The sequence below is a fragment of the Oryza sativa genome, chromosome 8, assembly GCF_034140825.1.
Source record: "Oryza sativa Japonica Group chromosome 8, ASM3414082v1".
In the NCBI taxonomy this organism is placed as follows: Eukaryota; Viridiplantae; Streptophyta; class Magnoliopsida; order Poales; family Poaceae; genus Oryza; species Oryza sativa.
In genome coordinates this window covers 10,170,813-10,313,949 of record NC_089042.1, presented here as the reverse complement: position 1 = coordinate 10,313,949, position 143,137 = coordinate 10,170,813, and the positions used below count along the sequence as shown (strand labels likewise).

The 143,137-nt window shown below is 43.2% G+C and overlaps 10 protein-coding genes, 1 non-coding gene and 1 pseudogene across 14 annotated transcripts; 6 read left to right on the top strand and 6 right to left on the bottom strand.

Moving 5' to 3' along the window:
• The first annotated feature begins 1,045 nt into the window (after positions 1-1,045).
• On the top strand, positions 1,046-4,096 carry LOC107281918 (uncharacterized; annotated as a pseudogene).
• A 17,719-nt stretch (positions 4,097-21,815) lies between these two features.
• Positions 21,816-24,655, bottom strand: LOC107282018 (uncharacterized). The gene is made up of 4 exons (XR_010734357.1): positions 23,738-24,655; position 23,062; positions 22,580-22,729; positions 21,816-22,485 (listed from the first exon to the last, which is right to left on the bottom strand). It is a non-coding gene; the product is annotated as an uncharacterized protein (transcript).
• An 11,619-nt stretch (positions 24,656-36,274) lies between these two features.
• Positions 36,275-39,104, top strand: LOC4345126 (F-box/LRR-repeat protein At1g06630). Of its 2 annotated transcripts, XM_015793944.3 has the most exons (3): positions 36,275-37,183; positions 38,092-38,241; positions 38,336-39,104. In XM_015793944.3, exons 1-3 carry the CDS (start codon positions 36,326-36,328, stop codon positions 38,717-38,719), a joined length of 1,392 nt encoding a protein of 463 aa, XP_015649430.1. In that variant the 5' UTR covers positions 36,275-36,325; the 3' UTR covers positions 38,720-39,104. The 2 variants fall into 2 exon arrangements, with proteins under 2 accessions (XP_015649430.1, XP_066159419.1); XM_066303322.1 differs by lacking the exon at positions 38,092-38,241.
• Positions 39,105-42,443: 3,339 nt separating this feature from the next.
• On the top strand, positions 42,444-48,425 carry LOC107277750 (F-box/FBD/LRR-repeat protein At1g13570). The gene is given in 4 exon segments (XM_015794166.3): positions 42,444-42,892; positions 42,895-43,400; positions 47,680-47,829; positions 47,922-48,425. Coding segments are annotated over 4 exon segments (1,314 nt in total). The 5' UTR covers positions 42,444-42,543; the 3' UTR covers positions 48,231-48,425.
• A 6,591-nt stretch (positions 48,426-55,016) lies between these two features.
• LOC9270716 (F-box/FBD/LRR-repeat protein At1g13570) lies at positions 55,017-58,251 on the top strand. The gene is made up of 3 exons (XM_015793240.3): positions 55,017-55,848; positions 57,431-57,580; positions 57,661-58,251. Exons 1-3 carry the CDS (start codon positions 55,036-55,038, stop codon positions 58,015-58,017), a joined length of 1,320 nt encoding a protein of 439 aa, XP_015648726.1. The 5' UTR covers positions 55,017-55,035; the 3' UTR covers positions 58,018-58,251.
• Positions 58,252-63,180: 4,929 nt separating this feature from the next.
• Positions 63,181-66,867, top strand: LOC4345125 (aspartyl protease family protein At5g10770). 2 transcript variants are annotated; one of them, XM_015793239.3, is made up of 3 exons: positions 63,181-63,343; positions 63,537-63,733; positions 65,223-66,867. In XM_015793239.3, exons 2-3 carry the CDS (start codon positions 63,547-63,549, stop codon positions 66,608-66,610), a joined length of 1,575 nt encoding a protein of 524 aa, XP_015648725.1. In that variant the 5' UTR covers positions 63,181-63,343; positions 63,537-63,546; the 3' UTR covers positions 66,611-66,867. The 2 variants fall into 2 exon arrangements, with proteins under 2 accessions (XP_015648725.1, XP_015648724.1); XM_015793238.3 differs by having other exon boundaries at positions 63,198-63,343; positions 63,488-63,733.
• Positions 66,868-67,102: 235 nt separating this feature from the next.
• Positions 67,103-78,482, bottom strand: LOC112936181 (F-box/FBD/LRR-repeat protein At1g13570). Its single transcript, XM_026019962.2, has 3 exons — positions 77,547-78,482; positions 67,785-67,934; positions 67,103-67,647 (listed from the first exon to the last, which is right to left on the bottom strand). The coding sequence occupies exons 1-3, from the start codon at positions 78,462-78,464 to the stop codon at positions 67,330-67,332; spliced, it is 1,386 nt and encodes a 461-aa protein (XP_025875747.2). The 5' UTR covers positions 78,465-78,482; the 3' UTR covers positions 67,103-67,329.
• Positions 78,483-91,057: 12,575 nt separating this feature from the next.
• LOC4345123 (sister chromatid cohesion 1 protein 3) lies at positions 91,058-96,552 on the bottom strand. Its single transcript, XM_015793617.3, has 11 exons — positions 96,259-96,552; positions 94,645-94,906; positions 94,521-94,567; positions 94,408-94,439; positions 94,260-94,327; positions 93,801-94,192; positions 93,397-93,595; positions 92,770-92,912; positions 91,997-92,684; positions 91,781-91,913; positions 91,058-91,681 (listed from the first exon to the last, which is right to left on the bottom strand). Exons 1-11 carry the CDS (start codon positions 96,380-96,382, stop codon positions 91,583-91,585), a joined length of 2,187 nt encoding a protein of 728 aa, XP_015649103.1. The 5' UTR covers positions 96,383-96,552; the 3' UTR covers positions 91,058-91,582.
• Positions 96,553-100,087: 3,535 nt separating this feature from the next.
• Positions 100,088-104,704, bottom strand: LOC4345122 (nuclear pore complex protein NUP43). The gene is made up of 5 exons (XM_015793117.3): positions 104,014-104,704; positions 102,672-102,741; positions 100,763-100,997; positions 100,607-100,680; positions 100,088-100,525 (listed from the first exon to the last, which is right to left on the bottom strand). The coding sequence occupies exons 1-5, from the start codon at positions 104,622-104,624 to the stop codon at positions 100,451-100,453; spliced, it is 1,065 nt and encodes a 354-aa protein (XP_015648603.1). The 5' UTR covers positions 104,625-104,704; the 3' UTR covers positions 100,088-100,450.
• A 7,225-nt stretch (positions 104,705-111,929) lies between these two features.
• Positions 111,930-114,772, top strand: LOC4345121 (receptor-like protein 46). Its single transcript, XM_015795530.3, has one exon. The coding sequence runs from the start codon at positions 112,050-112,052 to the stop codon at positions 114,354-114,356; it is 2,307 nt and encodes a 768-aa protein (XP_015651016.1). The 5' UTR covers positions 111,930-112,049; the 3' UTR covers positions 114,357-114,772.
• Positions 114,773-115,024: 252 nt separating this feature from the next.
• On the bottom strand, positions 115,025-118,198 carry LOC4345120 (uncharacterized). Its single transcript, XM_015795531.3, has 5 exons — positions 117,850-118,198; positions 116,899-117,116; positions 116,379-116,507; positions 115,498-115,629; positions 115,025-115,403 (listed from the first exon to the last, which is right to left on the bottom strand). Exons 1-5 carry the CDS (start codon positions 118,172-118,174, stop codon positions 115,290-115,292), a joined length of 918 nt encoding a protein of 305 aa, XP_015651017.1. The 5' UTR covers positions 118,175-118,198; the 3' UTR covers positions 115,025-115,289.
• A 3,472-nt stretch (positions 118,199-121,670) lies between these two features.
• On the bottom strand, positions 121,671-124,950 carry LOC4345119 (uncharacterized). Of its 2 annotated transcripts, none has more exons than XM_015792917.3 (2): positions 124,826-124,950; positions 121,671-122,372 (listed from the first exon to the last, which is right to left on the bottom strand). In XM_015792917.3, exon 2 carries the CDS (start codon positions 122,342-122,344, stop codon positions 122,051-122,053), a length of 294 nt encoding a protein of 97 aa, XP_015648403.1. In that variant the 5' UTR covers positions 122,345-122,372; positions 124,826-124,950; the 3' UTR covers positions 121,671-122,050. The 2 variants fall into 2 exon arrangements, with proteins under 2 accessions (XP_015648403.1, XP_015648404.1); XM_015792918.3 differs by lacking the exon at positions 124,826-124,950 and adding an exon at positions 124,279-124,416.
• Between the last annotated feature and the right edge of the window lie 18,187 nt (positions 124,951-143,137).

Below are 143,137 nucleotides of genomic sequence, written 5' to 3'. Positions count from 1 at the left end.
TAGCATTGAATGTTTTTTTGATACTATGTTTATTTGTGTTAAAAAAGTACTATAATGTTTTTATAGGCTTGATCAAATTTAAAGAAGTTTGACTAGAAAAAAATCAAAATAACTTATAATATGAAACAGATAGAGCACTTTAGACTAGAGGTGGCCTGATTTTTCCACTTTAACCAGATGATTTTACAAAAGTTTCAAGTCTTTCTCTCCATCTCTCCTCTCCCATTTATTTTCTTTTTCGATGAGAAGCTAGCATGGATCCAAGCAAGCTGGGGATTCCTTCTCTCGGCTCCATTCTGTTAACACCAAAATTGGTAAGATTTTTTAGTGGATTCGGTGAAGGAAAGAGCACAATTAGTTGGCGGAAACTTATCCATAAGATACCGAGTTCAAGAAGAAATCGTGAAGACTATGACATGACGGCTTAATTCTATCTATTAATTAGGTAGAATCAATTAGTTTCCTTTAAGAGTAAATATCACAAAACCCCAAGTTTTGGGGGCATACCTATCACAAAACCTGGTTAACTAATTTTTATCACAAAACCCCACCCTTTGAGGCATATTGTTTCATTGCACCCATATTCCGTTCACCTCCTTCTGTGCGTCGTTTTCTGCTCCGGTTCGCCGTTTCCGTGATTTTGTTTCCTGTTTTTGCGATGACGATAAAGTGGGAATTACCCTCTCCACATCGTCATTAGGCGCGAAGTATTGGTGCTAACCTGGGCCATCTCCCGCCACTTCTCTGCCCTGGCCAACAACATACTACGTGATTTGATCTATACCCAACGAAGGATCAAGGAGACCTGTGGAGAGAGCAAATTAGCCTCGTTCTGAACTTTGCAGCAGGTAAGAATGCCTTTTCCTCACTTATTTACTGCAAATTTGGATTTCTAAATGAATCCTAATTGTGATGATGGGTTTGAAATTTCCCCTCTAGTTGTTGAACCTATGATAATCTTTGTTGGATATGATAGTGTTGCAGCAGATTTTTTTTGTCACTAAATTGCAGCTTTAGTCATAGGTGATTTTCTTGATCTGATAGGATGGAGGATGATATTTGGACCTTGAATTTATTCCGTGATGGTGTTGTTAATGGCCTGATGCATGTGCAAAAAAAGATGGACATAGATATCATTTGCTACTTCAATTTGGTTGGACTGATTGTGGACATTGGCTACTCAGAATGTGATTTTATCTACTACAGCAAAAAAGATGGGAGGGGTGTAGCTAGCATGGTTGCTATAGAAAGTGATTGGCAAGTGGATGAAATGTGTAAGCAATTTGAGAGTGAAAAAGTTGCAAACTTGTACATCATCCAGAGACAAGGTGTATCTCAGTCAAGCAATCTGCATGGCCCAAATACTGAATTGGTTACAAACTTGGGTGATGCAATTGCCGAGGTGGATGACTTGTGTGTTTTGGAAAATGATGCCATGTCAGATAGCTCAAATCCATCATCGGTTGATGAAGATTTTCTATAACTGTAAAATAATGATTTAGAGGAGAAGTTAAAGGAGATTAAGAGGCAAAAAGAAGATCCAGATGAGCGTCGCGAGGGAGATACTGATGTGGAGGACATATTTCCATTGGCTATTAATCTACTAGACACAGGATCTGCACCAATAGCTAGAAGGAATGGCAATGAAGTTGCAGTTCAACATGAGAGTCAACCAAGCCCTCTAGTTGTTAATTCCCCTCTAGTTGTTGTCAATTCATCCAGAGCAAAATGTAGCCAGCATATAGCACCATCTACAAGGAAGGGCAAGGAAGACAATGAGGGTGATATTGTGGACTTATGTTCCAGTGATGATGATGGGCATGAAGCAACACCTTGTCGAGCACCGAATAAAAGAAAAAGCTTTCAGTACAAAGAATTTGGTATGATGAGAGCATGTTTCTTTCTTCTGATGCATTGTGTGAGAAAATGTGTTTTCGAGATGTTCATCAATTTAGATGGGCACTTAAGAGCTACCACATTGTCAATTGTAGAGACCACATGTATCTTTGAAATGATAGTGATAGAGTAAAAGTATGCTGTGTGAATGATTCTTGCCCATTTTACATGTTGGCCTCACAAATTGCCAATGAGAAAACTATTGCCATCAGGAATATGGTTGGTCCTTACACATGTGGTACAACTATGGATAGTAGTAGGGTGAGTAGTGAATGGTTAAGTAAAGTGTATGAAGAGGACATTAGAAGTGACCCAAAATTGGAAAATCACTTCTATGATGGATGCTGTTATGAGGAAATATGGAGTTGACATATCAAAGATTATGGCTTATAGGGCAAGGAGCAAGGCGGATGAGGTGGTGTTAGGGAACCACAAGAAACAATACCTAAGGATCAGGGATTACTTGCAGACTGTACTAGATAAGAACCCAGGTAGTCGATGCATTGTGTCTACCTATAATCCGTACCCACTTGGTAACAATCCTAGATTCAAGGGCCTCTTCATATGTCTCAATGCACAAATAGAAGGCTTCAAGTATGGTTGCAGGCCCTTCATAGACTATACTATTTTGGGTGTTATTATACGACTTGCATCCTTTTTTTTTTGTTATTGAACAGTCCATGTGTAATTATGTAGGAGTAGACGGATGTTTTGTCAAGCTTACTAATGGGGCTCAAGTACTTGCCGCATCTAGAAGGGATGGCAATGATAATCTTTTCCCCTTAGCATTTGGGGTGGTAGGAAAAGAAGATTACGAAGGTTGGTGTTGGTTCCTGCAACAACTGAAATATGCTCTTGGTGGAGAGGTTGGCCCATACGGAAAATGGACAATAATGTCAGATAGGTAAAAGGTAATGTTCATTTCTATTATCTACATGGCCTTTTAAGTTTTCCTCTATTTATTTAATTAATGTATCACTTCAATGCAGGGTCTTCTTGGTGGGATTAAAGATGTATTTCCTGCATGTGAACAGAGGTTTTGCAAGCGCCATATACACCAAAACTTTTGCACCGCTAGTTTTAGGGGTGGAGATCTCAAGGCATACATGGACTCTGCTGTATATGCATATACTAAACATAATTTTGAGATTGCGATAGAAGAACTGAAGAAGGAGAGGGAAGGTGCATGGGAGTGGCTTACCAAAATACCTACTAAGCATTGGGCTAGGCATGCATTTGACACAACATGCAAGACAGATTTAGTGGTCAATAACATAAGCGAAGTATTCAATAACTACATCATTGATTACAGGGATAAGCCCATTGTTACAATGTTGGATCTTATTAGAACCAAGTTGATGGGGCGGTTTAACTCGAATAGAGAAGGTATTGCTTCAGCACAATGGGAAATTACTCCTCATTATGTAGAAAAGATAGAGGTGGAGAAGAGAGATGCTAGGTATTGTAGGGTTGTTTGTGCAGGGAGGGGGATATGGCAAGTAACTTGTGGTGAAATGACATATGCAGTAAATATCCATGATAGGACTTGTGGTTGTTTCAAATGGGATGTCACTGGTGTTCCTTGCAAACATGTAGTGTCAACCATTTACAAGTCAAAGCAGCACCCTGAAGATTTTGTTCATGATTTCTTTAAGAAGCTAGCATACCAAAGAGCATATCAACATAGCATATATCATGTCCCTAGCTCTGATGACTGGACCAAAACGGATACACCAGATATAGACCCTCCTAAATTTTCAAAACATCCTGGCATGCCAAAAAATAACAGAAGAAAGAGGGGAGATGAGCCATCACAACCTAGTGGTAGAGCAAGAATGACTACTATTACTTGTTCTAATTGCCACAAACAAGGCCACAAGTGCACCAGTTGCTCACGTAAGCTTAGACTAGATCTCCAAATTAGGAAAAGCAAGCATAAGGTAAAACTAAACTTTAGTGCTACAAATAAGAATACATATATCAATTACATGTTTTTTTTTCTTTTCTTTAGGCCAACAGATCCATACCTGCTGAGTCAAGCCATGTGCAAGAGCCAAGATTTGTTGCTAATTTCCAAGAAGGTTTTGGTGTTAGAGTTCCTAATAGCCCAATAGTTGACAGAGGAAGAGGTAGATTAAGCAAGATGCCATCTAGGAGAGACAGGGGGAGAGGCAGGTCAACAAGTGGAGTTATGAACTAGCTGGATGGAGGTGCTTGCAGCGGCACAGTTGGACAGGAGTAACTCTTAGGAGAAATGTGCATTTTCTTTGGTTTTTGGTTCATAGGAAATTAGTAATGGCATGGCATCAAACTTAACCATTAATCAGGTTTTTGCATATTGTTGCACCTGAAATGTAACATAATCTATTTATGGATGCTAGTATTATATGGTGAATGGGCATGGTCTATAATGATTACATGGTGAAGAGACCCCTATCATATGGTAAACACAAGGATGCAAGTACTATGCCATATAAGTACTTATTTATATCATGTAGCATTCACTAAGCTATATTAGATAACCATTTTCTAATTTACATCCGGTTTCATCATGGTGTGGTTCCAGCGGTGAAGGGTTTGCTGTGGAAATGAAATGGCGATGGGGGTGGAAACAGGGAAGGACATGGCGATAGGAGCGGAAAACGGTGGAGGAAACAACGCACAGAAGGAGAGGAACGGAATATGGGTGCGATGAAACAATATTCCTCAAAGGGTGGGGTTTAGTGTCAATCTTCTTCCCTTCCTTCTTGAGTTTCTTCATGAGCTTGTAGCCTCCACTCTTCTTCTTGGATGACTTGTCTCCATCATCATCCTTGGAAGGGCACTTGGAAGCAAAGTGTCCCTTCTCACCACACTCAAAGCACCTCAAGTTGGAGATAGTCTTGTTGGGTCTTTTATTTCTTCTCTTATTGGAGTTGGAGCCCCTTCCTCTCTCCTTTCTTCTTCCCAAGAGATCATTGAACCTTCTAGCAAGAAGGGCAATCTCTTCCTCCAAGATCATCAAAATAGTCCTCGATATTGGTATTTTTAAACTCGGAATCATTGTCACTTCTAATTTTTACAAGAGTGCAACTAAATTCATTTTGGGCCCTTTTTGTAAACTTTTTGAAAAGCTCGGCAACAATAGACTTATCATGCAAAAAGAACACCCAAGTATAGCGAGAATAATCATCAACAATCACAAGACAATGACTATTACCACCAATGTTCTTATAGGTTGTTGGGCCAAACAAATCCATATGCAAGAGCTCCAATGGTCTAGATGTGGACATGATATACTTAGTAGGATGAGAGCATGCAACTTGCTTGACGGCTTGACGAGCACTACAAAGTTTATCCTTCTCAAACTCCACATCTTTCAAGCCCACAACTAGATCACGTTTTGAATGTTTGCTCAATTGATTCATGCCAACATGGGCTAGCCTCCTATGCCAAAACCAACCCAATGAAGTTTTTGTAACTAAACAAGTTTTCAAATTTGCTTTACTAGAACTGAAATCAACCAAATAAAGATTTCCATATCTAAAACCTTTGAACACACAAGACTTGTCATGGAGACTAGAAAGAATAACCTCTTGCGGAAAGAAAGCACATGACAAGGCAATATCACAAATTTGAGCAACCAAAAGCGAATTGAAATTTAGAGATTCAACAAGAGAGACATTTTCAATTGACAAATCATTGGAGATAGCAATTTAACCTAACCCAATCACCTTTCCTTTACTATTGTCTCTAAATGTCACTTTCTCTTGTTCTTTTCCTCCTACTTCAAATATGGTGAACATAGCCCTATCACCGGTCATGTGTTGAATGCATCCACTATTAAGCACCCAATGGCTCCCACCGATGCGGTAGTTCACCTACAAGAGAAAATCAAGCTCTTTTAGGTACCCAAACTTGTTTGGGTCCTTGGAGGTTAGAGACCAAAGCTTTGGGCACCCAAATGGCATTCTTTTTACCACCAAGTATAGGGGAACCCACATATCTAGCAACAATACTACCATCATGAGCCTTCTTAAGCATATAATGAGAATCAAACATGCATGTCTTGGAAGGCTTACTACCGGGGCAATCATTCACCAAATGCCCAACCTCATGACACTTGGAGCAATACTTACCGTTGCTCTTGACAAAACGAGTGACACGGTGAGAAGGTTTCTTACCCTTCTTTGGAATGTATCCAAGTCCCTTATTGTTAAGGATGCACCGTTGCTCACTGAAAATCTTGTCAAGAGTGTTCTTACCCTTGAAGCACCTCTCCAAACTCTTGTTGAGCTTGGCCACTTGCTCCTTAAGCTCATTGTTCTCAACAACAAGTGAGGCATCACAAATAGAAACACAAGAGCTATAGCTAGAGCTAGGCATATCCATAAGATCATCACAAGAGGTAGAAATGCTAGATGATGCAACATGAGGAATATGACTAGAAGCACTATCATCAAGCAAGTCACAAGATATGCCAACATCAATGTGAGCTCCATGTTGAGTAGTGGAAAGGAGGTTATCATGAGCTTCCTTAATCTTCTCATAAGAAATGGTGAGTCTCTCATGAGAAGTCTTTAGCTCCTCATACAAGACCTCCAAAGAAGCATGATCCTTCTCTAGGGCCTTAAACTTGACAATCTCCTTTTCACTATACGCATGGAGCTTCTCAAACATACTCACAAGCTCATCATAGGAAACATCATCACAATCATCGTCACTCTCACTATCACTAAGAGATGCTACCTTAGAAGAGCCCTTAGCCATGAGACAAAGTGGAGCGAAGAGTGATGGAGCCTCCTTGATGGCTACAACGGCCATCTTCTTCTTCTTGGAGCTTGCATCATCACCACCTTCTTCTTCGGACCCGGATGAGGCGGAGCTCTCCTCATTTGAGTTCCATTCCCCGATGAAGGCCTCAATCTTCTTCCCTTCCTTCTTGAGCTTCTTCATGAGCTTGTAACCTCCACTCTTCTTTTTGGATGACTTGTCTCCATCATTATCCTTGGAAGGGCACTTGGAAGCAAAGTATCCCTTCTCACCACACTCAAAGCACCTCAAGTTAGAGAGAGTCTTGTTGGGTCTTTTATTTCTTCTCTTATTGGAGTTGGAGCCCCTTCCTCTCTCCTTTCTTCTTCCTAAGAGATTATTGAACCTTCTAGCAAGAAGGGCAATCTCTTCCTCCAAGTCATCATTGACTTCATTCACCTTGCTCTTGCCCTTGTCTTCAACTTCGGCTTGGAGAGCAATGCACTTCTTGGATGGTGAGGCTTCCTCCATCTCCTTCTTGGATGGTGAGGCTTCCTCCATCTCCATCGGTGTAGGTTGCCCCAAGCCCCTTGAGATCATCCACGATGACATTGAGCCTCCCATACATGTCATTCACACTCTCATAAGGCAACATGGAGAATGTCTCATATTGGATCTTGAGGAAATGAAGCTTGGCATCCTTGTACTCACTTGTGCCCTCATGGATCTCCGCCAACTTGTTCCAAATCTCATATGCGGTCTCAAGGTTGCTCACTCTATCGAACTCCTCTTGGCTCAAAGAGTTGAACAAAGCATTCATGGCTTGAGCATTGAGTTGGAGATTGCGGTGATCAATCTCTGTCAAGGGCGTGCCAGTGATAGCAAAGCCTACATCCACAAAACTCCAAATATGGAAGCTCATAGCTTTGAGGTGAGTAGACATTTTAATTTTCCAAGTAGAGTAGTTAGTGCTATGGAGCATGGGTGTCTTCCCTACATGTTTCACCTCGTTCGACATCTTCTCTCTAGGCGGTGAAGCCCAAACAAGAGAGACCAAGCTCTGATATCACTTGTAGGATCGAGATGTCGACTAGACGGGGGGTGAATAGGCGATTTAAAAACTAATTGACACCTAATCAAAACTAACCTAAGTTGCTAGGCTCGGTGAGGGTCAAGTCTAACTAAGCAACTAAGTTATGTTTTGCAAACCTAGGGTGATAGAGGCTCAATTATATCTCTAGGAAAGTAAATCACACTCCTATGTCATTGTTTAGCAAACCTAGGGTGACATGATCTCAAGTATGTCTCTAGGAATGTAAATTGCACAAATGTAAATGCGACAATCAAATGAGACAAGGAGACAAGAGATTTTTCACCGAGGTTTGGAAACTCGCCGGTTTCCTACTCCCCGTTGAGGCGAGCCCAACTCCACCGCTCAACCACAAAGCCACCGCACGCCCCCTTCGTCAAGGGGTGGGCAAGACGGGAGCCGGCCCACGAAGAGGACTACCCAAGCCTCGATCACTCAGGGTAGTTCTTCCTTCACTTCGAAGGTGGTGAACTCCAAACCACTCACAACTGGCGCCGGGCCTCCTCCACAATCTTCTCGGAGAGGTCACCGGGCAACTCCTTCACAAACCGTCTAGGAGGAGGCAATCTCCAAGAGTAACAAGCGATGACCTGGCTCGGAGATGATCAAGTGCCACACTAGCTCTACAATGGAAGCAATGCACTTGACTCTTGGCTAGAACAATCTCAACCACTACAACGGATGAACACTAAGCTCAAATGTGTGTGAGAGAGGTGCAAGGGGTGTATGCAATTGAATTGGGTGCCAAGAGAGCCCCCTTGCTGCTAGTGGGGGAGTATTTATACTCCCACCAACCAAAACTAGCCGTTGGGGGGGTGAAATCCCCCAATTTTGTGTACTCCTCTGGTCAGACCATGCGACTCTGCAACGGCTAGAAAACTAGTCGTTGTAGCCCTGTCAGAGGGCCCCATCGGCCTGGCCGGTCAGACCGACATTGAGTGTCCGGTCAGACCGGCCTTGGCTCGGTTAGACCGCCCTTAGCTCGGTTTGACCGAATACGGCTCCGTCGGCTCTATATCGGCCAACCCCGAGGACACCATCCCGGCCTCCAGGGGGCCGGTCAGACCACCCAAGTGCCGCCGGTCAGACCGGCCTTGTGCACCGGTCAGACCACTCGCTTGGGGCCAGTCAGACCGGCCAGGGCACGCCGGTCAGACCACCACTATGTGGCCGGTCTGACCGCCCCTAGTCAGGCCGAACACAGTGAATGCAAGTGTGTGTTGAAAAGTGAGCACAAGTCTAAATGCAATGACCTAATGTGGCAATTAAAATCATTTCTTTGCTAGGTCATTACCCCTCTTAATAGTACGACGAAGCTAAGAATAAACTAGCAAATTTGATCGCCCTACACCTCGATCAATTTAAAACTAAAGCACTAGTTTTACCATCTTCTTTTCTTCGCTTCACGCCATCAATTTTAATCCATCAATAATCATCCATGCGCACTCATGATGTGAACCTAACTCAATATAAATATCTCAAAGACAACGGTTAGTCCACAATTAGTGTTTGTCATTAATTACCAAAATTAACAACGGGGGCCTAGATGCTTCAGTCTCCCTCCACCTCCACGAATTAGCACTTAATCCTATATATATATTCCTCTATAAATTTCTATGTACACCCTCTAGAACAATTGGGTTTTGTTTAGTTGAATTTTGCCAAGTGCTATTCACCTTGTCTCTAGTCCTCGCTCAATTAGTCATGATCGACTATAGATTCAGAGCCCCCAATAGTTGGTGTGTTGATTTGCCGGGTCGATTAGATCTACCACTTCAATCGCAACTATTCCTTGTGCTTATTCACCTATTCGCAATATTTAGATTGCATCTTATATTGTTCTTGCAGTGTTCTCTTGTCTGCATTGCAGGGGTCATCAACCGCACGTCACGGTTGGTACGACATCGTTTGTGGTGTAGCGATTGCACGGCGTCCTGGACTTGTTCTGGTTGGTAGCCACGCCGCAAATGTCGCACTCGATCAAAGCGAGAGTTATCCCCTTACCAGAAGATCGGGCCATGAGAGAGAGCGTCATCAGGGTAAGTCCTACGTTCCCTCGGCCCTGGCAATCTTATCGGCTACATTGGTGTTGTTCAAGGCTGCATCGCTTCGACCTCTTGAATCACTCTGGTTCAGTTGATATTTTTGCCTACCTATTTATCATATATCTTAGTTAATCTAAGTAGATTTTTCAATTTACTTGTATCGGTCAGATCTTTTTCTAGGGTTTTGCCGATATCAGTGTTGGCGGCTGTTAAATGTCGATTCTATACCACCAACATCTGCATAAAGTTCAATAATAAAACATCCAACATAGTGATACGTGCTTAATCTCACATATTCCACAAGTGTTGGTGTATATTTGTATGTAGATGATAAATCCTGAAGTTGGGAGGAAAATCAGACTAAAGTGAGGAGAAACGTGTATCCATACAAGGATGGGTGGTGAACTTCATAGAAATACCAGAGAATCAGCCCAAAACACCAAAGAATGGATATAGGAGGACCAGGAGAGGAGCCAGGCCAAAGGCCAGGCCAGGCCAGGGGGGCCTAGCCCAAGTTCGGCCGAACCCCCTGGTTCGGCCGAACCCTGGTGAGCACCGTTGGATCCAAGTTTTGGCATGGACGCTCCAGATCACTCCCTGATGGCGGTTGCGGGGCAGTTCGGATATTTCCCCTTCGCCAACCGTCATACCTACCTCTATATAAAGACTTCACTTCACTCACTTCAACACACACTTTCAAGCTTGAGCTGAATTATAAGAGGCTCAATTGTACTATATTGTATACTATAATAGGAAGAGAGTAGAGTAGAAGAAGTCGAAAGAATTCTGGAGTTGTCGGTAATCTTCTCTTATTTCTTTTATTCTGTTTATTACTCTGAAATATTCTTCCTGAAAATCAGTCAAAGGCTTGATGCTTAGTGCTGCATCAATTGGGATTGACCGGGGAAAAAACGTGGAAACCTCTTGAGAGCTCTCGCGACCTCCTGGGCGAAAAAAGTCTTCCTCTTTCCTTCCCTCTCAGATCCCTCTCCCTCCTCGTCTCCAGTGGTTTGCCGCCAGTGACAAGGGGGAGGGGGTCGAAGGCCCTCTATTCTTTGTAGATCCACAGTTAGGTTCATCCTATAGATTGAGTTCTCTCGTAGTAGTATTTCTTTTGGTTGTCGAGGAGGTTGCCGGCACCAACCATCGTCGTCCTAGCGTTATGGTGGTCGTTGCCGGTGGTTTCATCGGTTCTCGACTAGCATGCTGCTGGGTTTCTCATTATCGTCGCCAACTGGGTTGCAGCCAGACCCAGTCAAGACCTGGTATCGCCGGTCACCTTGGCTATCTCCGGCGTGCAAGCAAAGAAGCGGGCGGCCTCCTGCTTCTTCTCCAGCGATGTAAATTTGTCAAGCAACTGTGTTCGACAAGACAAACCGATGAAGCTTCAACCTCCCCTCATTGGAGGCCCCATCTTTGTCCCAATTTTTGGGCTAGTCTGGGTATGCTTCTTGGTTTCCTTTTGTAGATGTTTGTGTTTTATCCTCCATCGCTGGCAAGATTGAGAAGACTTAATTCCAGTCGGTGTTGTTATGAGGTGAAGCTGTGTTTCTCTTTGAGGCCCCATTTGGGATTGTGCAGAGGCTCCATCAGTTGCAACTCGCTGTGGTCATGCTTGTCACCGTCGACATCAACTCCTACAGGGCAGCTATGAAGGTCTATGGAAGAAGAAGGACTTGATTGCTTTTCTTATCCTAGCTTTTGTCCTTCTTTGCAAAAACATGACTTTTATGTAAATTATATTTTCCCAAGGGGACATCCTGTAAATCTGGCATTGTATCCAGCCTTTTAAAGTAATATATCGGAGGCTTTAGCCTCTTTGTCTCAAAAAAAAATTGGGTTTGATCTACTAAGTCATGCTTAGAACCATGATCTCTAGTCTGCTTTTTGATTGCCAATAAAGGTTTCATCGGGGTTTTAGCCGATGAGTTATCTAGACGTTGCATCGGCTTATAAGGATTACATACAAGTTAGATTTAGCCGATCGCAACAAATGTTTTACTGTTTATCTAATCGTTTGGATTTAACAACATTGGATCTCTAGCCGATGTATGCTTCAACCTTCAGATTAATGTTTTTTCCTTTATATCATTATTAGTCGATTGATTTCTATTGGATTATATTATTGTTTTATTACATTATCATTAGCCAATTGTCTTTATATTGTTATTTACATCAAGTATCATTATATGCATTGGACATATAGCCGATTGCTCAAAACCCTATCGACATCGGCTAGTACCAGCATCGGTTGAAATTACTCCATCGGATTGTCAGCCGATCGGCTCTTTGGTGTTCAACATATTTATCCATCTTGTTAGGTGCAAGATCAAACTGACTAGCACGCTCGCATCTCATCAATATTTTGAACCTGTACTGGCGCTAAGCGGATCTCCTAAGCTGTTGTGTTCATCCACTTAGTTCGCACCAAGCATCATCGGCCGAGAGCGGATTTTTCGTCAACACGTTCCTGAGCTCGGCCGGGGGCACCTTACAGGTGGCAGTTGGTTGGTAGGGGTGGCACACACCCGGGCATAGCACAGGCGTGCCAAGGCGTGGGTGCGCGAGAGTAGCGGCACGCCAATTTCGGACGTGCCAACACTGTTGTAGGCTGCGACATCCAGGCAAAGCGGCGAGCGAGGAAGAAGGGAAGGAAAGGCGACCGGATTCTCACCGAGCAGTAGCCGAGGAGTGGCACACCGGGCAGCGACGGAGGGAAAATGATGGCTGAAGAAGTTTCGGTTGGGGACTACTGAGCTCGCGAATCGTCCACACTCCCGCGGCAAAACAACGATGAGGTTTGATTGGCCGCAGTTCGTCCGTTGTCCCATGCGGCTACGGAATCATCGTAATCGTCGTGCGTGAGCGATTCATCCACGTGATGCTATTTCTTGCTTGCTCCGACTTTAGTGTTGCCATGGAGAGGCAACCCGAAGTGGCAATTAAGGATGGCTAGGCAAAACGGAGTGGTACGCGGGTTTGGGTGGCACGGCTCCAAGCATGTGCGAAGTGTTCGATCGGGTGCCATGAGTAGCTGGGTAGACTGGCATGATGGTGAAGGTGATCGATGCAAAAGGAGGACAAAAAAGAGCTTGCGGTGGCTTTTATAGCCCTAGCGCAGGGGGGGAGTGGTGATGGCTTCTAGTTCTAGGCGAAGGGAAGAGGTGGGGTGGTACAACTGTACAAGGGAGTGAGGATGGTGGGTGGTGCGACGTGGATGAGCCCCGCTCTCATGCGAACGCACAATGTCGCACTGCACCAGGCATGGCCAAGGCTACAAGGTGGTGTGCGGGCATGTGGCAGCGGTAGGGCCACGATGCTATGCGAAACTGTGGTTGACGCGCGTGGGCGTAGTGGAAAAAACTGGACCGGACCGGCGATTCAACTGGAACCAGAGTTTGGCACGGTTCGGTCGAATAGAAAGACCGGACATGCAATTGAACCGCTTCAGACAATCAGACCGCTTGAACCGGCCAGTTTTGTTATGAACCGGACAATAAACCGCCTTCGGTCGGACTGGGTCAGTGAATGAATGGGCCGCACGACGGCCCATTTATTTGGGCCATACTTGTCTGCTGTTGGCGATTGTTAAATGCCAATTCTATACCACCAACATCCGCATAAAGTTCGGATAATAAAACATCCAACATAATTATAGGTGCTTAATCTCACATATTCCACAAGTGTTGGTATATATTTGTATGCAGATGATAAACCCTAAGTTGAGAGGAAAATCAGACTAAAGTGAGGAGAAATGTGTATCCCTACAAGGATGTGTTGTGAACTTCATCAAAATACCAGTGAATCAGCCCAAAACTCCGAGAAATGAACATAGGAGGGTCCAGGGAGTCCACCGACCGAAGGCCAGGCCAGGAGGGCCCAACCCAGGTTCGGCCAAACCCCCCTAATCACCGTTGATCCTGGGGTTTGGCATGGACGCTCCAGATGCTCTCCTAATGACGGTTGCATGGCAGTTCGGACTTTTCTCCTTCTCACAACCGTCATAACTGCCCTATAAATAGACCTCACTTCACTCAATTCAACACACACTTCCAAGCTTGAGCTGAATTATAAGAGGCTCTATGTCACAGCTTGATTTTTTTCATTTTAGGATTTATAAATTATTTAATAAATTATTAATAGAATTTATATTAAATGTTCATTAATTTACAAGTGAAGTTAAATGTGGGAAATAAAATTTCCTAAATTTAAAGCATGAATGGATTTAAATTTTAATAAATTCTCCATGATTAATTATACTCTCTGAAATTTTCTCGGATTTTTCAGAGCTCAATTCCTAAATGATACAAAGAACAGTTCAGTAATTAGTTAATCAATTAATGAGCTAATTATAATTATGTTAAGTGCTTTTCTTGTTTAAAAATCCTTAAATTATAAATTGTTGTTTAAAAGGAATTATTAGAAATGATCTTAAAAGCCTAAAAGAGAAGATCTAATTTTAATTTGTTAAATCTCAATATAAAAGTGGGCTAGATAAAATTTTGTTAAATACTTCTCTTGTTTCTATAGTTCCTAGATATTTCTGGGATTTATTTGAGCCAAGGAAGTATTTTTAATCAATGGAATATCATTTCATGAATAATTTAAATAGAAAAAGGTTTTAAAATCTCCCTTTTGGCTTTGGGCCGAAAGTCGGCCCAAGTCTCTCTCTCTCCCTCTCCTCGGCCTGCTTGCGTCCGGCCCAGCCGGCCCAGTCCGCCGTCCCTCCCTCCTCTCTCTCTCGGTGCCGACCTGTCAGTCGTCTTCAACCTCCGGCCGCTCCTAGCCGCGCCACAAGCCGCCGATCTCCTTCCAAATCCGGCCGCCTCCTTCCTTCTGCGGCCAAATCAATTGAGGGGAAATAATCTCCTTGATCTCCCATTCCTTTTCTCTTTAGGAAACCCGAGCTAATTCGTTTGGAAATCGTCGGATTCAATGCCGATTTGGTTAGTTTCTCTTTCGAAACCCTAAAACCTTCCGTCTCGCCGCCGGTCGCCGTGGGCCTCCGTCGCCGCCTCCTAGCCCCTATAAAAGGATCCCCGGGACCTCCTCTATCCGCTGCCACCTTCGCCCTAGCTTGCCGCCTTCTCTAGCGCCGCCTCCGCGTGGTTCTTTGCGTCGTCGCCGCCGGCGGGTGTCCAGTCGGGCGCCGCCGTCGCTTCGGTCGTCGCCGTCGATCGCCGTCTCCTTCTTCAGCATCGTGAGGAGGAGCAGCACCTCGTCCACCCCTCCGTTGCCGCCGTTTCCCGCTAGAGCACCGCCGTCACCGCCGCCCCGAAGACCGCCGCCGCTTCAACCTCACCGCCGTCGTCATCCGTCGTCGTTTGCCGTCGTCCAAGCCGCTGGTAAGTTCGCCGAGCCGAGCTCTACGCGTTGGTGCCCTCCGTTTGCGCCGCCTCGCCGCCGTTCGCTGTCGAGCATGGGGTGCCGAAGCCGCCGCCGGTGATGACGTCATCGTCGACGTCAGCGCTTCGTCAGCCGTAGACCCGTGGTGGACCGGATCGATCTCGGCTGTCCGTTTGGCTTAGATTAGATCTCGGCCGTTGGTTTCGTAGACCGTCTCTGTGAACCCGGTTTACCGTGGATCGTCTTTGATGACGCAATAAATCTCTTTTCCTTTTCAAAAATAATTCCTTATTGCGTCATAATTCAATTAAAATCCATATAAATGCTTTAATCCGGTTTAATCTTTAAAAATTCATAATTAATTCATATGAAGTCAGAATGAGGCCGTTCAAGTCTCATAATTCATCTAAAATTATGATCTGCATGTTTGTTTACTTTATATGTATTGTTTATCTGGTTTATTTTAGTCTTTTTCCTCATTTTGCGTGTTAGCTTGTCGTTTCCGTCGTTTCGAAGGTTCGCGAGTGCGCCGGAAGTGTTCAAGAAGATTAATTGAAGACCGAATATTGCAAGGCAAGTCACACAGATCCCAAACACAATTCCTTTGAGCATGTTGATCCTATATTTAAATTCTCTATTTATTTCAACTGTGCATTTATTTTCGAATGTCACCGGGTGGTGTGAATTATTCCTTAGTATGGCCAATTTGCATTGATTACTCTATTCCTTGATACCTTGGGTTATTATAATTTGACTAGTTGGATTTATATATTGGTTCAACTAGATATATTAGATATAATTGCTTAGCCATGCTTAGAAACATTAGCACACAATTAGGATAACTAATGTTTTACTATTACTTAATGATGGATATTTAATGATAGCTCACGATGGCTAATCGTGATTGGTTAATTAATTAATTTGCCAACTAAAACTTGATAAAGGTGGGTTGTGAGCACATGGTTTTGATGGTCGTGCTCATGACAATTAAGGACCGGTTCACGAGTTTCGGTTGTGAAACATTAACCATGCCAACCACAAGCCAGAATGGACAACGGCTGGACACTTTGTATAACAAGGCTCATTGCGGAGCACCAGACTGAGAAGTGGCGGAAATAAGCCCACGGTGATCGCTGGGGAATCCATGCCTTGTTTTATAAGGGGGTGATTATGATCCAGGAACGGTGCACTGCTTTGAGTTGAGTTATGCGAGGGGTCTTGTCACAATCACTCGCCATGGTGACGTGTCTGCACGGACATGGTGACATGACGGTGGGTTGTGTCTTGTGGGTACAGTGGTACACCTCTGGCCAGAGTAAAACTATTCGAATAGCCGTGCCCGCGGTTATGGGCGGGTCGAACAATGTCTTTCGTGATTAGTCCCACACTACTCATTAATAATAATGTGGTAATTGATGGTAATTAATTTAGCTCCTGGTTTGGAATGGTACATTCCTGGTTTGGAGATAGATCTGTGCAGCCGGGTACGGTTGTTCAGGATGGTTGGGCCTGTGCAGCATGAGTGTGCTTTTAAATGATTGATTAATATTGATGATTAATTACTCTATCGTTTTAGAATTCTCAAATTGTTTGCTAAATGCTGCTTTTGCAAATGAGCCCTATATTATGCCATCCTTTGGTATTCTTGTGCACTTGCATATTTGCTGTATGGCTTGCTGAGTATGTCATATGCTCACCTTGCAATAATCAATCAAATCTCAGTTGAAGACAAGTTGCGAAGGAGAAGGCGTTTGGCTTATAGCCCAGTTGAGCTGCCTGTGAGAGTGGAGCCGGAGCTTCGCTAGACCGTAATTCCGTTGCAGTTTTCTTTTCTTTTGTAAGTATGTAACGTATTATATTGATGAATCTGTATATTAAATTGTCAGTTTGTGTACCTCGGCTGATTCCTGGACGAGGATTTAATGCACAAATAAGTTCGGAAATTACTAGTGAATTTCTGGGCGTGACACTCTATTGTACTATATTGTTTACTAGAATAGGAAGAGAGTAGAGTAGAAGAAGTCGGAAGAATTCCGGAGTTGTTGGTAATCTTCTTCTGTTTCTTTTATTCTGTTTATTACTCTGAATTCAATATAACATTCTACCTGAGTAATTTAGATTTATCTTGTGAGAATTATCTCTTGGTTAGTTCCTAAGTAGCATATGGGATTATTGTTCACTATAATTAACTAAAATATAGTGATTGCTTTGGTGAGTTATAAACACTAAAGTAGATATTAATTGCTTAGACGTGGTGTTTAGGTAATTGTTATCCAGTAATTGTTGCGTATCCCACAGTACGTTTGAGGTAGGTGTAGAGGTGGTGACAGCCCTCAAGATCACTTAAGTCCTTCCTGTCCGGTACGTAGTAGAGCGACATCTGGGAACAGGGGGTTGCTAGTGCCTAAAGTATTGCATTAGGATTACAGTTAAGATTTCCCTAGACACTGTTTCTCACTAGAAAATTATCTCTATCCTGGCCTATCATTTGCTTGGTGTCCTTAGATGAACCGGAGGAAGATCTGACCACACACGTTCCCTTGGATTCGATACCCTTGGAAGTGCTACATCGGTATATCCGTGCGCTTGCGGATTTTATCTGTGATCGTAATAAATGCCAACATCTGCAAGCTTAGGCTTGATTTTACCCCTGGTCGATTGGTTGGAAGGCAACTCCCATAGCCATTCTATCAGCCGAATGTATGAGTCAATATGGAAATACTTATGTTACATGTACTTAATGAACCGCGGTTCAACTGGCCGGTTCACATTCGGACCGTCAGATCGGTGAACCAGGAGGGGTGACCGGGTCATCTACCGGTCCGGGTTTTTCCACTATGAGCGTGGGTACGGGAGGTTGGGACAGGCGACGTGATGGTCGGTGTCCACTGGTCGCACGAATCCCGTGCGAGAACGACTCGGAGATGAGGGCGGGTGCGGTGTGTTGAACGAGATTGACCACTGCGTCGGCTCTTTGTCGTCTAGCGCGCAACACATGGGAGGCGGTGCGTGATGCGTTGGCAACCGAGCCTCGTACGTCCATCGCGTCACGGCACTGTTGTGCGCAGGCCTATGTCATATGGCACGACATGCGGGGAGAACAAGGGAGGGGCACGGCGCGCGGAGCTAGGGGTAGTGACGGCTCGGCGATACGGCTACGTTTAGGGCGCGGCTCGGCATTTTCTGACGGTGTCGAGGTGCAGTGGATGGGGCGGACTCTAGCGGCGAGCTCGCTGGCGATATGATGGCAATGGGCTCCATCTGGTACGGCGACAGTAGCGAGCGATAGCGTCAGGGCTTCGGAGGGAGAGAGGAATGAGCCGCGGTGTCGGCTCGGCTTGGTCGCTAGCTAGGTAAGAGGGGCAGTGCTGGTAGGCTGCGCCGGCCTGGGCTGGGCAAGGTAGGGAAGAAATAAAGAGACGAGGAAAAGGAAGTGTTAAGGGACCAAACTTTTAAGAAAAGGCACATTTTGCTATAGGACATTGCAACTTCGTGGTTTTAGCTGTAGAACACCGTGTGAAGTGACTTTTGGGGAAGACACTCTCAAATGTTGGATATTTGCTGGTGGACACCGCGCTCATTAAAAATAATAATTTCTGGTTGAATAGGAGAGAGAAATCGCGTGAAATGTGAAAAATATCCTTGGGCCCAATGTCAGCTCTCCTATCTCTCTTCTTTTCTCTCTATATTCCTCCTTCCAGCGTCGCGCACGCCTCCACGACTCGCACGCCTCCACGACATCCACCGCTTCTCCCTCGCGGGCTTCCACAGGCTTTGCGTCGCCCGCGCCGGAGGTGCGACGAGAGTCGTAGCCGAACACACTCCGCACAGCGTCGCCGCGAGCCATCGTGCCCCGCCTCGCCTCGCAGTGCGACACTGGACGGAGGAAGATAGAGAGAGAAAAGAAGAGAGATATGAGAGTAGGCCCATGGGTATTTTTGATATTTCACGCGATTTCTCTCTCCTTTTCAACCAAAAATTATAATTTTAATGAGTGCGGTGTCCACCAGCAAATATCAAACATTTGAGAGTGTCTTCCCCCAAAAGTCACCTCACGTGGTATGCTACAGCTAAAACCACGAAGTCGTGATGTCCTGTAACTAAATTTGCCTTAAGAAAACTGCTAGGCTAGGCCCACTAGGGAGCAAAGTTAGACTTTAGCTTTAAAAACGTGAAATTGATTTTCTCAAATAATTTTAGTTTACAAAGGTTTAAATTAATATGTTCATTTATTTGTAAAATAATTCCTTAAATGATATTAATTCATAGAAATGGCTCTTAGTAAAGTAATTAATATTTGCTTTTATTTGCAAAATACTTTCTTAAATGGTATTAATTTATAATCTGGCTCTTTAAAAAAATATTATTTGAATTCCATAAATAGATTTAGAATTTGAAATTTAATTTCTTATTTGATTCAATTTGGCATTGGCATAACATGAAAAAAAAATCCAAAGAATACCAGCACTATGGACTTTCAAATTTTTTTATTATTCCAAATTTTTGTTTCCATATTTTAAATCAAAAATGTTCAAGGTGTTAGAGATATTCATCTTGTATTCACAATATATTTAGATTGCATCTTCTACTCGTTTGCTTGTGTACTTAATTTGTTTGCAACAGATAGCTTTATTGGGGAGGTCAATCGCGTTTTGGCTTGGTTGATAACGGATAAGTGGTGTAGTGATTGGGAGAGGTTTGATCAATCTGGTTGGAGCCTTTGGATTATCAACATCAGTCTCCAAAATCGACCAATCCAATACCTATTGTAAGATTAGGACCTAATTCCTCGTCATAAAGTATACTTGCGTCGTTACGCATGTTAGCCGCGGCCTGTGGTGCGGCGCACCAACGCAATAATGCAAAAATAGCTCAAGAGTCTGCTCTCTCTTTACAAAATGCGTACACAGTCAGTCCTATTAACATACACCCTACATCAATAAGCAAATATTCAACTTTCAACGAGACATATTTTTTTTTAATATTTGATATGTTGATTTTTTTCAGGTGTTTGACCATTCACCTTATTTAAAAATTACACAATTACCTTTTATTTTATAGTGACTTGTTTAATCATTAAATATATTATGAGCATGACTTATATTTTTGCTTTAAATTTTGAATAAGAAAAATCAATGGCGTCAAACGTTAGAATCAGGAGGGAGCATATTTTATTGTGGCTTTTGATATCTACATAGAAGTATGAACCTTGAGCATATATATATCTCAACCCATAGACGTTTCCTGTTGCCACACGATCTCAAAAAAGCTCACCATATTTGTAAACTACGGACGGTGACAACATGAAAAATGCTCCTGTTAGTATATACTACTAGAAAAAGTATTTTTCCCGGCGTAGGGGTCTTTTTTCGCAGGTGGACATGACCCTTAGAACCAAATAACCATCTACAAAAATATAAATCAGGGTGAAGTTCGCTCTCCGCCTGCGAGACGAATCTTATGTGGTCAGCCTACAAAAATCGTACCTAGCAAAAAAAAAAAATCTTTACTCCTTATCTCCTCCTCCCACCCTCTCCCCATCACTCATTTCTCTATCTCCCTCAACACTTCTCCTCCCGGCCTCCCCTCCACACCTCTCCTCTCACCGGCCTCTCCCCTCCCCTCACCTCTCCTGCTCTCCCCGGCCGCCGGCCGGAGGCGGCGGCGGCTACCGGCGGTGGCGGCGTGTGCTCCCAGTGGCAGCGGCTGCGGGCGGTGGCGGTGGAGGGCGGCAGCGGCAAGGAGGGTTGAGGCGGCGCGGCTCCCGGCCCCTCCCTCCCAGATCTGGCCGGAGGAGGGCGGGGGGAGAGCAGTGGCCGGCGGGCCGGCCCCTCCCTCCCAAATCTGGCCGGAGGGGGGCGGGAGAGGGCGGTAGCCGGCGGAGCTCCCCTCCCTCTATCGTCAGACATGGCGGCGGCGGCGGCGAGGAGGGTTGAGGTGCGGCGGCGGCAGCGGCGGATGACGGCAGGGCGCGGCAGCGGGCGAAGGCCCCAGCCCCTCTCTCCCTCCTGGCGGCGATGGGGCGGACGACGGCGGGGCGCGGCCGTGAGGCGACGGTGGCGGACGATGGCTCCCGGCCCCTCCCTCCCTCCCGTTGATGTGAGAGTTTTTGCTGATGAAGATGGATGAGCTATATGTATAAAGTGATTTTAGGAATGATTTTACATGTGATTTTGTTTTCTTTCTTTGCTTGAATTGATTCTTGTGAAACTGAAATATGGCTGGTGCATGTGAAACTGAATTTTGGATGAACTGGTGACTTCTCTGTTGCTTCTCTGTTGGATTTGGATTCACTGGATTAGATGGGGAATGGGTAGGAACTGTATTAGGAACGGATAGGGAATGGGTGGGAACTGTATTAGGAACGGGAAGCTACCACCAGAAACGGCAATAGCTGCCCATATTTTTTTAGCGTTGGAAGCTATTTTTGCAGGCGGATCAGTTACACGTCTGCGAAAATCAAATATTTTTACAGTCGTTAAGTTGCAGGCCGCTTGCCCGCCTGCGAAATGGTGATTGGCCCGCCTGGAAAAACACTTTTTCCAGTAGTGCTCCTGTTAGCATCTAGCATCGCAGCATCTTTTATACTCTAGAACATTGACAACAGATATATCCATTAATAAGACTCTATAGCTAGGTTAACATGACAAGGTAAAAAGAGAGAAATTTGTAGCCTGCATATCCACAACTCCCTTGATCGAGTATCGTACCAAATCAGCCTGCCATTCAAAAATACCACCACATGCTATATCAGTGTAAACATCTAGAAAATCGTAGTGTCCCACAAACAAAGTCTGATACTCCATCGACTAGCTTCTTTATGTACAACTCTCTGCCTTCTCGAGAAGGAAAACAAGCAGCTGGTTGCACAAGAACAGCCTCATCTAGAATCTAGACAGTATAGCAAGTTCCGAAGTATTTCTTCCATAATACGAAGGCAGCATCAACAGCAGGATGTGTCTGACTTATCAGTAGTCTATTATCAGTTTTGATGTCAACACAACTTGGGAGTGAAGCCTTTTGGCACTCCATTAATTCTCCCCATGCATTTCCATACCATTCGTTGCTTTCATCGTCACAGACGAAAGTGACATCAAATGTTTGAAGAGATCTTGCTTTGGATAGTAAATGCTTCATAAAGCACATTTGATTTGAGTTGTCCTTCACCTTGACTTCAGTCAGGGAAACATATTTGAGGCTTGCAAACAAGTAGCTGCTTATCTCAGAATTCAGGAAGTATTCATAAATCTCATCTTCAGAACTCAGGGAGTCTTCATCAATCTCATCTTCTGAATTCAGGGGGTCTTCGTCAATCTCATCTTCGGAATTCAGAGGGTCTTCATCAATCTCATCTTCATCCCATTCTGAATAAGCAATCTACAAAACAAGGGTAAAATTTTAATTAACTCACTTGACCAAGAGATGTCTTTAAATTGTAACATATCAGTTGAAGGTGTGAATCTAATATTACCGAAATGCAAAGGTGTTCAATGTGCGGAGCAAACTTCAGTAAAGAAGCTAACGATAGAACATTTGAGCGTTGGCCAAAATCTATGGTCAGGCGGGCTTCCCTTATGTTCTCAAACTTGCAAGTAATTCCCTCCAGCATATTAATGTTGAACTGAAAATCATAAGAACATAGTTAGGCCTGACATATGTCCATGGTGCAAGTTTGCATCGACCTACTAATCTAAGCAAACATTCAAATATTACACCATGATCCTGTAGTTAGAAAGGTTCTTGAAGCTTCATTTTCAGAACCTAAGAGCCATATTGTCAGCAATGTTGGGATTTGTATAGGAGTACATGTCTTCAATTCACATTTGCCAAAACACGACATACCATCTCTACAATCTCCGAGTTTCACATTGACCAATTCAGTCAAACTGTAATTAAGTTGTCAAAATACTACTTTCTATCCAAAAACAAGTTAGATCATCCCAACAGCCTTACTCTGAGCAATCAAGGTGAACTAGAAGCAGTAAAAGAATTGTCCTCCGACAACTATCACAACCAAAATTTAGGAGAGAGATCAGTCCTTCTCAGAAAATGATGATGAATACACCTTTTGTTCTGAGAAGGAGTATTCATCATCATCAAGGCCATGACGCAAGGTACTTCACGCCAGTCTGAAAATAGTCAGTTCAGGGAAATGACTCGTGAGCTACTATAGCAGTCAGGTGCGGATCCAAGAACAAAAAATTAGGGGGGCTCAATTACACAATTTCTTCAACCTACAGCAATCTAGAGATCTTTAGTTTATCATTCATGGTGAAAAAATTGAAGGGGTGCTCCAGGGGGTATTCATGAGTCTTGTGGGTGTAGGGGGCACACGAGTCCCCCCTGCACCCACGTTGGATCCGCCCCTGATAGCAGTTGCAGTGTTACTGTGTTAGTGAGTGAAACTCAGTGGAAATGCAGAACATACTACATATATACAAGACATAAATGAGATCAGCAGTGCCCCCAATCAAGTCTGCAAATTACCTGTGTAAATGAGGTAACTAAAATTCATAAATGTGGATGAACATGTACATGGGATTCACAAGCAGACAATGAGGCAAGCAAAGATAGGCGTGTAATGAAAATTGGGATCCAACGAGGTATTCAAATGGTTTGACGTCGTAACTTATCACTGATGAAACAGAGCTTATTGACAGTAGAAATATTCTGGAAAGCATCGAGGAAGTCTTGGGTTCCGAAGAGGCGATCGAATGAGATGGTCGCCTCCTCCAGCATGGGGAGCGGCATTGGTATTCGGCAGCCGTTGTCGTCACCCATCGCCATGGTGATGAAGAGTTCCCGGAGTTTGGGCGCTCTGATGGCCCACGTGTCCACGCCGCCGCCGGTGGTGGTGATCACGAGTGACAACTTGAGCACGGCGAGTTTCTCCGCCGCGACGATGAGGTGTTCGAGCTGCGTGCCGGCACCGGCGAACGGGAGGGTGACATACACGAGGTCGAGGCGCTCGAGGTTGGGGAAGCCCGGAAAGCCCGGCGGCGCCGCCGGCATGTCGCATTGCTCGAGGTCGAGGCGGACGAGTGCGGCGCAGGAGAAGAGGGCGGGTCCGGGAAGGCGGCACGGCTTACGGCCTAACGAGAACTCCAGGCTGAGATCCTGGACGCCCTTCCGCGCCATGGCGCGGAGCCAGCGGGCGGCTCGGAAGACGTCGCGGCGGGCGACGCGGGCGCGGAAGCCGCGGACGGGCCGCGCGCACCGCCACAGGGCGCGGCCGCCGCCGGAGTAGGCACGGGGCAGCTCGATCTCGAGGTTCTTGATCGACTCCCAGCGGCGGCGCTACGCGCGGGAGAGGCAGGAGGTGCGGACCAGCTTGTGGAAGGGGAGCAGCACGAGGATGCGGTCGTCGAGGATGTCCGACGGGAGCGCCATCAGCATGTCCGTCCTGGGCGGCGGCGGCGGCGGTGGCGCCTGGGCCGGCAGTCGCTGGCGCTTGGGGGAGGACGGGGAGGAGGAGGAGCCCGAGGTCGCCATTGTTTTGGAGGTGGAGGTGGAGGTGGAGGTGGCTTGCTGACGACGCTATGATCCAACGGCCTTCTTCTTGAACCTTCCCCAAGATATTTTATAGGGTCAGCCAACGAGTTGGAGGATAAAATCGAGCTAGCCATGTTTAGTTACCAAAAACTTTTCACAAAAATATCACATCGAATCTTTAAACACATATATAAAGTATTAAATATAGATAAAACGAGAAACTAATTGCACAGTCTACAAATCTTTTGAGTCTAATTAGTCCATAATTAGCTATAAGTGCTACAGTAACCTACATGTGCTAATGACAGCTTAATTAGGCTTAAAAGATTCGTCTCGCAGTTTCCAAGCGAGTTATGAAATTAGTTTTTTTCATTCGTGTTCGAAAACCCCTTCCGACATCTGGTCAAACGTCCGATGTGACACAAGAAATTTTCATTTCACCAACTAAATAGGCCCTATGTTGTGTTTTACTATTGCGTTTTACTTCCCACGAAAGGAAGCTACGAAATGTGAATGTACCCCGCTGAAATGGTTCTCTTCTTTTCCTTTGATTATGTAAGTGTAGCTATTTGCGATGTGAGTGTAGCTCAACTGATTAGAATACTTGTGGTGGAATCAACCCACCCAAGTTCAAGTCCTATACTTTACACGGGTGCTCACATTATGGCTAATATTCTTTTGGTGGTAGACGATATGACACGGGTGCTAGCTCACATTTATGGCTAATATTCTTTATGAGGTGTCTGTGATGATTACGGGCAGATCGAGCGCACGGCGTGGTGCTTGCTTGCCGACGTCGACGCTGTGGCGGCGGAGCGAGACGGTGATGTGGGCGCTGTCGTAGAGCACAAAGAGACCGCGCACGGCTGCACACAAATCACCATTTCGGACTTGCCTCCCTACTGCCTCGGGAGGTCTTGGTATCCTGAATCTTGAAAAGTTCGCAAGGGCTATTTGATTGCGATGGCTCTTGCACGAATAGAAGTCGCCGGAAAAGGCTTTGGTGGGGTCAGAAACACCTTGTAATGAAACTGACAAGCTACTGTTTGCAGTGGCAACAACAATACAAATTGGAGATGGAGCGAAAGTGAAGTTCTAGGAGTTGGCTTGGCTTCAAGGGAGAAGATTGAAGGATGTCGCACCACTAGTCCACGCGACCTCTAGGAAAAAGAGCAGGACCCTCAAACATGCCGCTTTAGCAGATCAATGGCTGCACGACCTTGCTCTACCAACAAACGAAGGATGGACAATGGATCTGATTGACCAGCTCATCACCGTTTGGAGTGCCGTTCGGAATGTACACTTCATGGAACATGAAGACCAGATCACCTGGAAGCTCAACAACCATGGCGAATACACGGCCACCTCAGCCTATAAGGCGCAGCTCCTAGGTACAACAACATCGTCGAATTTTGACACATTGATATGGAGGCCTTGGGCACCGCGCAAGTGCAAGACCTTTGCCTGGCTGAAACTCCAAAACATAGTGTGGACATTAGACAGACTAGCAACCAGAGGCTGGCCCAACGGATCCACATGCCTTTTATGTCGCCAGACTCAAGAGACAGCTCTCCACCTGCTAGCGGAATGTAGATACACAAGAAGAATCCAGAATGAAATCGTGCAATGGACAGGCAATGACCATCTAAGACCTTCTAGCTGGCAAATATCTTTGACGGTACATGAGTGGTGGGAGGCCACCGTAAGCATACGGGAAACACCTAAGAAGGCACTACGCACGTTAACCTTGCTTGTTAATTGGGAGATATGGAACGAAAGGAACTGGAGGACTTTCCAGCATAAAGAGTTGCCGGCGCCAACTCTGCTAGCCAAGATAAAGGAGGAAGCAAAAACATGGGGTTGGTGGGCACAGAAAATCTCACCACTTAGTTGACAACGTAACTACCTATAATTGGTTTTTGTTTTTTTTTCGTACATTATCCTTTCTTACAGTTTTCGTCTCCTCTATCCAATGAAATTGGGGGCCTCATTGATTCGTTAAAAAAATGGAGGACTTGATTAGTTGGTTAGGATTAAGTACATCACGGGAAGGATCGAGAATAAAGGAGGCGATCGATGGACTGATCTGGAGACGACGGTGAGGGGCGAAGAAGCGGAGGTAGACGAGGTAGGCGACGATGATATCGAGGGGAAGGCCGACGACGAAGCCGAGGAGGTTTCACGCCCAGAAATTCCCGAATAGAATTCCAAGCAGAATGTGCATTAAAACCCCCGTCCAGGACCGGCCAGGGTACACAAACGACAAAGTTGACATACAGATCCACGTCTTACAAACATCATAAAAGTCTTACATAAATGCAGCGGAAAATTAAAAGATAACTGGAGCTAAGCCTTGACTTGGACTGCAGTGGGAACACCACTCCACAGGAATCCTCGATGGCACGGACGAAGCCTACTCCTCGGAGAACCCACCATCTGACACGTACTCAAACTCTGGGGGTTTTGGGGAAAATAGAGTAAGACTGAGTACAACTACCGTACTCAGCAAGTCATACCGGAATAGAGGGTATGATGTAGGGTATAATCAAAGAATAGCTAGAGCGGTTCATTTGCATAAAGCGAGCATTTAAAGACGGTAGTTGAAAGCAGTAAAACAGTTGTAATAATTACTCAATATTAACCATCCACTGTCCAGCGCTACACCACGTTGTAACAGGCCCAACCATCCACCTGAACTAATCAATTCCATTAGACTAGACTAGGGTGAGACTAATCACAGTGAATCTGGTTGACCGCCCATAACCGCGGGTACGGCTATTCGAATAGTTTTACTCTGATCAGAGGTGTACAACTGTACCCACAAGACACAGCCCCACGACACGTTTCCGTGCGCCGACATGCCACCACGACATACCGGAAAGAGGCCGTGACAGGACCCTTCGCATAACCACCTCTAGCCAAGCACACCACACCTCAGGTTTCACCCCCGTCCCCAGCGGGCAACGGGCAGTCCCCTCTCGTGCCTAGGTGAATCCGGAAGCGACAGAGGCCGTCAAAGGGCCCGCCCCACTTCATCACGCCCACCCTTGCCTGGATGCGTCAACTAGAGGAAAACTACACTACAAGCCCAGCCGTTGCCCACGCTGGCTTGTGGTAAGTACGAGGAATTCTTCCAGGGTTTCCCGCGAACCGGTCCTTAAGTGCCATGGGCGCGACCATCACAACCATGCACCCATATCCCACCATATGGTATATTTTAATTGACTAACACCAGAACGGTGGCTTTAATCCAACACCAACACTAGAACCTGAAGTCTATGCATTAATGTGATTTCCCCCATGGTGCGCTAGTTGAACTAAGCATGGCCAAGCAATCCCTAGTCCAATCTCTAGTCATGTTATATCCTAGGCTAACAAAGGAGCATGGTACAAAAGTAGCATGGCTGTAACAGTAGGTAAACATCCCATAGTATCATTATAAAGCAATGCAGTATTTAAGGGAAAACGGTAGAGCATTTGTAATATAGGATCAACATGTTCAAGTGACAAGCATGACTTGCCTTGCTCTGCTGCTGGAGGAACCTCGGCGACTATTTCAAAGTACACCAGAGCGTTGGGAGAGCCGGAATCTAAGTGACATATAAAGAAAACAATACAAACAGGCTATAAGACTACTGAAACAGATAACAAAACCATTTTTAATGGATTCTATGCATTTTTCTTGATTTACTGAGACTTGAATGGGCTCAAACGGAGCTCGGATGAATTAGATATGAATTTTAGAAGATTCATTGTGTTTTTACTATAAACAGAAAAATCCTTAATTGATTTATTGCGCAATAATTAAAATCCCGGGGAGAGATAGGGCGGCGCCGACATGCGGGCCCCACATGGCAGTGACTCGGGGGGGGGGGGGTCTGCGGTGGAACGGGTCCACGGACTGGGGAAGGAGCGGCGCACCACGTGGTGCATACGTGGCGGCCACGTGGCAGCCACGCGGGCGGCGGGGTTGGACGGCCTCGATCTACCCTCGGGTAGATCAGGCGGGTAGATCGGACGGCGGCAGGAGCGCGTGGCCGGCGCGCACGGGCGGCTCAAGCCGGCCCGGCAGCCATGGCGCACGGCGGCGCGGCTCAACGCAGCGGCGGCGCAAGGCAGCGACCGGCGGCGACCGGCCGGCGGCGGAGGGCAGCGGTGGCGCGGACGGCGACAGTGGCTGCTAAGCGGCGCGGGAGAGAGGGAGGAAGGGGAGGAGGTGGCTCACCGACGGCGATTGACGACGGCGAGCGACGGAGCGCGACGACGGTAGCGGGACGAGCTCCGGAATCACCTAGCGAACACGAAGAAAGGGGTTAGAGAGAGAGGAAGATGGAAGAGGGCGAGGACGCCGGCCAAAGGTGGTGGCCAGGGCGGAGCTCACCGGCGCGCGGTGTGAACGGGGTTCCCGCGGCTGAAAGCGGCGGCGGAAAGGCGGACGGCGTGGCCCTCGGGCTTGCGAACCCGATGGCGGTGTCGGCGCGGCTCGGCGCGGTGGCTAGCGGCTACCGGAGCGGCGGCGGTGGCAGCGGCGGAGAGGAGGGCGAAGGCGCTAGGGCGATAGAAGGCACGAGAGAGCTCGGCGAAATGGAGAAAAAGAGAGAGGGGAGAGCGGGGATGCTTAAATAGGGGAGAGGGGGCTCGGACGTGGCCGGGAGCGGCCCGATTTCGTCGGAGTAGTGGGGAGGGGGTGAGAGGGCATGGCCGGCGGGATTCAAAATTGAATCCCGGCCGTTTCGGCGCGGGCGCGGGCGGGGGAGAGAGGGAGTGGGCGCAGGGAAGGCGGGCGCAGGTGGCGACGTGGGCGACGACGTGGGCAACGTGGCCCGGGAGGCACGGGAGCGAGGGGGCGGCGGCGGTTGCGGGACGCGCGGCGACGGCTGGAGGTTGGGGGAGGACCCGACAGGTGGGCCCCACCTGTCGGCGACCTCGGGAGAGAGGAGGGGGGGCTCGGGCGGCCGGCTGGGCCGTTGTCCCGCCCAGAAATTCTCGAACCAGAATTTCTAAGCTGAATGTGCATTAAATCCCTGTCCAGGACCAGCCAGGGTACACAAACGACAATTGTTGACATACCGACCCACGTCTTACAAAAAAAAATAAAAGATTACAAATGCAGCGGGAAAGATTAAAGCGAGCTAAACCGGGAAGCTTGACTTCAGCAGCGGGCGACTACACTCCACAGGCAAACCTTGACGGCAGCAACGACACCAACCTCTCTGAGACGGCTCCAACTGAGAAGAACTTCAACTCTGGGGTGGGGGAAAAGAGAGCAAGACTGAGTACTACCCACTGTACTTAGCAAGTCATATCGGAAGAGGAGATATGATGCAGGATATAACCAAAGGAAGCTAGGGGTTCTTTTGCATAAAGCAGGCATTTCAAAGCAGTAGTTGAAAGCAGTAAAACAGCTGTAGTAATTAATCAATATTAACCAATCACTGTCCAACGCTACACCACGTTGCAACAGGCCCAACCAACCACCTGAACTACACTAGTTCATTAAGCTAAACTAGGGATGAGACTAATCACGGTGAATCTGGTTGATCGCCCATAACCGCGGGCACGGCTATTCGAATAGTTTTACTCTGGCCAGAGGTGTACAACTGTACCCACAAGACATGATTCCACACATGTCGCCATGCCCCGAAGTATCACCATGATACTGCAAAGGGGGAAATCGTGACAAGACCCTCCACATAACCCTCCCCTAACCATCCACACCACGCTAAGGTTTCACCCCCACCCCTCAAAAGGCAGTGGGCGGTCCCCTCTTGCGCCGCGGTGAATCCGGCAGCTGGACAACCGAACACCTCGGCCGACCCAACTCCATCACGCCCACCCTCGCCACCGGTGCCTAGGAAAGGGTCGAGCTATACTTCAGATCAAGCAGTTACCCACTCCCGCTTGTGGTGAGCACGGTAAGTCTCCCAGGGTTTCCCGTGAACCGGTCCTTAACTGCCATGGGTGCGACCAGCAAAACCATGCACTCACAGCCCGCCATTCAGAATATTTTAATTAACTGACACCCTTGCGGTGGCACCAATCTTAAGCTATGCCAATAGTCAGAGTCTACGTAATAATGTGATCCCCATTTGTGTACTAGTTGAACTAAGCATGGCTAAGCATTTCCTAAGCCAACATCTAGTCATTTTGATACCCAAGTTATCAATGGCATAAGGTAACCAATATGTGGCTGAGGAATAGGACCCATCCCACATTACATTGTAAAAGAATGCAACATTTAATAGAAATGCGGGATATTTGTAAATTGGGTACAATATGATCAAACGTATTGCATGACTTGCCTTCCTCTCGAACTGATGAGACCTCAGCAACGTCTTCGAGAAACCGCGGATCGACGAAACGGCCGAAACCTACGCGACAAACAAAGCACACAAGCAAAACATGCTATAAGACTACTGAAACAGGAAACAAAACCATTTTTAATGGATTCTTTGCATTTTTCTTGATTTACTGAGACTTGGATGGACTTAAACGGAGCTCGGATGAATTACTTATGAATTTTAGAAGATAAACTGTGTTTTTACTAATAAAGAAAAAGTCCTTAATTAATTATTGCGCAATAATACCCAGGACTGACGTCAGCGAAGGGGGGGGGGCGGCGCCGACAGGCGGGGCCCACGGGTCAGCGGCTCAAAGGGGAGAGGAAGGGGGTGCCGGCAAGCGGGGCCCGCATGTCAGCGGCTCAAGGCGGCCGGTCCACGGGACCAAGGGTCTGGATCGGCCCAAGCCGATCGGACGGTGCAGGGAGCAGCCACCGGGCTCGGCCTCGGCTTCAAGCCGGCCGGCAAGCATGGCGAACGGCGGCGGCATGCGGTCGCCGGCGACGGCAACCGGCGGCGTGGGAGGCGGCGGCGGGCGGCGCGAAAAGCGGCGGCAGCGGCCGAAGGCGACGGCGCACGCGCGAAGGACGGCGGCGCACACGGGAGAGAGGGAAAAAGGGGAGCAGAGGGGAGCCTCACCGGCGAGCACGGCGACCAGAGCGGAGGATGAAAGGCGGCGGTGACCCGGCGACGAGGAGGGGCGGACGGGCGGAGGCGACACCTATAGGAAAGGAGGAGAGGGATTAGGGGTGGAGAGGACGACCGCAACGACCAAAGTGGCCGGCCGGAGATGGATGAAAAAGGAGAGCTCACCGGCGAGCGAGGGAAATGGGGCTTCGGGGGTGATTGGCGGCAACCAAGCGGCGGCCGAGGAGCGGACGGCACCCGCGAGCGCGACGACGGCGGCTTCACGGCGCGGCAGCGGCTCTAGCGGCGGTGGCGCGCGGCCGAAGACGGCGGTAGGCGGCGGCGCAAGGGGCGAGCGGCGCGGCGACGATAGGAAGCACGGGAGGGCGCGGCGAGTGCGAACAACGAGAGAGGGGGACGTGGGGAGTGATTTATAGGTGCGGGAGGGGGCGGACATGGCCGGGGTGGTGGCCGATTTGGCCGGCGACGTGGGGGTGGAGAGAGAGAGAGAATGGGGGGGATTCAAATTCGAATCCCGCCCCTTGCGAGCGCGCGCGAGGGCCGGGAGATGCGGGGGAGAGGACGGCGACGTGGGGAGGACGCGGGAGCGGCGCGGCGTGGGCGCGGGAGGAGCGAAGAAGGCGGCGGCGCGGACGGTTTCGGCGGCGGTTGCCGTCGTGGGGCGGGCGGCTGGAGGAAGGGGAAGACCTGACAGGTGGGCCCCACCTGTCAGCGTCCCGGAGAGAGGGGAGGGAGGGAGGACTTCGGGGAGGGGAAAGGGGAACGGGCCGGCCCAGAGGAAGGAGGCCGAGCGCGGGAAGAGAGATGGGCCGACGGCCCATCTAGAGAAAAAGGAAGGAAAAGAAAAAGAAAAAGAAGAAAGGATTTTTCCTGGGATTTAAAATTGCACTTTGGTGATTTTTAATTGGTTAAAATTATTTCCAAGGCTCTGATAATTCCACTAAAAATCTTGTTAATGCATTAGAGCATGGGGAACTCAAGAAAAATTCCACCACGCTATTTCCGATTATTAATTGCATTTATTAACTAGGGATTTAGCTCTAGGTTAATTAAGATAATTTCTTCGGGCAATTTATTTATCCAATTTTTAAAGCAAGAAAAAGGGGAAACTTCTGGGCGTGACAGCCGTGGCCTTCGGCTGGCCCAGTGGGGAGGGGAGGAAAATGGGCTGGCGGCCAATTAGGAAAAAGGAGGGAAAAAGGAAAAAGAAAAGGGAAATGAATTTTCAGGGATTAAATATTGCTTGTGCTCAATTTTAATTGGTTAAAATTATTTCTAGAGCTCTGAAAATTCCACTAAAAATCTTGTTAGCATATTTCGACATGTAGAACTCACGAAAAATTCCATATGCCAATTCCGATTATTATTTGTATTAATTTATTAGGATTTCTCTCATGCTTTTACACCGATATTTTTTTAGTTGATTTATAAATCTAATTTAGGCTTGGGAAAAGAACTTTCAGGGTGTGACAGGAGGCCACCGACGAGCCCCATCCCGCCCACTCGCACGAATGCAGAAGCGTCCGCGGATAAAGAAATGGCCGGCCAGCGAGCTCGAGCTCCTCTTCCTCAGAGACATCGCGCGAGGCGGGAGCTAGCAATGCGCCAAAGCTTAGTTTATTGGGAGGTAGCGGAGAACCAGACACGGCAGAGACAACGGCATGGGCGGCTTAGCTTATATGGGTCGTGGTTGCGGCCGCGCACCGCCGTGGCAAAAATCCGCGGAAATATTTGCGTTTCCAGCCTCGCCACGGCGTTGCCCATCTTTGGCCGCCGCGGGGCTGCCGCCGTGCTTCCCCGCTACAGCCGCTGCTGCCTGCTTTCGCGGCGCCACCCTCCTCCTCTCCCGCCTCGCCCCGTTGATCGGCCTACGGCAGAGAAGACTGAAAGAGAGAGGAAGGAAGAGAGATGACGTGGCATCCTGATATGTTGGGTCTACGTGGATCCTATGCTAACTCAGCCGCCACGTCGGACAAAACCCATGTCAAAACCACCAAAAAACCTATTATGATCGGTTTTGATTAGTTAAGAGATGCCCAGATACGATTTTGATAAATTGAGGGATGTTTGGTGTACTTTTTCCTCCTACTAATGTCCCAAATCTTCGCGTTGTCCCCACTCCCCACGCGAGAACTTCCCGGCGCGCCAAGTTACCGTCATTGCACTCCGACTCCCGATTTTTGGTTTCGATCTGGTCGCATCGCACCGCCTCGCCCTACATAAAAGGCCGCGCCCCTCTCGATCCCCTCTCCCATTTCCCACCCCGCCGCGCCTCGCTCGATCTACCGCCTCCGATCCGCTTCTTCTTCTTCTTCTCCCCCGCGATCTCGTGCTCTGATGGCGATGGCGATGGCGGCGTCCTCCTGCGCGTCCTGCTCCGCCGCCGCGGATTCTTTCTCCTCATCGGCGTCCTCCTGCTGCTGCTGCGGCTCCTCGCGGATTCAGGTACGTGGTGATGCCCCTTTCTTGTTCTTCTTGCAGGAGCTAGGTGTCGGTAGCGGCGGCGAGGGGTGCTTCTGCTGTGCTTCGTCTCCGGGGTACACGCCGTCGAGCCCGATGGTGATGGGGAGTCCGCGGCGCGCCGCCTCGCCGGACTACACGCCATCGACGCCTCCGCGGCGCGCCGCGTCTCCGGACTACACGCCCTCGACTCCGACTACTCCACGCCGCGCCGCGTCACCGGACTACACGCCCTCGACCCCGACTCCTCCGCGCCGCGCCGCGTCACCGGACTACACGCCCTCGACGCCTCCGCCCCGAGCTGCGTCACCGGACTACACGCCATCGACTCCGACGCCTCCACGCCGCGCCGCGTCACCGAACTACACGCCATCGACTCCTCAGCGCCACGCCGCGTCGCCAGACTACACGCCCTCGACTCCGACTCCTCCGCGCCGCGCGGCGTCGCTGGACTACACGCCCTCGACGCCTCCGCCCCGGGCCGCGTCGCCGGACTACACGCCGTTGTCCCCACCGCCACGGGCCGCGTCGCCGGAGTACAGCCCCAGCACGCCGCCTCCGTCCCCCGTGCCGTCCGACGCAGAGTCTGGCACGTCTCCGCTGTGGCGCCGCCGCCGCCGCCACCATCCCTACCAGAGGCGCGGCTCCAGCATCGCCTGCTCGCCGCGCGCGGTCCAGGTCGCCGGCGGCCACCATCACCACCCTCGCTGCGCCATCCTGCACGGATACTAGGCTCTTTTAGTTGTAGGCACCACCTTGTAACAGGACAACTCCGATTCTTGATGTAACTAATGTCTGGCACAACTAATCATGTGCCTCTATCTACTATATTTACATCATCTTGTATTATCATGGCTGTAACTATATGTCTATATCAAATGCAATAGAAATCTGAGAACGTTGTGAATCTTGGTATGAACTTTGCTCTGTTCTTTGTTCGATATTGCTCTGATATGAACAGGAGTAACAGAGTTTCTGTTGGTCTTGGATGTAAATTGCATCAGACATAGTGGATTTACCTTGTATCATGATGTTAATCACAGCAGCAGGATTTCACATTGCATAAAATTTATCAACCTTTCTGCCTTAGTTCAATTGATACAACCTTGATTCCTGGAAGACTGGAAGCTTTGTTGTATCTTCAGTCTGTCAGTGCCAAGCAGGCTCTTCAAATTTTGCATCAGCAGACCAACATAAGCATCCATATTGTTCAGTCTTTGATTCTGAACCATCGACCTCCAAAACGCCTGCATATTTGTCATTCCCCGGTTTTCAGAGAAGCCCAAACCTCTGCACGAACCCTGTAAAATCATTTGCATCAGCAGTCAAGCCTCGATAATTTATACTTGATGTGGCTTGATTCTGAAACAGTATAATCCAAAATGGCAAAACTCCTGCATACTATCCCATTTCTTAGTTTCCAGATGAGCTAGAAACCGGCAGCAGGAGTAATGTTAAACATTTGCATTAGCAGTCAACTCAGAATACTGATACTGAAACCAACAGTTAAACACAGCTAGCTGCAAGCTGCAGAGCTTTTTTTCGTGGCTTCTGCTGACAAGCACACGGCCAACACTTAGGCCCTGTTTAGTTCCCAACACAAAAATTTTCACGTTATCATATCAAATGTTTGGATATATGTATAGAGTATTAAATATAGGAAAAAAAAATTACATAGATTGCGTGTAAATTGCGAGACGAATATTTTAAGCCTAATTGTGCCATGATTTAACAATGTGGTGCTACAGTAAACATTTGCTAATGACGGATTAATTAAACTTAATAAATTCGTCTCACAGTTTCCCAGCGAATTCTGTAATTTATTTTGTTATTTATGTGTGTCCGTATATCCGATGTGATAATAAATTTGTAAGATTTCATCCCAAATTTCTGTCGAATGCCATATCGCAATTTCGATTAAAAAAACCATATAAAATTTGGGTGTTGAAAAACAGCTGAAATAAAAAATAAAAGTGTCTTTCCCTTCCAAAGTCGCTATGTCTATCCATCCTCAGAAATTAGGAACCAAGAAACATAACAAAACACAGCACAGGCACAGCTTTCACCCCCCAACTCGTTAGCTGACGCCGGTCGCGGTGGAGAAATACTGACGGCGTCGCAGCCGCCGCTCACCCGCACCCCACGAGGCCGAGGCGGCGTGGTATGGCTCCTTCGCTTTCCAAACAACCCTATAAATATCTTGCAGAAGGTTCCAGAAGAAGGCCGTTGGATCATAGCGTCGTCAGCAAGCCACCTCCACCTCCACCTCCAAAACAATGGCGACCTCGGGTTCCTCCTCCTCCCCCTCCTCCCCGTCCTCCCCCAAGCGCCAGCGAGTGGCGCCGCCGCCGCCGCGGCGCACGGACATGCTGATGGCGCTCCCGCCGGACATCCTCGACGACCGCATCCTCGCGCTGCTCCCCTTCGACAAGCTGGTCCGCACCTCCTGTCTCTCCCGCGCGTGGCGCCGCCGCTGGGAGTCGGTCAGAAACCTCGAGATCGAGCTGCCCCGTGCCTACTCCGGCGGCGGCCGCGCCCTGTGGCGGTGCGCGCGGCCCGTCCGCTTCTTCAGCGCCCGCGTCGCCCGCCGCGACGTCTTCCGCGCCGCCCGCTGGCTCCGCGCCTTGGCGCGGAAGGGCGTCCAGGATCTAAGTCTGGAGTTCTCGTTAGCCGGTAAGCAGCGCCCCCTTCCCGGACCCGCCCTCTTCTCCTGCGCCGCACTCGTCCAACTCGACCTCGAGCAATGCGACATGCCGGCGGCGCCGCCGGGCTTTCTGGGCTTCCCCAACCTTGAGCGCCTCGACCTCGTGTATGTCACCCTCCCGTTCGCCGGTGCCGGCACGCAGCTCGAACACCTCATCGTCGCGGCGGAGAAACTCGCCGTGCTAAATTTGTCACCCGTGATCACCATCAACGGCGGCGGCGTGGACACGTGGGCCATCAGAGCGCCCAAACTCCGGAAGCTCTACATCACCATGGAGATGGGTGACGACAACGGCTGCCGAATACCAATGCCGCTCCCCATGCTGGAGGAGGTGACCATCTCATTCGATCGCCTCTTCGGAACCCAAGACTTCCTCGATGCTTTCCAGAATATTTCTACTGTCAATAAGCTCTTTTTCAAGAGTGATAAGGTACGACGTCAAACCATTTGAATACCTCGTTGGATCCCAATTTTCATTACATGCCTATCTTGCTTGCCTCATTGTCTGCTTGTGAATCCCATGTAGCATGTTCATCCACATTTATGAATTTTAGTTAGCTCATTTGGACAAATAATTTGCAGATTTGATTGGGAGTACTGCTGATCCATTTATGTCTGCTATATATGTGTCATCTTCTGCATTTTTGCTGAGTTTCAATCACTAAGACTGCAACTGCTATTGTAACTCAAGAGTCATTAACCTGAACTGATTATTTCCAGAACTTGTTAAGAGAGATATTCATCATGATCTGACTCAGGGTGATCTCTCTCCTAAAATTTGGTTGTGATAGTTGTTGGAGGATAATTCTTTTACTGCTTCTAGTTTCCCTTGATTCCTCAGATTAAAGCTGTTGGAATGATCAAACTTGTGTTTCGATCGATAGTAGTTTTTTTTTACTGAATTGGTCCTTGTGAGAAACTTAATTACAATTTGACTGAATTGTTCAATGTGAGACTAGGAGCTTGTACCGATGGTATGTCATGTTTAGTCAATTAAATAGCTATATAGTAGTTTACTCACGGAATGGGCCTAAACCATGTAATGGTTGATCGAAGGATGAAGGGTGTGGATTAAAGCAATGGCAAACTCTGCCTTTGGCCTCAAAGGCAGATGATGCGAACCTGTCATGTTTCGGCCTCAAAGAGATGTACTCTGATACAAACGCTAACTTTCCTAACAATATGGCTCTTATCTTTTCTCAAAAGGAAGCTTCAAGAACCTTTCTAACTACAAGATCATGGTGTCCTAATATTTGAATATTTGCTTAGGTTAGTAGGTCTATGTAAACTTGAATCATGGACATATGTCAGGCCTAACTATGTTCTTATGATTTTCAGTTCAACATTAATATGCTGGAGGGAATTACATGCAAGTTTGAGAATCTGAGGGAGGGCGGCCTGATCATAGATTTTGGCCAGCGCTCAAGTGTTCTATCGTTAGTTTCTTTACTGAAGTTTGCCCCGCACATTGAACACCTTTATATTAGGGTAATATTAGATTCACACCTTCAAGTGATATGTTACAGTTTAAAGGCATCTCTTGGTCAATTGTATTAATTGAAATTTCGGCCTTGTTTTGTAGACTGATCATTCCATATTGGACCCCGTGAGTTCTGAAGATGAGATGGATGAAGACTCCCTGAATTCTGAAGATGAGTTTGATGAAGACTCCCTGAATTCTCAAGATGAGATTGATGAAGACTCCCTGAATTCTGAGATAAGCAGCGACTTGCTTGCAAGCCTCAAATATGTGACCCTGATTAATATGAAGTACAACTCAAATCAAATGTGCTTTATGAAGCTTTTACTGTCCAAAGCGAGATCTCTTCAAACATTTGACGTCACTTTCGTCTACAGTTATGAAAGCAATGGACGCTATGGAAATGCATGCAGAGAATTAACGGAGTGCCAAAAGGCTTCACCCCAAGTTGTGTTGACAGCAAAAGTGACAACACACGGCATGTAAGACAGACATCCTGTCCTTGTTGATGTTGCCTTCGTATTATGGGAGAAATACTTCGGAACTTGCTACTGTTCAGATTCTAGATGAGGCTGTTCTTGGGCAACCAGCTGCTTGTTTTCCTTCTTGAGAAGGCAGAGAGTTGTACATAGAGAAGCTAGTCGATGGAGTATCAGGCTTGTTTGTGAAACACTACGATTACTCGAGATGTATACACTGATATAGCATGTGGCGGTATTATTGAATGACAGACTGATTTAGTATGATACTCAATCAAGGGAGCTGTGGATATGCAGGCTAGAAATTTCTCCCCTTTTACCTTATCACATGTTAACCTAGCTCTTAGAGTCTTATCAATGGATATATCTGTTGTCAATGTATTCTGATGCTAGATGCTAACAGGAGCACTTTTCATGTCGCTAACCGGAGTTTACAAATATGGTGAGCTTTTTTGAAATCGTGTGGCAACCGGCAACAGAGGACGTCTATGGGTTGATATATAGAAATCAAAAGGCTCAATAAAATTGAGCTCCCTCCTGTTTCTAATGTTAGGCCGTTGATTTTTCAACATATCATTTGTCTTATTTAAAATTTAGTGCAAAAATGTAAGACATGCTTAACACGTATTTAATGATTAAACAAATCACTATAAAATAAATGATATTTATGTAATTTTAAAAATAAGGTGAATGGTCGAACATCTAAAAAAGGTCAACATATCAAATATTAGAAAGCAAAGAGAGTAAGATTTAAGCATGTTTGGCACTGTTGTGTGCACTATTGGACTTTGAATTGGAGATTGTAGCATCACTGGACTCAGTTATGTGCTAGAATAAGAGTTACTGGAATTGAATTTTAAAATATTAGATTTTCGGATTATTTTTGAAAAATAGAAAAACCCTTTTGCAAAATTTGGTTTGCCGTTAGGATTTTTTTTATCTTTCAATGAATGATAAATATTTGAAAATAATTTTATTGGATTATTTGGGTCACTTGACTCCCTATATCATTTAACTTTGCTTGGCTAGAAAACCAACTATTCCTTCCGTCTTAAAATATAAACATTTTTAGCTATGAATATAGACAAAAGTTTATATGTTTTGGTACGGAGGTAGTATAATATAAATAAAACTTTTGTCCAGTTTATGTAAATCAAATGTCCTTGGGAAACATTCTTCTCCCAAGCAAAAGTGTAATTTTGAGAAAATATCTCGCTGAAAATTGAATGTTTGCTTAGGAGTGGGTATGTATGTGTTTTATACCGTGTTTCTAAGAAAAGGAAAGTGGAATCTTGAGCAACTTTTATATTGTTGTGTTGGTGCACCAGACCACAAGTCACGGCTAACACGTGCAACGACGCGGGTATACTTGAGTACTTTACTATATTATTATAAGTATGTATGTAGTTTTATTTGTTCAGTTAATTTAATTAGAATTAAAGGTGGTGGTTAATTCATTACTCCGTCTGTTTCAGGTTAGAAGACGTTTTGACTTTGGTCAAAGTCAAACTGTTTTAAGTTTTACTAAGTTTATATACAAATATAGTAATATTTATAATACTAAATTAGTTTCATCAAATCAATAATTGAATATATTTTCATAATAAAATTGTCTTGGGTTGAAAATGTTACTACTTTTTCCTATAAACTTGGTCAAACTTAAAGTAGTTTGATTTTGACCAAAGTCAAAACATCTTATAGCCTGAAAAGAGGAGTAGTAATCTTTTTCAATAAAATTCCAAAATTATTTGAAGGTGTTCCCATTTATAGCCGATTTATCAATAATATAAATAACTAGCTAAGGCCTTTAGCTGCTTGGGCTTTCAATAACTAAGATAAGCTATAGCAGGCTATAGCTGCAGCTAAGCCATTTAGCTGTTTTGCGAAAATTTGACATGAGTCACGACTTCACAGGATAAATAGGTCATCATAGCAAATAGTTCATCACATGATAATTGTACTGAATTTTATTGACATCACATTTCATCACAGGGGACATTATAAATACATATACTTCATAGTTCATAGATGAACATGAGTGCATGACACATGAGTTTTTGACATAAAAAGTTCATCAATCATCAGTTCATCATAGGAAGTTCTTGACAAGTCCACATAAACACTTAATAGTTCATCGATCATCAGTTCATCATAGGAACATGACTAACAGTCCATTACTTAACAAAACTACAAAACATCAAGTTCAGTAGACTTATCAGAAATTCAGAATAGTGCATTCTATTGATCAGTTAGAGGCAGTATGAGACAGAATCGGAGGATCGCATTGTAGCATCATCATCGCCATCTTCTGTATCTGATGATGAAGGTCCAGGCTGTGCTGAAATATCACGCATGAAAGACTGCATGCTCCTGATTTTCTTCTTCCTAGGGCGCATACGCCTCTTTCTTTTTCCTTAAGATTGTGCTTGTGGTATTGATTCTACTGTCGCAGCCTCCGGGCGCAACCGTCGCCTTTGGTCGCAGCCGCTGCCTCCGGGCGAGGCCGTAGCCGCAGCCGCCACCGCCGGGCGAAGCTGTAGCCGCCGCCTCCGTCTCTGAGCGCAGCCGCAACCATCTCCGTCGACGCTACAGGTCGCAGCAGCCGCCGTCACCTGTAGAGGAGAAGGAGAGGGAGTGAGGGACTGAGATCGAGGAAGAGAGACGATGTAGGGTTAGGGTTACAGCTTAACATGAGAAGTAGATGGGCCTTGGCCCGTAGCTAATTTCAGCCCAAAACCAAGGCTTAGCTGCAGCTAACTGAAGGCTAAATTACTGGCTATCTCCCGCTAAGTCCGGTTATTAGCGTCATATATTATGTAGCGGCAAAAGTGGCATTTGTTAGCTGCTGCCTTTTCTAGCATCTATCTCCAGCTATAGAGGCAGCTATAGCCGGAGATTTAAATCCTTACAATCTATAGTTTTCAGTTCGATACTTCATTTGCTCCAAAAGTATAAATACGCTTGCCAGATCTTGTGGCATCCTCGAGCTCGAGCTTAGTATCCGTTTGCTTGTCCTAAACACCCTAGAGGAAAGAGGCATTGATGGTGGCGCCGAGTTCATGCCTCGATTCTTGTGGCCGCGGGAGGGGAGAAGGAGAGGTGAGAGGATGTCGTCACCGTCGCCACTCTGCGTTGCCCCGTCCGGCCATTGCTCTACTCCGAGACAAGCTCGATGACACCGCGTCGGGGCTGCTCCGCCCAACACCGAGCTCGGCTTTCTCTGCCTTGCGGCTCTCAGCCAACGGCGGTGGTGGCACTCGTCGCCTCGCCGTAGCGAGGAAGTTGTGAGAAGCTAGTGGTGGCGGTGCTTGCCACTTAGGCGGGGAAGAGGGGAGAGGCCAGGCACTTGCGGTAGTGCTCGATACAGCCATGATGGGGATTCAGTGTATTTTCTAAGGTTGCTGGATACATAATTTTCTACCAAAGCATAAATAGAACTAATTGAATGACTAAAACACAAACAAGCAGAGGCTGAAATAAAATAGAAACTACAAATCCACGCCCGATCTCCTCCAAAATAATTGGGTGGTTAAATGTTTCAGTTGTCCACCGGTGAAATATTACGCTATATATAGTAAAGAAAAGACAGGTAAACACAGTAAAGACACACGTTAAAACATCACGTTAAAACATGTAACTATCGAACATGAAACATTGACGGATTATAAATGCGAACCCAATTGTTCAGGATTCAAAAATAAACTTTCTCCTGTGCTCAACAACCAAATAAATATCTTGGAATAGGTTCTAGAAGAAGGCCGTTGGGTCATATCGTCGTCAGCAAGCCACCGCCCGCACCGCCACCTCCACCTCCACCTCCACGCCAAAACAATGGCGACCTCGGGCTTCGCCTACTCGTCGCCCCCCAAGCGCCAGCGAGTAGCGGCCGAGGCGCCGCCTCCGCCGCCGCCGCCGGCGACGACGGGGACGCGCACGGACATGCTGATGGCGCTCCCGTCGGACATCCTCAACGACCGCATCCTCGTGCTGCTCCCCTTCGACAAGCTGGTCCGCACCTCCTGCCTCTCCCGCGCGTGGCGCCGCCGGTGGGAGTCCGTCGCCAACCTCCGCATCGAGTTCCCCGCCTCGGTCTCCTCCTCCCGCGCCCTGTGGCGGTGCGCGGCGCCCATCCGCGGCTTCCGCGCCCGCGTCGCCACGCGCAACGTCTACCGCGCCGCCCGCCCGCCATGGCGCGGAAGGGCGTCCAGGATCTCAGCCTGAAGTTCTCGTTTGACGATCTGCCGCACCTTCCCGGACCCGCCCTCTTCTCCTGCGCCGAACTCGTCAGCCTCCGCCTCGAGAAATGCGACATGCCGCCGGGCTTTCCGGGCTTCCCCAACCTCGAGCGCCTCTACCTCGTGGGTGTCACCCTCCCGTACGCCCGTGCCGGCACGCAGCTCGAACACCTCATCCTCGCGTCAGAGAACCTCGCCGTGCTCGAGTTGTCAAACCTGGGTACCATGGATGGCGCGGTCGTGGTGGACCCGTGGGCCATCAGAGCGCCCAACCTCCGGGAGCTCAGTGTCACCATGCCGATGGGTGTCGACTTCGGCTGCCGAATCACAGAGGCGCTCCCCAAGCTCGAGGATGCGTACATCTCATTCGATTGCGTCTTCGGAACCCAAGAATTCCTTGACGCTTTCCAAAATATTTCTACTGTCAATAAGCTCTGTTTCATGGTCGCTGAGGTACGTCAGAATAAGATCATTTGAATACCTCGTTGAATTCCAATCACCATTACATTGTCTTGAATCACATGTACATGCTCATCCACAGTTATGAATTTTTTTAGTTACATTATTTACTGCTGATCAATTTATGTCTTATTTTCTGCATTTCCTCTGAGTTTCAATCACTAACACTGCAACTGCTATACTAAGTTCATGAGTCATTTCCCTGAACTGATTATTTTCAGAACTTGTATAAAGATACATACGTCATCATGTTCTGAGGAGTGATCGATCTCTCTCCTAAAATTTGGTTGTGATAGTTGTCAGAGGACTATTCTTTTACTGCTAAGTTCCCTTAATTGGAAGAACAACTGGTATTTCTATGCTCAGATTAAGGCTGTTGGAATGACCTAACTTGTGTTTCGATTCGAAGTAATTTTTACTGCCCTTGCAAGCTTCACACTATTTAACTAAACTAGGAAGGTAGCCCGCGCATACGCGCGGGCATGCACCGTACGTAGGATAAATTTGAGAAACTTATAAAGGCGGTATACCAGCGAATTAATATCTGCAATGTTTTAAAATTATGTTTTTTCCCATGAATTTTCTTCGTTAGAATTGCATGACGAATTTAATTGTTATTTATAAAATTATCTATTGGAGATTAGGATTGGTATCTTACGGTATAAAAAATGGTACCTAAGACATATGACTCTTGAGGTTCCACAGGGAAAGAGAGAAAACTTAAGTTATAAAAGACATTACATATACAACCATATATAATTAATGGCTCTACCCATTTTTTAGAAAAAAAATGATAATTAATTTATTATTTGACGGCAAACATTGATTGGTCATAGCTATGGATAATTCCTCATAGGAAATTGTGATTCCATAGTGAAAGAGAAAAAACTTAAGTTATAAAAGACATTACATACACAAACCATATATAATTAATGGCTCTACTGATTTATATAGAAAAATTGGTAATTAATTTATTAAACATAATATATGACCCTCGAGTTTAGACCATTATTTGTAACCATTGGATATGTAGAAGATCTAACATATTGTGTAGAGTCCAACTAAGCAAATTATTCGTCTTCCCTCACCATGGATGGTAGACATGTTAATTCGTGTCTCCGGCAGCATGCTCACATCATCATACTTAGAAGAAAAAAAAGTGCCCTTCATGTATATACATGTAACTACCTCATGCCCCTCTTTTCATTAAAGAAAAAAAGTTCTATACCCATGCACGCACACCGGGATGCACCGGTTAGCCCTCCAATTTGTTCACTCCATGGACGGTATGTTCCTTTGTTCTAGTGATTAGATAATTTAATAAGTACAAATAAGTATTTGAAATCAATTTTTATTAGTAAAATATCCATAAGGACTGATCTGTAGACACCCTCTGTTCTTCTTCTTTTCTTGGTGTATTAGTTGGATTTAAGCAACGTGATATAGGTATTTTGGGATATAAGTTAATGTCCAACTTCCAAAGGATTAAGGTTTCCCAACCCTCAGCACCGAACACAGCATAAGATCGTACATTTATCCTTAAAAGAAGATCATATATTTTATCAGGGCATTGGAATTAAGTAAATAGCATCCACATATATGTCGAGAGATATAATTAAGTTGGTTGTGAGTCAATAGGTCCATTGATGCTATAATTAAGGTTAAGGTTAGCGGTTTATAAGTTATTTTGATTTTATTAAAAAACTAAGTTGGATATTTTGATTTGTAATGAGAACTTTTAGGATTTTTTGCGTATGGATGTGGGTCCAAAATATAATAATTTTATTAGCAATTAAATATGGTTGGTATAGATATTAAACTATTGATTTAATTAAAAAAACACAATGGAATTAAATATGGTTGGTATAGATATTAAACTATTGATTTAATTAAAAAAACACAATGGTTCAAACAGATCATAAATTGAATATATAATTTAAGATTTACAGCTATTGAAGATTCTTTATTTATTTATAAAACATACCAAGATCAATATGTATGAGATATATTATCTATACCTATATTTGCAAGTGTATGCAATCTTTGAAAGTATGATAAAATTAACTTACTAATATAGAAGATATTATATACCCTTAAGCCTTAACTTAATTACCATCGAAAAAAGGGAGGCGAGCAAGGAAAAAATCACACAGACTCTTATCATGCGTATGGATGGAAGCATGTATATGTGTTGGGCGGACTCGTACCGCCAGATTGATCTTAAGTTTTTTACTAAAGATAAATCTAATGGTATCTGATGGTAAAAAAAATATTAGGTCCATCAGATTAAATAAAACCAATGGTTAGATGTTCTCCTTTTTCCATAGATTTTCTAGGAATTAATTAGAGCGTTAGGTGTCATCTTTGCACTGTTTCTTGGAATCTCACGTGGCAGTTTAGGAGCTTTTTAGGATGTTTAATGGACTTTTATATAATAGATAGATATATCTACGTGGGTTTGTGAAATTTACTCCATAATATATATTTCCATTTTTAATATTTTGTTTTTATTTGGTTGCATTGCAAAGAAAAATAGTATATATTCAAAGTTAGGAAAGCGTTTTTCTTATATATAGATTTGATAGGTTCACCGGTTTAAACCATCTATATACCTAAATCTAATGGTTTTAATGTTTGTTTATATTTGGTTTTCATGCAAAGCACAATGTTCTATGGTAAAATTTAGGGAAGTGTTTCTTTTATATATAGATTAATGGGTTCACCGGTTTAAATAATCGTTAAAATATTTTTTTAGGGACAATGGTTAAAATAGTTGGTTCACTGATCGATTTAAGTGAAAAGCAAAGGTTAGATGTTTTATTATAATATTTTTTCATGTTAAAATTTTCATCTAGAAATAGGAAGAGAAGGATTGGAAGAGGGGAGAAAGCATGGCATTGTATTATGTACATACATACGTACTGAGGAGAGAAGGGGTGGGTTGTGGGATATTTTTTTTATAAAGATAAATATAATAGTTGAAAATAGTGAGTCTAGCAATTTATTAAACAAATAGCGGATCCACCGATTTATTAGAACGCCACGTAGCGGTTTAGAAACGTTTTGTAGGATGCCACATGGTAATTTAGGAGCGTTCGTAGGAAGTTTAATGAACTTTTAGTATATAATAGAAGATTTTTCTTTCTAACTAATAAAGCGTAAAAAATATGAGAAGGAAGAGTTAATCTAGGAAGAGGGTGGTGTAATAATAATAATAATACATGAGGTATATTATTATTATTTTCATATATAGTAGGTAGTTGTATATGAGATATAAGTACGTACGCTGGGTGGGGTTAGGTTTGGGTGGTTAACTTTTTCTATAAGATAAATTTAATGGTTGTAAATAATGGGTCCATCAAATATAATGAAATCAACGGTTATATATTGGAGTGGCATGTGGCGGCTTAAGAGCGTTTCTAGGATGCCACGTGGCGACTTAGGAGTGTTCATAGAAAGTTTTATGGACTTTTAGTTAATATACAGATCTAATAACGACGTAAAATAATGTGTCCATCGATTCTAGTGAAAACCAATGGTTGGACGTTTCTCTAATTTAAGAGTGGCACACAACGGTTAGAAACATTTATATGATATTTAATGGATTTTAACGCATTTGATGTCTATTTGTGGGGGTATTCTTTTCTATAAAGATAGGTTCAATTTTAATTAGGATTGGAAAAAGAAAAGAAAGGAACAAACGAAAAAAAAAGTACTAAACAGATGGAGCAGTACGTGCGTACTGCACAGAGGTGGTGGGGCCGGTGGGAGGTTTTTGGTTTTTAAAATAGATCTAACGATGTAAAATAATGGGTCCACCGATTTAAATGAAAATCGATGGTCAGATTTCTCTATTATATTAGAGTGCCACGTGGCAATATGAGAGCGTTTTGAGGGAGCCACGTGGCAGCTTGAGAGCGTTTATAGGGAGTTTAATGGACTTTTAGTATATAATAGATAGATAGATAATAGATTGGTCATTGCGAGCAACTTAATTACAATTTGACTGAATTGATGAATGTGAAACTAGTTAGCTTGTAGAGATGGTATGTCGTGTTTTGGCAGATGTGATTTAAACACATGTACTCTGATGCAAATGCCAACATTTATGACAATATGGCTTCTTAGGTTCTGAAAATGAAGGTCCAAGAAGAACCTTCGTAACTACAAGATCATGGTGTCCTAATATTTGCATATTTCTTTGGTTAGTGGCTCAATGTAAACTTGCGTCATGGACATATGTCAGGCCTAACAATGTTCTTATGACTTTCAGTTCAGCATTAATATGCTGGAGGGAATTACATGCAAGTTTGAGAATCTGAGGGAAGCCAGCCTGAACATAGATTTTGGCCAACTCTCAAGTGTTCTATCAATAGATTCTTTACTGAAGTTTGCTCCGCATATTGAGCACCTTGAAATTCAGGTAATGTTAGATTCACACCTTCAACTGCTATGTTCAATTTAAAGACATCTCTTGGTCAATTGAGTTAATTGAAACTTGGCCTTGTTTTGTAGACTCTTGATACAGAATTGGATAAAGAAAAGATTGATGAAGACTCCCTAAATTCAGAGATAAGCAGTGACTTGTTTGCAAGCCTCAAACATGTGTCCCTGACTGGTGCCAAGCACCGCGAAAATCAAATGTGCTTTATGAAGTTTTTACTGTCCAAAGCAGGCTCTCTTCAAACATTTGCTGTCACTTTTATGTTTGATGATGATGGAAAGAGCGAATGGTTTGAAAATAAATGCAAAGAGTTAATCGAGTGCCAAAAGGCTTCACCCCAACTTTTGTTGACAGCAAAAGTGACACAAGACGGATCGTAAGTTAGACATCCTGTCCTTTTTGATGCTGCCTTCGCATTATGGAAGAAATACTTCGGAACTTGCTACTGTTTAGATTCTAGATGAGGCTGTTCTTGTGCAACCAGCTGCTTGTTTTCCTTCTTGAGGAATTACAGAGTGTTGTACCTCTTGTCCTTGCCATGTCCACCTTTCTGTTATGGAAGCATAGCTTTTGAACTTTGATCTGTTACATTCTAGATGTGGCTGTTGTACATACAGCTGCTACTTTTCCTTCTGTTGGCAGAATGCATAGAATTTCACTGTATCAGTGGACGGTTTTTTGAGTTGAACACTATAATTTGGTGACAGGCTGACACTGATTTAGCATTTTGGTATTTTTGAATGACAGGCTGATTTAGCATGATGAAAGAGAGCTGTGAATATGCCTTGCTAGAAATGTTTGCGTCTCTTTTTTTCCTTGATCTTCAAATGCTGTCAATGTATCCTAGAGTTTTGAAGGATGTTGCAATTAATACTGGGTACTAGCAGGAGCACTTTTCACGTTTGACGATTTGGTTCAAAATATATACTCGCTCCGTTTCTAAATATTTGACACCGTTGACTTTTTAGCACGTTTGATATTTTCATCTTATTCAAAAACTTTTGTAAAATATGTAAAACTATATGTATACATATAAGTATATTTAACAATGAATCAAATGATAGGAAAAAAAATTAATAATTACTTAAATTTTTTTTGCATAAGACGAACGGTCAAACATATTTAAAAAAATCAACGGCATCAAATATTTAGAAACGGAACGAGTATAAAACAGCATTTGAAGTGACATAACTGAATGTTGTCGACAATCAGGGTTCAAAATTTTCTGAGGTTTTTCTGAAAATCGTGTTGCAACAGATGCCAGGGTGCTATTTTAGATCAGCTTACGGGGCACCTCAAGGTTCAGATTCTTATGTATGAATCAAAAGGCTTCGTTCAAATGATTTGTGCACGGTTGGCACCAATGTATATTTGATCGGAGACTGTATTAGCATTTGAAGTGGTAAGGGGTGTGTTATTTTAAGCCCGAGGTCCCGTCTTCAATCCCCAACGCGATATCATTTTTTTTAAAATATATTGTCTCTCTCTCCAAATCTTCTTTTTTTTAAGCTCAAGCTGAATCATGTTTTTTTTGGGTGGTTGGGCAGCGTGGCCTAAACTAATCATGTGCGGGGTATAAACTGATTTAGTAATTTAGTGTTATAAGTGTCGTTATATGTTTATGTAAACTTGATCAAATTTTCAACAATTTTGACTTAAGAAAAGACAAAATGACTTGTAATATTAAGGGAAGGGAGTAAATTGGCATTTCGTCACCCATGAAGGGATCTTTTGGAATATAGAGATTCTACGTGATTCTCACGAATTTGACTTTCAAACCCACGCAAAAAATTAGTTATACACCTAGACACCTCGTAGTATATATGCTATGGGAATTCTGTCCTGATTTCCAATCGATAATGGACCTGTTCGGCTGGCTGGTACAGCCACTGTATGCAGCCGTTGCTGCTGCAACTGTAGACTCAACTTACTGTTTGTGTTGGCTGCACAATACAAAAAATGAATGGGTCAGATGTTGAATCTACCGGTGACGTAGCAGCCCACATAGTGAAATTCAGCCCATTTATCCCGCGGTCCAAAGCTTCCAGAAGAAGGTGGCCACTGTCGCGTAGCGTCCTCACTCCTCAGGAAGCCATCGCCACCACGCGAGGTGTTAAATATGTGATCCGAATTTTGGGCCCACAATATATTCGGATTAGTTTCCTAGTAAGACTTCATGTATATCCTATTAGGTGTCTTTCTATTATCCTCTATATATACTCTTGTAAGCCGTACGGGAAGGGGTGACGTTCCCATTGTTATTTCCCTATGTTTGTAATCATTTACTCTACAGTGATCATTGCCGGTCAGCGCCCGTGGTTTTTTTCCGCAAGGGTTTTCCACGTAAAATTCGTGTCTCCGTTATACATCTATTTTCATAACAAGTGGTATCAGAGCATTGGAGATCAATCTACACCACACCGCCGCCGCCGCCTGTTTCGCTTTCGTCGTCGCCGAATCAATCTGTTCGGTGCAGTACCCCGTCGAGTCCGAGTCGCGCCGTCCTCACACACCCGCGCGAGAAAAGCAGAAGCTGCAGCAACCGCACAGCCGTGAGGAGGAAAAAGGGCCGGCCTACTGCAACTGTAGGGCACGCGACCCGAGGAAGTCAGGGACTACATCGTTCCTGTTGAGAAGGAATTTCTTGGCGATTTTTTTTTGCTAAGCGCACCAAAGCTTGTGTACCAGGAAATCTACATACTTCGCTTTGTGCACACAGGAAGTGCACACAGGAAGTGCACCCAGGTTTCGCGTTTTTGCTAGGTTTACCCTAATTTCTTTCTAGCAAATTTCAGGATTAATTCCCATGGCGAGTTTGAAGTATGATCTACCGCTCCTGGATCGAGACACAAGATTCTCACTTTGGCAAGTGAAGATGCGAGCCGTTCTTGCACAACAAGACCTCGATGATGCGCTTTCTGGATTTGACAAGAGGACACAGGATTGGTCCAACGATGAGAAGAAAAGGGATCGTAAGGCTATGTCATATATTCATCTTCATCTATCTAACAATATTTTGCAGGAGGTGCTTAAGGAGGAGACAGCCGCTGGGCTGTGGTTGAAGCTGGAACAGATATGCATGACTAAGGATCTGACCAGTAAGATGCACCTGAAGCAAAAATTATTTTTGCACAAGTTACAAGATGATGGGTCTATGATGGACTATCTCTCCGCTTTCAAAGAAATTGTTGTTGACCTTGAGTCTATGAGGTAAAGTATGATGAAGAGGATTTAGGCCTTATTCTATTGTGTTCATTGCCTAGCTCATATGCAAACTTCAGGGATACTATTCTTTATAGCCGTGATACTCTAACTTTGAAAGAAGTTTATGATGCTCTGCATGCCAAAGAAAAGATGAAGAAGATGGTACCCTCTGAAGGTTCAAATTCACAAGCAGAAGGCTTGGTTGTTCGGGGCATGCAACAGGAGAAGAACACAAAGAACCAATCAAGAGATAAAAGCTCAAGTAGCTACCGTGGGAGATCAAAATCCAGAGACAGGTATAAGTCATGCAAATACTGCAAGAGAGATGGACATGATATCTCTGAGTGTTGGAAGCTGCAGGACAAAGACAAGAGAACCGGAAAATATGTACCAAAAGGTAAGAAAGAAGAGGAAGGTAAAGCCGCAGTTGTTACTGATGAGAAGTCTGATGTAGAATTACTTGTTGCTTATGCTGGTTGTGCACAAACTAGTGACCAGTGGATTCTTGATACTGCATGCACCTATCACATGTGCCCGAATAGGGATTGGTTTGCCACTTATGAAGTTGTTCAAGGTGGTACTGTTTTGATGGGTGATGATACACCATGTGAGGTTGCAGGTATTGGAACAGTTCAGATCAAGATGTTTGATGGCTGTATCAGAACATTGTCAGATGTGCGACATATTCCAAATTTGAAGAGAAGTCTCATCTCTTTATGTACTCTTGATTGCAAAGGGTACAAATATTCCGGTGGAGACGGAATTTTGAAGGTAATTAAAGGCTCTCTTGTTGTGATGAAAGCTGATATTAAATCTGCCAACCTGTACCATCTGCGAGGTACAACTATATTAGGTAATGTTGCTACAGTTTCTGATTCATTATCTAATTCCGATGCTACTAATCTTTGGCATATGCGTCTTGGGCATATGAGTGAAATTGGTTTGGCAAAATTGAGCAAGCGAGGATTGCTAGATGGACAAAGCATCAGGAAGCTCAAATTTTGTGAGCATTGCATCTTTGGCAAGCATAAGAGGGTGAAGTTCAATACATCTACACATACTACTGAAGGTATTCTTGATTATGTGCATTCTGATTTATGGGGGCCTGCTCGTAAGACATCTTTTAGAGGTGCTCGTTACATGATGACTATCGTTGATGATTATTCGTGAAAAGTTTGGCCTTATTTCTTGAAGCACAAATATCAAGCTTTTAATGTGTTTAAAGAGTGGAAAACTATGGTTGAAAGACAAACTGAAAGGAAGGTGAAAATCCTCCGTACTGACAATGGGATGGAGTTCTGTTCTAAGATATTTAAATCATATTGCAAGTCTGAAGGCATTGTGCGTCACTACACCGTTCCTCACACACCTCAACAAAAACGGCGTAGCTGAGCGTATGAACAGGACAATTATATCAAAGGCCCGTTGTATGTTGTCTAATGCAGGTTTGCCTAAATAGTTTTGGGCGGAAGCCGTTTCCACTGCTTGTTATCAATCGATCACCCAGTTATGCCATTGATAAGAAGACTCCAATTGAGGTATGGTCTGGTTCCCCAGCAAATTATTCAGACTTAAAAGTATTTGGTTGTACTGCTTATGCTCATGTTGATAATGGTAAATTGGAGCCTAGAGCTATTAAGTGCATTTTTCTTGGTTATCCGTCTGGTGTGAAAGGCTATCAGTTATGGTGTCCTGAAACCAAAAAGGTTGTGATTAGTAGAAATGTTGTCTTCCATGAATCAGTTATGTTACATGACAAACCTTCTACTAATGTTCCTGTTGAGAATCATGAGAAAGCAAGTGTGCAGGTGGAGCACTTGATCAGTTCAGGGCATGCACCAGAAAAAGAAGATGTTGCTATTAACCAAGATGCACCTGTTATTGAAGATTCAGATTCTTCTATTGTTCAGCAGTCTCCAAAACATTCTATTGCAAAAGATAAGCCCAAAAGAAATATTAAACCTCCTCGAAGATATATTGAAGAAGCGAACATAGTTGCTTATGCTTTGAGTGTGACAGAAGAAATTGAAGGTAATGCCGAACCTTCTACATATTCTGAGGCTATTGTTTCTGATGATTGCAATACATGGATAACTGCTATGCATGATGAAATGGAATCACTTGAAAAGAATTATACTTGGGAATTGGTGAAGTTGCCAAAGGAGAAGAAACCTATCCGTTGCAAGTGGATCTTCAAAAGAAAGGAAGGTATGTCTCCAAGTGATGAGGCAAGATACAAAGCAAGGCTAGTTGCTAAAGGTTATAGCCAGATTCCAGGTATTGATTTCAATGATGTCTTTTCCCCTGTTGTGAAGCATAGTTCAATTCGCACTTTACTTAGTATTGTTGCAATGCATGATTATGAACTAGAGCAAATAGATGTTAAGACTGCATTTTTACATGGGGAGTTAGAAGAGGACATTTGTATGGAGCAACCTGAAGGTTTTGTTGTTCCTGGAAAAGAGAACCTAGTCTGTAGGTTGAAGAAATCTCTTTATGGGTTGAAGCAGTCACCTAGACAGTGGTATAAGAGATTTGACTCTTTCATGCTTTCTCAGAAGTTTAGAAGATCCAATTATGATGGCTGTGTTTATCTCAAAGTTGTTGATGGTCCAACTATATATTTGCTTCTTTATGTCGATGATATGTTGATTGCTGTAAAAGATAAATCAGAGATAGCAAAGTTGAAGGCACAATTGAGTAGTGAATTTGAGATGAAGGATTTGGGTGCAGCGAAGAAAATTCTCGTTATGGAAATTACTAGAGAAAGACATTCTGGCAAGTTATATCTTAGTCAGAAAGGTTATATTGAAAAAGTTCTTCATCGTTTCAATATGCATGATGCAAAACCAGTGAGTATTCCTTTAGCTGCACATTTCAGATTATCTTCAGATTTATGTCCACAGTCAGATTATGATATTGAGTACATGTCTAGAGTTCCTTATTCAAGTGCAGTTGGTTCACTTATGTATGCCATGGTATGTTCTCGTCCTGACTTATCACATGCATTAAGTGATGTCAGTAGATACATGGCTAATCCTGGCAAAGAGCATTGTAAAGCTGTTCAATAGATTTTCAGATACCTACGTGGTACATCTAGTGCTTGTTTGCAGTTTGGGAGATCTAAAGATGGACTTGTTGGTTATGTGGATTCAGATTTTGCTGGAGATTTGGATAGGAGAAGATCGCTCACAGGTTATGTTTTCACTATTGGAGGATGTGCTGTTAGTTGGAAGGCAAGTTTGCAAGCAACTGTTGCCTTGTCTACTACTGAAGCAGAGTATATGGCTATTTCTGAAGCTTGTAAAGAAGCTATTTGGCTTAGAGGTTTGTACACTGAGCTTTGTGGAGTTACGTCTTGCATTAATATATTTTGTGATAGTCAAGGTGCAATATGCCTTACAAAGGATCAAATGTTCCATGAGAGAACAAAGCACATTGATGTGAGATATCACTTTATTCGAGGTGTGATTGCTGAAGGTGATGTCAAGGTATGCAAGATAAGTATGATGACAAAGCCAGTTCCTGCTACTAAGTTTAAGCTTTGCTCAAGCTTGGTGGGTGTGACAGCATAGTCCTAGAGACTATTTGGCGCGCGGTGATTTTACCTACATGAGGTATTTTTTGGTGATTGATGTTTTTATGCTACAAGAGGAAATTCGTCTCAAGGTGGAGATTGTTAAATATGTGATCCGAATTTTGGGCCCACAATATATTCGGATTAGTTTTCTAGTCATGTCTATCCTATTAGGTGTCTTTCTATTATCCTCTATATATACTCTTGTAAGCTGTACGGGAAGGGTTGACGTTCTCATTGTTATTCCCCTACGTTTGTAATCATCTACTCTATAGTGATCATTGCCGGTCGGCGCCCATAGTTTTTTTCCGCAAGGGTTTTCTACGTAAAATTCGTTTCTCCGTTGTGCATCTATTTTCATAACACGAGGCGAAGAAGCAACGGCGAATCCGAACCGCCGGAATATGGCGGCGGCGGCGAGGGAGGACGAGCTGATGTCGCTCCCCACGGACGTCCTCGACATCATCCTCGCGCGGATCCCCTTCGACCTGCTGGTCCGCACGTGCTGCCTCTCCCACGCGTGGCGGCGCCGGTGGGAGTCCGTGCGCTACCTCGACATCCGCCTCGGCTGGGGCTGCCGCGGCGCGCCCTCCGCCCGCGACCTGTGGCGGTGCGCGGCGCCCGTCGTCGGCTTCCGCGCCTGCGTCCACGCCCGCCACTTCCACCACCTGCCCACCTGGTTCCCCGCCCTGGCGAGCAAGGGCGTCCGGGAGCTCGCCATCGAGTGCGACGGGGTGCGCCGCGGCCACCCCGACACCCCGCCGTACTGGGTCATCGACCAGGGCCTCTTCTCCTGCGCCGCGCTCGCCGTCCTCCACCTCGAGGACTGCGACATGCCGCTCGCGCCCCCGGGGTTCCGGGGATTCCCCAGCCTCGTCTCGCTCACCCTCCGCGGCGTCACCCTCCCGGCCGAGGGCGGCGGCGCGCGGGTCGAACACCTGGTCGCCGCGGCGCCGCTCCTCGCCGAGCTCAGGCTGGACGACGTGGACGTGGAGGAATTGGAGGACCCCACGCCTCCGTTGTACAAGTGGGCCGTTCGGGCGCCTCGCCTCCGGGTCCTAAAGATGGCTACGCGCTTGGACATCGGCTGCCGGATCCCGGAGGAGCCCCCATTGCTGGAGGAGGCGTACATCGACATTGGTAACAGCTTCATGAGTTTCCACGAAATTTTCCGAGGGATTATTACTGTCAGGAAGCTTTGGTTCAACATTCACGAGGTAATTACTTAATATTGCAGCACGTTATATTTCCTTGCAACGATTGGCAGTGAGTTCTTGTTACAGTCACAACGCATGAATTTTAAATTACAGTACATTATTGAACTGTAATTCCTTACTTAATATATGCAAATAATTTGCAGTAAAGCGTGTGCAAAGTTTAACAAGTAGGCTTTATCAGGATTATATGGATCGGTCTCTTTCCTCCATATGTAATCATCAGCTATCGCCCTTAACCTGATTGTTTTTTAGTGCTTGCTGTGAACTGTTATTGTGTTGTATTGTTTTCACCTGATGCTGATTAGTGATTAACAAGTAGGCTTGATCAGGATTATATGGATCGGTCTCTTTCCTCCATATGTAATCATCTGCTTTTGCCCTTAACCGGATTTTTTTTTAGTGCTTGCTGTCAACTGTTATTATGTTGTATTGTTTTCACCTGATGCTGATTAGTGATTAGCATCATAGCAATTTATGGCACCCAAAAATGGCCAATCATTGTCTCTTAGGGAGAATCCTTCCAAACCATAGTCATCGGCATGTAAACTCGTGATCACGCCGTTTCATAGTCGGGTATTATAAGCTTTTAACTTTTTAAGCACCCCAAGTTATATTTCATTTGCTTTAAAGTGATTTGTCAGTCACCTCCATAAGGTCAGCCACAATAATGCTCTCAATATACAGTATTCTGCAGAAGTGGTTGACAAATTACAAATACATCCATTAGGTGCCTTCTCTAGTTCTCCTTAGTCAGGTTCTCTAATATTAGTGTTGTGACATCATTGTTGTCAGCAGACAATCTCGCCTTAATTAGAAGAGCCATTGGCGTTTTCCTTCCCAGCTTTAGACCATCCTGTATCTAACTTGCATTCCGAATGAGAGAGCTCTGACTCTTGACTTCCTTGGGTGGCTTCTGGCCTATATAAGTATGTAAAGCTGAAATGTAAGTATGTAACACAAGAGATAAGATTCTGACTCCACGTTACAAGCACCTGACAAATTGTGCTGTAGCTTTTCGATGGATAAGGCGTGCTGACTTGCTTAGTCCATGCTGCACTATCTATTTTATCTTGCAAGATTCGAGATGGATCCATACTTGAACTATCATGTTATGTTTAGCATTGCATCATTGCCTGGAGAATTGGGCAGTGATTTGAGATTGTAGGAAAGAACTCAACTGTTTAACTGGATTTAACTGTTACATGTACTCTAGTTTTATCCAGTACGATGAGACTGCCCTTTGCTCACCAAAATAGTTGTGACCTTGATGCTTAAATTAATTGAACCAAACGATTCAGTTTCTTTGATGGATTTGGACTGGGGCCCTGGGGCTTTGCCTTCTGTTCTGGATAAGTACTAGGAACATTTGGTAACATTCAGTCATAGTAGGGATTGCATGTGCTCTCTACCAAAAATCATGCATTCAGGTGCAAATGCACACTAAAAAAATCACTATTAGGTTCTCAAGAACTTTTTTACTTACAGGATTGACAAACCCAGATGTTTACATTAGTTTATCATCTCAACATAAATTTGCATTGCAGATCATATGTCAGTCTAACTATGTTCAACTGATTTTCAGTTTAACGAATATCCACTGGAGGGGATTTCGTGTAAATTTGATAATCTGAGGGAGGTACACGTGACCACAAATTTTGGCCAACAACCGAGCACTATGTCACTATTTTCCTTACTGAGATGTGCTCCGTACATTGAAGACCTAAGTATTGAGGTAATATTGGATACTCCCCTTGGACTTTTATGTCACAATTTCAACACTTTTCTCAGTTGGTACTTTTGGTCTTTTTGTAGGCTGAAGATATTTCATTTTCGCATAGAGACGATCCTTATGAAATTGAAGAAGATGACTTTATAAGTTCAGGGATAAACGAGAACTCGTTTTCTAGCCTCAAATATGTGTCTCTGAGTGGTATCACGTACTCGTCAAATCAGCTGCGCTTTATGAAGTTTTTACTCTCCAAAACAGAATCACTTCAATCCTTTGCTGTTACTTTTCTATATAGTAAATCAAACAAAGAGTATGTGAAAGCATGCAGGGTACTAAGAGCCTTTAGAAGGGCATCCGCATCACCCCAAGCTAGGTTCGAGGTAAGGCTTTGGGACAAACCAACCCCAAGACCGTCATTCTTTTCATGTCTGCCTCCGTAATGTGGAAGGATGATGTTCAAACTTGCAGCTGTTCAGAGTCTAGATCTATGTGGCTGTCGTTGTACAAACATCTTAGAAATCCTTCTTGAGGCAGAGTGAATGACTACGAAGTTGTTCTGAGATGAAGTATCCCACAAAAGATGGTACCAATATTGTCTCCATGGAACGCTATGATTAGGGTACTGTCTGATTTATCATTATTTTTAAAATGCATCATGATTCTCATTGAGGCTACTGCAGTCAAAGATGTTGTCAACATGCCTGGCTATTATTTTCTGCTTTTTCCGTTGATCACTAAGTTTCTAATTATTTCTTGAGCTCAAAGAGGAAGTTCAATATATATCTTATCATGTTTAAACTTTTGATTTTAAATGAATTGATGAAGTCAATTTTACCCCCTTAAATATTTAAGTTGTAAATGTTTAAACTATTTTCTAGAGCACTTAACCCCTTTAAAATTTATGTACCTTAGCCCCTTAACTGTTAAATGCAGTACTTTACTCCTGCTGACATTTTTCCATTTTGTTTATGTTTGTCCAAATAATTTTTTATTGAAACCTTTATAGGTGTAAATCACCGTGACAGCTAATACACGCGCCTTTTTCTCTCTTTTTTTCACAAGCTACCGCGCGCCGTTTCTTTACGTCCGCATTTTTTCCATTTCTTTTTTTTTCACAAGCTACCGCGCGCCGTTTCTTTACGTACGCATTTTTTCCATTTCTTTTTGCCATATTTTTCGCGTTTTTTTATTTGAGAAGTTGAATCTTTCATCTTCAATTTTATTTGAAAGTTTTGAATTTGAGTTGAAATTTTTAAGATTTGAGTTGAATTGTTGAATTTTGAGATGAAAGTTTTCAAATTTGAGTTAAATGTTTTAAATTTTCAGATGAAAGTTTTTAAATCTAAGTTGAAAGTTTTCAAATATCTGGTTAAAAGTTTTTAAATCCGAGTTGAATATTTTCAAATCTCGAGTTGAAAATTTTCAAATTTGAGTAAAAAGTTTTCAAACCTGGGTTGAAAGTTTTTAAATCTGGAGTGAAAGATTTTAAATCTGGGTTGAAAGTTTCAAATCTGAATTGAAAGTTTTTCAAATCTGAGTTAAAAATTCTATTTATGTATTATTTTTCTAAAAACTAATACTAACCATTATCATTAACGCTAATGAATGTCATCAACGCTAATTAGCGTTATTAGCGGAGAGGCCGAGAGAGGGCGCGTGCGCAGCTGCGCCAGTTAGCCTGATAGCGCGCGCACCCATTAGGAATCCATGTAAATCACATCATACGTTATGCCCAAAGTAGGGCCATGTTTGGATCCTAGGCATTTGAATTGTTGGAGTTAGGCCCTGTTTAGTTCCCAAACAAAAACTTTTTACCTTGTCACATCGAATGTTTGGCCACATGTATGTAGTATTAAATATAGACAAAAAAAAAAACTAACAAAAACTTTTTACCTTGTCACATCGAATGTTTGGCCACATGTATGCAGTATTAAATATAGACAAAAAAAAAACTAACTACACAGATAGCGTGTAAAATTGTGAGACAAATCTTTTAAGCCTAATTGCACCATAATTTGATAATATGGTGCTACAGTAAATATTTGCTAATTATGGATTAATTAGGCTTAATAAATTCGTCTCACAGTTTACAGGTGTAATTTTTGTTATTAGACTACGTTTAATACTTCAAATATGTGTCCGTATATCCGATGTGACACGTAAAAACTTTTCACCCCTGAATTAAACCAGGCTTTAATCGCATAATTTTATTCAAGTCCAATGTTTTCGTTCGGGACAGAAATTAATCTAGAATTTGATTCAAGGGTGTGTCTGCCTGTCTGGGTCAATGCCATAGTCTCAACCATGCCCCCCAAAAATAATACTCCCTCCGTCCCAAAATAAGTGCAGTTTTGCACTGTTCATGTTCAACGTTTGACCGTTCGTCTTATTTAAAATTTTTTTTATGATTAGTATTTTTATTGCTATTAGATGATAAAACATGAATAATATTTTGTGTGACTAAATATTTTTAAATTTTTTATAAATTTTTCAAATAAGACGGATGGTCAAACGTTAGTCACGGATATCCACCGCTGTACTTATTTTGAGATGGAGGTAGTAATAGGTTCATTTGCTTCGTTGCTAAAAGAATTGGCATATGCCAATCTTTTGCAAGTAGAACTGTGTTTGTTTCCAAGAGTTGGTAACACAGCTGCTGCGCACGGAAAATGGAGCGGTCCATTAGCGCAGCATTAATTAAGTATTAGCTATTTTTTCAAAAATGAATCAATATGAATTTTTTTAAATAACGTTCGCATAGAAACTTTTTGCAAAAAATGTACCATTTAGCAGTTTGAAAAGCGTGCTCGTGGAATACGAGAGGGATGAGTTGGGAACCCATAGAAACGAACTCAGACTTTGAACCAACTTTGCCAAAATTTTGGCATCAAACCAAACAATCAACTTTACCAAAATCTTTTGTATGGTTGAGAACGGCTAAAATCCAAACAATACCAAATCATTAGCAAAACAAAGGGTAGATTTCAATTTGATTAATCCTAAGATGCAGACTTCACCTTATGAGCATCCTTGCACATTGTGCTCTAGCTTTTCGATGGATAAAGTGTGTTGACTTGCTTAGACCATGCTTCATTATCTGTTTTAATGTCTTTTGAAATTCGAGAAGGATTCTAAGGCCTAGTTTAGATCCCTCCATAAAATTTTTCACCCTATCACATCGAACGTTTGAACACCTGTATGCTAAAAAAATAAATAATTGCAAAGGTTGTGACTAATTTACGAGACGAATCTTTAAGCCTAATTACTCCATGATTTGATAATATGGTGCTACAGTAAACATTTGCTAATGATGGATTTGTTAGGCTTAATAAATTTGTCTCTTAGTTTATAGGCGGAATCTGTATTATTTTGTTATTAGACTACGTTTAATACTCCAAATGTATGTCCATATATCTGCTGTGATACACCAAAATTTTTCACCCCTACAAATAAACAGAGCCTAAGATGAACTTTAAATTATGTTTAGCATTGCATCGCTCCCTCGAGAATTGGGTAGTGATTTGAGATAGTAGGAATTAAAGAGATCCGTTCTAACTGTTGGACGGGATTAAACCGTTATTCTAGTTTTATCCAGTATGATGAGGCTGCCTCTGCACACCGGAACAAAATAGGGAAATTGCTTTGCGTTACGATGAAATTTGTACGATTTTAGTACGATCCTACCATGAATGATTTTTGATTGGGTGGGAACAGGTTGGATCCCATATTTTCAGCACACACCAGAGACTACGAAGGTCCAGTTCTTTTCTCCAAAAGAGTTGAAGAATATTAAGATTTTCGTGGCATACTTTTTAAACTGCTAAACGGTGTGTTTCGCACGAAAACTTTCTATCTAAAAGTTACTCTAAAATATCATATTAATCTATTTTTCAAGTTTATAATAATTAAAACTCAATCAATCATACGTTAATACCACCTCGTTTTGTGTAAAAAAATTAATATTCATTTTCATCTTCAGGAGAAAAGAACACCATCAAAGTATTGTACTCTGATCGTATGAAGTTTTATTGTACGTATAGCAATTAATATAGCAATTAATGCTCACTCTTAGCTTTTCATGATGCAGCAACTGGAACTTTTGTACTACCTCCGTCCCAAAATACTTGTCATTTAAATTTGTTTTATAATATTAAATTGTTTGTCTTATTAAAAAATTATGAAATTATTACTTATTTTGTTTGTGATTTTATTTATTATCAAAAGTATTTTAAGTATGACTTATATTTTTTTTATATTTACATTAATTTTTTTAAATAAGACGAATGATCAAATGTTGCATGCAAAAAGTCAAAGTGATCACTAATTTTGAATGGAGGTAGTACTAAGGATTAGCACACCCAAAAAAATCCATGCATGATTGCTCACAATAGTTCATCATCTCTATGTAAACCTCCATCGCAGATCATATGTCAGTCTATGTTATATTTTTTCCGTCTCAGAATATAGCCATCTAGTATGATATGGGACGTATCCTAGTACTACGAATCTGGATAAGAAGTATCCCCAAATTCATAAAACTAGGATATGTCTTATCCGATTCTAGGTTACTATGTTATGGGACGGAGGGAGTATTGATTTTCAGTTTAACAAAAGAAAAAAAATCCACTGGAGACGCGTGATTTCATCGAAATTTGTGAATCAGAGGGAGCTGAAGATGAAGATGAAGGTCACATAATTAATTAATCGTGCGACAGTTCATAAGCTATAAAGAATATGAAAGATGTTCATCTCGCCTTCATCGATTCGAATGTAATTCATCATCAATTCCTCTAGCAAATATATCCCTCCGATCCATCCATCCATCCCTTTCGCCCATGTTCATGGATTAGTAGTTCACGGGAGCAGTTGAGCGAGTGCTCGCATATGCCTATATAGTATGTGCACATATGCGATTATGCGTGCCCTACTACCATCCTCTCCGCAACCAAACAACACAACACATGCATAGATTACTCCCTACGTCTGTCCAGACGTTTTTCTTAGTCAATTTTTTTAAGTTTAATGTAAGTTATAGAAAAAACATATACTCCATTCGTTTCAAAATATTTGACACCGTTGACTTTTTAGCACATGATTGATCGTTCGTTTTATTTAAAAAAATTTGTCAAATATGTAAAACTATATGTGTATATGAAAGTATATTTATCAATGAATCAAATGACATGAAAAGAATAAATAATCACTTAAATTTTTTTGAATAAGACGAATGGTCAAACACGTACTAAAAAGTGAACGGTGTCAAACATTTTAAAATGGAGGGAGTATATAGAAACATTTTTAGCCCTAAAACAAACATATTATTAAAATATATTTAATGTTAGCTAGGTTTAATTAAACCAGTTTGATATTATAAGATTTACTGTATTTTTCTATAAACTTGGTTAAACTTAATGAAGTTTAATTTAGAAAACAAGTTAAAGCGAAGAGAGAAATGCTGCTACTACTACTGCTCTCTCACTCTCGTGCATGCATGCTCGTGATTGCAAATAATTCGCAACGCTACAGTAATCTCGTGTGCCCTATCTCGTTCGTATCAGGCGTGCATCCAAAGCAGGTGCAGAGACTATCTCAGTCGTCTGCTTGTTCCCTAGCTACCCTTGCAGGTGCCCTCACCCCTCAGGAATAATCTCTCTCTCTCTTTCTCTCTCTCTCTGCACAACTAAAACTATATATCCCAATCCATGATCCAGCCATTCATCATCTGCATATATATAATCGTCTTCGTCGTCATGTAGCAAGCAGCAGGTAGCTTCACATTCTCTTGTCTCTTGTACTCACCGCATCCTGCTTGGTCGCTAGCTAGCTAGCTTAGCTAACCTTAGCTACGAACTAGGAGTACCTTTCAGTTCAGATCAGCTTCTTACCTCTCATCTTGCATTGCTGCCTAAGAGTAAGAGCCAGAGATCTGTACTGACTACTGCTACGGCATCGAGATCAGATCATTGGCAATGGATGGCCGCCATCTTCTCCTCCTCCATGTCCTCGCGCTTCTTCTTCTTGCGGTGGTGGTCGCCGCCGGCGGAGGCGCCGTCGTCGGCAGGGACAGCGCAGTGCTTCAGCTGCGCGAGCTGCAATGGGGCTCGTCCGGCCAGGTCCGGTATTCCCAATCAAAGCGCTTTGAGAAGAAGATGACAGGTAATTACAAGTTACTACTCCCTCCATTTCATATTATAAATCGTTTGTTTTTTTCTTGGTCAAAATTCTTTTGATTTGAGTAAGTTTATAGTAAAATTAGTAACATTTACAACACCAAATTAATTTTATTAAATTTAATATTGAATATATTTTGATAATTTGTTTGTTTTATACTGGAAATGTTAGTATATTTTTTTCTACATATTAACTTAGTTAAATTTAAACAAGTTTGATTAAGAAAAAAATCATACGACTTGTAATATATTACAAACGGAATAAGTAGTTGCTAAATAATGTCTGAGCAGCAGTTGAATTATTTGTGGGGTTTGGCTTTTAAGGTTAGCTTCAGAGAGAAGCCCAAAATTACAGTGATAATATTCTCATTATTTTATGAACCTGCAGGCATCTCATGTAATGCTAGGTACTGAGAGTTGAGAGAGTTAGCTGATCCATCTTTCTCATTCACTGGAGAATTGTGTCTCCCCTGTTATCAACATCAATATTACAGTGTTCACCGCAGTCCTAATTTTTTTAGAGCGATAGATATATCACTGTAGTGTGTATTGTCAATTCTTTTCAAAAATTTTCATAACCATATTTCCGATGCATTTGAGAGAAAATTGTATAAGGGAAAGCAGCATCCTCTCGGGCGATATAATCCATCTTGTTTTGAGGGCTATATTTTACTCTGCTTTCTTGGTAGCCCTGTTACCTACCAAACCTTCTCCAATTATGTATTCGAATTGTCCCATACAAGTTAAAGCTACACACACTTTTTTCTGTAAATTGGCAAGTTGTAACTTTGCCCCCTCCCTAATACAAGGATATGCAAGACTTATGCGTATTCTCGAAAATAATAGTGTAAGTTAATTTCGAATTTTATGTGTTTTCACAAGAAGTTCCATTCGGATTCAGTGTACCACATCTTCGCTCCAAATTTATTTGGGCTGTACAAATTCCACCTGAATTTGGCGTTCCCTACAAAATATATTTCATGTTCCGAGTTTTTCTAAAGTAGCTTCAATTTCATCTTTTTATAAATCCATATGCAGTACAGTACGTTCGGTTATGGTTAATTTTACAACCCCAAAATAAAGACCATCACCAATCCACCATGATCAATCTAGATCGTGTAGAGCCCTTCTTTTTTATATATATATTAGACACTAATATTAGTTGCAAAAATATAAACCAATATTAAATTACATTACTCTGCTTTATACTCTATCCTTTTTCAATGTATGATATTGTTGACTTTTTAAAATACGTTTAACCATTCAACATTAAAACATTTTATATAATTATTATTTATTTTATTGTAACTTGATTTATCATTGAATGTTCTTTTAGCATGATTTAAATATTTTATATTTGTTCAAAAATTTTAAATAAGACAAATGGTCAAACGTTGTTTAAAAAATTAACGGCATCAAATTTTTTCTACAATTTCAAATATTTTCAATAACTCTGCTTCATTTTCTTAAATCAGGGGAACACAAGAAAGCAGCAGCAGCAGCAAGAACGAGGACTAGGAGCACCACCGTCCTAGAGCTGAAGCACCACTCCCTCACCGCCATCCCCGACCACCCCGCCGCCCAAGAAACCTACCTCCGCCGCCTCCTCGCCGCCGACGAGGCGCGTGCCAACTCGTTGCAGCTCCGCAACAAGGCAGCGTTCACGCAGTCCGGCAAGAAGGCGACGGCGGCCGCCGCCGCCGCCGCTGGCGCCGAGGTCCCCCTGACCTCCGGCATCCGCTTCCAGACGCTCAACTACGTCACCACCATCGCTCTCGGCGGCGGCGGATCCTCCCGCGCCGGCGCCGGCAACCTCACCGTCATCGTCGACACCGGCAGCGACCTCACCTGGGTGCAGTGCAAGCCGTGCTCCGTCTGCTACGCGCAGCGCGACCCGCTGTTCGACCCGTCCGGCTCCGCCTCCTACGCCGCCGTCCCCTGCAATGCCTCCGCCTGCGAAGCCTCCCTCAAGGCGGCCACCGGCGTGCCGGGATCCTGCGCCACCGTCGGCGGCGGCGGCGGCGGCGGGAAGAGCGAGAGGTGCTACTACTCGCTGGCCTACGGCGACGGGTCGTTCAGCCGCGGCGTGCTCGCCACGGACACGGTCGCGCTCGGCGGCGCCAGCGTCGACGGCTTCGTGTTCGGCTGCGGGCTCAGCAACCGCGGCCTGTTCGGCGGCACGGCGGGGCTCATGGGCCTCGGCCGGACGGAGCTCTCGCTGGTCTCCCAGACGGCGCCCCGGTTCGGCGGCGTCTTCTCCTACTGCCTCCCCGCCGCCACCTCCGGCGACGCCGCGGGCTCCCTCTCCCTCGGCGGCGACACCTCCTCCTACCGCAACGCCACGCCGGTGTCCTACACCCGCATGATCGCCGACCCGGCGCAGCCGCCGTTCTACTTCATGAACGTGACCGGCGCGTCCGTCGGCGGCGCCGCGGTGGCCGCGGCGGGGCTCGGTGCCGCCAACGTCCTCCTCGACTCCGGCACGGTGATCACGCGCCTCGCGCCGTCGGTGTACCGCGCCGTGCGCGCCGAGTTCGCGCGGCAGTTCGGGGCGGAGCGCTACCCGGCGGCGCCGCCCTTCTCGCTGCTCGACGCGTGCTACAACCTGACCGGGCACGACGAGGTGAAGGTGCCATTGCTGACGCTGCGCCTCGAGGGCGGCGCCGACATGACCGTCGACGCTGCCGGGATGCTGTTCATGGCGAGGAAGGATGGGTCGCAGGTGTGCTTGGCCATGGCGAGCCTCTCATTCGAAGACCAGACGCCCATTATTGGCAACTACCAGCAGAAGAACAAGAGGGTAGTGTATGACACTGTGGGCTCAAGGCTAGGCTTTGCTGATGAGGATTGTAGCTATGCATAATTAGTACTATTCCCTAACTAGAATTTGAACTGCAAATCAACTGTTGAGTAAAAAACAAGAAAAAACTTTGAAATGGAGATGATGAGAAAATGGTTTGTTTCTCTAGTCTGTTAGGCTTTGTAACGTAAACTCTTTTATTTTTGGGATGTTAGAAAAAAGTTGCACAGGTGCGGAACAAGCGGTCACCACAACTCTGCTATGTACCATAATGTAACTCCATGTCTACCTATAACCAATTAGGACTTACATATTCGACACATATTTTTAATATGAAATGTGGTAATTTTCTTGATATGTGTGGGAATTTAATTGATTCCTTCAAAAATCCTTATGAAATTTCTGCTTTACAAAGATCTAAATCTGTTCCAGAAATTCAGCAGCTCCTGAATTTCATATTGGAACATGATTTTTTTTTTGTTGGCATAAGGTATAAACCACATCTGCCTTATCTACCGCAGTCTAAGTATACTAAATCACACACATTCAGGCATGTCTACTAACAAATTTCAGAAATCTAAAACACCATAATTTGGTTCAGGTGTTACATCTAAAGCAATCTGACAGTAAGTCACAAACATGAGTATCAGAGACACCTCTCAAGGAAAAACAAAAGGCAAACAATGGTTTGTGCAACAACATCCATCTCTACAGCCAACACAGTTTGCAAGTCCAGAGAAGGTGTTCTTCCGTTTATTCCGGAAAATATTTGGACTCCCAAATTAAGAGCCGATGTCGAATGTGTCCATGCCATGCTCCACTATAAACTTCACCTGGGTAGATGACTCCTTTTTGTATGTCGTGAAAAGAAGACACGCATCCGAAACGGGCATTATATGATGCCAGAACATCATGACTTTAAGTGATTCAAGGGATGCTGCCTTGGATAGAAGAAGCTTGATAAAGCTCATCTCCCCTGGGAAGCACTTGATAAAAGACAGGGTCACACGCTTGAGACTTCTAACCAAATCTTCACTCATATATGCTTCTAGAATCCCTTCATGAATCTCATCATCTCCCTGTGCTTCTTTCAGATCAACCTACAAAACATATATAGGTCAAGTAAATGAAATGCCAATTATAATTTTACAATAGGCCAATCTACAAGAAAAAAAAGCAGTGTTCTATGCTGTGAAGGTATTTTAAAAGTGACTTGAAGAGATGCATCCAGTGTTACCTCAATATTCAGTTGTTCAATCTGTGGAGCACAACGCAGTAAAGAAAAGATTGACATGATACTTGAGATTTTGCCAAAATCAACGCTCAAGTTTGAAGTCCTTAAGTTCCGGAACTTCCATGTAATTCTCTCCAATGGATTTTCATCGACCTGAAAATCATGACAAATTTAAGTTAGACTGATATATGATCATCAATGCAACTTGATCTACTTGCTTGCAAACAGTGTATGAGTAATTGGAGTATCATACTCCTATAGCTGAGCTGAAATTGAATCTGCCTACAGGTAGGATAGAGGACACACACTCACACACACACTCACACACACACACACACACTCTCTTCATGCCAAATGAATAATGAGGATTAAAAAAGGACCACAAATAACAAAGGAAATTATACCAGTGTGATTGGGCTGTCCAAATTCAGAATGACAGATTATAATTTTAAAGCAATTACAAAAATAAAATGACGATGAAAGCATCTGACGTTGATGCTTTTTTGTTTTGTTTTTGGAATGGATAGAAAAGTATATTTGGAGATCATAACGAGAATCTTATGCAAAAAAATAAATCCGCTAGCTCTAAAAACCGGTTGCAAATTCAGCAAATTTATTATTGGAGACAAACTTATTAATGGGTTAAATGCTAGAGATTGATCAATAAAGGAGGATCTTGTGTGCAGATGAGCAAGTTTCTTTTTTGAATTTAGTGATTTCTAAAAATAGTTTCCGCAAATGAACCTCTAGCAGAACTTTTTCTAGAAAGAGACTCTCATTTCTTTGTGGGGAACATAAATAATAGACTCCAAGTCTCAACATAAATTGCAGTTGGTTCACAAAAAGCACAACACTTTCATACCGTGTAGGCCATGTGGGATGCATCCTAGAATTCACATGTTGTCCATGACTCTATGAACTTTAACGATGTGCTCTATAGCTGGGGCTTTGAGTGGTACTGCTAATTAGGGGGTACTTATACGCACACATAAGAACAGGGCTTGCCGCCTTTCTCTCCCTCCTCTCCTCCTGAATCTATATATAAACCACCCTTCGTAGGCAGTTTGTTTATAGTACATCTATCTATCTATCTATCTATCTATCTATCTATTATATACTAAAAGTCCATTAAACTCCCTATAAACGCTCTCAAGCTGCCACGTGGCTCCCTCAAAATGCTCTCATATTGCCACGTGGCACTCTAATATAATAGAGAAATCTGACCATCGATTTTCATTTAAATCGGTGGACCCATTATTTTACATCGTTAGATCTATTTTAAAAACCAAAAACCTCCCACCGGCCCCACCACCTCTGTGCAGTACGCACGTACTGCTCCATCTGTTTAGTACTTTTTTTTTCGTTTGTTCCTTTCTTTTCTTTTTCCAATCCTAATTAAAATTGAACCTATCTTTATAGAAAAGAATACCCCCACAAATAGACATCAAACACGTTAAAATCCATTAAATATCATATAAATGTTTCTAACCGTTGTGTGCCACTCTTAAATTAGAGAAACGTCCAACCATTGGTTTTCACTAGAATCGATGGACACATTATTTTACGTCGTTATTAGATCTGTATATTAACTAAAAGTCCATAAAACTTTCTATGAACACTCCTAAGTCGCCACGTGGCATCCTAGAAACGCTCTTAAGCCGCCACATGCCACTCCAATATATAACCGTTGATTTCATTATATTTGATGGACCCATTATTTACAACCATTAAATTTATCTTATAGAAAAAGTTAACCACCCAAACCTAACCCCACCCAGCGTACGTACTTATATCTCATATACAACTACCTACTATATATGAAAATAATAATAATATACCTCATGTATTATTATTATTATTACACCACCCTCTTCCTAGATTAACTCTTCCTTCTCATATTTTTTACGCTTTATTAGTTAGAAAGAAAAATCTTCTATTATATACTAAAAGTTTATTAAACTTCCTACGAACGCTCCTAAATTACCATGTGGCATCCTACAAAACGTTTCTAAACCGCTACGTGGCGTTCTAATAAATCGGTGGATCCGCTATTTGTTTAATAAATTGCTAGACTCACTATTTTCAACTATTATATTTATCTTTATAAAAAAAAATATCCCACAACCCACCCCTTCTCTCCTCAGTACGTATGTATGTACGTAATACAATGCCATGCTTTCTCCCCTCTTCCAATCCTTCTCTTCCTATTTCTAGATGAAAATTTTAACATGAAAAAATATTATAATAAAACATCTAACCTTTGCTTTTCACTTAAATCGATCGGTGAACCAACTATTTTAACCATTGTCCCTAAAAAAATATTTTAACGATTATTTAAACCGGTGAACCCATTAATCTATATATAAAAGAAACACTTCCCTAAATTTTACCATAGAACATTGTGCTTTGCATGAAAACCAAATATAAACAAACATTAAAACCATTAGATTTAGGTATATAGATGGTTTAAACCGGTGAACCTATCAAATCTATATATAAGAAAAACGCTTTCCTAACTTTGAATATATACTATTTTTCTTTGCAATGCAACCAAATAAAAACAAAATATTAAAAATGGAAATATATATTATGGAGTAAATTTCACAAACCCACGTAGATATATCTATCTATTATATAAAAGTCCATTAAACATCCTAAAAAGCTCCTAAACTGCCACGTGAGATTCCAAGAAACAGTGCAAAGATGACACCTAACGCTCTAATTAATTCCTAGAAAATCTATGGAAAAAGGAGAACATCTAACCATTGGTTTTATTTAATCTGATGGACCTAATATATTTTTTACCATCAGATACCATTAGATTTATCTTTAGTAAAAAACTTAAGATCAATCTGGCGGTACGAGTCCGCCCAACACATATACATGCTTCCATCCATACGCATGATAAGAGTCTGTGTGATTTTTTCCTTGCTCGCCTCCCTTTTTTCGATGGTAATTAAGTTAAGGCTTAAGGGTATATAATATCTTCTATATTAGTAAGTTAATTTTATCATACTTTCAAAGATTGCATACACTTGCAAATATAGGTATAGATAATATATCTCATACATATTGATCTTGGTATGTTTTATAAATAAATAAAGAATCTTCAATAGCTGTAAATTTTAAATTATATATTCAATTTATGATCTGTTTGAACCATTGTGTTTTTTTAATTAAATCAATAGTTTAATATCTATACCAACCATATTTAATTCCATTGTGTTTTTTTAATTAAATCAATAGTTTAATATCTATACCAACCATATTTAATTGCTAATAAAATTATTATATTTTGGACCCACATCCATACGCAAAAAATCCTAAAAGTTCTCATTACAAATCAAAATATCCAACTTAGTTTTTTAATAAAATCAAAATAACTTATAAACCGCTAACCTTAACCTTAATTATAGCATCAATGGACCTATTGACTCACAACCAACTTAATTATATCTCTCGACATATATGTGGATGCTATTTACTTAATTCCAATGCCCTGATAAAATATATGATCTTCTTTTAAGGATAAATGTACGATCTTATGCTGTGTTCGGTGCTGAGGGTTGGGAAACCTTAATCCTTTGGAAGTTGGACATTAACTTATATCCCAAAATACCTATATCACGTTGCTTAAATCCAACTAATACACCAAGAAAAGAAGAAGAACAGAGGGTGTCTACAGATCAGTCCTTATGGATATTTTACTAATAAAAATTGATTTCAAATACTTATTTGTACTTATTAAATTATCTAATCACTAGAACAAAGGAACATACCGTCCATGGAGTGAACAAATTGGAGGGCTAACCGGTGCATCCCGGTGTGCATGCATGGGTATAGAACTTTTTTTCTTTAATGAAAAGAGGGGCATGAGGTAGTTACATGTATATACATGAAGGGCACTTTTTTTTCTTCTAAGTATGATGATGTGAGCATGCTGCCGGAGACACGAATTAACATGTCTACCATCCATGGTGAGGGAAGACGAATAATTTGCTTAGTTGGACTCTACACAATATGTTAGATCTTCTACATATCCAATGGTTACAAATAATGGTCTAAACTCGAGGGTCATATATTATGTTTAATAAATTAATTACCAATTTTTCTATATAAATCAGTAGAGCCATTAATTATATATGGTTTGTGTATGTAATGTCTTTTATAACTTAAGTTTTTTCTCTTTCACTATGGAATCACAATTTCCTATGAGGAATTATCCATAGCTATGACCAATCAATGTTTGCCGTCAAATAATAAATTAATTATCATTTTTTTCTAAAAAATGGGTAGAGCCATTAATTATATATGGTTGTATATGTAATGTCTTTTATAACTTAAGTTTTCTCTCTTTCCCTGTGGAACCTCAAGAGTCATATATATCTTAGGTACCATTTTTTATACCGTAAGATACCAATCCTAATCTCCAATAGATAATTTTATAAATAACAATTAAATTCGTCATGCAATTCTAACGAAGAAAATTCATGGGAAAAAAACATAATTTTAAAACATTGCAGATATTAATTCGCTGGTATACCGCCTTTATAAGTTTCTCAAATTTATCCTACGTACGGTGCATGCCCGCGCGTATGCGCGGGCTACCTTCCTAGTTACTTTTAAAACTATTAACAAGAGATAGGTATATTTTCCCCAATGATTTCTAGTTCCAACTCAGAGACTACTTAACTGACTGAAACATCTTAGTAGCCAGAGGAAAAGAAAGTTCGGAACAAAAAATACAGACAACCAAAGGGGTTGAGCCATGTTCTTCTGTAGCGATGCATGCAAAATGAACAGGCCTAAAGATGAGTTTGTGTAAAGCATGAGGATGTGTGCCAACTACACCTAAACCACTCAATCACCTTACAGGTCGTTTTATCACAAACAAGTAAGCGCATCTCTACTATTTATTTGTAAATATTTTAATTCTTGTAATATTTTGTGCACACAGTTTCTCTACCGTCTCTCAATGAGCTCTGTCTCAACTCTCAAACAAAATTAAAAGGTGGGGCCCAAAAGTTCCGAGGGAATGAGCTTTCGAATAAAGGAGCTGTCTTGAAATACCAGGAAATAATCAAGGCCATTGTGCCCCACTGCTCCATCACTAAGTGGAATATCATGAGGTAGGGAGGGAGATAAAGAGCTAGTGGCTATACTGTGTGAAGGAGGTTGGGTTGGGGAATGGTAAACAAGGGAAAATATTCCTACAAATTGGAGAATGCTAACAACAGAAAATATCCCTACACACACAATATAGGAGATCTTGGGTTTGTGTTGCATGGTGGTATTCGGTTGAACACATATGATGCTGTATTTATTGGTTAGTTGTTATTACTTCCTGGTTTTGTTGAACTTGATGAAGCTTTGAGATTTCAAACTTTTATATTATTGAGAAATTTCCTTGTGCACCCAAAAAATTTTGATCAAACTCTTTCATATATATCCTTTGGTCTCAATCTCTTTCATATCCTTCGGTTTTTGTCTCATTCCCTAGTAGTCCTTATATTTTTATCCTCTACACAATAATTCTATTATGTGATTGTGTATTGACCATTTGTTTCAGAAATAACCATATTCCCTTCACTTGTTTTTTTTTCTTTTTGGACTGGATTACCCTTGATTTGTAAATGTCAGTGCTAGCTTATACAGTTAAATCATAATCCTCATGATGAAATAGAATCACTTATGAAATAATTTACAGGAAATAATAATTTGAATAAATTTCACTCAAATTTGAATAAATTTTAATATTTTTACCTCAAATTTGAATAAATTTTAATTTTTTAGTCAAATTCATAAAAAAAATGGATATATATTGAAGGAGGGTGGTGAAATTACTAAAAAAATTAGGTAAATTATTAAATTTAAGTGAAATACAAATAATTTACTCCCTTCAAATATGACTAAAATTTTGTGATTCTAATTTACAAATTTGGTGAAAATTTAAAAATTTAATGATTTAGTTTATTTTCCCTCCTTGAAAATGATATAGCTAAAACATTTTCTTGTGAGGGATTTATTTTTAGTGCGGAGGCATATTGATTATTGTTATGAGTGATGGCAATATAGTCATTTCATAAAAATATTACGATCAACTCAATAACAACATAACCGAACAATTATATGAGGAATAAAATTGAAAAATATGGGTCATGAGGCACGTAGGTATCGGGGCAAAACTCATTGGTATAGAAGGAATCGAGCGAAATCTTGAGAGCATATAGTGAAATTTAGCATGTAGTAAGAACTCTTATGTGGACTATTTGGGACCCAACTTATGGCAATTAATTTCAACTGACGGGCAAAATAGGAATTTATTTGTCCGTATTATGTGTGTTACGGAAGGTCTCGGACCAACCATAGCATGCGTCAGTGTGATTTGTTCATACAAATAGCACCGTGGTTTTGTCTACAATAGAAGGTTCCTTGCGAAGTGGCTAACATGATGACAACCTATTGCACCATCATCTATGGACATGGGTCCACAGTTCGGCCCGAAATGGAAGGTTTCGGGCTTGGGTGGCAAACAAGGCACCATAGCATATGGTGTCTTACCACATAGCCCCTAGCATTTCTTACCACATAGCCCCTAGCATTTCTAGACATGGTGTCGTGGATCTGCTAGGAAAACAAGGTTCCTTGCATGGGTAGAAACCAAGTGTTGTTGTTTCTGCTGAGTATGATAGGCTCCGCACCATATATAGGATATGGTGTTGCACGTAGCACCGTTGAATCCAACACTGTTAGCAATGGAGTCATGCTTTCGTAATTCCTTGAAAGCATCATGGAATTACAAAGGGGCAATCCTTCTTTGCCATTTGGAATTTCATGCGATCATTTATTTGCCCCGATGTCTCACTAACACGTGGCCCTTGGACCAACATGACATTATTGATTAAGTACATGCATAGAGACATATAGTGCGAGCAAATACATCAGCCATGTACCATATGACACCACAAGTATTATTACTAATACCGAGCATATAAAACACATCACAAGTGTCAATACAAATTTCGATGTGTACAACACAAAGTTGACACATGATTTCTTCATCATTAGCCTCTTTCCCCTCCGCAAGGAATTTGTACCAAGGATACATCACTTGGTTGATCATGATTGTTGTGCAAGGAGGAAGATGTATATATTCACATCACTTGGTTGATCATGATTCGCTAAAGCATAGTATATATTCACATTTCAAGTTCATGCAACAACATGTACCTTCTACGGATCCATTCAATATGAAATTACAATTGTTAATCCTACTAATACTTTGAATACGGCATACTGCTAATTAATTAAGTCACTGCCACCTCAAATTCAAGCCGATACTAAACCAGGGACTCGAGATCTCTCATTACGGGATGAGGAAGGAAAGGGGAGATATGGACTCTGCAGGATGCAGTACCTTTTTAAGTCCCCTCTAATATATATGTTGCTAGGGATCACGTGATCACACTATATATAGAACAAAACGGTAAAGGTTGTCGTGGTAACTTGATTCACGTTGTCTGTGACCACCTCCACATTAAGGGCTCATTCGGATCACGGGATAGAAAAAACGTAGGATAGGAAAAGTATAATAAAGGAATCCAAATGTAAAATAGAGGGTTGGAAATCAAAGGAATATAGAAGATGGGATCATTGGGAGTAGAGGATGGGATTCATAGGAAAGGAACAGTAATTAATCCAACTCCGTTTTTCCCACACTCTTTTGTTTCCCGTTGATTCTTCACGAGCCGAGGAGCAGCAGCCCTCCATCCCGTCGCCATCGCCTCCGTGTGCAGGCAGCCCTCCATCCCCCAACTCCATGCCATTGGCCGTGCGGCCCGTCTTAATTCTTCCCCAGCCTGGCCTCCTCCAGGACCACTTCGTGCTCTACCCCTTCTCTTCGACTCCGACACCGAGCTCGCTGGCTGCCGCGCCATCACTGACCTTCTCATGCGGTATTCGCTCCACGCCGGACGCCACCCTCGATACCCATCGCGTCGGCCTCCGTTCGCCATTGACCTCCGCTCGCAACCTCCACGCCAACGACCTGGCCTCTCCTCCATGCTCATCGTTCTCCTATGAGATGTGCTTCTTTGTTTCTTTGTTCTTCACTGATGGCATCAGTTATTAGTGTTTGATTGTCTCCTTTGGATGCGAAGGAAACGGGAAAATGAGGTTGGAGTGGATGATTTCTTTCATGTGTTTTCCCATGGAATGAGGAAACGCGAAGCAACAATTTTTTTGCATCGAATTCAAGCAACACTTAAAGTAGTAACTGATGGAAAATTTCTATAAACTATGGTGAAGAGATCAGTTTAATGTATCTTGTTTTGTCTTGCCAGCGAGTTTACAGTCCAGTTAAAGAAAAATGTTTCCTAGAGATCCGTTTGCAAATATTCGAATTGAAATAATTTCACTCTCCTGCGCAAGGCCTCATTTATTTATTTATTTATTGCCGGAACAGGGCCTCGTTTGTTGATCAATATTGCATTTAATCAATTAATAAACTCTCTTATTCATTAGTACCTATGTTTTTGTATCATATGTTGCTTTGACTTTTATTCTAATCAAACTTCTTTAGGTTTGATCAAGTTTATATAAACATTTAGCAACATCTATAACACCAAATTAGTTTCATTAACTATAACATTGAATATATTTTGATAATATGTTTGTTTTGTGTTGGAAATATTTCTTTCCTTTTTTTATAAATTTGGTCAAACTTAAAAAAGTTTGACAAAAATAAGTTAAAATGGCTTATATTATGAAACAGAGGAAGTTATAAGTTTATCTGATTGAGGAGTAGTTTTTTTTAGAGCGAGTGGTTTTCTCTTTATTATCTCCCAATACACAATAAATGATTTCTGGTTTATTCATAGGTTTGAAAACATGTACCTAAAAATATTCAAAAATTGAACTATTAACCAACTAAAATTAGCTAATTAGTACTTGATTAACATTAGATAAACTGGTCTATGGATTAATTCAAGTAATGTTAAAATTGGTGTAAATTATGGTGGAGAGGACCAGTTTAATGCGTCATATTTGTTTTTGCAAGAATCCAAATTGAAATAGGCCTCATTTATTTACTTATTTATTTTGGCCTGAACAAGGCCTCATTTATTGTTCAATTTTTTGTATTTAATAAATTAGATTAATAAACTCTTCTCCATTAACAAATCTCTACAAAGATCCTCCTCATCATCTCCAATATACATAGTCCAAAAACTACTACTAAATCATACTCCTTCCGGTTCTATAATAATTAACGTTTTAGAACAAGGTTGAGGTCAAACTTTTATAACTTTGATCATCAATAACATTAAAAATATTTAGTTTAAAGAAACTAGAACAGCATATGTAGATTTGTCTTTCAAAGCACTATAATAAAAGTTAAAATGTATTTATTTATTGTATATATTATAATAGAAAATAAGGTCAAAAGTATATTTTGTAGACCGTGTCATTGTCTGAAATGTCAATTAAAATGAAATCGGAGGGAGTAGAAACTTATTAATCGGAGTAAAATGATTCCAATTGATTCACCAATTTAAAATTAAGTGTTGCACCTAAAAATTCTCCCAAATCAAACTATGTGTTTTTTTATGGTTAACACACTCCTCAAACCGGAGATTTAAAACCTCGTTAATTGCACGATTAAAATCGATCAAACAGATTCATGGAATAATTCAAGCAAAGCTAATAAATAACTTATGAAACATTTCGTGTAAATTATTGGTGAAGAGGATGATCATGCGTACGTACCTCCCTGTCTCTGACAGAGAACTTGAGCACCTTCACACGCGAAACCAGCCAGAGAGTGTCGAGAAAATCTTCAGTTCCGAGGAAGGCGTCGACGGAGATGTTCGCCGCGTTCAGCAGCGGGAGCTCGCCGGCGACGCGGCAGCCGTTGTCGACGGCCGGCGTCCAGAGCGTCAGCGAGTGGAGCTTGGGCGCCCGGATCGCCCACGCCTCCGGCTCCTCCTCCTCCACCTTCTTCTCGCCCCCGGCGACGACGCCGGTGATCACGTCCACCAGGAGCAGGTCGGCGAGGTCGGGCGCGCCGGCGATCACGCGCTCGAGCAGCGCGCCGGCGCCGGCGAACGGGAGCTTGACGCTGTTGAGCGCCAGCCTGGTGAGGCGCGGGAACCCGGCGAACAACGACCCCTGGCCCGGCTGCGGCGGCGGCGGGCGCGGGAGCTCGCAGTAGCGGAGGTAGAGGTTGGAGAGCTCGGCGCGGGCGTAGATGGCGCGGCCGACGCCGGGGAAGACGCCGGGCTCGTCGGCGCGGGAGGAGCCGAAGGCGAGCTGGAGCGAGCGGACGCGCTTCTCCGCCAGCGCGCGGAGCCAGTAGGCGGCGCGCGGGCGGAGCCGCGGGCGGACCTCGATGTCGAAGCTCGCCACGGGCGCGGCGCACCGGGCGAGCACGCCGGCAACGGCGCCGGCGGAGTAGAACCCGCGGAACCGGACGTCGAGGCCCGACGCCGACTCCCACCGCCGCGCCCACCCGCGCGACAGGCAGCACGTGCGGACCACCTCCTTCAGCGGCAGCCGCGTCAGGATGTCGTCCAGGATCTCCGGCAGCAGGGACAGCAGAATGTCCGTCCCGGCGACGTCCGACGCCGCCGCCGGCGGTGGCAGCGGCGGCGACGGCGGCGAGGAGGATGACATCGACATGGCCATCTCTAGTGACGCGGGTGCGAGTGTGCTGCGAGTGACCCCCACCGCCTACTTGTATTGTATCTGCACCGAATGAACTGCACCTTTTGCGTTTACGTCCTTTGATAAAAGAAGTATTCAGTTTCACGCCGTTTAGGGGGCTATTTGTGATTCTGGGAAGGAAGAGAGAACTGTTCAAGGGAATACTGAAATTTGGGACGTACATCCTTGCAAAGTTGCTCCCCCGTTCGAGCGTGAGTTGTTTGGAAGGAAGCGTTACATTTTGAATTGAATGTAGTGGTGACGTGGAATTTTCTTGCTGAGGCACAAAGTGCCAAAGGGACCAACTGATCGATTGTAAGCCTTGTAGGCGAGGAACTTGCACGCTGAGTACGAATTTGTGACTGTGAACGATTTCACCATGGCATTGAGTCGTGGATCGATTTCGGAGATCGATGGTATGAATATCTTTCTCGACTAATATCTAATATACGAATGAACTATTTTACCAACTAGGAAGGTAGCCCGCGCATACGCGCGGGCATGCACCGTACGTAGGATAAATTTGAGAAACTTATAAAGGCGGTATACCAGCGAATTAATATCTGCAATGTTTTAAAATTATGTTTTTTCCCATGAATTTTCTTCGTTAGAATTGCATGACGAATTTAATTGTTATTTATAAAATTATCTATTGGAGATTAGGATTGGTATCTTACGGTATAAAAAATGGTACCTAAGACATATGACTCTTGAGGTTCCACAGGGAAAGAGAGAAAACTTAAGTTATAAAAGACATTACATATACAACCATATATAATTAATGGCTCTACCCATTTTTTAGAAAAAAAATGATAATTAATTTATTATTTGACGGCAAACATTGATTGGTCATAGCTATGGATAATTCCTCATAGGAAATTGTGATTCCATAGTGAAAGAGAAAAAACTTAAGTTATAAAAGACATTACATACACAAACCATATATAATTAATGGCTCTACTGATTTATATAGAAAAATTGGTAATTAATTTATTAAACATAATATATGACCCTCGAGTTTAGACCATTATTTGTAACCATTGGATATGTAGAAGATCTAACATATTGTGTAGAGTCCAACTAAGCAAATTATTCGTCTTCCCTCACCATGGATGGTAGACATGTTAATTCGTGTCTCCGGCAGCATGCTCACATCATCATACTTAGAAGAAAAAAAAGTGCCCTTGATGTATATACATGTAACTACCTCATGCCCCTCTTTTCATTAAAGAAAAAAAGTTCTATACCCATGCATGCACATCGGGATGCACCGTTTAGCCCTCCAATTTGTTCACTCCATGGACGGTATGTTCCTTTGTTCTAGTGATTAGATAATTTAATAAGTACAAATAAGTATTTGAAATCAATTTTTATTAGTAAAATATCCATAAGGACTGATCTGTAGACACCCTCTGTTCTTCTTCTTTTCTTGGTGTATTAGTTGGATTTAAGCAACGTGATATAGGTATTTTGGGATATAAGTTAATGTCCAACTTCCAAAGGATTAAGGTTTCCCAACCCTCAGCACCGAACACAGCATAAGATCGTACATTTATCCTTAAAAGAAGATCATATATTTTATCAGGGCATTGGAATTAAGTAAATAGCATCCACATATATGTCGAGAGATATAATTAAGTTGGTTGTGAGTCAATAGGTCCATTGATGCTATAATTAAGGTTAAGGTTAGCGGTTTATAAGTTATTTTGATTTTATTAAAAAACTAAGTTGGATATTTTGATTTGTAATGAGAACTTTTAGGATTTTTTGCGTATGGATGTGGGTCCAAAATATAATAATTTTATTAGCAATTAAATATGGTTGGTATAGATATTAAACTATTGATTTAATTAAAAAAACACAATGGTTCAAACAGATCATAAATTGAATATATAATTTAAAATTTACAGCTATTGAAGATTCTTTATTTATTTATAAAACATACCAAGATCAATATGTATGAGATATATTATCTATACCTATATTTTCAAGTGTATGCAATCTTTGAAAGTATGATAAAATTAACTTACTAATATAGAAGATATTATATACCCTTAAGCCTTAACTTAATTACCATCGAAAAAAGGGAGGCGAGCAAGGAAAAAATCACACATACTCTTATCATGCGTATGGATGGAAGCATGTATATGTGTTGGGCGGACTCGTACCGCCAGATTGATCTTAAGTTTTTTACTAAAGATAAATCTAATGGTATCTGATGGTAAAAAAAATATTAGGTCCATCAGATTAAATAAAACCAATGGTTAGATGTTCTCCTTTTTCCATAGATTTTCTAGGAATTAATTAGAGTGTTAGGTGTCATCTTTGCACTGTTTCTTGGAATCTCACGTGGCAGTTTAGGAGCTTTTTAGGATGTTTAATGGACTTTTATATAATAGATAGATATATCTACGTGGGTTTGTGAAATTTACTCCATAATATATATTTCCATTTTTAATATTTTGTTTTTATTTGGTTGCATTGCAAAGAAAAATAGTATATATTCAAAGTTAGGAAAGCGTTTTTCTTATATATAGATTTGATAGGTTCACCGGTTTAAACCATCTATATACCTAAATCTAATGGTTTTAATGTTTGTTTATATTTGGTTTTCATGCAAAGCACAATGTTCTATGGTAAAATTTAGGGAAGTGTTTCTTTTATATATAGATTAATGGGTTCACCGGTTTAAATAATCGTTAAAATATTTTTTTAGGGACAATGGTTAAAATAGTTGGTTCACCGATCGATTTAAGTGAAAAGCAAAGGTTAGATGTTTTATTATAATATTTTTTCATGTTAAAATTTTCATCTAGAAATAGGAAGAGAAGGATTGGAAGAGGGGAGAAAGCATGGCATTGTATTACGTACATACATACGTACTGAGGAGAGAAGGGGTGGGTTGTGGGATATTTTTTTTATAAAGATAAATATAATAGTTGAAAATAGTGAGTCTAGCAATTTATTAAACAAATAGCGGATCCACCGATTTATTAGAACGCCACGTAGCGGTTTAGAAACGTTTTGTAGGATGCCACATGGTAATTTAGGAGCGTTCGTAGGAAGTTTAATGAACTTTTAGTATATAATAGAAGATTTTTCTTTCTAACTAATAAAGCGTAAAAAATATGAGAAGGAAGAGTTAATCTAGGAAGAGGGTGGTGTAATAATAATAATAATACATGAGGTATATTATTATTATTTTCATATATAGTAGGTAGTTGTATATGAGATATAAGTACGTACGCTGGGTGGGGTTAGGTTTGGGTGGTTAACTTTTTCTATAAGATAAATTTAATGGTTGTAAATAATGGGTCCATCAAATATAATGAAATCAACGGTTATATATTGGAGTGGCATGTGGCGGCTTAAGAGCGTTTCTAGGATGCCACGTGGCGACTTAGGAGTGTTCATAGAAAGTTTTATGGACTTTTAGTTAATATACAGATCTAATAACGACGTAAAATAATGTGTCCATCGATTCTAGTGAAAACCAATGGTTGGACGTTTCTCTAATTTAAGAGTGGCACACAACGGTTAGAAACATTTATATGATATTTAATGGATTTTAACGCGTTTGATGTCTATTTGTGGGGGTATTCTTTTCTATAAAGATAGGTTCAATTTTAATTAGGATTGGAAAAAGAAAAGAAAGGAACAAACGAAAAAAAAAAGTACTAAACAGATGGAGCAGTACGTGCGTACTGCACAGAGGTGGTGGGGCCGGTGGGAGGTTTTTGGTTTTTAAAATAGATCTAACGATGTAAAATAATGGGTCCACCGATTTAAATGAAAATCGATGGTCAGATTTCTCTATTATATTAGAGTGCCACGTGGCAATATGAGAGCGTTTTGAGGGAGCCACGTGGCAGCTTGAGAGCGTTTATAGGGAGTTTAATGGACTTTTAGTATATAATAGATAGATTCTCGATAAGCCGTTTTGTTCATAGAACTTATAGTAAAAATACAAAAATAAACCAACAACATACGTAAATGTGTTACACGTATATCAAGAAAAGACAACACGATGCCAGGTAGAGGGTATTTAAAGTCATTGACATGTGAGTCCAAAGAAAAGTGAGGCCCACATATCAATGGCTTTTACTACTTTATTTAATATGACTGAAAAGATGTTCAGCTGAATGTCATATGGATGCAGCTCCTCTGACGTAAAATCAAAGGGATATGGGTCCATAATAGGTGGGGCTCACCATCATGGGCCCACACGTTAGTAGCCCATGTCGGAGCCTCCTCCATGTCACATGGTAGGTGAGTAATATTTGTGGGTATTAAGTAGGTGGTATGCTTGTCTTGAAGGTGGAAATGAACAATCTGACTTAATTCATACGAAAGAGAATTAATATTGAAATGATAATTTAAAGAAAAGATAATAAATGGACAGGTTAAATGCTTAGGAGAGATTTGGGGGTAAATATCAAAATACAAGTCCTACCCATATTATTGGTAGCAATATTTAAGATTAGATATATCAACCCTTAGTTATTGCACAATTTCAAAACCAGTTCCTTTTATATTGGTTTAGATATCTAAAACTTTGTAATAATTATTGGCCAAGTGTCACTTTCTTAAATTTGTCTAATTTTGAAAATTCACATTCATGTTTACTAGCTATTTAGTCAAGCGTTGCACAACTTTGGATGCCTATGTAAAAGGTCCATATATATATATTGCCCTTTTTTTTTTGCAAACTCACAAAACTTGGCTAACAATTACTCATTAGAACTATAAATCTCAATATTTCCAACTAAGGTTCAAATACTATGTTCAACACCTTGCTTTTGGTTTTCAAAGTTCATATGATTGGAAGTTAATTTTGAGATTTCTCATGGAGTGGTTAGTATCTGCTACTCCACAATCTCTTCTATTATCTATTATAGCAGCAAAAAGAGCATTAAGAGGTGTAAACAAAAACAGTGGATCAACTGTTGTAGGAAGTTTCAGTTTTTGAAAGAATAGAATTTGATGATTGTCATGATCATTATGGCTAAAAACTTTGTTAACTATATATAATACAATACACCAAATAATTGATAGCCAAATAAAATATGCTTCTTTAGAGCACGAGTTTAGAAATTCTGAATATGCATATTTATGAAGGTAAATACTCCTAGCTGCTCAAAAATCTCCAGTACAACTTGATGCTTCCTCCCATCTGTTGATCATGGAATAACAAACGAAGAATTTAGTACAATGCAGTGTCTAGTCTCAACATTTGATAGTAGAGCAGTCACAAAGGATTCACAACTCCAATTATTATGACAGTTAAACACTTTCAAACTAATTAACATAATCCACTGTGTCAACCTCAGGAACTAATGAATTCACATTTTCACAATGCGTGAAAAGCAAAGACTTCTTTCAGCACATACCATAGAAAACACAAATCTTTGCAATGCATGAATTTGTAACTTTGATTCTAATTGAACAGTTTCTAGTACATATGTCCAAGCAAAATTGACCATAAATGATCACAAGAAATAATTCAACTGCCTACTTGATCACACAAATCCATTATATATAATTGAGTGTGACTTAGCCCTGTGTTTAGTTGTTGAATTTGCAAGGAATAGTCTTCCCATATAGTTCCTACAGATCAGTTAAGATTGCCTTTTTCATTCATAAATCAGTGGTCCAACACTCACATCTATATTCATGGGCAAACTCAGAAAGCAATCTGCAAAGTTTACTACTTCACCATGGTTTGCACTGTTCGCTGATCAGTATAGAGCACCTATTTCTCCGTCATACTCCGTCTACCCCCGCTGCCATTACCGTTGTTGATGATCTTATTACCATGCATTCTGCAGCCATGTAGTGCCTGCTGATGCAAAACATAATAATAAGATCTGAATGAAGCATCCAAATATGTGATGATGGTGGACAAAACTACATGTACAATGGGTTAATTAGCTTGATGATGTTGATCTGTGTGTGAGTGACTACCTATGATGTCGGTCATTGTGTGTGTGGGGGGGGGGGGGCACTTAGCTAACACAGTGAGGGAGGTCTGCTGCTGCTGCTGCTGCTGCTTCCTCAAATACAACCGAAGCCTTCGTATTATGGAACCATGCGGGAGGTGACAGTTGGGCGATTGAGATGAAGCAACCGTGGCGACAAGGGATTGGGTTGGAGAGTAGGGGCGAAGAGGATGTAGCGGCGCTAGTGGCGGGGACTATAGGAGGAGGAGGTGGAGATGGGAGGAGGCGGCGGGGTGAGCAGGAAGAGGCGATAGTAGGGGAAAGGGAGGGGAGGCGCTGGTGGTGGGGAAGAGGGAGGAGGAGGATGCGTCGGTGCGGGAAAAGAGGTGAGGCAGACCGGGGGTGGTGAATTGGGACGTCGACGAGAGGAGCCGCGGCAGTGGTGTGACGACGAGAAGACGAGAGAGGGGATCACATGCTTTTTTTTTTCTTTAAAACCATAAGGACATAGGAGGACCTCATTGTGAAATAGGTTTCTCGAAAGACCAAAAAGATATTTCACCAATATAAGGATTTGACGGCTTATATCGTGTGGATGGGAAATCGGACGGACAGTGATTTGTTGATGACGTGGCCGCTGTAACTTTGCAAGAAACTTTACTTCTTTCACTATTTTATATTCATCTAAAATAGCTTAACAAAAATTCACATAATTAATTAATTTGACTAAATTAATTAATTACATTACCTTTTTATTTTATCGTTTGTTAATTGAAGTTATTTGGTTTTTATTCGAGTTTTGGAAGTGGAGCTCTATTTCATGAATTCACCCAAATCCTAAGAATCGTAAATCCAAAAAATTCTCCAAATTTTGAGTTTGTTAGAAAAATCTTAATTCTCAATAGAAAAATCCTTTCTTACTTCCTTCATCACATCTTCCTTTCTTTTTCCTTTTCTTTCCGGCTCCGCCCGTTGCCTCCTAATATCCTTGCTTCTCTTTCTCTGTGTGTGTCTCTCTCCCTCGTTCTCTATCCGTGCATGGGCTGAAGCCTAGTGTACTGCTCCTCTCCACCTCGTCCAGCACTTGGGTCCACCCCAAGCCGACATGTTCCCATGTGCCACCGTCTACCCCCGCATGGCTACGTCATTTCTGCTTCTTCAAACTCTACTTAAGTGCCTAGCCAGACGTTTTCTCCTCCAATTCCCCTGACTAACCACTTTCTCTCCCCCATCAATTCTTTCTCCACCAATACCAAAAATCAAATCACCTTGATGAGCTGAATCAATTTTTTTAACTGCTAATGTGGCAACAGTTGATACGTAATAAATATTTAGGATCACAACCTTTATCTCAGTCTTATTGGAAAGCAGGAGACTCACATTTTTGGGCTAGTCTTATGAAGGCCAAACAAGATTTTTTCGGTTTGGGTCTTTTCGTATTAGGGACGGTTCTCAAATAAGGTTTTGGAAAGATAAGTAGTTGGGTAATGCCTCGTTGAGAGATCAATATCCTTGTCTCTATAACATAGTTAGGCATAAACAATCGACAATATCACAAATCTTTCAAACAAACCCTCCAAACTTTTCATGGAGACGAGATTTAATTGGAGCAAAACTAGCTGCTTGGCATAATTTATTGCCTCGCATAGCTGATTTGGTGTTGACACAAGAGCAAGATGAATTTCACTGGAATCTCACCCCCAATGGGGTCTTCTTGGTCAATTCACATTACATAGCTCTTGTTCATACGGGCGTCCCGAATATTAATAGACGTATTTGGAAGATTAAAGTACCGTTAAAAGTAAAAGTTTTCCTTTGATACTTACGTCGGGGAGTAATTCTAACCAAGGATAACCTAGCTAAGCGAAATTGGAAAGGTAGTAAAAAATGTTGCTTTTGTCATAAGGATGAAACCATTCAGCATTTGTTCTTCCAATGTCATCTATCTCGTTTGGTATGGTTCGTTATTCATATGGCCTCTAACTTTCAACCTCCTCGAAATGTTACTCATATGTTTGGGCGTTGGCTTTTATGTGTTCCTAAAGAAATGAGAAATCTGCTTTTGATGGGTGCAGCAGCTCTCTGTTGGTCCATTTGCCTAAGCAGAAACGGGGTTATTTTTTATAACAAGTTAGTGTCTTCTCCTTTACAGGTTATTACTCTAGTTACCCGGTGGCTACGTACCTGGGCTATCCTCCACAAACCGGGATTGCGGGATACTATTGCGGTGGTATCTCGACATTTGGACCAGGTGGCACGAGATGTTTTTACCCAGGAGCATGGGTGGCGATCTAGTCTACAGATTGATAGTCACTAATATCTATGTTTCGTGATGAGGGTTTAATTTTATCCTTTTATTGGCTGTGTGCATTTTATGCAGAGGCCGGGGGTAGGCTCAGTTGGAATGTATCATCTTAGTATATTTGACAGAGTCTTAATAAAACTTCCATTATCTTAAAAAAAAGTGAGTTTTCATCTCCAGGCTACTCACCTTCCTCCTCCCTCAAGAAACCACGTCATGCTCATCCATTAAGCAGTGCCGTCTCTTCCAATTCCTCCCTCCCATTAATTAATCCCTTCCTCTCTCTAATCAATATATCTCTTTTAAATGATAAAAACTGAATAAAATTGATGAGATGGATCCATTTTTCAATTTTCCAGCCACCTCTACACCTTGACACACAAGTCAAGCACACTGAGCTCCTGCTCAAGCAGCCTCCTCTTACAATTCTCTACAAATCACTAGCTTCGCCATCAATTTCTCCTCTTCAATGCAAAAAATTGAATGCTCTTCAATTTGCCAAAACCATTTCTCTAATTTCTGCCGCCACCTCTCCATCTCCTGGTTGTTCGTCTCTCCTCTTCTCCTCTATAAATACCTGCTACACACCTCCTTCATCTCCCTTTTGTTCGACGATCACACCATCGCCCATGTCGTTACTGCCACTGCTCATCATCGCTTGGAGAGCACGAGGCGCTACCCTGGAGAGTGGAGATTGAGCCAGCACCGCCGTCGCAGCCTGAGAGGGCACAGGCCGATCATCATTTTCTCCTGCAACCTTGTTGAGAGTGCCACCTCTACTATGTCCAAGAGCTCGAGCCATCTCGCCATCCATAGGAGCTTCACCCACTGCCTGTGAGCACCATGGTTGAGGCCGGCTTCATCTTCCCTAGATCTAGTGCCATCTTCCGTCAAGCCGCCACTGCTCCTTGGTGTCGACAACTCCTGTGTCGGCGTCTCCACTTCCATCTCCTCTGACTGCAGCTGCCATCCGCCAGCACCACCGTCTCATGAATTTGTACCATCATCGCACGAGCATCATGCAGCCATTTCTCGGTCTTGATCACAAACCACATCATCGTTGTCTTGTTTCCAAGACAGCCACCACCTCAACGTCATCATCGGTGGTGAATCCCCACTGCTCTTTCATGTGCTATTGTCGTCGCCTCTCTACTTCGCTCTCCTACCAACATGCTTACGCTTGGCAATCCTGAGCGCCATACAAATCAAAGCCGCCGCTGTTCGGTGAGCTTCATCGCAACATTGTCACCATTCCATTTCCAGTCCCATCGTCGTCTTGGGACATTAAAGCACCATTGCGCGACCATCGTGCCACCACTCCTCTGTCGCAGTAAGCACATGCACCACATTCTAGTTCTTCATTATTTCCTCCTCCTTGTTCACCATTTGGTGTTTGCACAGGTCGAGACGCTATTTCCCACTGCTGCTCTGCTACTACGAGGTTGAGTTTCATCGCCATGTCATGGTCGTCCTGTTTCCAGCACCGTCGTCGTTTCCGGAAGCCCAAGTCATTCCTGCCTTCTTTTCCTTCCTGCTCGTTGCCAGAACATTGTTGCTTCCTCTTCTCTTCGATGGCAGGTAAGCACCTGCACCCCATCCACATCATGATTCGTTTCCTCCATTCAATATAAACAACTACATCACTATCATCATTTAGCTCCATTTTTCACTGTCTGTGCAACTCCCGGCTAGGTATTCACCTCTCCTTTCCTCCTCTATATATACGAACGTCACAGCTGTCTTTTTCTTTTGCTCATGCATGCTGAGATGCTCTCTGCTCTCCTCTCCTACCATAGTGCAGCCACAACAAACTTGAGCAGCCTACAAATCAAAAGCATCATAGCAGGGAGGTCTAGTTTCGCCGCATCATGTCCGTTCTATCTCAAGCGCCTCCAACGTCGGTGCTGCTGCATTGGAGCTCTCCCACTTCGCTTGTACGCCATTGCCATGCTGCTGCAACTGCTCACTATCGTGGAAAGCATAGATGTAAGTTCAAGTGCTTTAGTTTGGTTTTGGACTTTGGTGATTAATGACGAATCTATTTATATGAGACTGTCGGAGGGTGTACTCCTCCACCAGTGAACCGTGAGGCCCCCCTCCCCCCCCCCTCCCTTTTTTCAGTTCGGCCGGGGGCGGTGATTGTAGTTTTGAGGGTTTCGCTGTCCAGTGTGCAAGAGAGGGGGTTCAACCCCTCGGGGGAAAGGCAACGGTGGTTTATACAGGTTCGGGGTGCTGAGAAGCGTAATACCCTACTCATGTGCTATGCTCACTGAGAGAGAGATTACAAGATCTCCTTGTTGGAGTAGAATGTGTTGATGATGAGGGGCAAGAGACTATCTTAGTCAAAATGGCTCATCCCCCTCCCACAGTAGGCCAGGACCTCCTTTCATATCTCAAGGGGTTACCACAGGGGACCACCGAGCCTAGCTGGGGAGGATAATCATACTAAGCACATGTCTCGTTGCTTGCCTTGAAAGCCACTCGCATGCCTTGCTGCAGTGCGGGGCCCATCAAATCCTCTCGCCTGACACAGGAGACACAGCCGTCATTCGGCATTTAAAGAGTGAGGACTTTTGGGTCCTCATTTGTACCGGGAGATGGGAACCCTGCCCTAAACGGATTAGGCAAACTGTCTCCGGTAGACGTTAGAGGCTGATCTGCCTCTCACAATTGCGACGTGACGGTGGGTGTCAGGCGGCAGGACGCCTGACATGCAACCAGCGCGCAGGCGCACTACCCCGGCCATGTCAATCATCGGTCACAGACCGGCCTGACACACCACGCCGCAATAAATGCTGCGTGCGGAGCGCTCGCTCAGACCGCCTTAAGTGCGGTTAGGTGGGCACTAGGAGCGCCCGTCTGGCGCGGCACACGTGGCGCCGCGCAGTGGGGGTCGGGGTGACCCGACCCCGGGGTGTGTGAGGAACGGCTGCCGCCTTGCCTCGGGCCGAACCCCCTTGGGGGAAGGCCACGTGGCCACCAAGGGCAGGCCCTTCTTCATAGTCTGGGTACCCCCGGGCCCATATCACCGATAGAGACTAATGTTCCTATGAGTTTTTTTTAGTCTCATTGTGATATGGAAATAAAAACAATAAGTCTTATTTGTATATGAAAGTGAAAATGATGAGAAGTTTTTCCCCGATGATGAGATGTGGTAGATATGCATTCTTTGGTGGTGGATCTTAATCATGACAAAGATGAAATGCATGGAGATAAAGCGATATGTATCACTTCTTATCTCATACTTTTTGATAGATTCATATATATGATTTCCATGTTATTGTTATATAAGTGCGAGACTAATGTTTACTTGAGCATTTTCTTATTTAGTGTTCTTTACATTAAGAACATGGAGATGATAAAGGTATGTGTTTATGTTTGTCTTTATCATTGCTACATACCTTCTCCATGTGTATAGGATAAACCCCATTGGTTCTTCTCTACTTGTGCATACACTTGCCTCTCTTATATATTTCTTTGTATGAATATATTTAGGGAGAGCAAATCTTATACATTTATTGTGCATGTTCTAGATACATGTTGTTCACCTATTATTTATATTGGATCTTTGCACTTAAGCTTGCATGCAAGTATATGATACTTGTGGTGTTAATGAATACTCAATAAACATTCATATCTTTCATAGGCAACCGGTTGGTCATCAAGTGGAGGATGACAAACGATTTATTAGGACTAATGTCTTCCTTTGAGTTGTGCAAAGGAATAGGTCCCAACATCCATGTGTGTGTGCATGCTCAATTGATAAAATCTTGATACAAAATGAACATAGATCAGTAAATCATGGATTTGTTGGAAGATCATATATATCATTAAAAAGGAGATTGAATAGATACTAAGAAATCACAAATATAAAATTTGTTGAGCTAGAAATGCCATATGTATGTGGAGGAAGAACATATGAATATATTCAATTAAGAATAATAAATATGTTTATTCTATATTCATATCAAAATAATACTGAAGCTAAAGATAGAGTGTTTAATTAACATGTAGTCTCATAATCAGATCTATCTTTAACCTCCGAAGCAAATTAATGACACGTATAATATAAGGTTATTAAGGGGCCATTTGGCTTGACCTTAAGTTTGCACTGGGGTAAACCCAAAAGGAGTAAACTTCTCAAAACCTTCATTTTAATTTTAAAATTTATTACCAAGTAAAAATTAAAACAAATGATGAAAATGGAAAGAAAAATGTATGTTTGGTTCCATTGTATGATTGATAATGGGCAAGGGTGATCCTTGCCATTGAAGGACAGTTAATTTTGGATCTCATTGAAGTAATAAAATCATGCAAGGTAAACTTCAGACAAATACAACAAATAATGGTGCATTGCAGAACACATATTGCATGAAAATTTTCTGAACAGACTCTGCGCTCTGGCACACTGAAGATATCAGACTATGTACACTGACATTTATAAAATTGTCTTATGCTAGTCATCCAACATTTTTCGACTTGTATTTAACATATCACTACCATGTAATTAAACAGCAAAAGTAAGAAAAATTCTTATCTTCATCTGATTCCTTGTTCACTTTGCTTTCTGCCAAGAAAGCATAGGCAAGGACTACCATCTGAAGTCCTAACTGGACAAGATGTATTGGCTTTCGACAACTACTAATGCTACAGCTTTACAACTACAGTATTCTGCAACATAAACCTAAATGGCATGGAGTGCCTACTTGTTCTAGTAATTGGAGTCCAGCAAATTGCAGTAGATTAGCCAGCCATGTCGCATATAAGAATCCATTGTTCAGGCCATTTCTGCAAATCCCACCAAAGCTCCTTCCCGCGGATCAAATGAGATTATATGTGGTTCTAAGCAACTGAATTGGTCAAAATTTGGCTCCTGAGAGTGAGGGTTTAACTGAAACTGCTATATCACCATAGGCTGCTTCTTGTTCAACATCAATATAATCATAACTCTTTAGAACCTACAGAAAGAACAAACATACGATATGTCAAGACATAGTGTGGAAAGTGACTACAAATTATGTCCAAAAGGGAAATGTAACTTGCAGTTTAAATGGTACCAGTGTTTCAAAAAACATGCGTGCAGCTTGTTTCCTGTGTCTCCCTTCCAAGATTCTGTTCAAGATAAATTTACCAGGTTGGTCATCTGATGTAGCCGAAGCCATTTGATCTTTGAAGTACTGTGCCACAGCCCTACAATGCAGTATGAAACATGTCAGAATTCACACTCAAATGGTAACATATAATGAAATCGTCTATTGGAACTTATCCCATACCTTGTCCTAGCAGACATGCTTCCCAATCCTGTGGTGCCAGTACCTGCGGTAGATATTACTCCAGGAGTACTCATGAGGCTAGGAATCTCGGGCAAATCTCCATCAAGTTCATCATTAAATGGAAAAGGAGAAACTTGAGGATCAGAGTCTTGTCCAGGTGACATGTAACTCATATCTGCTGGTGTCCCAGAGGCAGGAGTTTCTCCAAGTCTTGATTTCGGAGTTCCACCAGCACCAGGAGTTTTGAAAGGAGAATTGTCGTCTCTTATTGGAGATGGAATATTTTGTGGCGAGAATCGAGGGATCTCAGGCATATCATCAAAGTGTGACGTGCCTGCTTCGCCTGGAGACTTTGGGTTGAGCTCAGGTTCAGGCTGTCCATCCGCATTTCTTGGAGATTGTGGATTAATCTGAGATTCAGGTTGTGCCTCTGCATTTACAGGAGACTTTGGGTTAAGCTCAGGTTCAGGTTGTCCATCTGAATTTCTTGGAGCTTGTTGATTGAACTGATGTTCAGGTTGTGCATCTGTGTTTCCAGGAGACTTCGGGGAGAGTTGATGATCATGTGTATCCTGAATACTGTCATTAGCTACCCCAGGAGTATGCTCGACAGATCCTGACTCAGCTTCAGGGTCAATCACATGGGGGAAGGTTCTCTCGTAGGTTTGACGTAGGGTAGCGCACATCCCTGAAAGGAAGAGCAAATTTGAGCTGACATTGTTTCAGAAGTGAAAGGACCATCACTAGTGGAATCAGAGAGTATGGTAGCTTACCATGGACCAAAGGATCAAGCAAGAAACCATCCTTTTGGCGAATCCTGTTGAATTTCCACACATCCACCGCTGCTTGAGGCAGTTTCCTCCTCTTGCTGACCAGACGATGTAGTTCACCGCCATCAATTTGTCTCTTCATATAACTGTGCAAGAGAGTATGAGGTCTTATCATTTGTAACTAATACAGTATAGTACCACCAGATATCATACTGTTGTTGCAATTAATCCCCATCACACCTAGCACTACGATGGTAAAAAGTTCATAGCCTGACTTGTATTTTTGAACAGAACAAATCCCATACAAATATATCAAAATTATTAGACGAGTTAATTACCGGTTGATAACAGCACACATAGAATTATTCTATTTATAGATAAGCTGTTTAGAAAAACAATATTCGAAGGGTGGTGTAGGTGAGGGGACAGAGTAATAGGATCAGAGGAGACAGGACATGGTAGAAATGAAGATGTCATTTGGTAGATTTTAAACAAAACGCCCAGGCAAGACATAGTACAATATGAATTTCAAAAATTCATCGAAGTCCTGGTAAACATATAATATTTAATTTGAGGTTATTTCCACCAATGAACTTTGCTTAAGAAGATAATTTGTAAAGTCGAACTTACGCATTGGAGAACACTATTTCATTGTCATATCTAATTCTCCTCTTATCTTGTGCTGGGTGTGCATTCATCTCATCTTGTACTGGTTGTGCGTTCATCTCATCTTGTACTGGTTGTGCGTTTATCTCACCTTGTACTGGTTGTGCATTCATCTCATCTTGTACTCGAGGTGGAGATGGTTCAATCCTAAAATCAGGCATTCCTAAAATCACAGAAGGAAAAGAACTTGGATGAGAAGACATGTTTAACATCAAGGGAAAGTACATTTTACACAACATTCTAGCATCCCACATAAGTAATGCTGGTGGAATTGCAATGTAGTCTTATTTCTATTAGGTCTTATGAAAAAATGAAGGCAGAAAACAAAACTGGAAAGAACAAGATGAGTCAACAAGCAAAATACTAACCAATATCCATTGGTATAACATCTTCTATATTGTCATATGTGGTGCTTGTACTTCCTCGTGCATTGGGAATGGATGTCCCAGATAATCCACCTTGACCAGGGGATATAGTTCGTTCCAGTGCCGGAGGGGTGATATTCTTGGACACAAATGGTGAAGATTCCTCAGTCACATCCATGGGATCATTGTTTACCTCATCAATATCTGGCAAGTTAAGTTCAGGGCCCTCAAATGGTGCTTCACGCATTATTTCAGGTAAATCTGGTGCTTTATCTGCCTGATTTATGTTACTGGTGTTCACTGCCTCCGAGTTGTTGCCTTGGGAAGGATCTACGGAAATTTCCTCATCCATATTGTCACTTGGCCCAAAATCGATGTGAAATGGAGGCAATCTCCTGATAAGCAAAGCGGACATGAGTCCACCAAAATAGAAATTAGAAGGAAAAAAAACATGACACGTACTCTTCGTCAGTTGGTTCAGGTCCCATGTGTGAAGATTGTCCAGGAGCTGATAGCTCTACTCTAGCATCCTACACAATTTATAAGCACAAATATTAAAAAACATGCAAACTAAACAAGCCTGCAAAAAGCGCAAGTCAGTGAGGAATACCTCATCAAGATCAATCATCAGATAGTCTCCTTCTGCAGCACCAAAATGAAATCATTAAGCATCCGCATTGGAATGATAATAATACATATATTGACTAATTGAACTTCGTATACCAGCCAGGGTGATCTGGTCCAGACTCTTCCGATGATTATCTGGCGTACTGTCAGAAAGTTAACACAATAATATTAGTTGAGGTTGTATGACGCGGAGAAAATATATGAGAAGAAAAGTACTCACTCTATCAGACGAATTGCATCATCTAGGTTTATGTCATCAAGACGGAATGTATCAGGCAATGTGATGGTGTCAAAAGGCGCATGATCCGCATGAAGGGGCAGATCTACTTGTACAGAAGCGAAGGCGGTTCTGATTGTGCTTAGCATCCGGTTACAGTCATGGAAGAGGTAGTTTACCTTCCATGAATAAATGCGAACTAGACCTAGAAGAAGATGCCCTGACAACCTCAGAGCAATTGGAACTTCAGGGAACATGATAAATTCTGAAAAAATAAAACTCATGCATTAGAAGACATGGCATTAGGTTGCAGAGTAAAGCATAGGGAAAATTCAATGTATATGAGAAAATTGTTCAATACTTAACTAAGGAAAATATGTAACCTATTTTTCTCAAAAATGCGGGAGGACTGAACTTCATTTCTTTAAGAAGAAAATAGATAGAAAAAGAGGAGGTTAAACTGACAAACACACCCAAGAACACGCTCACGTGCACAACACCTAAGGGCGACACATGACCTCACTAAGCAAACACAAACTAATTGCCAAGGGTAAGCGACCTGCAGAAAAATGTGACCTATTCAGCATGCCATTATAATACAAGTTCTTGCAAAGCACAGTTCGAAGTTGAAATAAAAAAAATTGTCACACTTTCCTCCCAAAGAGAATAAAAAAAACTTCCCATAGAGTATAGACATCTATGCCCAAATATGCAATATTAATCCAGTTGTTTTACTTCCAGTCAAAAAACATGTTTTGTTCTAATAAAATTCCATCAGTAAGCTTCCTAAACATAAGGCTTATCTACTTTGTTCTTGAGTTTGCAAGGTTAAATATGTAAAGTTAATCACAGAATAAAGTAAAAACTGTTACATAATGTACTAAAAGAACAATGCAAGCACAACAAGCCAGTTTATTTGTCAATGTTCTATGATTTGACTGGATAACATATAAACTTATTTGTGTAATTCATATAAGTAGAACAAACATATATGAATTACTCTTCAAATAGAGTGGCTCAAGTAGGCAGTGTTCCACCGCAAGTGATTATACTGTACTGGGAGGTAAAAAATTGGGTTTGGTCGTTCTTTTTTTTTTCTTCCTTCTGGATATGCAAATGCTGTCATTCTTGAAATGTTTAGCATCCAAATAGGGCCTGCAAAAATCCACCCAAAAGTCTCCGGTGCACACCCCACCACAACCTCCCATAACTAAAAGACCAAATTTTGTTGTATCTTTTGTCATTAATGAATAATCATGCCACTAGAACAATCATTTACACGAAATTCTAACTGATAACCAGATAAATACTGCGAACCCCTAGCAAAATGCTCTAAAAAAAACTATCCAAACCTTCTTCCTTCCTGTCCCAAATTGCAGAATGCAGATTGGGATCCAAATCTCTGTACCATCACTTGACCCCATTGCTAACCCCAAAACATTTTTCACTCACAACTCCGGAACAAATCCCAGTTGCACGGAGGAACCAAAAAAAAAAAAAAGCTTATCCTTTCTACCCCCGCCGCCGCTGAAAGGCGCCGCCTTTCTACCCGCGCAGCAACAACAAAGGGGAAAAGAAAGAGCGCGTCTTTGGGAGAGAGGGGAGGGGAGGGCTTACCGGCGTAGGAGGGGATGTCGATGCCGTCGATCTGCGGCTTCTTGATCTTGCGCTCGAGGTGGGCGGCGATCCACACCGTGCCCAGTGGGCTCTTCCGCGCAAGGATCGTGTGCGAGTAGAACATCGCGGCGGCGTCGGCTGCCTCCTCCCTCCTCCGTCTCCTCGGGGTTGCTCCTGCGGCGGCGGCGGTGGCGGTGGTGGTGGCGGCGCACGGAGAGGGAGGGGAGGGGGATGAGATGAGATGAGATTTGGGGGGGGAAAAATAGAAGTTTTGGATGAGAAGGAGTTTTTGGGAAGGGGAGTGAAGCGGGAAGCCGCTTCGTATGTGGAGTCTTTTGGCGCGCGGATTTCGGGAGCAGCGGGCGGGGTGGTAGGGTGGCTGACAGGTGGGCCCTAGCAGGTGGTTGGTTTTGGAATGTGGGGGAGTTATTTTCGTGGATGTTTTGCTTGTAGAATACTAGAATTTGAGGCTTTTACATGCCGAACGAATTTGCTGCGGTTGTTTCCCCCCATTTTACCGCTGTGGCGTGCATCAAATTACCCTTTCTAGCTATCCCCGCAAAAGAGAAAAGGAAAAGTCTATACATACTACTCCCTCCATTTCACAATGTAAGACTTTCTAGCATTGCTCACATACATATAAATGTTAATGAATCTAAACACATATGTCTAGATCCATTAACATCTAAATGAATGTGGGTAATGCTAGAAAGCCTTACATTGTGAAACGGATGAAGTAAATTTTATCTTACTAACAGTCTAACACTATGTCTCATGCTGTGAGTATATCTAGAATTTCTATAACTTCCATCTATTTAAATTAGATGGTTGATATTATTGTTTGAGCAGCATTGCTGTAGAGAAAATTACTCTTTCTATTTTCTAATAAACTAGTACTATGATGATTTCGTTCGCCGGATCACACATAGTTCGATGTTTGATGACCGTTCATTTTGTTTTTGGACATTATAATTTATTATCCACACGGGATTTTAGTTTTTACCATTTTTCCCTAAAAAAATTAGTTAATCTCACCTCTAACGCCTAATGTCTTGTGCCTTTATATCTTTGTAGATCTAATAGCGTAGAAAAATCTTACCTGAACAGCAATAGAAGAGGAAAAATAAAAGCATGAGTCTTCATTCACAGTGAAACAAGATGCAATTTGTACCCTTCCGTCCAAAAGTCTTAAACATATTTTTCCTAACGAGATGTGCATATCTATAGCCTCCATGTAACCTAGATTTAAATGAAGATGTTGTCTTATTATTTTGTTCCAAAAGTTTTAAGCATATTTTTTTCTAATGAGATGTGCATATTTATAGCCTTCATGTATCCTAGACTTAAATAAAGATGTTGTCTTATTATTTTGTAGTGCTGAATTATTGGAACTCAAGCAATTATCTTAATACTCATTGGTTATATGCATACATAGGAGTAATCCTTAGTGTTTGTTATATGCAAGATGAGTTAATTTTTCATTAATCCCATTTAAAAAGTAATATGCCCTTAGGCTTTTGGATTGAGAGAGTACAAGTGAGATTGATTAGTTGCTCATAGGTTAGATTGATTTTTTTAAGGAAAAAAAAGGAGAAATTCGGTGTACATCCCATAGAGCTTCACCAACTTATGCCCAATATAGCTTCTAATGCCTAAATTTTATGTTTTTCATAAGAAAAAAAATTGACTTCTACAGTTCCCTAATTAACTTCCCATGAAATATCTTTTCAGTCCTAGTCGCTCTCCACTAGTAGGGGAGGGTGTCGGCTTCCAATAGCACGTGCAAAATGTGGAGAGAACAATACACGTGGGAAGAAGCACACATAGGAGGTTGTGGAGAGTGATTTATGTTCCTTGTGTTATGTTGGTGATGCCTTAGAGCATGTGCCTAATAATCTCTTCCCTAAATCTTTCTTTTCGAGATTTTCTAATAAGTATTCAAGGTTAAAAATATACTTCCAACAAATAGACTAAATTTAACTCACTAAAATAAAAGGATGAACCTCCCTTCACCCAAACCTTATTTCATACCATCTTACTCCGTGATCGCTCATCCAGAATCACCTTTCCGCTCGCCCCATTTCTCGGGTGGTGGTCCTGCTCTTTAGACGGAACATTGGGAGCGATAATGATTCGTGACTTATAGAGAAGGGAATGTCAATTCTCGTAAGAAAGAGAAGAGGAATTGTTGGGGCAGTTTTTTCAGCTAAAATCCCAAAAAAATCAGGACTATGAAAGAAGCAAAGCACGGTTGGTGATGCTCTAGTTTTAACATAAGGCATCCCGAATTTTTATTTTGTTATATTCAATATCCATTTATTTAATTTATTGACAATGAGTTTACCATTAATTTTCTTTTTTTAACTATACTATAAAAAATGCCCGTGCGTTGCAACAGGTAAATGCTCTTTTAATTTTATTATTGTTGCACGGTTTAGCTAGGGTAAAATTCACTGTGGGAATTCGCTTAGATTTTTTTTTAGAAAATTATGAGCTGCGATTAGGAGTCTGTATTTCATCTCAAGTTAGCATACGAGTTTTTTTTAAAAAATTTCTCCTTTTATACTTCCAAAAGGAAACAATCTTAAAATCCAACTCAAACACGGATATGTATTTTCAAAAGTGAACAAACTTAAAAAATCAACTCAAATACAGTTGACGTACCAAAATATCAGCAAAAACATCTTCAATTTTTATAATAGTAAAGATAAAGATACATTTAAAACATATTTACAAACGGAGACGCTCACAACGCACATACCCACCACTATAAATGCACGTACACTCACCTTACCCATATGAGTACATTTGAAAGAATAAGCCAACAAACCTTAAGATTGATAAAGTCACCATAGCCGTCTCGCTATCGACAGATACATTGTCGGCCTCTTTTATATCCATTTATTTAATTTGTTGATAGTGAGTTCCATTAATTTTCTTTTTTTAACTATATAGGGCCTGTTTGGCACAACTCCATCTCCAGCTCCAGGAGCTCAGCCAAACAGTTTCAGCTCCACTAAAACTGGGAGTGGAGTTGGGTGGAGCTCTCTCACAAAATGTACTAGAGTTGTGGAGCTGGGTTTAGGCAGCTCCACATCTCCACTCCAGACTCAACTTCTGGAGTTAAATTTAGAAGTTGGAGCTGTACCAAACAGGCCCATATTTTTAAAACATATTTACAAATGGAGATTCTTACAATGCACGCTCACCCTACTCATACGAGTACATTCAGAAAAATGGGCCATCAAATTTTAAGATTGACGAAGTCACCGTAGGCGTCTCGCTATCAACAGATACATTGTCTACCACTTGTCAAATCTAAGACTCGAACGTGAGTGGATTATTCCCAACACAATAAACCTAACCAGTCAAGCTTCAGTCACTTTGCTCTTAAAAGATGCAATTCTCAAGGCAAAAACAATTTCAGATCTAATAAATCCAAGGGAATAAAATAATGTACCACAATTTTGAAAACCAAAATTTAAAATTTTCAAATGGATTCTAATAAAATTTCAGCCTTGTTCGTCATAATACACTTGTAGCTCTTCCCCGGTTTTAATAAAGTTCAACCGGAGCTATTTGCTGTCCCAGCTAGGAAAAAAAATTACCATCCTATCCAAGAATGTTGAAACCGACATTGCCAAATTTTTCAATATTTTCAGAGAGAGAAAAAGGTTTGCGTTCTTTCCTGAGCTACAAGCAGCAGATGAAATTTTTCGATAATAACAGATAAAGGTTTAATGGCATCTCGGTGCCGGAATCAATTTCCGTTTGAAATTTTGTATGGTAGCCATCATTAGCATGACTTGGGAGCACATGGAACAAAAAGTTCTCACAACAGTCGACCCATCCCTGAGCACCAAAATACTGTCTACAACAAAGAACTTGCCAAAATAGTTTTGGACCATTCCAACTTGCATTTCAAGAATGGAACACCCAACTCCCGTAAAGCGCAGTTACACATGTAGGAAACTAGGAACGATAATCTTTCACATCAAATTTCCACGATCTTCAATTACACCGACAAGGCAACGAACCAACGACCCAAAGTCGCAAGACAATTTACTCCAGCACCAGACATAAGTTGGACGACTTGAATCAGTGTCATTCCTAGAAGACGTTTATCTTGGCATAGTTGCCCCACACAATTTAAGGAAGACCATGCAGGAAATTTTTAACGAAATAGAACTTTTCATTCTTCAGCCATTGTATCTCTACCACGTGTTAGTACACCAATTGATTCCCATTCCAGGGCACAAACCACATCCTGCGCAAAAAGCAAAACAATTTTAATATCTCATTTCCAATAAAGAAAAAACTATTCAAACTGGAGAAACCTTGAACTTACAGAAGGGTTCTCAGGATCTATGTCAAAGGAGTTGATAGCGCAAGGTTCAGCAAGCAATTCAAGGGGCCTCTCATCTGCAACAAAAAGGTAACTTTTTCAGCAATTTGAATAATAGCCAACAAAAAAAATGGCACAAGTTTCTTCATATAGGCTTACCTTGTTCGACGACTGCAAGGATCCCATCCTCTGAGCACATCATCACAGGTAATATTCTCGTCGAGGCAGATGAGATGATATCAGTAGACTGAGTGTAATTGTCAAAAAGAACCTCCCAGACCTCACTCTCAGACACAGGCTGTGCTGTTCCATTAAGGCCTAAACCAGAGAGTGGTATTGGTTGCTGCGGCCACCGCAGATCCCAAGCAAATATTGTCCCTGAGGACCCTCCCACCTAAAAACATCAGAGCTGGTTCAAATTGCAGTTATGACTCTCCTGTAAACACAGCTTTTCAACTCATCTCAACTCTGAGTTCCGCAGTGATGGACCAGTATAGGTCTATTTGGCAGTTGTGAGAACATGAGTGGTCTGACACTAATTGGTAGACAGTCCAGAGACCAGTATCCCAGGTTTAAAACTGTCACCATTCTCCCACAGTTCCCCCATCATGTAAACAGTGAGAACGTACCCCTAAAGTCGTCTAGGTCCACTCCACCATTATAGACATCTTAATTCTCTGGCATGTACAGCACAGATGCACAAAAGTGCAACATAACCGCTTCCTGACCAAATATCCCTAGTTAACTATGATATAACATATTTATGTCAACACTAGGATTTCACAATATATACTAACATGTCAATATGTAATTTGAAGATAATTTTAGAAGATAACTTGATCAATGTTAAGCAATACAGATAACTGACTTTAGTTGTCACAGCAAAGATTGTTCTGATTGGAAATTTCCGATCTTTGGCAAATATAAGAAGCAAGAGTTGTAGCCAATGACTCGACAGCATTCATTCATTACAATGAATTATTAGTTACATTGCCATTTCCCTTTTTGTGTGTGTGTGTGTGTGGGGGGGGGGGGGGTTGGGGGGGGGGTATGAATAACATGGAAACCCTTGTACATAACTAAGAAGAGCTGCAAGAAATCAGTAAATACATCTGACCTAAGGATATTATCAAGGAATTAGTTGCCATTAACTCTGAAGGAGTTCTAATTATTTCAATAAAACAGCCGACATGGATATACTTTTTCTTTTGAAAAAAAGACTTTGAGAACAAATCCAGATTTCCACCTGTGCTGAAATTTTGTCAATACACTGATATATGGTTGTTTCCTCTTACGTGTATTCTATTTGGTTATAAGATTTTTGGAGAAAACAGAAACTATCACTCTCAGTGAACAGCGGACACCCTATCATACCAACTTCATGGTCCAAAGTCCAAACAGAGGCTTCTTGGTGTGTACGCAACATTCAGCTGTTTGATTAAGCTATATACCTTGGCTCATTGTCAGGGCGAGGATTATTTGAGATGAAAGGGGGTGAAGGGGGATAAATTGGATTATAATAGAGGAAGTAACAGGACTGGCCCTGGACCTAAACAGCGCAACGGAGCTAGAGCACATTGTGCAGGAAAGGCAGGGCCGGTGGGCACTAAGGCTGTGTTCGGGAGGAGCCCGGCATGCAAAACTAAGCTCGTATTATTGCATGATTAATTAAGTATTAACTAATTTTTTTGAAAAATGGATTAATATGATTTTTTAAAACAACTTTCATATAAAAAGTTTTTGCATAAATCACACCGTTTAGCAGTTTGAAAAGTGTGCGCGTGGAAAACAAGAGAGGTGGGTTGGGAAAATGGGGGGAAGAACACAGCCTAAGAGATAACTCAATCTAATGCCTCTCTGACCTGGGATAAGATCCCTCTTTATATAGATCGAGGACTCTAACCTAATCCCAACAGACTCTGACTCTATCTAACTGAGATACGTAAGTAGCGTGGGGCGGGGATATTGTTCCCATTGGGCCTGGGACTCCTGGCCCATGACACTCATCACTTTTTAAATTCTTCTATTCACGCAAGTCAACACAAATTTTCTAAGACATTGAACTTACCACACAGATATGCTTTCTTGATGGATGAATGTCAATGGAATGAACCATACCAGTGACAATGCCACGGCCCCTGCAAAATCACAAGGTCATCAAGTCAGCATAACAAGCAAATATGGCACATTACCAACTTCTGGAATAATATAAACGCTGGCATAATTATATGACATGACATTGCTAAGATTGGTACCTTTACATGTTTACAATTGATCATGAATTAGATATTAACAGTAATTCAGAAGTTTTATGCTTTTCCATCAAGTAGTGATACAAAAACCACTCATTGTCTGCAGCATACTAGCACATAAGGTTCAGCCATCCAGCCTTGTATTCCACTTAACATAACAATCCATTATATAAAAGAACCTGAATCGTCTAGCACATGAGTTCAAGATGTGCAGCCATTCAGAAAAAAAAAACCTATTTTCTGGGACATCAGATCTTGATGTTTTAGCAAATAAATCCGCCAAACATGAAACATCTCGATTCATCACCATGATAATAAAAATAATCACAAGCCTAAATCATTTTTATCTTTTTTTTCTTATGACGTAGGAGTCCATATGCTTTTTGAGGAAGACTGGAGAGTAGAGATGAATCTATATGATTTGTTGCATGATTATTTTTAAACCTAAATCTTGACAATTTAATTAAAAAAACCACAGAACTTTGAATTTTGCAATTATCAGCATACAAATCAAAATCTGCAATTTAATTAAAAAAACCACAGAACTTTGAACTTTGAGGATCACACAATTAATCAAAATCTGCACTAGTAAAGCTTAGGCTGAGCTTCTAAAAATAGAACGATAACTATTGAGCTATAGCCTTTCAGAAATGGAATGTAGAGAAGTTCAAGAATTGAGTTGCTTGTTACCCTGAAATTTTTTGAATCAAATTCCTGTGTAACAGGTACATTTCATCCATATCAGATTCGAGTGCACCAAATTTTAGGAAAGCAGAGATGTCTTGAGATGTTAGAATCCCATCAAAGAGTTACAGGAAGCTCTCCTTGCCAAAATTTTCATCAACCCATAAGCAAATAACCGTAGCAGTCGACCTAATTACGTGATGACAACAATGAGCATAACCATAACCATAAATATACATCTAGCATGTTCATAACAACAGCAGGAACATACATATCTACAGAGCAAACAACATGTAATGTACTAGCACCAATCAAATCATTGTGCGCGCATTGAGTCTCTACTCACCAATCACAAGCAAAGAAGATTTCCTTGATCCTAATTGAACCACTAATAATGTACTACTCCTACTAGCATTTACAAGCACATCAACCAACAACCAGGAACAGGAGAGATCCACCATTTCTCACACTCACCAAACGCCCTTGCACTGCGCCACCACGGCGTCCCCCTTCCTCCTGTCCCACCACTGCACGCCGCAGCCGGCGCCACCGGTGGCGAACTCCGCCGCCGACGCCCACCTGGCGGCCTCGTACCCGGCCATCCCCTTCCCATCCCACAGCCTCCTCGCCACCACCCTCCCATCCCCGCCACCGCCCACCACGTGCACCCTGCCGTCCTCCCCGGCCGTCACCCACTCCTCCCCACCGCCGCCGCAGTCGAGGCCGCGGACGGGGCCCACGTGGAACCCGGCGCCGGCAGGGACGGACACCCCGGCCGATCCGGCGGCGTCGAGGGAGGAGGGGAGGAGGTGGAGGGACCCCGAGGAGGTGGCCGCGGCGAGGACGGAGGGGGAGCAGCGGAGGGAGGCGGCGCGGGAGGGGAGGGGGAGGGCGGCGAGCGGGGAGGAGGGGTCGTGGAGCGGGAGGAGGTGGAGGTGGGAGGAGGAGGAGGAGGGCGCCGCCGGGTCGTGGACGGCGGCGGCGAGGAGGCGGTCGGAGGAGGAGGAGGAGGAGCAGGGGAGCCAGCGGATGAGGTCGATGGAGAAGGGGTGCGGGTGGCGGCGGAAGGACGGCGGGTCCGCCATTGCTGGGGTTCGGAGCGTCGAGAGGGTTTTTGGGCGGAGGAGGAAATTTTAAGCTGTGAGTGAAATTTTTGGTGAAAGATGCCCCTTGCAAAAGACTTCTTTCTCTTTGATAGATGGCGAAATCTAGAAAACAAAATTAAAATATACATGATTTCTGACGTTCTGTAATTATATACGTGTTTTTAAAAGAATTGTAAAAATATACATGTACCGCAAGATGATAATGTGGGATCGATTATTCGACGCGACACCAAAACGCGGATTGATGGCTGAAACAATCCCGTGCAGCGCTCGCGTGGTACTGCGTCAGTCCCACATGCCGGCCACGTGGCACCACGCGATCCCGCAGACTTGCTGTACGGCACCGGCTAAATGCATACCATTATCAGAAAATATGAACCGGTAGTTTAAGTATCAAATGGAAAAATGTGAAAAAGAAAATGCAACATCCTTTCCTACACTATATTCCAATGTCAAATTTATCGAGCCAATTTCGTTGAAAGAATCTCTAAATCTTACCATCCAATGTTTTTGGAAAAACATGTTGGTGCTCAATTTGGACCATTCAATAAATATGCTCTCCTCACTTCATCTAATCATCTATTGGTATCTGTTTTGTTGGATTGGTCTATTTGTGCTCTCGTCTGTTGGGGATGTATCAGTTGAATGGCTTGTAAAGTAATTAAGCTATGCTATTTTCTTCTCCATTGCAATTTGCAAATCTACCAATAAATCAAATACTACGAAATGTAAATGATAAATCCCCTCACAGCCTCATTTTTTCACTAGACAATAAAGAACTGAACAGAGCTCGCTCACTGGATGCAGGCAACCGAGGCAAGCCGCATGCCGCAAGAAGCAATGTAGCAGGCAACGAGGCAAGTTAGGCCTGTTTGTTTTATATGTAATCTAAATTATTGAGCTAGATTACTATAAGCTGGATTATAATAAGCTATAGTAGAATAAGCTATGAGTTGGTTGTTTATCTGGATTATGGTAGAATAAGGATAGTGAGTCTTTAACCACCAAATAATATGAAAAAACACGCTTAGAGGAGATTACCAGATTATACTATTATGTCTTATAGATTATAATAATCTACATGTTTATTTCAGATTACTACTAATAATCTAGATTATAATAATTCTAAGCTGAAATAAATAGGGCCTTGAGCTGAAACAAATAGGGCCTTATGGCAGCAAGCAAGCTGGAAGCAGCACTTCCTAGGCTCCTGCCTCCTGGTTTGTCCGGCCCGGCACGCCTGCACGGCCCACTGTGGGAGTTATCGTACTGGGGTAGCCCATCACAGTACTCAAAGGCCAGATCTCTAGCATGCTACGGGCCCAAGCCCATGTAATCTGTTACTATAAATGGTGAGGAATAAGGAGATAGAAACATATCCCGCCATATCTTGACGGATGGCAGGAGCCCGGATTGTAAGGGATATTGCATCCTCCTTGCCGCCGGTCACCCTGCTGCTATATTAAGGGGATCGACAGCACCCCTAGAGGGTTACACACGTTCTTCATTCAACACTCGATACAAAGATAATCCACCAAACAATTGGACTAGGTATTACCTCATCCCGAGGGCCTGAACCAGTATAAATCACTGTGTCACCATTTCTTTCTAGCATCTAGCGCACCCTATAAATTTTATTGCCGATCTTAGAAATCGACACCCACACTTGCGGGCTGCAGTGGCGCAGTCCACTTCCCTCGGCCATAATGTCATACTCGTACTAAACAAATGTATCCAGCGTTGGGGTCCCACTAGTCAGTCTTACTACCATGATAATGCAAGAAACATGTACCAGGAGAGGGATAAATGAAATGAATTGAATCTGATTCCCTCCTATTGTTCTTCTTCCTTTGTTCCCTTCTTGTTCTCCACCCGATCCCCCAATTTCTTCTCAAACTATCTGGAGTTATTAGTGTATTTGTTGTTAGTTTATATGATTCGATCTCTCATGAGCTCAGGTCATAACGTAGCCTCGCTCCGGTGTCGCTCGTCACCGTTGCGCCGGCAATCACTCGCCATTTAATGGGCTTTTGCTAAATTGGTTAATTGGGTCGTTTAGTGCATATCGGTTCAGCTCTATCACTCCTGTTCTTCTTCATCGCGTGGACAGGGACGCAGTTATTCGCCTCTTCTCTTCTCCCCGCTTTCTCCAACTGCTCCCATGTGAGAAATGCTATATGCTTGAATTTTTTTTGCAAAAATCGGAAGGCAAACTTGAGCCTGATGAAGCCTACCCCTTGGATCCGCCCCTGCCTGCAGGCAAGAAGCAGCATGCAATCATCCAATGGGATCCGTGTGCATCGGAGCCATGGAAATTTCTAAGCGCAATGCCCACTTACCAGTACGGCTACAACAATGACAAGGCAGGTAATGACATCATGGGAAGGTAACACTCCATCCGTCCATAAAAAACCAACTTATAGGATAAAATGTGATGTTTCCTACACTACTAAAGAAGAATTTTTTCAAAGGATCAAAATAGATTTTCGCATGCGGGCCTTCGGTCCTTTTGCACCCATGTGTCTACAAAGATTGCTATTTTTTTCGCATGTGGTCATCTAAGCTGACCGCACGTGAAAATAGTTTCGGCAAAAAAAAATAAAAAAAATATCAAAAAGCAATATAGCCCGAAACCCTAGCTCCCCGATTCTTCCAAAACTCTAGCTGCTACCGCCCGTCGCAGCCAACACCGCTGGTCGTCGTCGTCGTGTTGCCTCTGCCTGCCGCCGTTGCTCCCGAGGGCGAGGGCAATGGATCCGATCACCGGCTTGCTCGCTCCCGCTACCGCCGCTCTCGAGGGCGGGGTAGGGCCGTCTCCCTCGCGTCAACGGCGGGGGCGGCCGGCTAGCTACCGTGTGCCCGCCACTAGCCGTTCCCAGGAGGGGAGTTGAGGGAGAGAGAAGAAAAGGTGAGAAATGGGAGAGAAGTATAATATGAGGAGGAAGGAGGTGAGAGAGAGAGAGATGAGAGGAGATAACGATGACTTCAAAAAAAAATTGAAGTGCTGAGGGAAAAAAGGAAGTAAGTCAGACTTCTAGGCGAATATTTAAGAGGCCCGCCTGCGAAAATACATTTCATGCGACCATTTAAGAGACCCACCGAGGAAAATACTTATTTTTGCATATCACTCTCTTAGAGGTCCGCATACGAAAATAGATTTTTGCATGCGGACCTCTTAAGGAGCCGTATGTGAAAATATAGGTTGATTTTCGAAGGCGCGACCAGTTATGGTCAGCCTGCAACCTTATAGGGCCCTTGTATAGAAAAATTGTTTCTATAGTAGTGTTAGTACAATGAATCTGGACATAGAAACATCACATCCTATCCTAGATTGTTTTTTTTTATTGGACGGAGGGAGTATAGAGTAATGGAATGATTAATTTCAGCAGGATGGTTAGCGGGCGAAGAAACATGTTTCTTCAAGAGGCAACAATATCCTTTCATTAGGGACGCAACCAAAACCCAGATCTTAGGCGTACACGAAAGCAATGTGGGCAGAATAAGCGATCACGAGAACTTTAGAAGGAGAGAAAAGAATGAGCGTGAGGAATGGTCAAATTAAATCAAACCGACACACCCACAAATAAGACATGGAAGGAGAAGCGTACCAAGAAGGAAATGTCGACGATCATCTTGAAGATACACAGGATGTGCTCATGGATGTGAAGATGGTGTTTGAGCATCCGGCTGATTTTCAAACACATGAGAGTGGAGGTCGTGGAGCTCATTCTTGGTCCAAAAAATGCTATGTTTGAAAATTCAGAAAAATGGGGTGAGCACCTAAAGCCTCTGTTTTAACCTATTGGCTGTATGTTGGTTGATGGAGGTGATGGTATTGATATTTTGCCACTTTCGTTCCTTTCTAAATTAGGCCAGAAGGAGAGTGAATTAATGGAAACTAACATGGAGTGTAATGGTTTTTTGGGAGAGTTGGCTGAGGCTAAGGTGTTGTGTTATGTCTATGAAACTTACTGTTGAAAGTATATATATACTATATGCCTACTGCTTTTTATGTTCTTGATGTTATGGGTAGGTATAATATTTTATTAGGTCAGGATTGAATTCATGCAAACTATTGTATCTCCTCTACTATACATCAATGTTTGATACAATAGTTGGATGTCGATGTGGAGATGGTTGAGGCCGACAAATCATCTTGCATTGCCTTGATAGACATGGCGGTTGATTGACAATACGACTGCAATGATTGATTGGTAGAGATTTGCTGGCCTACGATTATGTTAGTATTGGTAAGGATGGTTTTGTACAAATACATGCTTAGCCAGCTAGTGTAGCTCGACTTAATAAATAATGAGTAAAAAAGATAGTATAAAGTGTTTGCAAAAGCGTACTGCGGAGTATCATTCTGCAAAGAATAATATGCATGAAACAATTGAGGAGTTTGGTGATGTGCGGAGAATCCGCTTTGGATGGTGGTTATGAAGTTTCATGCATATGGTTCTTTTCTAAATAATACTCAGTACGCATTGGCAACCACTAAATACTATCTTTTTTACTTATCACTTACAAAGACAGATTATTAAGTCGAGCTAAAATAACCGGTTTAGCTTGTATCGGCACAAAACCATCCTTAGTACTATATTAATCATAGTCTGATAATATCTGCCTATCAAGTATTGCATGTTGTTGTTCCGCTAATCAACCGGTGTGTCTATCAAGGTGATACAAGCTGAGTTATCGGTCTTAACCACCTCCATGTTAGCATTAATCCATTGCATCAAACATTGATGTAAAGTATATGTGATGCAACAATTATCATGAATCCAATCACGACCTAATAAAACATTACACTACACTTAACATCAACAACACAAAAAAGTAGTAGGCATGGTTTTTTACTTCCAACAATAATCTCTATAGACATAAACACCCTTAGCCTTAGCCAACTCCCATAAAAACCACTAAGCCCTATGCTAGTTTTCATTAATTCACTCTCCTTTCGGCCTAATTTAGAATAGAATGGAAGTGACAAATATTAACCTCCATCAACCACTATAAAACCAATATGTTAATTAGAGCCTTTAATTTAGGCGCTCACTTAGTTTTTTTAGCTTCTCAGACAAAGTGTTATTTGAACCAAGAACGAGCTTTGTGACCTCTATATCAGGTGTTGAAAAAAAATTAGGGGGAGCTCAAACACGATATTCACATCCATAAGCACATCGAGTGTATCTTCAAGACCACAATTGACATATCCTCCCTTATTAATGCACTTCTCCTTTAATGTCTTATTTGTGGGTATCATCGGTTTGATTTGATTAAATCACATTTCATGCTCCTCCTCTTCTTTCTGTGTCTTAAGTTCTCGTGACTGCAACTTGGGTATCTGTCCCTTTTGTGTACGCCCAAGATCTGGTGGACACAACTGCTGCATCTCTCGTGGAAAGATATTACAGCTGTTGCCTCTTTCTTCGTCCGCTGACCATCCTGCTGAAATAGGTAGTCCCATTGCTTTAAAATCACCTTCCCGCGGCGTTGTTACTTGCTTTACCTTGCCATCGTTGCTACTGTACGCGGGCTTCATGCTCAGAAAATTTCGCATGCCTGTCGATTAGACACTGATAAACACTGATAGACACTGATGTTCTTGGACCCAATCAGTTGATTGCTAGGCTCTCGTCCGCTACATGTGGGTTATTTTTTTTTTATCATATAGTTGGTACTTGGGGTAATTTTCAGCATTCTTCCGTCGATCCGAGGTGTTGTTTATCTTTGCCATTTCAACAATCAGGATTCTTCCACGAAAGAGGATAAATCTTTGTTGCTTTGCTTGAAAAGAATCCGTTCGTCGTTACGAAAGTACAATGGTTATTGTGTTGTCCTGTGAATTGCGTGTCAAAAGTCGGCTGGTTGGTGGCGGACGCAGAGTGTCTCCTCTAATCACATGGTCATCTGCCAGGAACGTGTACAATCTCAGATACTTACGGCCTGTTTAGTTGAAAAATGAAAATTTTAAGGTGTCGCATCGGACGTTGGACCGGATATCGGAAGAAGTTTTCGGGCACGAATGAAAAAATTAATTTCATGATTAATCCGTCATTAGCATATATGGGTTACTGTAGTATGATTAATCATAGACTAATTAGGCTCAAAAGATTCGTCTCACAATTTACATACAAACTATGCAATTAGTTTTTCTTTTTATCTGTATTTAATGCTCCATACATGGGTCCAAAGTTTCGATGTGATGTTTTTGGGAAAAGTTTTCGGGGAAACAGCCCCTTACCAATCCGAGGAGAAGTTAGATATGGTCAGCACCATCTACCTCTCTTTTTGGGCGGCCGTCATGACGATGGTGATGGATCTGACTTTGATTTGGGGTTAGGATTAGATGGGGGAGAATGTGACGGGGGTTAGGATTGGAGCGAAGAGGATTCATGTGCTGTCTTAAACAGAGTTTATTGGAGCACAACAACGAGAGAGGCATAAGAGCAAGTTTAATACTAAAACTTTCTAACATTATCCATATTTATATAGTTGTTAATAAATCTAGACACACACATATATGTCTAGATTCATTAACATCTACTCCCTCCGTTTCACAATGTAAGTCACTCTAACATTTTCCACATTCATGTTGATGTTAATGAATCTAGATATATATGAATATAAGAAATGCTAAAATGACTTATATTTTGAAATGGAGAGAGTATATGAATATGAGCAATGCTAGAAAGTCTTACATTATGAAATGGAGGGAGTAGTATAGCAAACTGTTGGCTTCAAATCATCTATGGTCAATTTAATAGCTAATTCATATAATAATCACCTATAAACATATACTACACAATTAATATCTAGTCCCACATATCATGAATTGAGATCTGGTGATGTAGTAGTAACGACTGCAACTTTAGCAGTCGGAGCACATTATAACCGTTGGATCGATGGAGCCAACGCTCCGATTCACTCTGTCATCCTGTTGTACCATTGATACTACAGTAATCGCTACAGTACAAATTTGCTATAGTATTTTATGAACAGTATTTACCTGTCATCTGAGCCGTTGATTTTTGATCCATCGGCTGCACTGCAACTGCTAAAGTTGCAGTTGTAGTAACAATTGCACCATATCTCGATCTCACCTATCATACACACATGTATTTTAGAGTATGTGCTGCAGCTGGCTATAAATCTGTAGTCTTCTCTCTCATCTTTTATCTTCTGTTTATAGCTAGCAGTATGCTATTGTACCTGCTCTAACTAACGCGTTATCCGTTCGATAGAGATGTCAAATAACAGTAGCACAGGAACTATGAGGATGAATTGTCTAGTACCACAAGTCTCGCAAGATGGACTCCTTCCAAATCTTTGACCCGCTGTCAGTTCATCATCCGTCTACTCTACTGTAGGGAGTAATCCCAAGAACACGATGTGCCACTGATGGCTCTCCGGTCACGAACACACGCATCAAAATCCATCATCCCCCTCCGCATCTCCCTTCTGCTTCTGCTGCTGTCGACGCCGCCGTGTTCCAGCTCGACGATCATCCAGCACGGCGAGGCAGAATCCCTCCTCCGGTGGAAATCCACCTTGTCGGCGGCGGCGTCAGCGTCTCCGCTGACCACATGGTCACCGGCGACCTCCAGCTCCGCCTGCTCGTCCTGGCGCGGCGTCACGTGCGACGCCGCCGGCCACGTCGCGGAGCTCAGCCTCCCCGGCGCAGGGCTCCACGGCGAGCTCCGCGCGCTCGACCTCGCCGCGTTCCCGGCGCTCGCGAAGCTCGACCTCCGCCGCAACAACATCACCGCCGGCGTCGTGGCAGCGAACGTCTCCACCAGGGCCAGCAACCTGACGTACCTTGACCTTTCCGACAACGCCTTCGCCGGCCACATACTGGACGTCTTGCCATTGTCGCCGGCGACGCTGCAACAGCTGAGCTACCTCAACCTGTCCTCCAATGGACTGTACGGTCCTATCCTGAGGTCGCTCTCCGCCATGGGGAAGATGACCGTGTTCGACGTGTCAAGAAACAGGCTTAACAGTGACATCCCTTCAGAATTGTTCACGAACTGGGTAGAACTCACACAATTCCGTGTTCAGAACAACTCGATCACCGGCAGCATCCCGCCGACGATCTGCAACACGACAAAGCTGAAGTATTTGCGCCTGGCGAAGAACAAGCTCACCGGCGAGATCCCGGCGGAGATCGGAAGGCTGGCAAGCTTGCAGGCACTGGAGCTAGCGGATAATTTCTTGACAGGGCCGATTCCAAATTCCGTGGGGAACCTGACAGACCTGTTGGTAATGGATCTCTTCTCCAACGGCTTCACAGGCGTGATACCACCGGAAATCTTCAACCTGACAGCGTTGCGAACCATCGACGTCGGCACGAATCGATTGGAGGGTGAGGTTCCTGCATCCATATCATCCCTCAGGAATCTCTATGGCCTTGATCTCAGCAATAACAGGTTCAGTGGCACTATACCAAGTGATTTTGGCAGTAGGCAATTTGTGACCATTGTGTTGGCCAGCAACAGCTTCTCGGGAGAATTTCCTTTGACATTTTGTCAGCTGGATTCTCTGGAAATCTTGGACCTGTCAAACAATCATCTCCATGGAGAGATCCCTAGTTGCCTATGGCACTTGCAGGACCTGGTATTCATGGATTTGTCATACAACTCCTTTTCTGGGGAGGTTCCTCCGATGTCGGCTTACCCTAATTCATCATTGGAATCGGTGCATCTTGCTAACAACAACCTCACTGGGGGATATCCAATGGTCCTAAAGGGATGCAAGTGGCTAATAATTCTAGATCTTGGTGGCAACCATTTTACTGGCACAATTCCCTCATGGATTGGAACTTGCAATCCCTTACTGAGGTTTCTCATTCTGCGATCTAATGTGTTCAATGGGAGTATCCCGAAGGAACTATCACAACTCTCCCATCTTCAATTGTTGGACCTAGCTATGAACAATTTAGTAGGTTCGATACCGAGAAGTTTTGGAAATTTTACATCCATGATACAACCAAAAACTGAACTGAACTTGCCTTGGAAAGTCCAACACCACATTTTGGATGGGCGTGTTGATTACACATACACAGACCGAATTGGCATAAACTGGAAGAGGCAAAACCAAACTTTCCAAGGAACGGTTGCACTCATGGCAGGTATTGATCTATCAAGCAACTATCTCTCCAATGAGATTCCTTCGGAGTTGTGCAATCTTGAAAGCATGAGGTTCCTAAACTTGTCGAGAAATCATCTATCTGGCATTATTCCTAAAGAGATTGGCAATTTGAAGATCCTCGAGTCTCTTGATTTTTCTTGGAATGAACTCTCCGGCTCTATTCCTTCAAGCATCTCAAATTTGATGTCTCTTAGTTCACTAAATTTGTCCAACAATCATTTATCAGGTGAGATACCATCTGGTTATCAACTCCGGACGCTTGCAGATCCATCAATTTATAGCAACAACTTTGGGTTATGTGGCTTCCCATTGAACATTTCATGTTCAGATGGTTCAAATTCTACATCAGCATTGATAGGGGGAAGTACAGACAGCCAGGAACTTGAAATCCTAAGCTGGTTTTACTCCGTATTAGCTGGGCTGGTCTTCGGATTTTGGCTGTGGTTCGGGGTACTGCTTTTGTTTGAGCCTTGGAGATTTGCCTTTTTTGGCCAAGTTGATCATCTACAAAAGAAGATTATGCAAAAGATTTGTTGCATGTATGCAAAATCTGAATAATTACCAACTATTCATGTAACTCTGTGGAGGTGTGATCATCAGGAGAAGTAAAGGAAATGTGCTCTTGTCATTCTGGCGTGAAATAATTGCAATAGTTCTTTAGCTGAAGATGCAGAGGTGGAGAAGGTTTGAGTTTAGCTGTATAATGCTACTGGGGAAAATAACCTACACGAGGCGTCACCTCAAAAGTTAAAAGAGGATGAGGAGAGAATAATAGGGAACCATTGATTATTACTGTGTGAGGAGACTATTGGAAAAGGATAAAAGTGGTTGTAAGTTATTCAAGCATCATAAGTTGTGTCTCGGTAATAATCAATTTGGCATCCAGTGCAGCCTCATCTTTTCGTTTATACTTATGCTTATAAGCCAAAATTTGAATTTTCGACCTTAAATTTGAAGCTGATTTTGGGGTTTTTCATCGAAGTTTATTTTTCAGCTTTTGCTTTTAGGTCGCTAAGAACACGTATATAAAAGTTTAATTCACAAATTACTTCTTGTTTGCAAATATGCCGTTTGGCTTATTCCACGAATAAGCCAAACACTGTAGCAGTTGCTGTAGCCACAGTTGGATCCTGATTGGATGGTCTAGATATTGCATAGTTACTATTCAGTACAGAAGCATAACAGTAGTACGTAGCGTAGCATTTACTGTTAATATAGCCAGCAGATACTAGTAACAGCAAACATTATATGTATATGGTGCCTATCACGAACTTTGACCATTATAAGTTTATAACGACCAGCTTGAGCACTCAATTTTTCACATAGAAAGGTTTATTGTGACACAGGTGACATGTAAATTACTAATATAACAGGCTAACTAAACTCAAATCAAACAGGCACCTAACGTAGTTTATCAGATTATGCGATTTTCTCTATATGGATAACATCAACATGACTCGAAACCACACATCTTCTGTACATAAAAGTTCTTTATATGACCTTAATCTCCTTGAGCCAAGCTGTGTGGAGTGGGCATGGATCCGGCTTTCCTTGTGCAAGCGCCTTTTCGGTGAGAGAGTAAAACCATCCATTCCTCCACTTGAACTGCTCCATGGAAAGCTTACATTTTAATTTAAAAGGCACTAGAATAGGCAATGTTTAATTGTTATATAGATAGCTTATGATAGGCAGGACTTGCCTCTTTTACAGCAGTTGGGAAGTGTGCAACAGCTCTGGAGTATGCGCAAAGTCTCTCTTCTATGCCTGCATCAAATGTAAGCCCCCTTTCTTCAGCTGCAGCAGATGCTAATTCTGCTATCAGGCTGGCAACCTGTGAGAACAAAATATAAATGAATATGTTTTTTTTTTATGTTGTGAACCTTGATTCACACAATTGGGATAGTATTCATCGAAGAGAGATTAGATGGTGGCAACTTAAAGTAAAAATGGCGGCTAGGCAAAGTAGCACACCGGTTGGGGACGTAGGTCAAGAATAACCTAGAGTTTAGAGACAGGGGACTTGTTTGTTTACTCATGTCTGGTCAATGAGAAGAGATTTAGTCCTTCCTTTTATAGATGAGATGACTTGATTCACAAGAAATTTATCTATAAAACTAAGGACATAGTTAACAAGAGTAGATATAATCTTATCTCTAAGATAACAAACACCTCACTGGTTACTATTGGTCACGTGTGAACACTATTCCTGCTCTTGACAAATCCTGTCTTGCACGTAAAACTGTGTCTCTATCTTCAGGCACTCCCATCAAAATTACCAAAGTAAACTAAATCATAAATAGCTATTATCTTAAGTGGACGAATAAAGTATGGAAGACAATAGACAATTTTATGCAGGAAGTACAATCAGGAAATAATGATTTCATTTTTCTTTTTGCTTGCAATTAATATATGCCTTGGTAGAAACCAGCATATTGCAGAGGATCTCGAAGATTCTGTGTTATGACAAGAAGGGATTCCTCACAAATTTGTTGTGTTGGGAACTTACTGCCTTCTAAGCTTCAAATTAATGGAGAGAAAGAAACACAGAATATATATTAAAGTTTAAGGAATAAGGGTTACCTCAGATTGGTATTCTTTCTCGACCGCACCAACAGTAGCTCCTGGATGACGGGCACCAACAAGCATGAATGCTGAAATCCAGATCAGTTTCTCTAGCATTTGCTTCTGAAATGCTTCTTTTTCAAGTACCTGATTTTCCAGTGGGCAATCACAACAGGATTACTTACAACTAATGGATATGCTTGTCAGTATATAACAGCACAGGGTTCATTATTTTTTGTTGACCGTTGGAATTTTGTTCGTTTTATTTAAAATCTTACACATGACATGACAAGAATATATTGTTAATCAATTGAGTATTTTATGACGTGCACGCACTGTCCATTACAATGTGCTGTAAGCACAAACAAAGATGTGAGTGCATTTTTGCTACGCACTTTGTTATCAATGGTCCTTCACCTTACTGTGCATTTACAGTCAAATCTTAGTAGAAATGATGGTAATCTGTGATGAAGGCATGCAGAATTGCAATTTATGAGCATCAGCTAGAAGTACAACTAATGTAACTGTGTAAACCCACCTTGCAGGTAAGCCCGCCATTTTGCAGGCGAGTAGCCACGGCTGGAGCCCAGTTTCCAAATGCAGCAGTCAGCCCCTCGGGATTAGTGTCAGTAATCCCATCCACTGGTGGCTCACCAAGCTTCGACACGGCAAAGTAGGCCAACACCTGGTTCGCATCCACTAGTCCCTTGCTCTCAAACCAAGGGTCCAACATTCCATTCTGGAAAAACACCAAATCTGCTCTAGTGTTAGCTCAGAAAGTACCAGCACACTGCACACACCAATACTGGGAGGGAAATGGGCTCATGCTACATCAGCTCATACATAAGAAGAAAGTGAACACTTATACTATTTAGGAAGGATGACGTTCGTAGAAATGTATTGACAACTGTGCTAAGGATTAAACTTCTGAAGCACTATATGTCTGTTTGTCTAATATCCAATATCCGGAATTCTGAGCATTCTTGTTTTTTTTTTTTTTTTTGAAACCTACTGAGCATTCTTGTCAGTTAGCTGATCCAATCTGAAAGTCACCAAACGAATTTGCTTTACAATCGCGTTCATAATACATCAACTATGACCAGCTTTCCCAAGACCACCCATTCGAGAAATAGATCCGGACTTTTTTTCCATTGGACTATCGGGCATCAGTTAATAGCAAACTCTATACTAAACAAAAAGAAGAACTGAACTGAACTCAACTGCTAAGCAAGTTTGAGAAATTGGGTTCAACAACAATACTCCAATTCACGGCACAACTTGGTTAAATTCGTCCAAGCCGTCCGCATTTTCGGGTGAAAACGAAGCGATGCACCACAGGCACCAATCAAACGCATACTGAGTTACTGACGAACGACCTGAATCGCAGAGCAGCTAACAAGCAGAAGCAATGCAGAGCAGGAGACGGCGCGGCTGCCAGGCGGGAGACGGAGAGGAGAGGAGAGGAGAGCCGGGAGAGGGACGAACGTACCGCGCCACCGCGACCTCGGGGTGGCGTCGAGCACGGCGTCGAGGTCGTCGTTGCGGGTGCAGACAAGGATCGGGCCGGGCGCGTCCTCCGGCACCTTCTCGCCGCGGCCGACGAGCACGTCCGCTCCCGGCGGGCCCATGGAGAGCAGCGCCTGCCCCACCCGCCCCCCGCCCACCACCACGGCCGGCTGCACCGCCGTCTTCGCGGCCGCCGCCATCGCCGCCGCGGACACCCTGAAGCTGAAAGCCCTCGTCGTCGTCGAGGAGGAGAGGCGGCGGAGAGGGGTGACGGCGAAGGGGACGGAGACGGCGGCTGTGAGGGCCATTTGGAAGAGGCTTTGAGTTGGGGCGGGGTTGAGAGGTGACGGCGTTTGGTTTTGGGTGGGGAGGTTGCCGTTAGGCGGCAAACGGGAGCCACCCGATCTGTGGATGGGCTTATCTGCTCGGTTTGTGGTCGCCGTTGGCTGGGCCTGGATAATAATTTGGTTGGGCTTTCGTTCCACTTTCTTCTGTGGAAAAAGTACACTGAAGGTCCCTCAACTTATCACCGAGATTAAAAAACGTCCTCGAACCGCAAAACCAGATATCGAAGGTCCCTTAACTTACCAAAACCGGTGATAATAGGTCCTTCGATGGTTTTGAGCCCGGTTTTAGCCTACGTGACAGCTGAGTCAGCGTGGGCCCCACGTGTCAAGTTGCCACGTCACATCTCTCTCCCTTCATGGCTTCACAGGGAGGAGGAGTCAGGGGGGTCCCACTTCCTTTTTCTTTCCTTTCTCTTTTAATTTTGTCTCTTTCTCACGGTTTCTTCTCTTTGCCGTTCTCTTTCTCTCTCTGCCTTTTTTTCCTCCTCACGCACGCTGTCACGCGCGCGCAGCAAAGGATGGGCGCCGGCGACGCAGGTGATGGCCGGCGGCGGTGGGGAAGAGGGGGCCGACAGCGTGGAAGGGGGAGAGCTTGGCGGCAGGGAGAGAGAGCCTGGTGGCGGCGCGGTTGCGCGCAGGAGCCACGCGTAGGAGGAGAGAGGCTGCGCGGTGCGGCGGCTTGGTAGGGCGGCCGGGAGGCGGCGCAGAGGGGAGGAATCGGGGCGGCGCCGGGCAGAGGAGGGAGGGAGGGAAGGGAGTGGCGCCGGGAGGAGAAGGTCAGGGCGCCGATTGGAGGGGGCGCCAGCGGCGGCGTCGGCTCCGCTTGGGCAATGGCCGAGCGCATCGGCGCGGCGCGGCGATCGGCGCCCGAGGGGAAAGGGGTGGCTACACGGCGGCGCACATCTAGGCGCAACAACGGTTTGGGGGTGGATGAAGACAAGTAGACGACGACAATGGCGGCTTCAGTACCGGAGGCGGAGGTGGTTGCGGGCGCGCGCAGGCGGGGGAAGCAATTGCACGGGGGACGGCCGGCGGGCGCAAGCGGCGGGGGAGGAGCGGCGTGCGGGCGGGCGCTGGCGGCGGGGGAAGCAGCGGCCCGTGCGGTGCCGCTCCACTGCCTTCTCCATCCTCCTCGAGCTCATCCTCTCTCGCCCATGCCCCTGCCACCGCTGGCAAGGAGAACAGCTCGCCGCCGCCGGCGAGGTCGAGGACGAAGTGGACCGCTGCTGGCCGCCCTGAGAGAGAGAGGAGGAGGAGGAGGAGGAGGAAGGGAGCGGCGATCCTGCTGCTCGTCACCGTCAGGTTCCCCGCCGGCGTCATGCGGCGGGTCATGAAGCGGCGGCGCAAGAGCCGAGGCCGCCGCAGGGGGCGGTGGGGCTGCAGGAGGGCCGCCCCGGACGAGTCGCTGTCGGGGAGTGCCAAGGCGATGACCGCGGCCGCGTCAACGTTCGATATGATGGACGACAAGGCGGCGTCGGCGGCGGAGTGGGGGCGCGGCTAAACTGACGCGGCCGAGGCGGCGTCGGAGCTGGAGCTCGAGATGATGCGCTCCCGGTTCTACAGCAGCGGCTTCTAGCGGAGCCCCTCCTCCGCCTCCGGCTCCAGCTCCCGCGCCTCCTCCCTACGCCGGAAGATGACGACGATGAGGCTGGCGTCCTCCGCCCTACGCCGGAAGATGACGACGATGAGGCTGGCGTCCTCCGCTTGGCTCCGCCGCCCCGCCGGCTTCGGGTGCCGCCACTCCGCCCGCGTGTCCGCTCATCGCTGCCCCACTCCGTCCCACCAGCTTCGCGTGGCGATGGTGACTCAGCAACGAAGACCAAGGTCAAAGCGCCACGGTGGACAAAACCAGCGCCACGTAGGATAAAACCATGTGAAATACTGCCTTGGGACCACTTGTGACTGGTTTTAGTAAATTAAGGGACCCTCGATATCTGGTTTTGCAGTTTGAGGACGTTTTTTTATCTCGGTGACAAGTTGAGGGACCTTCGGTGTACTTTTTCCTTCTTCTGTGCTATGTGTTGTTGGGCTGGGCTGTAATTTGTTGTGTTTGAAGCCCATCCAAATTTCGTTACGAATCCAAGCAATATTAAAGGCCCTGTTTTAAAAGAGTTGGAGGTGCTACAAAACCATAGAAAAAGCGGAGATTCGTGAGATTTCTGGTCACTAATTTGGCTCATTTATGAATTTACAGCTAAAGTTTCACGTAAACATGGCTAAAGTTACACGAACAAAACCGGAAGAAAGCTTGCAAAACATAAATTTAATCAAAACACCCGAATGCCGAATTGGGCCAATTGGGGACTTTAAGAAAGCTGAGAAAGGTAAAATAAATTGCAAACCGAAGGGGTGAAACTGAATAGACCATATCCATTATTGAATAATCAAAACCTAAACCCTAAACCAGTGAGCTATCACTATCAATGTCAGTGGTTAAGCAGGGGATGTGTGATGGATCTGGAGCTCCAGTGGAGTGTCATGGATCTTCTTAGCATCCAAACAAAGCCTAACCCCATAATTAAGTCCCTGGTGACAGCAAATCCAAACAGCATCTATCATCGGTGGTTGCAGTGGTCACAAGATTATGCATCTTGCTTAGTGTCTGACATGGCAAGACGACAGAAGCATCTTGTTTCAGTTGGCCCTCCACTGTCTGCACTACTATCTGTCAATAGATTTGAGCCACTTCTGCTATCTTTCAATTGTATATATCTTGAAATGAAACAATTACTAGATTACTACTTCCCCCGTCTTATAATATAAGGGATTTTGGGTTGATATGACACATTCTAGTACAACGGATCTAGATAGACCGTCTGTCCAGATCTATTATACCATATATCACATCCACCCAAAATCTCTTATATTATAAGACAGAGGGAGTATATTTTAGGACGAGAGAGTAAGTAGGAGGTAGTATATTTTAGGACGAGAGAGTAAGTAAAAGGACTGGCATCCCTCATTAAACCCTGTCCCATGGGTTTTCAGAGATTACCAAGGAGAGTAAAATAAGACGTCCCTTATTACGGGTATGAGGCACAAATTTTTTTATATTTTAAGATAAATTTTAAATGCTTGGATTGCTTATACTTCCTCCGTTTCACAATGTATATAAATATGAGTAATGCTAAAAAGTTTTACATTGTGGAACTGAGTATTATGGAACAGGGGAATAGTACCTTTTGATAGAACCACTTTTGCTGCTGTACGGCAGAAGACTGAACACAAGCACCACTACTTTGAATCGTTATTACAAAACCACCACTAGAAAATTGCAAAATACCACTAGAACTGTCATTCGAGTGGCATCCTTGCAAAATTGGAAAAACCGGAGGCAAATTTGCAAATGCCCCAAATTTTACAGTAGATATACAGCCTGACGATGACGAGGCGAACATCCGCAGCATCTCAAGAAAAGAGATAGAAACCCAAAAATGAACCAAAGAACAAGCTAAGATTGTGAAATTTCTTGGTAATCACTACTAACACTTGATAGTATCATGCAGTTTCAAATGAATTACAGTATGCCAGGATGGAGACAGTATCAGGGTCTCCTGGATGGATTAGTAATGGCATGGTGTTTTTAGTACACCATGACAAAAAATAATATGATGACCTACCTTGTACCGTTTACACAACATATAAATTCTCTCTATCACTAGCAGATTTGTTGCAACTATTGAATAGCAGGTCTCTCAACAAAGTACAACATGAATACAAAGCAATACATCCACCACAAAATATACAGATTCAATGTATGAAGAATAAGCTGTGGGTGACCTGAAGAGCGCATTGTAAGCCTCAGTAACTTGGTCTTCGAGAGTATGCACGACAGCGCTAGAAAAATTTCAATTTTCCATGTCGAAGAGCAGATTTTGCCCGACATACAGCCTTTTCAGTGCCCGCTAATCCAGAGCAAGCATCAGGTGCCCCCAAGGTAACTGCAAAGTACAGATAGATGGTGCACAGAAAGACCAGAACCACTAGTGTTGTCAAGAGGAAGCGATGCCGCTCAACCAGTGCAGACCAACTGCCAACATCATCCTTCGATGATTGAAGCTTCTTTGGGGATGATAGAAAAAATGTGTTCTGTGACCTCCTGTGAGGAGATGATAATGAATCAAGAACCATGGTGGCGACAAGCTGACTTGTTCAAATCCTGTCCAATAGAAAAATAAAATAAAAAAGATGAGGAAACACATATATTCTCAAACTAGTACTACATAGTACATACTAGCTAGAAAGATTGCATTATGAAAATAACATGCTTCAAGGCTTCAAGCATTCAATTCAACACACATATGCCTATATGGCGCGATAATAAATTAATAGGTCAACTCAACAAGAACTCAATTGCAAGTTGCCACTGAAAAATTATGCTTGGCGAGATACATCTTAAAGAAATATGATATGCACATGTGTTGATTACCTAAAGCTAAACTGAAACATCGCCAATAATAACAGTAACAGTTTTACTAAATTATACCGTCTTAGTCTAGATATCATCAGTAGCAAGCTCCATACGTCTTGATCTTACTCAAGGAAATTATCATTCAAGTTTTTACCAAGAAAGCAAAAATAAGTCCACTTCTAAATTACAGTAGACCTTTAATAATGGACAAATAGTTGAATCAACACTTCTGAATACTGGAAACAAACAATTATCCTCTACTGTACGAATATTACATGACATTAAAGGGCATGGACCTGTCATACTATTACAATGGTTCATTAAAATACCTATCCAACCTAAAACATACAAAAACACTAATGTTACACACATTCACATTTTTCAAGCATGCACCTGCCAATCAATAACATATGTTAAATGAGATTATTCTAAAAATGGTTTGGTTCATTATGCAAACACAATGTGCATGAATATTGACAAACATCCATATCTTCTTCATTACATGGCTTTGCCTAGTTATATTTCCATTTTTTTAATAAATAGAGAAGCATCTTATTCTAACATAAATCTGGAGCATCATATTATTTTCCATCAATAGGAAAAAATCATTGTATATCAGCTCCCATGGCAGTGAACAAGTGATAGGATTATGCCTTTTCTGTTACCAGCACATACTGAAACACAAGTACATCAGCATATTGTAAATTTGTCAAATATATCCTCGTCATCACATTGTCCAAACGCTTCAAATATGTTATATTGTAAATTTGTAATCAATGATAGCTCATACTGAAACACTAAATACATCACTGCAATGAACAAAAAACACAGAGATACTATCACACTATTCAACTAAATCTGCAGCCAAGCTCTAGATTCCTCTGTCAGGTCGGGAAATAATGATATAGCTGTTCTAGGCCATAATTTGTAGCTACATCTAAGTCCAAGTTAACAAATTCAGCTATTAGAACATAGGAAATTCAAACATACTACTCTACCAATCCATCTGGCCATTAATACATGACAATTAGGACTACCAAACCATATATGACCTTAACACGAGCTTCAGATGAGGGGAAAAAGTCAGAACAAAAAACATAGTGGAACAGAACCACCAGTCACCACACATGAGCCATTTTCTCTCTGCCTCGACCGTGGAATTTCCATAGGTGGAACAATGGAACCCACAGCGTTCATCAGTGTGCACTCTGTACTGAAAACGACCCATCATGCGGCATTATCCCTATCCCTGTCAACAGTGGAACCGCATAAACCTCACTTGTGATTGAATTCTTGAAGAAATCTTCCTTTTCTTCACTGATGATGGCTCCAGATCCAGGCAAGAAACTCATCTCCTGCTACAGTTCAGTGCTGAACCGCATGCCGGTTCCTGCCAATTGGTAAACATGCTCGGACCAAGAATCAACATGCCAATCCTCTGTCCCTCCAATTCCAGAAACTCACAACTCGTTGAATCCCCAAACTTTTTGGGGGAACAAACAAACTGTTACTGGTATTAAGGTTAAGGCTCTCTGTAAAATTAACAAGAGAAGAGCTTCTTCCAGATCTAGAAGAGAAGGAACGCAAGCAAATTCTAGACAAAAGTACTCCCGGTGGGACAGAGATGAATCAGAAAGAGGATGTGGATGCTCACCAGGATCCCCTCCCCTCCCCTGTTCAGCCGCGACTCGTCTTGGGAACAAGGAGCGGAGGAGACGACACCGGAGATTTTCTTTTACGCCAAGGGAAAGGGGGAAGATACGCGAGGGCAACTTCTATAATACGATATTTCGGAATGTTCCGTCTAATTTTGGAAATTTTCGTTCTAGGTGTACTTGATGGTGACAAAGTTAAGCAAAATACGATGACATTTTTTTAAACTTGATAAATTCAGTGCCATATATTATCCAAATTAAAGAAAACGAAGAACACGCATTGGGCGGGCAATGCGAGGTACGAGCTACACTACGCATCTAATCTGAAAAATAAAATAAAATACTAAAATCAAGGGGATCAAGCAGCCATCCTACCCACTGCCACCACCGCACCACAAGAAGGGTCAGCCTCACGGCAGCGAAATCCCCGATCGACCAAGAACAGGTAGGGGAAAAGAAGAAGAAGAAAAGAAAAAAGAAAGAAAACAAAGGCAAGAAAGATGGTCAGATCCGAGGAGAGAAAACGGGAGATGATCGAGCGCTCACCTCAGCTGGTCCCGATCCGAGGAGCCCTTGTTCCTCCTCCTTGCGCGCGCTCCCTCTCTAGGAGGATGGATGGGCGGAGAGAGGGAGAGGGAGACGCGGTTTGTGCCTTTGTGGGAGAGAAAAATGAGAGGAGAGAGAGAGAGGGTGGGTTAAAAATGGAGACGAAGGTGGTATTGCATTGGACTAATTTATTTATTGCAATTGGTTTCTTCCTATTTAGCGAGAGCTTATTTGGTTTCGAGCCAGTTATATTTTTTAAATATTAGAAAAAAAACAAATACATTGCAACGGGGAAAGTTATTTTAATCTTACTATTATTTTATGATTTAGTTGAGTTGAAATTTCACTGTGAGAATTCTCTTAGACCCATATTTTTTTTAGAAAATCATGAGCTGCAACTAGGAGTTCGATAGCCTCAAGTTAGCATGCAAGTTTTTTTAAAGAGATCTTATACGACTCCTTGTGTATTTACAAAAGCGAATAAACTTAAAAACAAACTCAAATACGGATATGTATTTTCAAAATGTAAACGAAGTTAAAACCAACTCATACACGGATGACATACTAAAGTACCGGCAAAAATATCTTCAATTTTTATAATAGTAGAGATTAGTAAGCTTTTGTATAACCAAAATTAGTATTATTCAATTTGAACTACTTTGAGCGAAAATTCGTATCGAACCAAATATTCGAGGTCAGCAATATTTCGGATGGATAAAAATTAGCCTGAATCTAAACAACCATTTATTACGGATAGGCCCTTTCTAGGATTGTTGTTGTGTTCTCTCATGTTTCTTTCTGCCAATTCTCTTTGCCTTTATTTTGTTTGGTAAACAATGCTTAAGAAACAGACAAAAGTAATGTTTGAGAAATTATTGGGTATGAACTTCAAGGCTGCTAGTTGATGGCTTGGTTTCTTGTAGGCAAATGGGCATACGTGGTCGTGTAACCGTGTTTAATTAGATGACACTTTTGTGACGTACTGTCTCTACATGAATATAATTATTTTTGGGTTATTTAATAAAGATTAAGGTTGATAAAACTTTGTACCTCACTTTAAATGAGTGATGATTAGAGATGAGAAGGTGATTGAGGTAAGATAAAAAAATTAAATAATACTGATTGATAGGATAAGTAGTTCTCTAAGAATTCTTGTATTTATGATTAAATTTTAAATGCTTGAAATACTTATATTTATAGATAGAAAGGGTATTTTATCTATACCATTAACATGTCAAAGACAATTCTGAGAAACATCACGAATTAGGGTTGTGTATATGTAAGTACTAAAATGCTACTTGTTGGTATGATTAGCCTTCTTGCTGGCTTGTTTTGTCTATTTTCCTTGTTGGTTCTGTCATAAGACATACAACCATAAGTTTATTTTTAAAAAATAAAAATAAAAATAAATTAAAATGAGAAATAAGGTGATGAGACATATCCCCAACCCCCTTTATTATTGACTAGCATTGAACCACATAGTTTTTTAAACTAGCAATTCTAATAAAACTACACTATTTATAGTGGAATAAGAGACCCTTGACCACCGATTCGAGTGTAGTACCATCACGCATGTGCGTATCAAAGGCTATTAAAACTTCTTACAATTTCTGGGGAAGTGGGGGACAAAATACAAAATTGCAAATACCAAGTATAACTGCAAAATGCATAGAGAGCAGACAATTGCTAATACTATAAGCATCTTTTTGAGTTGTTTATTGGGGAAGTTTGGTCTGTACGCAGTTGAATGCCCTTATATATCAAATATTCCGTACTTATTTTGGACCAGTCAAACTTTTTTTTGGCAAGTCCATTGTTTATTTTATCACATTCTGGTGAAGTGGTCAACACAATACAGCTGACCAAGACATAATTTGAATGCCCCTATATACCAGACAATAATGCTTAATAAACTTTTCTAAGCCCTTTTTTTTAAAAGGATAAAGAAGAAGAGATGCATCATATCACAAAGATGCAAGCCACGGAGTTTATAATGATTTATGGCTTTTACGGAAAGGAAATTCTAGCTGGTCGACAAAGAGGTGGCCAACCCATGTTTGCCTGTTTGGAGACGGGATTTTCTCATAATGCTACTACCTCTTTTTAAAAATTGTAATTACTGTTGATTTTTAGCATGCCATTTGACTATTTGTAATGTTAAAAATATTATTTACATTATTTTTTTGTGACTTCTTTTATTACTAAAATTATCACTCATATATTTTGCATATTTACACTGATTTTTTAATAAGATGAGTAGTCAAACATTGGGTTTATGTCAACATTATATTGCATTATTATTTTCACCTGCTTCACCAAATTATTGTCACAGATTATTTTTTCCATGTTTCCTTATAAAACTTCCTTCCACTGTTTTATTTAGATGTCTTAGAAGCTATCAGTTACATTTATTTATCAAAATATTTAGTCTATTTCTAAAATAGTGTAGTTAATAATCCACTTATAATTTGGCCAATAATCTGTTTCAAGCTAGGTTGAGGGAGTAATTATCTGATAAGTTGACCACATTTTAGATGATTAGAAATGTTTAGATAATAATTGTTTTTTTAATTTTAATACTATGCTGGTAATTCCATTTTAGAGAGATATTATCTAAGTTCGGTGTAAATTTTACCCCTCGGAGAGAGATAGGGAGAGGGAGATATGAGAATTATCAAGCTAATAAAAACTCAACAGAGTTTTTTTTTTATACCTCATAAGTCATAAAAGACTCATATTAATTATATTTATTGTTGTTAATTAAATTGTGGTGCGATAAAAAAAAGGGAGAAGAGTCTCTATAAAAGCACCGACATCTGGAGGAATGTTTTGGTCCGACTCCAACATATATCGTGTGGGTCACTGGGTCACTGGCTCACTCAGTCACTCCTTGGGGAAGCAAGCGACTGCAGTGACCTAACCTTTCGGTGCACCAAGATGCGCACACTAGTGCTAATTAAGCTCGATTTATCACTAACTTGGTGCTAAACTGCAGCATGCATTTGCTTACTGTCAGTGATGATGCCACCATTGCCAGCTGTGTTTGTTTCGTTATGCAAATTTAATTATGCACAGCAACTCCTATATATGAACTTGTCTACCATGCAGAGTTGCATATTAGAATAACTCTCTAATGCTCTGTTCGTTTGGGCAGGTTCCCAACTCCTCCTCCTCGTCTTCCGCGCGCACGCTTTTCAAACTGCTAAACGGTGTATTTTTTTGTAAAAAATTTCTATACGAAAGTTACTTAAAAAAATCAGATTAATCCATTTTTGAAAGCGAGATCGACTAGATGAGAGTGACAACAATTCCGACATCAGAAGCCGCGATCGGTAACATGAACTCATTTAAGCAGAAGTCGGGAGCTACTATCAGGGTTACGGATAAGGTATACCCTCTATCATTGGATGTGCGTTGTACACTGATACGGTATACCCGCGCGTATACGGATAGATTCCGTATACATTAAGAAAATCTATCACGTGATAGGGATGGTATCTACGGATGGAAGGAGTTCTACTCAGACAAGACTGGGTCTTTACTGTATCGTGAGGGGTACGATATCTCTGAGTCCTACTTGGAGATCAACTGACCCGCGGTATATAAGGGACCCCCTGGGTAGGACCTAAGACATCGAATATCACCGCCAATACACCCACCATAGCCTACGGAGCCGGAGCGTGCAGGAGCCAAGTCGTCGGGAGATCTAGTCGGACCAACTTGACTACGGTCTCGTCGGTATCATCGAGTTCTGCTATTCCCTTTGTAATTTGTGGTTTCCATCATATAATCTCATATCAAATGGATTAGGGCTATTACCTACCAAGGAGCCTGAACCAGTATAATCCTTATCTTTTATTTGCTTGATGTCGTACTACGTCGATCCTCGTACCAACGGACCCCAATACCCTTTATATCCGGTCTACGGGTATCCCTTGTCGACAGTGGCGCATCAGGTAGGGGAACTTGGTGCTCAAGGTTCTACTATTATGATTTCAAGCCTTCTCGACGATAGCGTCAACACTGGCATCAACCAAGGAGCTTCAACTTCGACGATGCTGGTGTGGACTCAAGTCGGCGAAATCGTCTTCCCGCTCTACACCACAATGCCAATCTCGACTGGCCCAGCAATTATCGGGAGCGAGAACGGCGTGGTTACGACCCCGGTTGACTCCATGTCAAAAGATCCTCCCGCAGAAGTGGAGAACGGAGAATCGACAACATCCAAGCCTGAGAAAGATCCTAATGTGGTCAAATCTTATCCTTCCCACAAGAAGTACGAGCCGACAAGGACAACTTCCGGGGCGACAAAAGCTTGGTGTCCCATCCACAGGACTAGCAAGCACACCTTGCAAGCTTGTTCGGTTTTCCTCAACGTACAAGCTGAAGTCCGTGCCTGCAAAGAGCGTGGAATTCAACGTACTTCTCCAACTCATGATGTCTATTGTCCCATCCACAAGGCAAAGACTCACGACCTCTCCAGCTGCAAGGTCCTTCTCAGCGCCATTAAGACGTCACCCCCTAAGGTCCAGCGGTCACGAATCTCTCCTAGAGATGAGGACAAGGAACAAGGTGCGGCGACTACATCAGATCGATTCGTCAGGGTAATCGATATCGATCCCTATGAGCCATCTGTCCTACATCTGCTCGAAGTCCAGGCCTCATCATCGACAAGTACACCACGCGACGTGTATGCTATCGATGGAACCAACACATCTGGAGGCGGCCACACGGGAACGGCGGATCAATCGGTTACACCGACACCGGCCCAACATATCAGAACCCTCAATGCGATATTGAACGAAAGCCCTTTCGATCCCGTCCTGAACACTGATCTTGATCAATGGGCAGAATGACTACGGGAATCAGTGGCTAACTTCAATAACGCGTTCGCAGAGGCCGCCGCCAGGGCACCACCAGAACAACCGCCGACCGGCGGCGCTAATGGGGAACAGCCTGATCAGTGGACGCCACCTCGTCAAGCTACCCCTCCACCTCGCGGCACCAGTGATCTCCGTGACCATCTAAATGGCCGCCGAGAAGCGCGACTCACTCAAGATAACGAAAACCGTTCCCAACATCGTGTCTCTTCACGACATCGCGAGAACGAAGAACAAGGAGGACGTCCGAGCGAGAACCGAGACCGTGATGATCGCCACAACCGCCGCGAACATACTAAACGCGAGCAGCGGGTGCCGCGCGATACCAGTTGAGGTCGACGCCGTGACAATGACGACGACGGAGATCGACGCCGGGACAACAACTATGGGCGACGATGAGGCTTGCAAGAACCCGAGCATCATACTCGAAATCGCGCCCCGGAACCAAGTGACTCATCATCATCATTGTCATCTTCGTCATCTTCATCATCGGACAGACATCCACGATGAGCATATGATCGCCGACAACCTACTGCCCCTGGCGGTGGGTGCAAGGCTTTCACTCGTACTTTGTGAGATGTTCGATGGCCTGAGAAGTTTCGACCGGGAGCAATAGAGAAATACGATGGAAGCACCGACCCTGAAGAATTTCTTCAGGTCTATTCTACAGTACTCTATGCTGCCGGAGCAGACGACAACGCATTGACGAATTATTTGCCGGTTGCGTTGAAGGGATCTGCACGTTCATGGCTGGTTCACCTCCCGCCCTACTCAATTTCTTCGTGGGCAGATCTGTGGCAACAGTTCGTCGCTAACTTCCAAGGAACATACAAGCGCCACGCGATCAAGGACGACCTACACGCGCTAACGCAAAATCCGGGCGAATCATTGAGGGACTATATTCAACCATTTAATGAGTGCAGAAATACGATCCCCGAGATCACCGATGCTTCTGTAATCCGCGTTTTCAAGTCTAGCGTCCGAGATCGCTACACAACCCAGGAATTGGCAACAAGGCATATCACAACTGCTTGCAAGTTATTCGAGATTGTCAATTGATGCGCTCACGCGGACGACGCTCTGAGACGCAAGAACGACAAGTCGAAGACAGGAGAGGAGAAGAAACCAGCCAAGGACACGCCTGAGTCAAGCAAGAAAAAGATTCGCAGGAGTGGGAAACAGAAAGCGCAAACGGAGGTTCTCATAGCAGAACACGTTGACCCGCCCAAGCACCCAAACCCACAAGGCGACGACACGAAGAAAATATGGTGCCCTATATACAAGACGGACAAGCACTCTCTGGAGACTTATTTCATCTTAAAAAGGCACTCACGAAGCAACTGGCGTTGGAGAAATGCAAGCGAGTACGTGTAGTCGAGAAGGCCGCCGAAGCGACTACTCAGGACTCAGACTCAGCGTACCCAGACTCCGGTCTCCATGTTTCGCACATCTTCGGAGGTTCCACGGCGTACTCCTCAAAGCGAGAGTACAAGAAAGTGGAGCGCGAAGTTTGTTCGACATGGCAGGGGGCTGCGTCCAAGATGAAGTGGTCAGAGCAGAAGATCGAGTTCTCAGAAGCAGACCACCCCAAGACTGCCGTTACTCCAGGGCGATATCCGATCGTGGTTGAGCCCACTATTCAGGATATCAAGGTCGCACGGGTTCTCATCGATGGCGGCAGCTCCATCAACTTACTCTTCGCTAGCACCTTGGACGCGATGGGGATCCCACGAAGCGAGTTGACACCCACTGATCAACCCTTTCATGGAATCACTCCTGAGTCGTCGTCCAAGCCATTGGGCAAGATCACGCTACCCATGACTTTCGGCCAAGTAAACAACTTCCGAACAGATCACCTTGAACGCGCTGATGAAGCCTAGAGGGGGGCGGTGAATAGGCTGTCCCTGAAAACTTAAAAACAAATCGCGGCGGTAAAATTCAAATAGACCCGGAACTTCCTAGTAAGGAACTCCGGAACTTCCGGCCAGCCAGGCCCGGAACTTCCGGTGTTCTAGGACAGGAACTTCCTGGTAACAGAACAGAGATGAAATTCAAATTTCAAAACAGGAGACTAAGCCAATCTTCACAAGAAGGTGCACAGGTATTTTAAGCAGAGGATAGATCACAGAATCATCCACAGAAATATCACAGAAAGAGATAAGAGCGATTTTTTCTCGAAGTTCGGATCTTGCGATCCTACTCTCCGTTGAGGAGCTCCAAAAAGCTGGGTCTCGATTAACCCCTTGCCTCACATGTGCAAAAACCCCAGAGGAAATCCACAGCCTTCAACCCCAAACACTCCTAGACAAATTTCTAGAATTGAGTGACCACCAAGATCCAACTCAACCTACTTCTAGAAATCCACCACAAGTGTAGGTTGCTCTACTTGGAAAACCTCTAGAATCTCAGCATAAGAACTTCATTAACTTACCTCGTTCCCTTTCGGAGGAGAGGAGATCCTTCACAAACTTACCCGGGACATCCACAATATGCAACGAATTGTCACGGGCGACACCTAACCGTCTAGGAGATCATCTCCAAGAGTAATAAGCACCGAGATGACAGCCCACGAGATATTCCAAGTGCTCACCCAAGTTCCTAGTCTTCACACCTCTCCAAATCTTCTTCTCTCCCTCTCAATCTCTCTTTCTCACAAGAATTAGGCTCTAGATTGAGTGGAGAAGGCAAGAAACACTTGGGAGAGGCTAACAACGAGCTGGAAACGAGTTGTATATGTATAACGGCTAGGTGACGACATCTTCTTCCACGCCTTGGACTAATGCACCTGAAAGTAGCTCAATAAACTCATTAGACCCTTAACCACATTTGTCATTAATCACCAAAAACCACTAGGGGAATTAATGCACTTTCACACCTTTGATTTCGCTAAGTTTGACACAGCATATAATGCCATCATCGGGAGGACTGCACTTGTGAAGTTCATGGCCGTATCTCACTACGCGTATCAAGTGCTCAAGATGCCTAGACCGAAGGGAACAATCACTATTCAGGGAAACGCGAAACTGGCGGTGCAGTGCGACAAGCGGAGCCTCGACATGGTCGAGCACACTCCCAACCCACCTGCCATAGCTGAGCCGCCCAAGAAAGTGAGCAAAACCAACAAGACGCCGAAGCCAGACGGTGCAATCAAGATCGTCCCGCTCTCCAGTGCCAACCCCGACAAGACCGTCAAGATCGGGGCGTCACTGGATGAGAAATAGGAACTCGCGCTCATCACCTTCCTCTGCGACAATGCAGACGTGTTTGCTTAGCAGCCGTCCGACATGCCGGGAGTCCCTAGGGAGGTGATCGAGCACAAACTCATGGTGCGACCCGATGCCAAACCAGTAAAACAAAAACTGCGGTGATTTGCACCGGATCGGAAACAAGCCATATGAGAAGAACTCGACAAGCTTCTCAAAGCTGGCTTCATCAGATAAGTTCTCCACCCAGAGTGGTTAGCCAACCCAGTCATGGTGCGCAAAGCCAACAAGAAGTGGAGGATGTGTGTCGACTTCACCGATCTCAACAAGGCGTGTCCCAAGGATCACTTCCCTCTTCCTCGAATAGACCAATTGGTGGACTTAACGGCCAGCTGTGAGTTGTTAAGCTTTCTTGACGCTTACTCCGGCTACCACCAGATCAGCATGGCAAAAGAGGACGAGGAGAAGACAGCATTCATCACGCCGTTCTGTGTATTCTGCTATGTCAAGATGCCGTTTGGACTAATAACCGCAGGAAACACTTTCCAGCGCACGGTTCAAGGGGCACTTAATGACCAGCTCGGACACAATGTCGAGGCCTACGTCGACGACATTGTTGTCAAGACAAAGACAAGCGACTCATTGATCGATGACCTCCGGGAAACGTTCGACAACCTCCGACGATATCGCCTCATGCTCAACCCAGAGAAGTGCACATTCGGAGTACCATCGGGCAAGCTCCTCGGATTCCTCGTCTCCGAAAGAGGGATCGAAGCAAATCCCGAGAAGATCAAGGCGATCGAGAACATGAAGTCGTCCACAAGACTCAAGGAAATCCAGAAGCTAACTGGATGCATGGCGGCACTGAGCAGGTTCGTCGCTAGGATGGGAGAGCGAGGACAACCTTTCTTTGTCCTGCTGAAGAAACAAGACAAATTTGTGTGGACACAGGAAGCCGAAGATGCGTTCATCGCGCTCAAGCGCTACCTGTCAAATCCCTCTGTACTTGTTGCTCCCCAACCTAATGAAGAATTATTCCTCTATATCGCTGCCACGCCATATTCTGTGAGTAATGTCATTGTTGTCAAGAGAGAGAAGGTTTACTACGTCAGCGAAGCTCTCCACGATGCGAAGACAAGATACCCACAGATCAAAAGCTGCTTTATGCAGTAATTATGACATCAAGAAAGCTACGCCACTACTTTCAAGCCCACATAGTCATAGTTGTTTCCTCCTTCCCCCTTGGAGAAGTCGTGAGAAACAAAGACGTTGTCGGCCGCATTGCGAAATGGGTAGTCGAGCTAAGCCAGTTTGATGTCCACTTTGTGCCACGAACAGCTATTAAGTCCCAGGTCCTCACTGATGTTGTAATCGACTGGACTATGCCTGAGAACAGGTCAGACAGTCAAACGGACAGCGAGACATGGACAATGGCGTTCAACGGCGCACTCAACAGCCAAGGAGAAGGGGCAGGGTTCATCTTGACATCACCATCGAGAGATCAGTTCAAGCATGCAATTCACCTCAACTTCAGGGCGACCAACAACACAGCCGAGTACGAAGGACTACTTGCTGGGATAAAAGCAACAGCCACACTTGGAGTCAAGCGACTAATCGTGAAAGGGGATTCAGAACTAGTCGCGAACCAGGTGCACAAAGACTACAAGTGCTCTAGCCCCGAGTTATCTAAGTACCTCGCAGAAGTCAGGAAGCTAGAGAAGAGGTTTGATGGGATCAAGGTCCGACACGTATACCGTAAGAACAACATCGAACTAGACGACCTACTAGGGATGAAAACGGACCGGATACGGTCGGAAACTACCTTTATCATATTCGTTTTCATATTTTTTTTTCTCGGAATCGAAATCGGAATCGGAAACCCGGATACGAAAACAGAATCGAATATTATCGAATACAGATACGGAGCGAATACGAATCGAAACGAATACGGTAACGAATATTAATCCGAACATAAAAGCCCCTCAAACTGACCTTCACAAATCAACGAAGAAATATAACTTGTTATTTTTTCTAATAGAGCATGTTACATTTGCAAAGATCAATAATTAATAATACCATAACGAGAAACATCCACAAACTTGCACGTACTGACAAAGTCACACTGTCACACACATTACTTGCACAAGATGACTGTCACACACGCACTGCACAAGCTGAAGCTGCTGCTACTTGCATGAGAGGAATTCATCACAGATTCACAGATCTACCACACATGCAAAAAGAAAAAAACAAATGAATAAGGAGCACCACAACAGCACAACTCGATGTCTCAAACTCTGATATAGGGCTCACTGGCTCAGTGAATGAGGAGCACAAAAAATGAATGTGGATCCGACGAACCTGCTTACGGGCCTATGGCGAGACGATGATGCGGCAGACCGGTAGTGGCGGTGATACGGCGATGTGACGACGCCAGCGAAGAGGCGGAAGAGGGCCGACGCGACGACACCGGCGAAGAGGGCCGACGCGACGACACCGGCGAAGAGGGCCGACGCGACGACACCGGCGAAGAGGGCCGACGCGACGACACCGACGAAGAGGGCCGACGCGACGACGCCAACGAAGAGGGCCGATGCAATGACGCCGACGAAGAGGCAGCGACTGTGGCGAAGGGGTGAGGCGGCGGCGGTGGCAAAGGGGTGAGGCGGTGGCGGCGGCGAATGGGTGAGGCAGCGGTGGCGAAGGGGTGAGGCGGTGGCAGCAGCGGCGAAGGGGCGAGGCGCCTGTGGGCGGTGGCGGCGGCCGCCGGCCGAGATGCGTGGGGGTCGGGGACTCGGGGGAATAGGAGTAGTCGGCTGGCTCGGCTGCCTGTTGCCTGTTGGCTGTGTTGCTAGCGAGCTAGGGTTTGCATAACACACATAGTTAGGCTGGGTTGGGCTCTTTGGGCTGATTCTGATGAATGGCTGATGAAGGTCTCTGGATATCCGGGAAAAATTACCGGATAGTTTCCGATCGTTTTCCGTTTCCGTTGAATATCACCCTTACGGTATTCGTTTTCGTATCCGAGAAAAATTATGCGTATTCGTTTCCGAATCTGAGAAATTCTGGATAGTTCCGACCGAATTTTGCCGTATCCGAAAATTGGTCCGGACGGACGGAAACTATCCGAACCAGTTTCATCCCTACCTAGCACGGCGCGCGTCCCGACGAGAGCCACTCGAACCTGGCACTTTTCTGGACATCCTGACAAAGCCATCGGTGAAAGAGGCAAGCGACGACGGTAGCACGGTTGTCCCCGACATCAGCTCGGGGGCTACAGAAGCGGAACACGTCGTTGCCGATATCGAGACCACAGACGACTGGCGGACCCCACTCACCGAGTTCCAGAGTAGCGACGAGTTGCCCGAGGACGATGCAGAAGCTGAGAAGATAACCCGACAAGCCAAGATCTATTTGTATGATCGGCAATGATCTGTACAAAAAGGCGCCAAACGGAGTACTTCTCAAATGCATCTCGTCTGACGACGGCAAACATCTCCTCCTGGACATACATGAAGGGATCTGCGGGTCACACGCCGGCGGACGGACGTTGGTAGGAAAAGCTTTTTGACAAGGGTTTTTTTTGGCCGACCGCGCTCAAAAACGCCTGCGACATGGTGCAGCGGTGTGAAGCCTATCAATTTCATAGCAAACACACAAGACTGCCATCGCAAGTGCTCCAGACTATCCCTCTTACTTGGCCGTTCTCGTGTTGGGGGCTCGATATACTCGGACCATTCCCACGAGGACAGGGCGGCTACAAGTTCCTGTTCGTGGCCATCGACAAGTTCACCAAGTGGATTGAAGCGACGCCCACGGGGGAAATCAAGGCCGATAATGCCATCAAGTTTATGAAAGGGATATTCTACAGATACGGATTGCCTCACCGCATCATAACAAATAACGGCTCCCAGTTCATCAGTGCCGACTTCCAGGATTACTGCATTGGATTGGGAGTCAAGATTTGCTTTGCCTCGATTTCTCACCCCTAGAGCAATGGGCAAGTCAAAAGGGCAAACGGCATAGTGCTACAAGGGATCAAGACCCGCGTCTACGACAGACTCATGTCACACGACAAGAAGTGGGTCGAAGAACATCCCTCTGTTCTATGGGCCGTGCGTACCACACCGACAACATCCAATAAGGAGACACCCTTCTACCTCGTGTATGGCTCAGAGGCTATGCTCCCCACGGAGCTACGACATCAGAGCACACGAGTACAGAAGTACTCCGACGAGGAGCAGGAGGAGCAGCGAAGCGACGATGTGAATCTACTCGAGGAACATCGAGAAAGAGTTGCCGTCAGAGGAGCCGGCTACTAGTAGGCCCTTCGTCGATATCATGAGAAGCACATCAGAGCACGCACACTTTCGATCAGCGATTACGTCCTCCGACGGGTTCAAAGCCAAGCTGGGTGCAACAAGCTCTCACCCAAGTGGGAAGGACCATACACGATTACGCAAGTCTTGCGGCCGGGCGCATTCAAGAGTGCAGACGGCGATGGTCGCGAGTTAGCAAACTCCTGAAACATTGATCAATTATGTAAATTTTATGTATAAATCAATAGTATCCATATTTGTAAGATATCTTACGATTTCAATAAAGTTGATTTCAGGTAAAGAATATCGTCAAAGTGTTCCTTCCCAACGATCCCTTACCACTACGACACCTAGAGTTGAAATCTATCCTCATGTCCCTTTACGCCGTCCTGGCAAGGCCTCTGAGGAACCTAAGGGAACTTCGGCTGGGGACGCCCAGAGCGGATAAGGCCTTGTCAGATTATGCAGAGACAAATCACCACGTAAGATCTGGTCATGTAAGAGTTCTCACCGTGCGTATTAACTAAGCCGTGTAATCGGAAATTGAGTTTTCTAACTTCACGGCTAGGGGCTAGGCTCTGCACTTTTTCAACCAAGGCAGGTCAAGGGTCCAAGAGTCTTATCCCCCGAGAACAATTCTCCGACGACAAGGCTGGGGGCTAGGGAGAGTGTATGGCTCAAGTGACTGATCGAAGTCGTAGAATGAGAAAACACTCATACACAATATACCAAAAGTAAGAAAACTTAGTTAGATAGATTTCATTTTTATTTTACAAGGATTTCTTACAAGTCATGAATACTTCAAAGTATATTACATGCTCCCTTGAGATGTTTTTCTACAGGATACAAAAGCTACCAGGACGGCCAACGCCAATCCATGGAGCAGAAAACCTTCTCGGCAAGCAACGCCATCGACTGCGCAAGACCGTCGATCTCCGCGGATGTCCTCCGAGAACAAGAGAACCCTTCGCGAAGGAACTCGAGGTGCAGAGGCGGGCGGTGATCTCGGATGCAAGCCAGCACATGTCCCCCGGCGTAGCGGCTCGCTCGACGACACTCCTGCTTCAGGGCCTCGTCGATGCGCTTGCCAATCCCTTCGAGCTGTGCGCAGGCCCCCTTCATCCACGAGATATAACCAGCAGCGGACTCCTCGGGATCTCCGCGGGGAACTCGGAGCTCCCTGCAAACTTCTACCATGGCCGTGCAACAACTCTTAAGGTACGAGTTAAACCACACCTCGCGACCTCGGAGAGTTTCCACGGCCTGGTCCTTCGCCCCCACGATGGTCCTTTCGAGTTCGGCCACCTCGAGTTTTGTCTTCCAATACTGGATTCAACGATCTCAGTTAGCCAACGCGTTCTTGAAATCTGCCCAACACGGAAAGGACTAAGTCAAGCTACTCTTCTCTTTCGAGAACACGGCTAATTAAGTCAATCCAAACACGAGGAGCGAAGAAAATCAAGACACAAACCTAAGGACGTCATCGCCATATTTGTCTCCGTGGATGGGCTTTGACCGATTTCCACCTCCGGCACATGCGGCTCAAGCGTGAGCGCCGGAACGACTACCGGCGTATCGGGCTGCCCGCGCTGCTGGACATCCTCGACATCAACATATCTACAATGACAAAGGTACTCGGGATCACATGCTAAGGAAACAAGGGAAACGACTCGTTAAATAAAAGCAGTTCGGACCTACAGAAAGTTTTACAGCATGTTGATTAAGGAGTATAGAGGAAAATGAAAATCCTACTCTATTCCTTGATACCTTGGGTTATTATAATTTGACTAGTTGAGCTTTATATATTGGTTCAGCTAGATATTAGATATGATTGCTTAGCCATGCTTAGAAACATTAGCATACTATTGGGATAACTTATGACTCACTATTATTTAATGATGGCTTAATGATAGTTCACGATGGTCAATCGTGATTGGTTAATTAATTTCTTGCCAACTAAAACTTGATAATGGTGGGTTGTGAGCACATGGTTTTGAGAGTCGTGCTCATGGCAATTAAGGACCGGTTCGCGAGCTACTGTTGTGAAACATTAACCGTGCCAACCACAAGCCAGCGTGGGCAACGGCTTTACCTTTTGTATAACATGATTCATTGCGGAGCACCAGACTGAGAAGTGGCGGAAATAAGCCCACGGGGGTCGCTGGGGAGTCCATGCCTTGTTTTATAAGGGGGTGATTATGATCCAGGAATGGTGCACTGTGGTGAGTTGTGTTATGCAGAGGGTATTGTCACAGCCTCTATTCGGGTACTTACCAGTACCGCGACGCATGGTAGACATGATGTTGAGGCTGTGTCTTGTGGGTACAGTGGTACACCTCTGGCCAGAGTAAAACTATTCGAATAGCCGTGCCCGCGGTTATGGGCGAGTTGAGCAATGTTTTTCGTGATTAGTCCCACACCTCTCACCATAACTATAGATGTTATAACTGGTAATAATTTGCTTAGCTCCTGGTTTGGAGTTAGATCTGTACAGCCGGGTATGGTTGTTCAGGATGGTTGGGCCTGTGCAGCATGGGTGTGCTGTTCAGTGTTGATTAAAATTCCTGATTAATTACTCCACTGTTTTACTTCTCTTAAATGTTTTGCTAAATGCTGCTTTTGCAAATGAGCCAATATTATGCCATCCTTTGGTATCCTTGTGCACTTGCATATTTGCTGTGTGGCTTGCTGAGTATGTCATATGCTCACCTTGCAATAATCAATCAACCTCAGTTGAAGAAAAAGAATCCAGAAGGAGAAGACGTTTGGCTTATACCCCAGTTGAGCTGCCTGTGGGAGTGGAGCCGGAGCTTCGCTAGATTTTATTTTCCGCTGCAGTTTTCTTCATGATGAGGACTAAGTGCCTCATAAGTAAGTATTTATCGTTTTAGTTAATTTGATGAATCTGTATATTAAATTGTCAGTTTGTGTACCTCGGCTGATTCCTGGACGAGGATTTTATGCACAAATAAGTTCGGAAATTACTAGTGAATTTCCGGGCGTGACAAGTTGGTATCAGAGCCATCTCGACTGTAGGATAAGCCAAATGGTCAAACCTTAAGGACAAATTTTCCGAAAACATGATTTGTGAAAATTTCTCCTTTCTTCCTTATCTAGAATTCTTTGCAAATTGTTTCATTGTCTACTCCCCTCTCTCTTTCAACTTGAGTAGTTCTGAAACTAGTTGTTGAAACTAGAAAATGCTGATGTGGTCAACTTATGGAGGTCAGTCAAGTGGATCGAGGAAGAACTGAAGTGCCCAGATGTCAACATGGAATGAAGTTTGGATCCTACCTTAGAACCTATGCCGCCAAACTATCCTTGAAGAATAGTTAGTAGGGTAGAACGTTTGTTGCTTGCTTGTGTGTAGGTATGGTTGCATTCCCGTCATTGGAGTGGTTCAATGATGAGTGTGTAATTATACTAGGTTGCTTGCTTAATCAACTTGAACAATATAATGGTCTACACACACCAGATCAGTGTTAACCTGGTTAAGGTCTTGTCTTTAGTGTAACCTCTCTCCTTCTATCTTCTCTAATATGCAATAGATGGTGAACACTCGTGCTAATGGAAGTGGAAACAATAACAATGAAGGGAACCCAACTCTTGCTCAAGTTCTGGCTCAACAGACTCAGTTAATGAACATGATGATACAACAGATGCAGAACCAGCTCAACCAAGGGAACAATAATGCTCCACCGCCGCAAAACAAGTTAGCTGATTTTCTTCGTGTGAGGCCGCCTACCTTTTCTAGCACTACCAACCCAGTGGAAGCAGGTGATTGGTTGCACACTATTGAGAAGAAGTTGGAACTGCTCCAGTGCACGGATCAGGAGAAAGTTGTTTTCGCTTCACATCAGTTGCAAGGACCTGCATCAGAATGGTGGGATCATTTCCGGATGAACAGAGCAGAAGGACAACCAATCACTTGGGCGGAGTTCACGGAAGCATTCAAGAAGACACACATACCTGCAGGTGTTGTTGCTTTGAAAAAGCGTGAGTTCCGGGCACTTAAGCAAAAGGATCGTACCGTGACGGAATATCTTCATGAGTTCAATCGTCTAGCTCGCTATGCTCCAGAAGATGTGCGTACTGACGAGGAAAGGCAGGAGAAGTTTTTGGAAGGCTTAAAGGATGAGCTATCAGTTATGTTGATCTCTCATGACTATGCTGATTTTCAGCAGCTGGTTGACAAAGCAATTCGACTTGAAGACAAGAAGAACAGGATGGACAACCGTAAAAGGAAAATGACTGTATTCCAGGAGGCACAAGGTAGTAGCCAGAGGCAGCGTATCAAGCCACTCCAAATTGGTGAATCTTCTTTCGCTGGTCAAGGACAGTCGCAACAGTTAAACATCGGTGGTGAGATCAAATCAGAGACTAATGAAAGCAATGAAGTTAACATCGAGCAAGCTAATCAGCCGGTGCCAGTTCAGCAGGATCAGTCTCAGGAGAATAACAGTAGTGGAAGGAAGCAGCAGGTATGTTTCAACTGTTACAAGCCAGGCCACTTTGCAAGAGAGTGTCCGAAGCCGAAGCATCAGCAGCCGCAAGGTCAGGTCAACAACATTGTTGTCACAGGAGCCAATGCAGTGCCAGTTGCGTCTTCTAGAGTTGTGTCTTCAAGTGTTACAACTCAGCCACCAGTTTCAAAGCAGCAGTAGTTTTCTTTAAAGCCTTAGAATAATTATCGGAGTTATGGAATAAGATAGACTGCAGTTTACCTATTCCCTTTTTCTTTCTAGCCGTTCCGAATCTCGGGACGAGATTCTTTGTAAGGGGGGTAGTTTGTCACATCCTGATTTTTGTTTCAGGATTTATAAATTATTTAATAAATTATTTATAGAATTTATATTAAATGTTCATTAATTTACAAGTGAAGTTAAATGTGGGAAATAAAATTTCCCTAATATAAAGCATGGATGGATTTAATTTTTGTTAAATTCTCCATGGTTAAGTCAACTCTCTGAAATTTTCTCGGATTTTTCGGAGCTCAATTCCTAATTTTAATCATACAAAGAGCATTTCAGTAATTACCCACATATTAAATTAATCATTAAATGGTCTGGTTTTAATATTGTTAAATACTTTGGGTGTCCAAGTATTTTCAGGATTTTTCTTGAAATTATTTGAGCATTGGAAGTATTTTTAACAATTCAAAGATCATTTCAGTGATTAATTTAATTGGAAAAGTATTTAAAATCCCCTTCTCCTTTTCGGGCCGAAATAGGAAAAGTTCAGCTTCTGTCCTCGGCCCATTCTCCCTTCCTTTCGGCTGGCCTTATCCCTCCTCCAAAGTCTGCTTTGTGTCCCTCTTTCAATCGGGCCAAGAAGTAGAAGCCCAGCCAAAAGTCTAATTTGCCTCCCTGGCACTGTTCATCTTCAAGCCTGGACAGAGCCCGAGCTGCCGTCCTGTACCTGTGCAGCCGCCGCTTCCTCCACCAAATCCGACCTCCCCGTTGCTCCTATTTCCAAATTGGTTGCGGGAATGGAATCCTCTCAATCTCCTCTTCCTTTTCCCCAAGAAATCCCCAAAATTTTATATGGAAATCCTTTCCAATTTCGCGGATCAAATCCTTTCCTTTTTCCGGCGAAGATAAACTTTCCCGAGTTTTTCCCGTCGATGTGGGCTCGATCCCGGCCTCCTATGGCTATATAAAGGACCCCCTAGTCCTCCTCTTTCGTTTGCCCCCTCTCCCGAGCTCTCTAGTGCCCCGTAGCCTCGTCGCCGCGCGCGTTTAGTTCGTCGCCGCCGCCGGCCGGGTTGCAGCCGCGCCGCAGCGCCGCCCCTGCCGTCGCCGCCGCTTACCGCCGCCGCCAAGAGGTGCGCCGAGGAGTGAGGAAGCCCGGCCGCCCGTCCTTCTTCGCCGCCGCCGGTCAACCGAGCCGCCGCCCGTTCCCCGTCGTTGC

Bases quoted from the DNA above. Each gene is read 5' to 3' on its own strand.
- LOC4345126 (XM_015793944.3), top strand. From the start codon at position 36,326: ATGGCGACCTCGGGTTCCTCCTCCTCCCCCTCCTCCCCGTCCTCCCCC. The intron at 37,184-38,091 runs GTACGACGTCAA...TATGATTTTCAG, and splicing joins TCTTTTTCAAGAGTGATAAG to TTCAACATTAATATGCTGGA. The intron at 38,242-38,335 runs GTAATATTAGAT...CTTGTTTTGTAG, and splicing joins TTGAACACCTTTATATTAGG to ACTGATCATTCCATATTGGA.
- LOC9270716 (XM_015793240.3), top strand. From the start codon at position 55,036: ATGGCGGCGGCGGCGAGGGAGGACGAGCTGATGTCGCTCCCCACGGAC. The intron at 55,849-57,430 runs GTAATTACTTAA...ACTGATTTTCAG, and splicing joins TTTGGTTCAACATTCACGAG to TTTAACGAATATCCACTGGA. The intron at 57,581-57,660 runs GTAATATTGGAT...GTCTTTTTGTAG, and splicing joins TTGAAGACCTAAGTATTGAG to GCTGAAGATATTTCATTTTC.
- LOC4345125 (XM_015793239.3), top strand. From the start codon at position 63,547: ATGGATGGCCGCCATCTTCTCCTCCTCCATGTCCTCGCGCTTCTTCTT. The intron at 63,734-65,222 runs GTAATTACAAGT...TTCTTAAATCAG, and splicing joins CTTTGAGAAGAAGATGACAG to GGGAACACAAGAAAGCAGCA.
- LOC112936181 (XM_026019962.2), bottom strand. From the start codon at position 78,464: ATGGCCATGTCGATGTCATCCTCCTCGCCGCCGTCGCCGCCGCTGCCA. The intron at 67,935-77,546 runs GTACGTACGCAT...CATGATTTTCAG, and splicing joins TCTCTGTCAGAGACAGGGAG to GTCGATGAAAATCCATTGGA. The intron at 67,648-67,784 runs GTAACACTGGAT...TATGTTTTGTAG, and splicing joins TTGAACAACTGAATATTGAG to GTTGATCTGAAAGAAGCACA.
- LOC4345123 (XM_015793617.3), bottom strand. From the start codon at position 96,382: ATGTTCTACTCGCACACGATCCTTGCGCGGAAGAGCCCACTGGGCACG. The intron at 94,328-94,407 runs GTATTCCTCACT...TAAATTGTGTAG, and splicing joins TGATGATTGATCTTGATGAG to GATGCTAGAGTAGAGCTATC. The intron at 93,596-93,800 runs GTTAGTATTTTG...CTGTGATTTTAG, and splicing joins TGTTATACCAATGGATATTG to GAATGCCTGATTTTAGGATT.
- LOC4345122 (XM_015793117.3), bottom strand. From the start codon at position 104,624: ATGGCGGACCCGCCGTCCTTCCGCCGCCACCCGCACCCCTTCTCCATC. The intron at 100,998-102,671 runs GTAAGTTCAATG...TGATGTTTTTAG, and splicing joins CAAGAAAGCATATCTGTGTG to GTGGGAGGGTCCTCAGGGAC. The intron at 100,526-100,606 runs GTAAGTTCAAGG...CTTTTTGCGCAG, and splicing joins TAGATCCTGAGAACCCTTCT to GATGTGGTTTGTGCCCTGGA.
- LOC4345121 (XM_015795530.3), top strand. From the start codon at position 112,050: ATGGCTCTCCGGTCACGAACACACGCATCAAAATCCATCATCCCCCTC.
- LOC4345120 (XM_015795531.3), bottom strand. From the start codon at position 118,174: ATGGCCCTCACAGCCGCCGTCTCCGTCCCCTTCGCCGTCACCCCTCTC. The intron at 115,630-116,378 runs GTAACCCTTATT...TTGTTCTCACAG, and splicing joins AGAAAGAATACCAATCTGAG to GTTGCCAGCCTGATAGCAGA. The intron at 115,404-115,497 runs GCAAGTCCTGCC...TCCATGGAGCAG, and splicing joins TCCCAACTGCTGTAAAAGAG to TTCAAGTGGAGGAATGGATG.
- LOC4345119 (XM_015792917.3), bottom strand. From the start codon at position 122,344: ATGGTTCTTGATTCATTATCATCTCCTCACAGGAGGTCACAGAACACA.